Source organism: Periplaneta americana, chromosome 1 (assembly GCF_040183065.1).
Source record: "Periplaneta americana isolate PAMFEO1 chromosome 1, P.americana_PAMFEO1_priV1, whole genome shotgun sequence".
Taxonomy (NCBI): Eukaryota; Metazoa; Arthropoda; class Insecta; order Blattodea; family Blattidae; genus Periplaneta; species Periplaneta americana.
This window is the reverse complement of record NC_091117.1, coordinates 203,343,296-203,465,215: the sequence shown is the minus strand read 5'-3', so window position 1 is coordinate 203,465,215 and position 121,920 is coordinate 203,343,296. Positions and strand designations below refer to the sequence as shown.

At 36.2% G+C, this 121,920-nt stretch overlaps 2 protein-coding genes across 3 annotated transcripts; both read right to left on the bottom strand.

Moving 5' to 3' along the window:
• Positions 1 to 8,492: 8,492 nt before the first annotated feature.
• Positions 8,493 to 52,259, bottom strand: LOC138706556 (hatching enzyme 1.2-like). The gene is made up of 8 exons (XM_069836027.1): positions 51,880 to 52,259; positions 26,857 to 27,012; positions 22,745 to 22,845; positions 19,916 to 20,012; positions 16,429 to 16,558; positions 12,290 to 12,486; positions 10,299 to 10,398; positions 8,493 to 10,000 (listed from the first exon to the last, which is right to left on the bottom strand). Exons 2-8 carry the CDS (start codon positions 26,957 to 26,959, stop codon positions 9,823 to 9,825), a joined length of 906 nt encoding a protein of 301 aa, XP_069692128.1. The 5' UTR covers positions 26,960 to 27,012; positions 51,880 to 52,259; the 3' UTR covers positions 8,493 to 9,822.
• A 7,807-nt stretch (positions 52,260 to 60,066) lies between these two features.
• LOC138706551 (hatching enzyme 1.2-like) lies at positions 60,067 to 97,824 on the bottom strand. 2 transcript variants are annotated; one of them, XM_069836015.1, is made up of 7 exons: positions 97,793 to 97,824; positions 89,058 to 89,164; positions 76,899 to 77,096; positions 70,055 to 70,184; positions 65,172 to 65,368; positions 63,073 to 63,172; positions 60,067 to 60,287 (listed from the first exon to the last, which is right to left on the bottom strand). In XM_069836015.1, the coding sequence occupies exons 1-7, from the start codon at positions 97,807 to 97,809 to the stop codon at positions 60,113 to 60,115; spliced, it is 924 nt and encodes a 307-aa protein (XP_069692116.1). In that variant the 5' UTR covers positions 97,810 to 97,824; the 3' UTR covers positions 60,067 to 60,112. The 2 variants fall into 2 exon arrangements, with proteins under 2 accessions (XP_069692116.1, XP_069692105.1); XM_069836004.1 differs by lacking the exon at positions 97,793 to 97,824 and adding an exon at positions 97,626 to 97,786.
• Between the last annotated feature and the right edge of the window lie 24,096 nt (positions 97,825 to 121,920).

Genomic DNA, 121,920 nt, shown 5'->3' with positions numbered 1-121,920 from the left:
CTTTATAATAGTTTACATGATTATAAAACAAGACCACAAATACATACCACAATCAGTACGAGAAATAGGTAACTCAAACATTGATATACCATTCCAGTGGAGCACCCACAGGGGCCTATAAAGCCCAAATCAAAAACAGAAATTGTTGAATTTATTAGTTCTGTTGTCAGCGGAAAAGTTATTGAGCTACACATTACCTTTGTGTAGACTGTAGAAGAACTTCAACAGATGCTATCTTGCAGCTGTTGTTTCATACTCGGAGGAAATTATTTCGGTAATAACGAAATGAAGACGAGGATAAATCCAGAATTCGAGAAAAAATTTGAAAAGTGTGAAACACAGTATCTTTACAAATCACCATACCAAGATTGGTTAGCTAGTTAATGGTGTTTAAAAAGGGCGCGTCAGCTACTATGGCTATTTGTGCCCTTGCCTTCCTCGAGTCAGTAATTAATTAAAGTGTAAAACTGGTAGATGTAAAAATCAAACAAATACAAAAAACGTTGTCACAATAAAACTCTAGACACAGATGCTGTAACAAGGTGAAAATTAATTGTCTCTCAATTTAATATGAAAAAAGAATAAGCAGAAGGCTCGAAAATTAAGATTAACAGATATGCCAAGAAATGATTACTATAACTGCCACCAGATGTAAAAAGTCTGGTGACCTTAATTAATATTAACAATAAATAAAATTAATCGGATGTAAAACGTGCAAGAGTAAAAGCACATAATGAAATATAGCTAAAGAATCCCCCAGATGTAAAGTCTCTAGGGAATAAGTGGCATGGGCCTGCAAGATTAAAAAAAAAAATAAACCACCATGTCAATACCTGTAATAAAAACTTCAAAACTGCGTTCATAAAATTAAAATAGTTTTCAAGAACATCACAAAGTGTCGATCTATCACATGTTCACTTTGATCACGCTCATATTTCATACAATGCAGTAATACTTGGAACATGGCACGTGTCACATGCCAGTGGAGGTTCACCACTTAGATGGCCGTGTGTAAAACGGCAGTGGCCAATCCTCAACCACATAAGTAAAATTTCTTCGTGCCGTGAGGATCTTGTATATAAATGTCATTCTCGAACTGTATCCTTCATGATTTTAATTTATTTTCCTGTTCTGCAGACCATTCTTTCTCCCATTGCTGCCAAATAAGAGGTTTCAAAGTGTTGAAGCACACTACTCCGACTTTGGAGCCAGAAGTGAGTAAAATGAGAGGGTCACCAAACTAAAAGGACTACAGAGATTCAATGGCGCTTATAGTTAGTTACTTAATGGAATTTAAAAAGACAGTATCAGCCACTATGGCTATTTGCGCCCTTATCTATGATTCTTTAAAAAACAAAACAGACACAATACCATAAACTAAATCCGAATAAGAACTAGGAGTAAAAAACATAAGACACACTGAAATTATGTACAAAAATGCATTAGTAACAACGTTATTCGTTAAAATTAATAAAAATTAGCAATTATTACACCCTAGGTAGTGTTAAAAAAAGAAACCTTAAAAAATAAAACAAATACCACCAGAAACAACTTATCTGCTAACTTCAAAACAACAACATTCTACAAAATATCCAGATGTACATGGTCCAAAATGTCAAGTTTAAGTAAAACAAAATATGTAAAACAACAAAAGTGACCTCCAGGTGTAAAGGGTCCCGAAAGTAAATAAAAACGGGTCAATAAAATCTAAATCACCTTGTGAAGTCCCGTACTGGATAAAAATCTCAGAACTGCACTTGCAGAATGAAATTCATTTCCAAGAGCGTCATGTAGTGTCGGCCGAATTGTGTATTGATGTTGAACATGTCATATTTTCTACAACTTAGTGAAACATTTTCAATTTATTTTATTTTATTGGGTTATTTTACGACGCTGTATCAACATCTTAGGTTATTTAGCGTCTGAATGAAATGAAGGTGATAATGGCGGTGAAATGAGACCGGGGTCCAGCACCAAAAGTTACCCAGCATTTGCTCATATTGGGTTCAGGGAAAACCCCGGAAAAAACCTCAACCAGGTAACTTGCCCCAACCGGGATTCGAACCCGGGCCACCTTGTTTCGCGGCCAGACGCGCTGACCGTTACTCCACAGGTGTGGACAACATTTTCAATCATGAGCAGTACACGACATACCGTACATCACACTCCAGATGAAGCTCGCCACGTTGTGTCAGATGACAGTGGCCAATCTTCAACCGGGTAAGTAGAACTTCGTGTCGTGATGCTCTTGTGGACGAAATCAAACTCGAACACTATTCTTTATACTTCGAAATTTATTTTCCACTTGTACAGAACATTCTCCTTCTCTTTGCCACCATATTTTACATTTCAAGTACTTTTGTATATCTTGCCACCACCCTCGCAAATATACCAGAGAGCCATTCATAGCACCATCCCTGGCTGCAGCATCCGCGGCCTTGTTACTGGGAATTCCAATTTGACCTGGAATCTACACTACTCCAATGTCAGAATCAGAGCTTAGGAGTGTGTAGAAAAGTTCCTGGGTTCTTACCACAAGCGACTCATCAGTAGTAGTAGTGTTTAAGAAGGGCGCGTCAGCTACTATGGCTATTTGCGCCCTTATCTAAAATTCTTAATGTAACAAATACATAAATAATATAATAATCAGAATGCTAAAAGAACTAAAAAGCGTTGTCACGATAAAACGAGGCACACAAATGCAGTATAGATAAGGTGATTTCTACGGAATCATAAAAGTGAGCAATTCTACCACACTAGGTGGTAGTCAAGACGAACAAATAAAACAATAAAACTAAGGCCACCAGAGATAACTTGTCAATCTTATTTTAAAACCATAAAATTTTATAAAATATTCGGATGTATAAAGTCCGAAATGTCAACAATGTAAAATCAAATATAAAACAACAAATGTAACCTCCGGATGTAAAGGGTCCGGAGGATGAGTAAAACGGATCAATAAAAAACTAAATTACCTTATCCAAACCTGTATTTGATAAAAATCTCAGAACTGCATTTGCACAATTAAAATCATTTCCAAGAGCATCACGTAATGTGGGCCGAATTCCATATTGCCTCCGTGCATGGTTATATTTCCTGCAACGCAATAAAAAGTGTTCCACCGTATGTGGAACATGGCACATATCGCACTCTGGCTGAGGTTCGCCACGTAGGAGATGGCCGTGTGTCAGATGGCAATGGCCAATCCTCAACCGGGTGAGTAAAACCTCCTTGTGTCGTGACGCTCTTGTAGACGAATCCCAAACTCTAACAGTATTCTTTATATTTCGTAATCTGTTTCCCTCTTGTGCAGACCATTCTCCTTCCCATTGCCACCAAATTTTAGATTTCAAGTAGTTTCGAATGTCCTGCCACCTCTCGCGCCAATATACCAGAGAGCCATCCAGTGCGCCAGCCCTGGCTGCAGCATCCGTGGCCTCATTTCCTGCAATCCCTACATGGCCAGGAATCCACACTACTCCAATCTCATAATCAGAGCAAAGGAGAGTATGGAACAGCTGCTGAGTTCTTAAGACAAGCGGATCATCACAATTAAAAGACTGCAAGGACTGGATGGCACTTAAAGAGTCGGAACAGATAAGGAATCTGCCCCGAGGTTGCCTAATTAAAAACAATAAAACTCTGTAAAAAGCATAGAGTTCAGCAGTAAAAACACTAGTATATTGGCTTAGTCTGTATTTAAATATCTCTCCATTTGTAACGAAGGAACAACCAACACAATCATTTATCCGGGATCCGTCAGTAAAAACTAATGAATAATTTGGATATCGGGATAAAAGTTCACTAAAACGAAGTCTATAAACAAAAGCTGGTGTAAAATTCTTAAAACAGCGGCTCAGACTTATATCAAACATGGGACGTCGCATAATCCACGGTGGAGTGGTGGTATACTCCAGTGTGCGGACTGATGGTAGATGTATATCCAGCTCAAAGAGCAGTTCACGAAACCGCACACCTGCTGGACGAGGTCTCCGTGGATTTTCACTGTATCGGCCGTAAAGAGACGAATGATGGAAAGAGTCGTAAGAGTTGTGCTCAGGCTGCGAGCGGAGCTTAACAGCATATGAGCACAACAAAATATGACGTCGCCGATACAGTGATGGTTCTCCTGCTTCACAATACAGGCTCGCTATCCGACTGGTTCGGAAGGCCCTTGTAGCGAGTCGTATCCCATGGTGATGTACAGTATCTAAAAGACGCGACTCATCAGAATTCAAAGACGGCAGAGAATGAATGGTGCTTAAAGAGTCGGAGCAGATAAGGAATCTACCTCGAGGTTGTCTAATTAAAAACAATAAAGCTCTGTAAAAGGCATGTTACTGTAGTTCGGCAGTAAAAACACTGTATATTGACTCAGTTTATATTTACATGTCTGTCCATTTGCAACGAAGGAACAACCAACACAGTCATTTACCCTAGATCTGTCAGTAAAGACTAAAGAATAATTTCTCCACTGCTGTGGAGTAACGGTTAGCACATCTGGCCGTGAAACGAGCGGTTACAGGTTCAAATTCTAGTTGGGACAAATTACCTGATTGGAGTTTTTTCCAGGGTTTTCCCTCAACCAATTGAAACGGAATTGCTGAGTAACTTTCGGCGTTGGATCTCGAACTCATTTCGCCATCATTAATTCACATACCATACCATCATCATCCATGCTATAGCTCGGATTAAGTTCACGTTACGGAATGCTGTACTTGTACAAGAGCATGGCCGTTCGGCTACCCGATCATTCACAGGATAGAAATGGTAAGCACAATAAGCCTCAGCCTGCAGTGCAAGCCTTCGAGTCCCTCCTCCGTACAAGACAAAACAAAAGAAGAAAAAGAATTTGAAAACTGTGATAAAAGTTCACTAAAGTAAAGTCTATAAATTAAATCTGATATGAAATTCTTAAAAATCTGGTTCAACTTATATCAAAGAAAGGATGTCGCATAACCCATGGTGGAGTGGTGGAATATTCCAGAGTGCGAACTGGTGGTAGGCGGATGTCAAGCTCAGAGAGCAGTTCACGAAACCAGACACCAGATGATGTCTCCATGGATACTCAGTTTATCGGTAGTACAGAGGTGAATGGTGGAATGAATCATAAGAATTGTTCCAAGGCTGCGAGCGTAGTTTAACAGCATATGAGCATAACAAGACATTACGTCACCGATACAAAGGCAGTTCCCCTGATTTGCAATACAGACTCTCGAGTTAGTTAGTTAGTGGGGTTTAAAAAAGGGCGCGTCAGCATCTATGGCTATTTGCGCCCTTATCTAAAATTCTTTACACAACAGAAACTATACAATAATCAGAATGCTTAAAGAACTAAAAAACGTTGTCACGATTAAAACGAGGTACACAAATGCAGTTTCAACAGGGTGATGCATAAAACATTATAAAAAACTGACCTTAACTAATATTTAAAAAGAGATAAAATAACAATACAAATGCTACCATAAATAAATTATCTGGCTTATTTCTAAAATACTCGGATGCAAAAGGTCCGAATGTCAAGTTTGTTAAAAAAACTTATATACTAAATAACAAGTGTAACCTCCGGATGTAAAGGGTCCGGAGGATAATTAAAACGGGTCAAAAACTAAATCACCCTGTCAAGTCCAGTACTCGATAAAAATCTCAGGACTGCATTTGTACAATTAAAATCATTTCCAAGAGCGTCACGAAGATTCGGCCGAATTCCATATTGCCGACGGACACGGTCATATTTTCTACAATGTAATAAAAAATGTTCCACCGTAAGTGGAACATGGCATAGACCACACTCCGGCTGAAGCTCGCCACGTAGCAGATGGCCATGTGTCAGATAACAGTGGCCAATCCTCAACCGGGTGAGTAAAACTTCTTCGTGTCGTGACGCTCTTGTGGACGAATCCCAAACTCGGACAGTATTCTTTATTCTTCGTAATTTGTTTTCCTCTTGTGCAGACCATTCTCCTTCCCATTGCCACCATATTCTACATTTCAAATAATTTTGATCCGACTCGTTCAGAAAGCCCCTTTACCGAGCCATATCCATGATTATAGATAGTATCTAAAAGACGCAGTTTCGAATTATTTGCTGAGCCAGAAGTAAAACAGCTATAATAAAGCCTCTTTAAATTCCAAAATGTTAAGGGGAGAGGATGGTATTTTTTTTTTAACTTTTTTCCTATTTGGAGTAAAATATTAATTTTTTGTATGTAGAGAGCTCATAGCTGTGGCAACTCAACCAAATAAAATATTTTGAAAAAAAAAATTATTTGGGGGCCCAAATTTGAAAAAAATATACCCAATGCAGGATTGTACTAAAACCGATATATCTAAACCGTTTTTAAAGATAGATTCAAACAATTTTTTGCAGTGTATTTGCAAAAGCATGTTCTACAAACTGTCCGTAACAGAATTTTGATATTAGTCCCTACGTTTGTAAAATAAACAATTAACAATTTTCTGATTTCCTTTCTTGCAAACAAACAGAGGTATTTTTAAAATGAAATCAATTAACAAAATTCTGTTACAGAGAAAAGTTTCCTAATAGTCTAAAGAATGTGTGTTCTAAATTTCATGCATGTATCTTTAATAGTTTAGAAATGATATCCATTTTTGTCTGGCAATGTAGCAAAAAAAAAAATGAAGTTACTGGAAGCCGATAAAAGCGGGCGTGTGATATAAAAGTCCATAGCGCAGGAAGTTTAAAAATGACGTCTCAACATCTGATAACATCACAAATACCCACAAAATGTTATGCAATGAATTCCACACATATCAAAGGGTATTTTAAAGAAAAAAAATTTTTTTTTTTGAAAATTTAATTTACCGGAACCAACAATAAAAGTGGGCGAGTGATTTAAAACCCATAACGCAGGAAGTTTAAAAATGGCGACTCAACATCCGATAAGGGCACAAATACCCACAAAATGTTATGCTATGCATTCCACTCATATCACTGAGTATTTTAAAGATTTTTTTTTTTAATTTACTCATTTTTCACCAAAAAATACCATCCTCTCCCCTTAAGTTCAAGAAATGTTGGTACATGCTGTCTTGATGATGTTCAAAATAATATAAGGAAGACTGGGGTTATAGGATAGAGAAATAAGACCCAAGATCGCCAAAACTGGAGGTTTATCATTATAGAGGCCAAGGTTAAACTAAGAGGACCATAGCTCCATAGAAAAAAATGAAGAAGTTCAGTTTAATTAATTTATATTCTTTTAACTTTTACTTTTACAATATTTGCAAATACATAAGAAAACTTACACTGCAACTACATTATTTCTTTTTAAATTTGCATTACAGTAAAACCTCGTTAATCCAGACCTCGTTAAACCGGATATCGCTTAATCCGGACAAGTATTCTTAAAAAATTATATTTGTTGAAAAAAAGTGGAAAATAAATTAAAATATTCTCGCATGGCGCAGCTTAAGTTTCGGCATACTATATTCGTATTTCCAGAGTTGTAAATGTATCCAATGACCTTGTCCTTGACCACCACTGCCACCCTCATCCGCCTGGAATGCAACTTTCACCCTCCACCCTTGTGCTATTACAAACCCTGTAAGACTTCGACTCAGTTTAACACTACAGTAGTACAGTACAGTATTCTCTCTTCTATACAGTGTTAATTTAAATTGGTGAATCAATTCAAGGTGGACAATGTCATTCAGTAAACCAGCTGCTTCGTCCGGAAAGCGAAAACATAAAGCTATATCTTTGCATGAAAAATTAAAGATCATTGAAAATTTGAAAATGGTGCCGCCGTTGCCAGTGTTTGTGCAGAATACGGAATTGCTAAACAAACAGTTTCCGATATACGAAAGAAAAAAAGTGAACTGTTGTCATTTGCTTTGAAGTGTAATATGGATAAAGAAACTTGTCGAGTTAAGCGAATGCGGGCGCCAGGGGACCAAAAATTGGACGATGCAGTGTACAAGTGGTACGAACAATTTCGTGCAAGTGGAATAACAGTGAGAGGAGTAGAAATTCAAGCTGCAGCCGAACACCTTGCAAAACAACTTGGTGTAAATGGGTTTACGGCTAGTGCTGGCTGGCTGTTTAGATTTCGCAAATGCCACAACATAGTGAACAGAAAAATGTGTGGGGAGAGTCTAAGTGCAGATGCAAGTGCTGTAGAGCCATTCAAGAAAAAACTGTATTCTATCATGAAGGAAGAAGGGTTAGGTTTAAATCAGGTGTATAATGCCGACAAAACAGGCCTGTGTTGGTGCGCTCTGCCTGATAATACACAAGCATCGAAATCCATAAGAAATACACCTGGTCACAAAATCAGTAAAGAACGTGTCTCTGCATTGTTGTGTGCTAACGCCGATGGAGGCCATATCCTAAAGACTGTCATTGTAGGTAAGAGTAAACAGCCAAGGGCTATTAAAAACATTATGTCTAATTTGCCTGTCCATTACCAGGGGCGTATACTGGTTAAAGGGTTTGGGCTACCGCTGACCCTATTATTACACAAAATATATCTAACAATTACTTTAATTTTAATTACTATGGTAAAACTAATAATACAAAATTATTACATTATGTTATATTATAAACTTTTTCTTTTGTAATTTCCTTGGGCTACTGCCGGTAGCCCCGGTAGCCCGCAAAATACGCCCCTGTCCATTACTACCATTCTAAAAATGCTTGGTTCACAGCAAATATCACATCTGATTGGTTCCATAACTATGCTGTGCCAGAAATAAGAAGACATCAAATGGATAAGTCAAATACTGAAGTGAAAGGCATAATCTTATTGGATAATGCACCTGCTCATCCCGATGAAAAAAAGCTTTGTAGTGCAGACGGTAAAATCAGATGTCTATTCTTACCTCCCAATACAACATCGCTAATGCAACCAATGGACCAAGGCGTCATCTATACTGCAAAGAGGTATAGAAAGAGATTTCTGTCTGAAGTCTTTGAAGTTGAAGAATCTACAGATGGCGAAGACAGAAGAGCAGAAAAAACACTGCAAAATATCAAGTCATACAACTTCAGGTCTATGATTTTCAATTTTGCGGCTGCAGTGAAAGATATAGCACCTTCTACTTTGGCCAATGCATGGAATAAAATTTTGTGTGACAACAGTGTTGAACTCGAGAGCAAAGGCATTGAATTAAAGGACTATCATGAAGCACTCGTAAGGGGTGGTGAGAAATCCGTCACAGTAGAAGAGATTGAGGACTGGTTAGACAATGATGAAGGTGATCCCGGCTACCACATAATGAATGAAGACGAAATAGTGGATAGCGTAAACGACGATCGAGACTATGAATCTGAAGATGAGGATCCAAATATGGAACTGTCAAAAATGAAATTAAGTGAGGTGAAAGAACATTTGAATTCAGTGATTAATTTCATTCAACGAAGTGACAATAAACAAATATATGCCTACTACTGTCACATGAGGCACCTGCGTGAACTTGTAGTGAAAGAAATGTGCGAGAAACCTCAAGAGAAAATTGACAGTTTTTTTAAACCAAAGTAACAACAGTATAATGGATAACTTTTAATAATTACACAGGTACTGTTCTTTATTATGTTATTAGTGTATATGTACAATTTTTTGTTCTTAGTCAGGAAATATACAGTAATTTTTTCTCTTATTTCTGTCAATCCGGACTTTTGCTAATCCGGACAATTCTCAGCCCCAATTGGTCCGGATTAACGAGGTTCCACTGAATTTTGAAAATCAATGAATACCTTACAATACTGCAATAAATAACATTTTAAAATCTGATAATGGTGATGAATATGCAACACTGCTGCATAAGTGACGTTAAGAAAATGAAAACTAGAAGTGCATACTAATAACCCAGGAAATTGCACAATATGTGATATTTTCTATTGTAATATTCAGATTTCTTCAAACATCCATAAAGATCGTTAATCTTAAGGCAGTCAGTTTTACTTAATGCTTTTCTCTGCCCAAGTCTTGACACAGTCTTCTTCTTTGGAACAATGGTAGGCTCTCCTTTCATTTTGCTGTAACACAGTTTCAGTAATGTCATTATTAATAAGATAATAAAGTCAGTGAATGAATAATGCCAGCAGAAAGAATTACTCCCACTGTGGATATTTTATATTCCGTATTTTGCATTAAGCAACTTAATATACCAGTATACATTGAATGTGTTACATTAGTGTCAGTTCAAAGAAATATTTTCCTACAACCCAGTGTATTTCTTTCATTAATGAACCAAATTGTGTTCATAAGTGTTTCTCGTCTCCTCCAGCAAGTGGGTGTGAAGATAACTGTAGTAAATGTAATATAACTACTGACCTGAAGAAATATTGACCGTAGTGCATGATGCTATCGTAATCATATTCAAAGTTGTAGGTTGTGTTCTCCAGGCTTTGTTTGTTGAAATTACTCCGGTACTCTGGTGAAAAAATGGAACAATAGTTAATTTCAGGCACTTTATACGATTCTGTTAAAGAAACAAAAATGAAACAATCAGTGATGTAACACTTCGTATAACTGTGTTGAATAAATGAATGGTGGGACATTCAGTTTTTGTAATACTTCGTATGGCTCTATTAAATTAGACAGAAATGAAAAAATTATTAAGCACTTCATACTACTTAAATTATTTTTTTCTTATTTTTGATTTGTTGAACAAAGCAGAAATAGAACAGTGATTAAGCACTATATATGACTTAAATTACCAGTATTCTGTTCAACTAAGCTGAACCGAAACAGTGATTAAACACTTTATACAATTCAAATTCCTTTCTTTTCTGCTCTGTTAAAGGAAGCAAAAATATTAATGAAATAGTCAGCGATGAAGCATCTCTTGAATTCCCCAACCCCTTTTTCTCTGTTGACTGAAGCAGAAAATGTAGTCATTGATTAAGCATTTTATAAGACTTAAATCCCTATTTTTTTTCCTCTCTGTTAAAGGATGCAAAAATGGAATAGTGTTTAAATTCCTTTTTTTTTTTGCTCTGTTGAATGAAGCAGGAATGAAATAGTGATTAAGCACTTTGTACAAATTAAAACTCCTTTTCTGCTATGATGAACTAAGCAGAAGTGAAACAGTCAGTAAATAACATCTTTATACGACTATTTTTTTTAGTTGAGTTATTCAGCGTCAGTGGAATTGGTGATAGCAAGATGGTATTTGGCGAGATGAGGCCGAGAATTCGCCATAGATTACCTGACATTCGTCTTATGGTTGGGGAAAACATCGGAAAAAACCCAATCAGGTAATAAGCCCGAGCATGAATCGGACCCACACCGAGCGAAACTCCGGATCAGCAGCCAAGCACGTTAGCCAACTGAGCTTTGCTGGTACCTTTTTATACGACTTAGAGCCCTTTTTATTTCGTCCTCTTGAACGAAGCAAAAATGAAACTATGTTTTTATACTCCTCATACTAATTAAATTCCTTCTTATTGTGTTTACTTTATTTTTTTTATTTTACTCCATTAAAGGGTACAGAAATGTAACAGTCAGGATTTTTTCTGTTCTGTTGAACTAAGCAGAAATGAAACAATCAGTTATGAAGCACTTTATATGGCTTAAATTCCTTTCTTCTCTGTTGAACAAAGAATAAATGAAATAGTAATTAAGCACTTTATACGACTTAAATTCCTTTTATATTTCTGTTGAACGATGAAACAGTCAGTGATCAATCACTCCATGTGACTTAAATTTCTCTCTCTATCTCTCTTTTTGCTTTTTCAAATGAAGCAGAAATTAAACAGTCAATGATTAAGCACTTTATACGACTTAAATTCCTTGTTCTCTCTGTTGAAAAAATGAAGGTCAGTAATTTAGCACTTCATACAACTATAATTCCTTTCATATATCTTCAGCATGATTGAAATGGGGAATTTATAGCTAACTGGCTTAGCAGCTGGTTCTGCCGACTAGTTGTAAGCCATGAAAATGCAAGCACATGAAGGATTGTTCACCCGGTATAAGGCAAATTAATATTTTTGACTCTCGAAGGTGTATGTACCCTCTTAAACTTGTTCTCGTCATACAGAAAATGAATATATAGGGAATGGAACTGTGGCTTTATTTATGTTTCAAAGTAAGTCGTGTTAAAAGTCCAGTTCTTTCGATCATATTTGGTCCCATGAACGTTCATATCTGTTGACAACCACTATTACAAATTGATCTTTGAGGAAAAAGATATGAGTATACAATTCCAGATATTCATGTTTCATATAGAACTATTATTATTATTAATGTTTCTGCAGATAACTGAAAGTGAAATTGCATCCTCTATGAATTCGAATTTCAAGTGGAAATATAAGTCTCACCTGGTATGATATTCTCGAACTTAATCTCGACGAACTGGTCCCTGTCGGCCCTGGACTGCTCGTGGAAGATGCCGAGTGCATGCATGAGTTCGTGCATGGCACGGCCCTCGCCTCCAAGGCAGTTGGGGCTCTTCTCGTCTGGAGGCTGCAGCGACACTATCTGAGCACCCCCAAATCGTCCCACGTATGACCAGCATCTAGAGTATGAGTCGTTCAGTAGTAGTTCAGTCACAAAAGGAGCACAGTTAGGTCCCTAGTACAGGAACTGTGTGCTGGACAATTGTGTTCCTCTCACTACTTCTTTTTCACCATCAATCTCTATCGGCTATTGTCATTACAGATATTTTAAAATATAAAGTGTTGTGAAACAAAACAAGACACCTAACAATAGAATTTATTGGTTCTTATTTTTAAGGGATTTACTTGGTTATTCGTTATTTTGCATTTTTTAAATAATTCATTATTATTATTATTATTATTATTGTCTACCTTTGTTACATTTATTTTACATTTTTAAAAGTGAATTTGATTTTTGTGTTTCTGATTTAATATCAACACGATATTGAACCCTCGATATGCTTGCCGTAAATATTAAAGTAAGTGTACCTAACACTGGGCTGCAAAAGAAATGCCGAGCCGAAATCACTATCGATTTGAAATATTGTGTTATGAAGACTCGCTGTATGTATGAAACACATGTGAACTGGCCTGAATTTTCTAAAGAGTTTTTATTCCATGCAAGGGAGAAATGTGTAGTTAAATGTTTCAATTAGATTCAATTTTCAGTTCTGTATCTGTATTTATAATCAAATTGATACACTTTTTTGTTAATACAATATGAAACGTAACTGGCAGTATTATATCGACTGTAACAATAACAGCATCCAGAGATAATAAGAAAGGGTGTGGAATATCATGTAAACTGCAGTTTCACTATTTTCATGTAGTAGGTCTACTCTTATTCATGTTGTAAAATAAAAGTACATAAATAATTTAAAATCAATTCATATTAAATAATAACGCTAACATTTATAAAAGTCGTATTTAAATGCTTTAAAAAATTAATTTCAGGAAAGTATATTTCCACCTTGCTATGTTTGCTAAAGTCCTCGGAAAACTATATAATTTTGTATCGACATTTCTTTTGCAGCCCAGTATACAAGAATCAATCAATCAATCAATCAATCAATCAATCAATCAATCAATCAATCAATCAATCAATCAAACTCCTGTATCTCCTCATGAGGAGCTTAGGGCATTCACAAAGTGCCTCCATCGGACCCTATTTGTAGCCAACTTCTTCACTTCGCTCCATGTTTTCCCTTCCCTAGCAATTTCCTCCAAAACTGTTCTCTTCCATGTATTTTTTGGCCTTTCTCTTGTTCTACTACACTGGGGGTTCCAATCCAAAGCCATTCTTTCTCCATCTTCTTTCCTGATTGTGTGCCCTATCCAATTCCACTTTCGTCTTTTGATTTCTATTGTGATTTCTTTCTGATTTGTTATCTTCCATAGTTCTGAGTTTGTGATTATATCTGGCCATCTAATTTTTAAAATTCTTCGTAAACATCTATTAACAAATGTTTGCAGTTTATTTTGTATAATTTTACTTGTTTTCCATGTCTCACAGCCATATAATAAGACTGATTTCACATTACTGTTAAAGATTTTAATTTTTGTAGATCTAGATATAATATATGATTTCCATATTGGGTACAACTGGACAAATGCACTATTTGCATTTTTTATTCGGTTCTTTACATCCTCAAAGGCTCCACCATCCTTGTCAATTATGCTACCCAAATATTTAAATTCTTGAACAGTATCAATGTTATTATTATTTATTATAACTTTATCTGTCTTTTTACTATTTAATCTCATTTTTTTAGTTTTCTTTACGTTTATTTTCATATGAGCCCCTTTTATTACTTCTAATAAAGTATTAACTTTATTCTGCATATCACCAAAACTATGGGAGAGCAAATAGATATCACCAGCGAAATCCAGATCTTCCAAGGTATCATTTAATCCCCATCTTATAAGTATACAAGAAAAGATATTATTATTATTATTATTATTATTATTATTATTATTATTATTATTATAGAATCACCAATGTTATCATTTTCACAAACAAATATATTCTGACAGACACATAGATACATACAGGCTATGCGAGGTGATTATAAATTAAACTGCGTCTACTTAACCTGGTCTAGACGGAAAAATATTGACCTTAGGAGTACCGAATTCGGTAGACTACGTGCAGTAGTTAATGTCATATGATGCATATCAACATGTCGACTTCATCCCTCAATTCCTTGCAAGGCAAGTGTAAAAGTTGATCACTCCTGGCCTTGAACTATTGTATTCTACGGAGTTATGAAGCGTGATTTTTGCTTACTCTTGGATGAACAGAGTTACGGTATTGTGTTTGGACTTGTACTCCTCCAAACGAGATTCATGAAGTCCCTTTGCACAGTGAACAGTCACTGATGTGGCTTCAGGGGTAGTTTCACAATTGCCAAGCTTTTCTTTGAAGAGATGGGAGACTAAAGATCAAGGACATGTAACAGTGACAGACGAACGTTCCTGGATGTAGGCCTATAGAAAAAATGTTTTAATACTTTCTTTAATGGGGTTGTCTTATCATTTTTCTTCCCCACACCTTTCAAAATGTTCGCATTCATTTTTATGTTCATCCTACCCATCCAGAGCTGGTTAAGTAGGCATAGTGTAGGCATTATAACTACATTGTATCGATATGTGACTAGTCACAGGAAATGGAACCTAATGTCGAATTTTTCATTTTTTTTTTTTTTGTGGTTTCAGTTAGTTAGTTAGCGGGGTTTAAAAAGGGCGCGTCAGCTACTATGGCTATTTGCGCCCTTATCTAAAATCTTTCACTAAACACAAACACAATACAATAACCAAAATGCTTAAAAGAACTAAAATTCATTGTCACGGTTAAAACGAAGGTCCGAATGTCAAGTTTGTTAAAATCATATACTAAGAAATGTAACCTCCGGATATAAAGAGTCCGGAGGATAAGTAAAACGGGTCATTAAAAAAAAACTACATCACCCTGTCAAGTCCTGTATTCGATAAAATTCTCAGAACTGCATTTGTACAATTAAAATCATTTCCAAGAGCGTCACATAGAGTCAGCCGAATTCCATACTGCCGACGGACAGGTCGTATTTTCTACACCGTAATAAAAAATGTTCCACGGCAAGTGGAACATGGCATAGATCACACTCTGGCTGAGGCTTCCCACGTAGGTTGTGGTTTCAAAAAGACGATGAAATACTGAGTATTTAAAAAAAATTCATGGTTCAAAGTGCTACAGTTCTTAATATATTACTTATTGAATGTTGATATTACATTATGTACTTTTCGAGAAAAATGCAAATTACAGTTTTCATTTGTTTTCTTAGCAACTATAAGAAAGATTTAGGTATTTAAGAAGCACTGTGTAAAACTACGTCCTAGTTTATTATGTAAAAAAGCCTACAGGTAGCGCAAGATGTCAAAACATAGAAATGTAGTTTTTACACCGCAAATTCGTTATTTTGTTCTCCTGTAAAATTTCCTTTTCGCACAAAGGGTCATATATATATATATATATATATATATATATATATATATATATAAAGTTTATGTAAAAACTATTTTTGGCTTCCACTGTTCCTTAAATGTAAAGAAATTAAGTATGGTACACTCGAATTGAATTCATATCTAATTATATTAGTTTTTAAAATACCTGTTCAAATATTTTATTCTACTGACGTAAGCTTAGAACTCTGACAAGGATTGCATTTGCATTGCTCTTGGAACATCATTTACATTATGCTTTACTTCACCTGAGAATGCACATTAATGATTTATTAAGAAGAATCTTTTGTATCAAAACCAATATATTCTTTTTGCAAAATCGAGCAAGAAGATATTAACACAGGCCTTCAATAATACTGTAGTTGGAATACTATTTGCTATCTTTGATGAGATATTAGATTTTGCAATTATGTCTGGCAACTCAGATATAAAACAAATACTGGTACAGTACTTTGATTTTATTCTGCTTGATTTTATAGAAATGTCTGAGTTGTCACCAAGACACGCAAAGTGTAGTACTTTACCCTCTGGGTTGCTTGACTGGCCAGATGAGCAGAAAGTCTTTGTCCTTCCCATTCCATGGTACAAACCTCACACACGTCATGAAGTTGAGATTTGCGATAGCCTTATAAATTGTGACATAGTCGGATGTGTCTGCAACATACAAAACAAACAGAGATAGGCTGAGGAAAAAAATTCTTTCTGTATTAGCAAATAACGTCAGAAAAGTCCATTTACCGCTAAGATCCCAACCTTTGTTAGTAAAAAGCAGATCAGTTATGTTCCAAACTTTCGTATTTGTATAAAGTAAGCGGGGGGGGGGGGGGGAATACACAGAGAGCAAAATTAACACATCTCAGTTTTGTACTAAAACTTTCACCCTAAAGTTTCTTGAAGAGTGTCTGGCTGCAGACCTTGGCTGAGTCACTGAGAAGAAACTGTCTACTGAAGGATGCACTGGAAGGAATGGTGAACGGGAAAATAATTTGGTAGCAGATGATAGGTAACATTAAGATACATGGATCGTATGTGTAGACTAAGGAGGAGGGAGAAAATAGGAAAGACTGGAGAATGCTCAGTTTGCAGTGAAAGACCTGTCCTTCGGCACAAAACTACATGAATGAATGAAGAAGTAATTTTTCTTCATCAGAAATGCAAAGTTTCATAGCCACATCACTGCCAGTTAACAATGATCTCATTTAATTCAACAGGTCATAAGATTTAATGATTTTACAGACATTACGACAAAGCTCAAACATTTATTTCAAGATTTTCTTTGTGAATTAAATACTATTATAGTCACAATCATGCCATGGTATGAAAGAAAAATTTCACAACCTCGAGCAGGAATCGAACCTGCGACTTCCTGTTCTCCGGTCAGGCGCTCTACCACTGAGCTATCGAGTTCGTCTCACACCAAAGGCTCGGAATTATCCTTTCATACTGGCAACTCTGTTATAGAGTACTGTCCATAGCGTCTGGCAACTCAGTGGTAGAGTGGTAGAGCGCCTGACCGGAGAACAGGAAGTCGCAGGTTCGATTCCCGCTCGAGGTTGTGAAATTTTTCTTTCATACCATGGCATGATTGTGACTATACAGACGCTATGGACAGTACTCTATAACAGAGTCGCCAGTATGAAAGGATAATTCCGAGCCTTTGGCGTAGATCGCCTTACCGGAGAACAGGAGTCGCAGGTTCGATTCCCGCTCGAGATGGTGAAATTTTTCTTTCATGCCATGGCATGATTGTGACTATAATAGTATTTAATTCATTAATATGTCACATCAAAGGACGTATATACGTCATCCAAGCATCGTAAGATGAAGATTACATTTCCTTTGTCGTTGACAAACAGTAAAATTTCCTCTCTTATGGCATTCTTGCAATAAAATATGCACCCAATATTTTCTCTTTTCCTTATTTTTAAGACTCTTTTTTATTATGGCAATCTCAACATCCATTCTGCTTGCAGGTGTCTATGATACTGACAACTTTTGAGTCGTCCAGTTTGGTCTCATTTGGTCCCCTGGTTCCTTGTTTCTTGTCGACTAAGTTGCCAGTGACTGGTCGACATAATGGTTCTTATGGTAATTAATTTGCGCAATAAATTCAATAACCGACACAAGAATAGTTTTTGTAGCTTTTTTAGGTTACATATACAACTAAACATTCCATGAAATAAAACGAGTGTTGTCAAGTGAAATTTAATCATTTTATGAATGAAAGAGTTTGTTTAATTTACTTTTAGTTGAACCATTTCAAAAGTGTTCTAACCTTTGAATGGCCCTATTATTTCTATACAGTCAAATCTCTGTATAACGATTATCGTTATAACGATAAACCCCTCTATTGTGATTAAAAATATAGTTCCCGGCATAAAATGTATTTCTTCAATGTATAAATTCTCCTGATATAACGATACCCTCTATTGCGACATATCTCTAGTGAACGATACACTTTAATGGTCCCCAGTTAGTATATTCTCTCTCTACTATGATAAAGCCTGGTAAAATGAAATGTTTGTCGCTAAGCGGTACAGTAAGGTACCGGTATGTGATCTTACTTGATGGAAATATCAGTTTAACTGACCACTGCATATTTAGTGTCTTTGGATTTAATAAGGTCTTTATGTATGTCAATTTCCGTGAAGAGAGCTCTGAAAAAAACTGACATAAGCGAGTTCTTTCAATAAATGTAGGACAGTACAATGGGCAGCATATTAAGAGGGTTTCATTGAAAATTTTAACACTTAGTACCGTAATATACACACCAAGTAAGTCTCTTACCAATTTAACTCTTATTTTTAAAACCCTCCTTATAACAATATTTTTCTTTGAATAATTTCGAGGGAAAAATTGTTCCGGGGCCGGGTATCGAACCTGGGACCTTTGGTTAAATGTACCAATGCTCTCCCAACTAGCTACCTGGGAACTCTACCCGACACCGATCCAATTTTTCCCTCTATATCCACAGACCTCAAAGTGGGCTGACAACCGTCAAGCAACCAACATTGAGTGCACACTAACTCTGTGTGACTTAAATTGTGGTTTTCTGTTAACGAACAGTGACGTGTATTATGCAAATCAAGCTTTCAGGTATAACTCCCTGTAAAGTTAATTTGAATAATTTCGAGGGAAAAATTGTTCCGGGGCCGGGTATCGAACCTGGGACCTTTGGTTAAATGTACCAATGCTCTCCCAACTAGCTACCTGGGAACTCTACCCGACATCGATCCAATTTTTCCCTCTATATCCACAGACCTCAAAGTGGGCTGACAACCGTCAAGCAACCAACATTGAGTGCACACTAACTCTGTGTGACTTAAATTGTGGTTTTCTGTTACGTACAGTGACGTGTATTATGCAAATCAAGCTTTCAGGTATAACTCCCTGTAAAGTTGATTTGAACAATTTAACGTAACAGAAAACCACAATTTAAGTCACACAGAGTTAGTGTGCACTCAATGTTGCTTGCTTGACAGTTGTCAGCCCACTTTGAGGTCTATGGATATAGAGGAAAAAATTGGATCGGTGTCGGGTAGAGTTCCCGGGTAGCTCAGTTGGGAGAGCATTGGTACGTTTAACCAAAGGTCCCGGGTTCGATACCCTGCCCCGGAACAATTTTTCCCTCGAAATTATTCAAATTAACTTTACAGGGAATTATACCTGAAAGCTTGATTTGCAATATTTTTCTTTGTTCCCCTAAATATCGCTATAGACAGATTTGAGTATATTTCATTTCCAAAGGCAAAGGAAATAATGGAGAATTCCAGAACCAGAGAAAACTAAAGAACCAGAAATGTGCGTGCTTTCAAGAAGCTAATCCCCTATTAATAATGTAAATCTATTTAAAACTTCGTTTACTAAGCTAAGAATAGCCTACAGATTTACGGGTTTTGTATAGTGCGCAGAGTAAACTCTCATTGCGATCTTTTCATAACAAAAAATACTGGATATGTGATGTCTTTAGGAAAAAGCTACACATGGGATTTTCTACTGTTGTACACTCACCATACAAAGCGCTGATAACATATGGCACGGTTCCGTTTGGCCACATGCGGCTTGGCATCACATCCCATCGGATCCCGACTCTCCAATAGTCGTACATCTGAAGCAATAAATAAATTCATTGTTTGGTTATTTTAACCAGTTCCTTTAAATTTTTTAATAGAAACTATCCACCTTTAGACAGCATATAACAGTTTCAATAACAAAAAATATTCACTCCTCTCCCTGTAAAAGATGTATATCAAGATGTCCACTCATCACTGGTGGTCACGTGGCCTTCACATGCTATATGGGTCGCTCATTTCCTGCCAAACGATGACTGTAATTTGCGGCAAAATAAAACTCGTAATACTGAAATAAAAGGCTTATCTTATTGTAATGATTGCTGCAAATGGTGACCTACGGCATTCAAGCATGCTTGACGTGGCTTCAGCACATTTCCAGACACTTTCTGTAGTTATATCTGGGACAGATATCAGTGTATACTTGTTTTTTTTTTTAAAGATGGGACATGACAGTTAAGTGGTCAAGCTTGGAACTACAGTGCCATGTTGCCAATATGGACTACCACGCTGCCAACTGATGGAAGGTGGCAATTGTCATTAAGATGGCTGACGTTAAAACATTCATTGACAATTAACGTGAAGGTAAGAAAACAATACAAAAATCGACAGAGAATCAAAAACGAAACGTACCAATGCTAACATTGTGTGCACAATAAATGTCGCCAAGAGAGCTATTAAGCACTCGCCATGTGCGAACTGTAAGTTTGGCAACTCAACTGTTGCTACCATAGCAACAGGCCTACCACGCTATGTGACATTCAGTTGTTTTTCCGATCGCAACGCTCCTGTCATGTCCCATCTTTAAAAAAAACAAGTATAGCATTCATATGAGAACACTTAAATAGAAGCAACCTCAAGGCAATCGAAGCAGTAAAGGCAAAGTACCTCAAAAGAGTCCTGTGCATATCAAAATACACCATCGTGACTTACATATGAGCTGGCAAGGGAGCCATTCTACTTAGAGGAACTGCGACTGCAGCTGCAGCTACCATCCACACAGACATACGAAGAGACAGTGACAGAACTAAAAGGAAAAAGAATGGAAATCTGGAGTGACTTCTACACCACAGACGCGATGATCACAAGAGTGGATGGCCGCGGGCTACGAGCTGAGACACACGATGACCCGCTAAGCGGTTCATGGATTCCATCACAAGTTATGTAGGACAAAGACTTTCCACCTGCTGGCAGAAGACTGCATTTGTGAACTATGCCTGAAGAGTTGTGATAGATTATTATTATTATTATTATTATTATTATTATTATTATTAATGGAGTTTAAAGGGTGCATCAGCATCTATGGCTATTTGCGCCCATGTGAAAGAGTTAGTGCAATAACTCAATTTAAAACTGGTATACATAAAAGCAACATAAATTAAAATTTTATTTTTTTTTTTTTGTATTTTATTGGGTTATTTTACGACGCTGTATCAACATCTAGGTTATTTAGCGTCTGAATGATATGAAGGTGATAATGCCAGTGAAATGAGTCCAGGGTCCAGCAGCGAAAGTTACCCAGCATTTGCTCGTATTGGGTTGACGGAAAACCCCGGAAAAAACCTCAACCAGGTAACTTGCCCCGACCGGGATTCGAACCCGGGCCACCTGGTTTCGCAGCCAGACGCGGTGACCGCTACTCCACAGGTGTGGACCATAAATTAAAATCTCGGTGTTAAAACCGGAAGGTACATTATATATATATCACAAGGAAGTCAGTTACTAAAATCGTCACGAGATGTAAAAAGTCTGGTGACTTGAAATATTAATACATAAAATGAGGATAGTGTATCCCCTAGTCTAGGGGCCAATAAAAATTAAATGACGTTGCTAAGACCTGTACTTGATAAAAACTTTAAAACTGCGTTCACACGATTAAAATCGTTTCCAAGAGCGTCATGCAGCGTCGCACCTATCGCATGCTGACGTCGAGGACGGCCGTATAGTTGTGATAGGTATCATGCTATGTGGTGCACACGAAGATCAGTCTCTCTGACACGATTTTGAAGCGAGTGATTGTAGCTTCATGCATATTTTGCTTAGTTCTCATTATTATTATTATTATTTTCACTTATTTCATGCACTATACGGGTTTTGTATAATTTTAACTTCAACAATTTAGTGGTGTTTTGACACCTCTGCTATCTGAGTTCATCTGCGCAGAGATTTCTGAGGGCTTCGTTCTAATCGAAAACTTATTTCATGTAATGTTTCCTCAGTTAAGACCCGTTTATTCACTCGACGCTTCTTATTTTGAACAGAGCCTGTCTCGTTACATTTCTTTACAAGTCTGTATATTGTTTCCTTATTTGGCACAGGACCATCGGGGAAACGACGTCTGAATTTATGGCAACACGTTCTCCATGTATATTTCACGAAGTCTTACATATAAAAGTGCGTTGTTCTATACTGTACATCACAACACAAACGTGCACAACAAAGACGCACTGAATATTGACTTTAGAGCTGTAGAAATCTGTCGTAACTAGCGAGAAACGTCTCGCCGGGACTTGCAACATTTCTGCCTGCCAACCAGTTTTCATGGTAGTGGGGGACATCTTCGCTTGAAAGCTGTGTATATGTTGACCAACACCCCCAGTTTCAAACTATACATGAACCTACTTGAGAAGCTGTATGGTATTTCCGTAAACTGTCAAATGAGCACATTATTATATATAAGTTTATTGTGTTTAATATTTTCGACAACAAACCCTGCAGGTGCAATTTTTTACTTAAGACCTGCATAAATTTAAAAACATTTACTATTTACCTCGTCAGTAAGAGCCAAGTCTCCTTGGAACAATCCTGGTGTTACCTCGGGATCCTGACCCATTTCTTCGAGGAATTTTGCGTCTTCCAATGTCAGCCTTGCTGCAAAATATAATGTCGCTCAATTAAGGATATAATTTCCCACAATAGTGTCTTCACATCTTATCAAATACTTGAGTTTGAGAAGTGTGAGGAAATATTTATGCAACAAGTGGATAATCTTGATGATTATGGCACGAGTGAATCGCACTCACTATGATGATGATAGTGAAATCTGAAGGGCGCGTCAGCATCAACGCACTCACTATCGTTCGTGCGACAATTTTCACGAGTGTCATAATAAGATTATCCACGAGTTGGATACAACAATTTATGACATCTTAGCATTATAAATTGTAGGAAACAAATTAGGATATGACAAAGTCTTCATATGTTCGTATTGATTAGTTGCGCCTGGCATTGAATAAAGAGAAATGGATGACTTGCAGGTATTACAAACTCTTGTTATACCACAGTCTAATATATACAGTCACAAAACTTGAGTTGTGAGGGTGCTAGAAACAATAGACATGTGCGGGTATTATTTCGCATTGTCTGTAATGAGGCAATATTAGCGATCTTAGTGGTTAGCAACTATCTATGAATGCATATTTACTACGTATTGAGCTTCGTGACTATATACTAGCACAGTCTAGTATATACAGTCGCGAAGTATATACAGTACGTAGTAAATAGGCAAACATTAGCTAGTTGCTCACCACTAGGATCGCTAATATCGCCTCATTACAGGCAATGCAAAATAGTACCATCACAGTCTATTGTTTCTAGCACCCTCAAAACTCAAGCTTCGTGACTGTATATAGTAGACTAAGCTACTAGACTGTGGTTATACCTTAGGTATCAAATTTTATGTTGCAAATGTTCCTTTATTTTGTTAACAAAGTTCCTCTGAATCACAGAACTGTTTTATGTGATATTACAAAATTGTTAAAGATTGGAAATAAATGATACATTACCTTCTGGCCTGCATTTCATTTCATTAGTTAGTTAGTCAGGTTTAAAAAGGGCGTGTCAGCTACTATGGCTATTTGCACCCTTATCTAAAATACTTAAAAAACAACACAAACAATACAACATAGTGAATGCTAACACGAACTAAAAAACGATGTCACATTAAAATCGAAGTACACAAATGCAGTATTAACAAGGTGATTCGTAAAAAAAATCATACAAATGGGGAGTTATCAGACCCTCGGTAGTGTTTAAAAAGATTCGATAAAATAATAAAAAGAACACAAAGACAAATTATATGGCGCATTTCAAAACAATAAAATTTGATAAAACATTCGGATGTAGAAGGTTCTAAATGTCAATATGTAAAAACAAATATAAAACAACAAATGTACGTAACCTCCAGATGTAAAGGGTCCGGAGGATAAGTAAATCGCGTCAATAATAACGAAATGAATAAACAGTTAACAATGGACAATTTTATGCAATAATCGATTCTTGGCTTTCTTCCTGCCAGTAATTCATTAGTCATCAGTTGAATTAACGTGTCTCTTCTCATTTGCAAAATGACTTATTCGATACAAGAAAGAGTAGAAATTGTGGAAGTATATGTAAGAACAGGTTGGATTAAGGAAACCCGCGAAATTTCAGGTACAAGAACTGCCAAAGAGAGCAATATAGGGTTTGGTTAAAATGTGGCATGCTACGGGATCTGCACAAAATGCTGGTGTATCTAAACATGATTAGACGTGCACAGCTGTGTATTGATGCTGCAGAGAGCCACTTTCAACATCAATAAAAGGTGAGTCCTTTTCAGCACTTCGCTTCCGTATTTTCCTTCTGTATTTACTCTATACTTACACGGACTACTTTTATATGCGCAACTCTGTATAAGAAAATATACTTAATTTATATGGCAGACATTTTTAATTTTTCATTCTACCATTTATCTCTGCCAGTTAAAATAAACCATTATTATTATTATTTATTAAACGTCTGGTGAGAAGCGGCTCTGTGGCTCAAGCGCTGCCCAGGTTTGATCCCCGGCCAGGTCGTGATGGAATCCGTGGTGAATAAAACAAACTTGTAAAAGGTTTTTCTCCGGATACCTACTCCAGTATACCTTTATCATTTCACCTTCCTCTAATTTCTTCTATCATCTGTGATAATTAAAAAACAGGCCGGGTGAAGTCTTGAAAGTTGTACGGGTTTCCAATGTCCTGCAGAGACGTGTGTTAGAGAAATGACTTGCAAAGTTTAGATGGAATCTTCTCTTACATGTCGCACACCTATCTCACGGGCCGTGACTTTTCTATTCTTCCGAAGGATTTAAATTCGCGAATGAGTCATCGGTCTGTCTCCGTGAAGTGCAGGCGTGTTCACTGTCATCGTTTATCATCCACAACTCATTCATGTTTTTTTTTAAATAGTTAGTCACCGGTCGGTGCGGTACTTCGGTGCTATTTATTCAGTACATAAGAGAATACAATTTTACATTAGAGAATTTAGCTGGCTACATGGGATCATTGAATTGAACCCGAGGCCAAGAAAGAGAACGAAGAAGAAGAAGAAGAAATTCGCGAATCTCACATCGACTGGGTAGCGCTGTAAGCACTAGAATCCAGAGGACAGGCAGTCAGTGTTCGGGTAACTAGGCTATTTCTCAATTCGGGCTATTCCATCTCAAATCGACCGAAATATAGAGAAAATTGACCTTGCAATTTTTGAATACAATGAAACTTTTTCTGTCCGTAGACAACTATGATACGATGCTTTGTGCAAAGTTTGAGGCATCAGAACTTCATAGTGTTTAAATTAAAAATATTTAAATTTATCGTATTTTCATAAAATTAGCAACTTTAAACTGTTGTGGCTCCGAAACCCTTTCACCCAATGATCAAAATCATGGTTTATTTTGATGCTGAGAAATTAAAGTTTATATTGACATGTAAACAGTTTTTCTTACTTTTTATGGAAATGAAGAAATTTAGATTTTTCTTCATTAAGACGCCTTTGCCCACGAAAAAATATTTTTAAAATATATGGTTAGATTCCGCATTGAAAACACAAATAAACACGTATTTTTTTACTGGTGCACTGTTGATAAGAAAGTATTGAAAATATCAAATAAAGAAAATAAATAGTACGCGCGTGAACTAACCAGCTGACTGTGAGGCAGGAGCTAGCCGAGACAACCAAGGCCAGGAGACAAACACGTGCTGTTTCGTCTAGTAGCGCATAGCTGGGCTAGCTTGATCACAGGTTTTCATAAACACAGGAGTAAAATGACGCCCAACGCTCGCTTATCTTCAGCTCTCGGTCAGTGCATGCGGTACTGCGTCGTTCAAGTCTAGGCGTGTGAAAATAATTTATTTAATACCCTCGAAACTTATTACCGAGCCACTAGAGAAAACAATGCCGAATCCCTCTTAATAATGCAAGGTTTTTCCTCAATATTTTTTTTACATTTTTACAAATGGGCAAAAAGCCTAAAAGTAAGTAAAATCAGATTATCTGTCTCTCTGTATACAATAAAAATAAGGATTACTTCTTAACATAACCTATCAAATGTCAGCTTCAAAATGAGCTCCCGTTCAATGTTCTGCAGTAAACGGCTCCAGAGTTCTGAGCGCTGAAAGAGGCTTGTTTTTCTAAAATACGCTAAATTTGTCGCTCAACAATACAAAAACCGTTTGACTTTCGATAGTATATTTTTGCAAATGCACTGTCCTCAGCACCTTGTATAAATAGGGAAAAAATTAGAGTATTAAAAAAATGCGAGTTTTTTACTGATCGATTTCATATGGAATAGCCCATTCCTAGGCATTACAATGTACTGCAAAAAAACACTCAATTGCAAGTAATAAGAAGCAAACTCCCTTATACTAGATAGCGCGCATTAATCGCGGGAAATCGACATACCAACAACTTTGTCGCATTTCTTTTTCCAGAAAAAAATACTTTTACATCGTGAAATAGGAAGGTAAAGATTGAGTTGACATTTGACAAAATATTTTATTTCGGAATAAGAACTCCGTGCTCCACGCAATCATATTCGCTCGTACGCGTACCTGTAACTGCGATATTTCATTTGGCACTCACCTTCTTCTGGAACGGGTGGATGCAGAACCGCTGGGACGTCGGGAATGCTGCGGGCGTCACTCGGGATCGCCAAAATCGCAGACATTAGTACCAGGCAATGCATGGCTTGCTTCCTGCAGAGAAGTTGGTCAGCTCGGTATGGTTGGAGTCAAGTTACTGAAACAAAAATGTTTGACCCTCAGCTTATAATAGCTACAGTCCATGCCTCAGAATTATAATTCTTTGAATTGAGGTAGCTAAAGTTAGTAGGAAAAGAAAAATGCACCGATAGAGAGGTGCGTATGTAGGGCAATAATCGGAAACCACAGTCTAGTATATACAGTCACGAAGCTTGAGTTGTGAGGATGCTAGGAACAATACACTGTGCCGGTACTATTTCGCATTGTCTGTAATGAGGAGGTAGTAGCGATCCTAGTGGTTAGCAACTATCTATGGATGCATATTTACTATTAAGCTTCGTGACTGTATATACTAGACTGTGCGGAAACGCTGACCTGAAGTATTTCACGAAAGAATTTCAGATTACACAGCTTCCATAGTAAGATAATTGTATGTTGTGAAATACAGAGTGATTCACGAGGATTTACCGCCACTTACGGAGCTTATTTCCGAAGACATTCTGAGCAAAAAATGTCATATAAACATGTGTCCTAATCTCAATATTTCGCGCCGGCGCACTTGAGTAGTAACGCATCAGCTGTTCATTGTTGGAGATTCGTTATGCTATGAGTGTATTATCGCCGCGCTCTCATGGTTAACATTCGGCAGGTCTTTGAGCGGCCTCGTGCATAACATTCGGCAGATCTTTGAAATTTAATTGCATTATTGTTTTCAATTTCTTATGTCGCCGTTCCAATCACTCGCCTCAATTTCAATATTGCAACCAATAAGCTGCTTCCATTATTAAATGACACCTACTTGTCTAATCCACGTGGACTAAACCCGAGGACAAACATTAAGATATGTGATTAAAAATTATTATTAAGAGTTAAGAATGTCAACGTACTCGTAATAATAATAATAATAATAATACTTTACTTACTGGATCTTAAGGAATCCGGAGCTTCATTGCCGCCCTCATATAAGCCCGCCATTGGTCCCTATCCTGAGCAAGATTAATCCATTCTCTATCATCATATCCCACCTCCCTCAAATCCATTTTAATATTATCTTGCCATTTACGTCTCGGCCTCCCGAAAGGTCTTTTTCCCTCCGGCCTCCCAACTAACACTCTATATGCATTTCTGGATTCGCCCATACGTGCTACATGCCCAGAACATCTCAAACGTCTGGATTTAATGTTCCTAATTATGTCAGGTGAAGAACACAATGCGTGCAGTTCTGTGTTGTGTAACTTTCTCCATTCTCCTGTAACTTCATCCCGCTTAGCCCCAAATATTTTCCTGAGAACCTTATTCTCAAACACCCTTAACCTATGTTCCTCTCTCAACGTGAGAGTCCAAGTTTCACAACCATAAAGAACAGCCGGTAATATAATTGTTTATAAATGCTAACTTTCAGATTTTTTGGCAGCAGACTGGATGATAAAAGCTTCTCAACCGAATAATAACAGGCATTTCCCATATTTATTCTGTGTTTAATTTCCTCCCGAGTATCATTTATATTTGTTACTATTGCTCCAAGATATTTAAACTTCTCCACCTCTTCGAAAGAAAAATTTCCAATTTTTATATTGCCATTTCGCACAATATTCCCGTCACGAGACACAATCATATACTTTGTCTTTTCAGGATTTACTTCCAAACCTATTTCTTTACTTGCTTCCAGTAAAATCCTCGTGTTTTCCCTAATCATTTGTGGATTTTCTCCTAACATATTCACATCATCCGCATAGACAAGTAGCTGATGTAACCCGTTCAATTCCAAACCCTCTCTGTTATCCTGGACTTTCCTAATGGCATACTCTAGAGCAAAGTTAAAAAGTAAAGGTGATAGTGCATCTCCTTGCTTTAGCCCACAGTGAATTGGAAATGCATCTGACAGAAATTGACCTATACGAACTCTGCTGTACGTTTCACTGAGACACATTTTAATTAATCGAACTAGTTTCTTGGGAATACCAAATTAATAATAATAATAATAATAATAATAATAATAATAATAATAATAATAATAATAGCCATTTAACAATATAACAAACTATGAGAGAAGAGAGATGAGAATTAGAGAACAATACATTACTATGCCTTAAAGAAATTCTGTACAAACAGTAAAACAGGATTTCTTCTCAATTTGCAATTTTCCCAACGTTATTGGTGCATAGACTGTAGTCATATGAAAATTCAAAGTCCTAGTGGACACTTGAATGAGATGTACTGAATCAGGAAGGGTTACTTCTCTATCAATCTATACCAAGAATCATTGCATGTTGGCCCGGGTCAGTGTCTTCTGCATGCAAAGTTTGAAAACAATGACTATCCGAAAACACAAAATTACCATAGCGACACGCTCGTATAGTAAGAGAATTATTTGCGCCGGCTACGATGGCTCTGTCGTTTTGATTCTTTTCCGTTTAAAGATGGAATAGCTAACAGATCGTTAAATATCACATTTGCAACGACCTATACTTTAAAGACTGGAGTAGTTTAAAGGTCCGTTACTTAACGAGAGAATAGCAATTTATGGAACAGGTTTCTTGCAACCCAGCATTATAGATCTAACTAGGAATAACTCATATTTTTTGGGTAGGCTAAGCCTCAAACTCCTCTTAGAGCTTCGTCACTGGTATCGTGTCAACATTTTGCTGTTGCTATATTGTTTTAATTACAGTTTTAGTAGGATCTCTAATATGCTTTTCATAAGAGAAAAGTATAGTATTGCTCCCGCAACAAGCAACGTTTTCTTCATGAACTGTGCAAAATGTGCGACATACAATGTAAGCTTACATTAGTACAGCCGTGGCGAAAATGTAACTCACGAGCACATTGTGGCTCGCAATGATAGCTGTGCATGTCTCTTGCTCCGCCAACCCCCACTCTCTCACTCAATGGAGTCAAACTCCGTTCCATTTGTATTTGTCTCTGACCTGCAAGTGGCGTATCGTCGCAATGTCTCTCTCGAAACCATGTACCTCTACAGAAACGAAAGTTTCAAGTAGGATGGGAAGACGCATTTTTTTGCTCCCAATATGGTGAGAATATTAAATGTATGATTTGTTCACAAGTATTACGAGGAAAACGGTTGTATAACATAAAACGGCTTTATACTACATGTTACTGATGAAACATTAAAAGGTTAAGTGTTATTATTATTATTATTATTATTATTATTATTATTATTATTATTTTGATCCTTTTTCAGCAGATGTACGAATAATGCGGTTAGGTCTTCAATTTAAACTCACAGATTTACAATTGTAATGTTACAATGAAAGCTAGATGTAAGGACTTGACAAATGTTGAACTTTTCAAATCTTTGCCAAAATAATAAATATCTGAAGCTTCGTTCTTTCGCTTGCTCTATTGAAGCCACAACTAACGTTTGTGAAAAATTATTTTCAACAATGAAAATAGTAAAAACCTAATTTAGATTATGGCTGATACACAAATACATTCGTGATGAACTACGACTGGCAGTAAGTGACATAATTCCTGATTTTGAAACTCTGTCGCAGAGACATTCTGAAGACAGTTAACTTCAGATTGTGATAATTTGTCCTATGTTTTCTTGTTCATTTCTTTCTTCGTTACACGTACTAAACATTAGTTTGTAACCTTATACTGTATAAAATTAAATTTAAGTGCTTGACGTAAGGAAAATGAAAATCCGTTAAAGTCAGACAGTTCCTTCACTTCCCCTTCGGGTGTCCGCCTCCCTCCATAGGTGCTATGCACGTTGTAGGTTACACAGTGACTCGGCGCACGATTACATTTTCGCCACGGCTGCATTAGTACAATCTTTATAACCCAGTAGTGACTACAACTATGCAAAATGTGCGACATACAATGTAAGCTTACATTAGTACAATAGTGACTACAACTATGCAAAATGTGCGACATACAATGTAAGCTTACATTAGTACAATCCTTATAACCCAGTAGTGACTACAAGTATGCAAAATGTGCGACATACAATGTAAGCTTACATTAGTACAATCCTTATAACCCAGTAGTGACTAGAACTATGCAAAATGTGCGACATACAATGTAAGCTTACATTAGTACAATCCTTATAACCCAGTAGTGACTACAACTATGCAAAATGTGCGACATACAATGTAAGCTTACATTAGTACAATAGTGACTACAACTATGCAAAATGTGCGACATACAATGTAAGCTTACATTAGTACAATCCTTATAACCCAGTAGTGACTACAAGTATGCAAAATGTGCGACATACAATGTAAGCTTACATTAGTACAATCCTTATAACCCAGTAGTGACTAGAACTATGCAAAATGTGCGACATACAATGTAAGCTTACATTAGTACAATCCTTATAACCCAGTAGTGACTACAAGTATGCAAAATGTGCGACATACAATGTAAGCTTACATTAGTACAATAGTGACTACAACTATGCAAAATGTGCGACATACAATGTAAGCTTACATTAGTACAATCCTTATAACCCAGTAGTGACTACAAGTATGCAAAATGTGCGACATACAATGTAAGCTTACATTAGTACAATCCTTATAACCCAGTAGTGACTAGAACTATGCAAAATGTGCGACATACAATGTAAGCTTACATTAGTGCAATCCTTATAACCCAGTAGTGACTACAACTATGCAAAATGTGCGACATACAATGTAAGCTTACATTAGTACAGTCCTTATAACCCAGTAGTGACTACAACTATGCAAAATGTGCGACATATAATGTACAGTAATGCAATTTCTATTACCCAGTAGTGACTAGAACTATGCAAAATGCGCGACATACAATGTAGACTAGTACAATTCTTATAACCCAGTAGTGACTAGAACTGTACAAAATGTGCGAAATATAATGTATACTAGTACAATCCTTATAACCCAGTAGTGACTAGAACTGTGCAAAATGCGCGACATACAATGTAGACTAGTACAATCCTTATTTAACCCAGTAGTGACTAGAACTATGCAAAATGTGCGACATATAATGTAAGCTTACATTAGTACAGTCCTTATAACCCAGTAGTGACTACAACTATGCAAAATGTGCGACATATAATGTACAGTAATGCAATTTCTATTACCCAGTAGTGACTAGAACTATGCAAAATGCACGACATACAATGTAGACTAGTACAATCCTTATTTAACCCAGTAGTGACTACAACTATGCAAAATGTGCGACATACAATGTAAGCTTACATTAGTACAGTCCTTATAACCCAGTAGTGACTACAACTATGCAAAATGTGCGACATATAATGTACAGTAATGCAATTTCTATTACCCAGTAGTGACTAGAACTATGCAAAATGCGCGACATACAATGTAGACTAGTACAATCCTTATAACCCAGTAGTGACTAGAACTATGCAAAATGCGCGACATACAATGTAGACTAGTACAATCCTTATAACCCAGTAGTGACTAGAACTGTACAAAATGTGCGAAATATAATGTATACTAGTACAATCCTTATAACCCAGTAGTGACTAGAACTGTGCAAAATGCGCGTCATACAATGTAGACTAGTACAATCCTTATTTAACCCAGTAGTGACTAGAACAGTGCAAAATGTGCTAAATACAATGTACAGTAGTGCAATCCGTAAACCCCAGTAGTTGCTAGAGCTGTGCAAAATGTGCTACATACAATGTACATTAGTTCAATTCGTATAACCCAGTAGTGGCTACAACTGTGCATAATTTGCGATATACAATATTCGTAATGCAATCCCTATAACCCAGTAGCTGGGGTCTACGACTATGAACCACAATATTGATAACAGAGAATGATGGAATGATGGCGCCCAAACATCTTAAACACATGGGCAGATTTGAAATAATTAAAGTATAAATTTACGGTCATCGTAAAATTTAATTAAAATAGCCACATATACTCGTAAGATGATATACGTAGGTACTCACAGACGTTGAAGTGGAGTGGAGTGCGAATCCTCACGCGTGTCACGTCGCCGCGGTGTAACGTGTGATAGGTGCTCAGTCCAGAGGGTCGCACTGAATACGGGTGGGTGTATGTTTCCCCTACAGTCGGCGTCCAGTATCTTGACCCTTGGATTGCAGCCAGCCGACTCTGGACCCTCCCAACTGTTTACTTTAGTGGACACACCACAACCGGTTGCTCTTGTAGTCGCGAAGATGATGCATTGAGAGTTTGATGTGACTGGAGGGCGAGCCTTTAAAAGTCTTTCTTTGGTTTGTACATGCCTTGCGGGTATCGCCATATGTTTCTACATTGGCAGGCGCTTGTTAAGCTCATGACCGGTTTGGGCGGTACCGTCTCTTCAATTTATTGCTGATGTTTAAGAGTACAGAAATAATTCAAAGGTGGACGCCTTCTAATTAAACTTAATTAATGGAAGCTACTCTATTATAATGTTGGCGTGATAAACGATCCATGTGGTCAAGCACTTTTGAAGATGTGAAGCAGGTCTTATAAATTACAATTTCGCTACATAGCTATTCTTGCCAGTGGTTGCTACATTTATTAATATTTTATTCATTGGTATCATTTAATGCATTAATTTTCAATTTTAAGAGTGATTTATGTTGTTGTTGTTGTTTTCTAACGCCAGGCGTTTGACAATAAAGTCATTTGACCTCTTGCACTCCAATATTTTTCAAAGATATTATCGTGGCCAGCCACTGAAGCACAGATTTTGAGGTGTTCCGAATCCATTTCTTGGTTTGAGTTGCACAATGGGCAGTTAGGGGACTGATATATTCCAATTCTATGCAGGTGTTTGGCCAAACAATCATGGCCTGTTACCAATCTAAATGCAGCTAAAGACGATTTTCGTGGTAAATCGGGAATTAACTGTGGATTATGATGCAGAGAGTTCTATTTTTTCCCTTGAGATTGCGTTATCAAATTTTGTTTGTTGAAGTCTAACTATGTAGATTTAATAAATCTTTTCACAGAGTAATACGTAGATTTAGTAACAGGTCTGTAAGTAGCAGTGCTGCCCTTCTTTGCTAAAGCATCCGCATTCTCGTTTCCCAGGATTCCACAATGGGATGGTATCCATTGGAATTGAGTGATATTAATTGAGAGAGCATTTTAGTTATTTCTGCTGTTTGAGATGAGGTGTGTGTTTAGAGACTATTGATAGAATAGCTGCTTTAGAGTCTGATAATATAACTGCATTCTTAAATTTATTGATGTGGCATAGAAGATTCCTGAGACTTTCACTTATTGCAATGATTTCTCCATAAAAAAAAGAGATTTATATAGAACTAATACATTTCTTTCTTTATTTCAAAACAAATGACGCGAACCACAATTTGTTTTACCTCAAATGTAGAGTATCTTTGGGAGATTACTAACCTCTATAGTAAATGTTGAAAATCTTTTATTTATTCGGTTGTAAATTCACTTAATGACCAGTTTTTAACGTCAAATTAAGCAGGAGTTTTGATTTCCTGTCACGAGATGCGCAGATGTTTATTCTTTATTTCTTATTGTTGGCAGCTGTTTTCGACATTTTGTTTTAGTCACTGAAAATGCAGTACACATTAAATCAACGACTCTTCCTTGTGAAGGAATACTGGATTACGAATTCAATTACAGCTACTCAAAGGGCATAGGCTACCAGAGAGAATTTGGCGTTCGTAATCCTCCCAAAGAATCACAATACTGGGACTGGTAAACAAATTGGAAACAATTGGATCTCTAAACGAATAATAATTTTGATGGAAATAAATATACAGGATAAAGAATAAACATCTGCGCATATCGTGACAGGGAATCAAAACTCCTGCTTAATTTGACGTTAAAAACTGGTCACTAAGTGAATTTCCACCCGAATAAAGAATTTTTAACATTAATTCCTATAAAGGTTAGTAATCTCCCAAAGATACTCTATATTTTTGATGGGAATAGATGCATTATAGGGGCCACCCATCACATATTATACGCAAAAAAAAGGTCAGCGGAAGTAATAGTTCAATTAGCGTTTTTAGCATTCGATATTCGATAAGCATTAAATGCTACCAAATTAAAAAATTAAATTAAAAAAATTTAAACAGTTTGTTACTACTGATGTGATTTTAGTCACTTTGTATTATACGTTTGGTCCAGGGAAAATATATTTCACTATTACTGCCGTTATTTCCATTTTGAAGTAGGCTACAAGTCAACAATATAAAACTGAGAGTTAATTTATAAGTTGGCAACATATTTATGTCGATTATAACAACAATACATATCGATAGTAGCATTCATACCATTCACCCAATAAGGAGATTGGCCCCTATAATGCATCTGTGCCATTTGAGGTATAACAAATTGATAATCCCTATATACGCCATTTTGGCCCTTTTGGCCTTTATTGTTAGCAGAGTGCTAACTCCTTTTACTGAAAGGCTGTTTCTAATTCCAGTTTTTATAAGATTCGCGCAACTAAATTCTCGCTCACAATTTACAGTATGCGATGGAATTATATAAATTAATTAGAAGAAATTGTTCACTTAACTTACATGAATTGCACAAATTCTTTGAAATCCATTCCTGAACATCTATTACTCAATACGTTTTTGAACATTGCCCATGCCATTAGCATTTCATTTAAATTCAGATTAGTTCAAACACATCTTTGATTTCATTTTCTCCGTTATCATCTCTGTTTCTGAAGTCCAATGTGGTTGTCGGATTTTTGCACATTTACATTCAAAGTTTGTTGACAAATGCGACTGTGGCTTAAATCCTGGTTGAAAGGACGTCAAGGTTAGAGCGTACGTATGCAGCTGACTACAGTCGCTAATCGCGATTATCATTATCATGATTACCGAAAATTTGTGGTCACGCTTGGTCCCATCTGGTCAACAGCTGAATTACCATAAAGAAAAGAATTTTCTCAATTATGGACTTCCATGTAATCTCAGCTAACCGACTGAGTTAATCTGTTCTTGAACCGAATATTGATAAATTAGTTAAAAGAAAGAGAATTCAGATATCTTTAAAACGCACCTAGGTATGTAATATAGTGTAGGGTCTACTATAGCTTATTTAAAACCAATTTTAATCAGGATTATTTATTACAGAAGAAAATAATTAAAATATGTCTTCATAAACCTATTGATTTGTCCATATCAAAAATTGTTTTTAGACTTTAATGTTCTTAAAATAAGACAAATTGATTAATCTTGGCAATTCTAATAGTTCTAGTATTAAATTTAACAAGTTATGTACGTGTGGATTTTATAAATAATGAAAAATTGTAAATTTAAATTTATATATTTTTATTGTGTAGTAGACATAGACTAATTGCATTATATACGTCAGGAATCCGCCCCTGAGCACGACTTTTATTCTTTCAAGGGTAAGCTAAAGTTTTATCTGTTTATATTATACTAGTGGCTTGTGCAGCAAATGCTGCAAACTAAGTTCATTAGGCGTTCAAATAAACATTTTTCACATTTATTTTCAATGAAGAATACCAGACATTCTGAAAGTTATTTGCTTCCATAATAATGAAACATACTCTATCTCGAGCCAATACTGAAGAGAACCACGCATATAAATGTCTACACCACACCGCCATTAAATATATGAAAAAGACCCAATCCCACTTGATTAATAACTATAAAAATATTTGATGTTTAATAATATTATCTTACGTAAGTTTTATAGCTTTCAGTAACATATACTATATATGTACTATATAGCCGCCACTCAGTAAAATATAGAAATCAAAATCTAATTTAAGTTATTCTCTACATCTACTTAAATAACCCCAAAACGTTTCACTTTCATATCAATATAGCATTAATATGTATAATTAATGAAAAATAGTCACATCACGGCATTAACTACAATAATATTTCATTTCTAATGGTAATAATGTCATCAAACTACCTCATGTTTTGTAGTTTTTAATATCCAATACACAGCTGTACCCAGAAAATTACACACCACAGAATCGAACCTGTAAATTATTTTTAGTAAGTTAAGTTTTTAATAACCAATTTAATTTTAGCTCTAAATATGTCAGCATTCTTGCAGATCATGATCTTCGTGTAATATTGTTTACTGTAGTCGAGCCCCTACCACGCTGTAGCGGAGAACTGAGGAATATGTTCCCAAATTGAAGCAGCAGAAAGCCGCCATTTGTTTGTTAGAAAATGCGCGGGATTTCGAAACCGCTATTTGAATACGTGTTGTATTGCGTATCCGAAAGCTAAATGTTTTTGTTTAAAGGAACAATACTTCCTTTGCGATATATCTTTAATAACGTGTGTCTCCTGTCAGCAGAGTTGCTAGGTTTTCTGCGAGGGAAATCGGGATATCAGAAGCTAACTTAAGACATTATATTTATCATCACTTTATCAAAGAGATTTATAGTTGTTTTCTGCAAAGTAGTATTCGCGTGCTTTTAATGTAATATTCGCCTGCCTGAGAAACACTAAAACACGAAAGACACACAGTAGGCTACAGTGAATACTACAGGCTAATCGTTTTTTTCTTTTATTAACCATGAATATGTTTTAACCATTCGCTACTAAATTAACTTTGCAACTTATCTTTTTCGCAACCGGTACTGCAACAGTACATCGACGATGAGTCCATGTTTAAACATAGTTCACTGCACTACAAAACGCAGCAATTGTATGTGTCTGTTATTAGTGTAAAATACAATATCAAAACGCTCTTTTTTTTTTTTTTTTTTTTTTTTTTTTTTGGCACTCAACGCACCTAAAATACACAATGTTGATTACTTGCGAGAACAGCAACTAGGTACCGAAACGGATTAATCAACAATGTGGTAGAATTAGGAGAACTATTATCTTAAGGCAATCAGCTAGGTTACCTCACAGAGTTACTGAATTTCCGCGGGTTACCTCTATGTTTACAATGTAACCATCTGAGTCAATATATAAACAAAAATATCGGATAATAGGAAATGCAGACTAACTTGTTTAAATTGCGTTCTAGGCTATTATCCCTCAAATCTGGATTTTTATCAATCTCGATCTGCTTTATCGGGATTCAACCAGGCTGTCAGACTTGCATCATTTTCATAGGAACTCCGAATGTGAATATTCATAACCAAGGTTAATAATGTCTACTTTTTAATTTAATCTGTAGGTTAAACTGTTGTATAAAATGAAAAAGCATTATTATTATTATTATTATTATTATTATTATTATTATTATTATTATTAGTAGTAGTAGTAGTAGTAGTAGTAGTAGTAGCAAGTAGCAGGAACAGCAGCAGCAGCAGCAGTAGCAGTAGCAGTAGTATAAAAAACTGTTTCATTAATCCGTAACTAAGACAAGAGTTACTTTCAATCAGGGATATTAAAAAAAATAAACTTTTTGTAGTTTATACAGTTTCTGTTGAGTTGTCCAAAGGAACGATGGTGTGAAAATTCCTTCCTCTAACAGGCTATGTGGCCTAATACTTGTTCTGGGAGATGAATTTGAAATGTGTCATGCCATTACTTAATGAGTGGTTAGTACATGCAGTATTAATGAACATGTTTCAGCTTTTAGGCTCTGAAATTTGTTTATATATATTTTTTAAACAGGATCTATTTCCACCGTCCCGCGCCGTGGCGTGGTGGTCTAAGGCATACTGCCTAGGACTCGCATTACGGAATGCGCGCTGGTTCGAGTCCTCATGGGGAAGAAATTCTGTCATGAAATTTCGGCCAGTGTATGGGACCGGTGCCCACCCAGCATCGTGATGCACTTGGGGAGCTACGATAGGTAGCAAAATCCGGTTGCGAAAGCCAGCTGTAAAGGCTGGGGGGAACATCGTGCTAACCACACGATACCTCTATTCTGGTTGGATGATCGTCCACCTCTGCTTCGGCATGTGGGCGTGAGGCCAGCAGCCGGACTGTAGCGCCACGGATTATTATTATTATTATTATTATTATTATTATTATTATTATTATTAATTCTGTATCTTCGAATTCGGCGAATAATCTTATTATTCATGAATGCACTAAAGCAACAGCTGTTTGAAGAAAGGGAAGGAAGGATATGGAGTGGATGAAGGACAATAACAATGTATACGGTAATAACGTAGTTTGAGAGGTAACAACTATCTTCGAAATGAGTTGAAACACTGAATGATTCATTGTAGAGTAGAAATTTTCTCTGCGGATTGCACCTATCCATTTTCGGTTAAGGGAATCTTTACTCAGAGGAAATCTGAAGCACAAACAGCCGTATAAGCTTGTCTTCTGTAACATAATAGGGGCCAAAAATATTGTAGAAATTAAAAATTAACTAATCAGTGAAATGTAACATTCCTTCCTTCTTTATCTCTACATCCGTGTGCATTGCTGCAATTAAAAATAGCACACGAACTAAACCTGTACTTATTCAGCTCAACCAAGCAAATGGCCGCCCGTCGGCTGTTCAATTTGGGAGCATAACACTAGCGCCAGTGAGCGGTCTAGCGGTTATTTAGTAAGTCTATGACTGTAGTGTGTGTTTTGTTTTATTCTGAAAAGCAATTAGCTAGTTCTCAAAACTGACGACAGATGGATTTTGGAAAATAGGAAAATTATGTTGAAAAATTGACATTTCACTGAAAACTACTATTTTTTCTGAAAAACTTTGAGTTCCAAGCTTCAAAATGAGGGGTCATTTATTAAAATCCGTTCAGCCTTTTCCCGTAATTTCCATTACCAGTTCAAATTATATGTATAGATTTTATGTTATAATTATTAGCAAAATAAACACATTATATAATTATTGTATTACTGTTGTCTAGTGGTTATCAATAATAAAATAAGGCAGAATTAACTACAGTAGTTGCACGTTTATGTTTCAGATCTGCGATGTAATTCGTGACGAATTTGTCAAGCCATTATTGATCGCCATTGTTCGTCTTATGATCAAACATAAGAAATTAGGAGCGGCCAAAAAGCTCAGTTACACAGAGCAAATTATTGTGACAATAGTGCTAGAGATTATGAAAGCTGATCTTTAGAAGTCTCGAAGCATTTCGAACGTTCTGTTGCACAATAAGAGCCTGTAGGCTATATATTCATTTGTGGGTGTGTTATTGTAATGAAGATGGTACGAAGAGGCTGGGTTCTTTCCCGTGTTTCATAACTGACGACAGGAAGAGCGACATTCCATTGTCTCAACCGGTTCCATTTTATGTGCCCATAAATGACAATGCTGTGCGGGTACACGCAGACGGGGCGCGCCGCATTGTTGCGGTCTCATTGCGATGACATGTCGCTCGCAATCAATCGTAATAATAATAATCATCATTATTTAAACTTTACTGACGCATGATCCAGGTGGGCAAGGAAACTTTCAGAATAAATTGTGCTAACATTAAATTATCACTTATTTACAAATTGAATTTATGATGACACCTATGTTTTATTTATCTATTACATTACTTTTCCTGATTTGTGTCAAGTTCTACGTGTAGAAATGCCATGCCACTGAAAACTATCTAAAAAGGGAGAGCGCTGAACTTAGTTTCTCAACAGATTCTTGCAAATTTGTAGTACACAAATGGGTAGATTTTTGTTAAACTACAGGCCCAAAGAGAAGAAAAGACTCGGTTGTCAGTTTCGATCGATCTTACATGGAAACGTAAAGATATACTTACTTACTTACTACTGGCTTTTAAGGAACCCGGAGGTTCATTGCCGCCCTCACATAAGCCCGCCATTGGTCCTTATCCTGAGCAAGATTAATCCATTCTCTATCATCATATCCCATCTCTCTCAAATCCATTTTAATATTATCTTCCCATCTACGTCTCGGCCTCCCAACTAACACTCTATATGCATTTCTGGACTCGCGAATACGTGCTACATGTCCTGCCCATCTCAAACGTCTGGATTTAATGTTCCTGATTATGTCAGGTGAAGAATACAATGCGTGCAGTTCTGTGTTGTGTAACTTTCTCCATTCTTCTGTAACTTCATCCCTCTTAGCCCCAAATATTTTCCTAAGCACCTTATTCTCAAACACCCTTAACCTATATTCCTCTCTCAAAGTGAGAGTCCAAGTTTCACAAACATAAAGAACAACTGTTTTATAAATTCTAATTTTCTGATTTTTTTATAGCAGACTGGATGATAAAAGCTTCTCAACCGAATAATAACAGGCATTTCCCATATTTATTCTGTGTTTAATTTCCTCCCGAGTATCTGTATATTTGTTACTGTTGCTCCATGATATTTGAACTTCTCCACCTCTTCAAAAGATAAATTTCCAATTTTTATGTTTCCATTTCGTACAATATTCCCGTCACGAGTCATAATCATATACTTTGTCTTTTCGGGATTTACTTTCAAACCTATCTCTTTACTCGCTTCCAGTAAAATTCCCGTGTTTTCCCTAATCGTTTGTGGATTTTCTCCTAACATATTCACGTCAACCGCATAGACAAGCAGCTGATGTGACCCGTTCAATTCCAAGCCCTCTCTGTTATTCTGGACTTTCCTAATGGCATACTCTAGAGGAAAGTTAAAAAGTAAAGATATACTAAAGAAAAAAATATATAAATATTTAGGCATTAAAATATTTTACTTACATTTACATCTTCGTACATCTAGTTCTGCAACGAAGTTCGTCGTCTTCCTGTGGATTGGCTCCATGAAATTATTCGTGACTGCCTCGAGCATTTCTATTCATGTCTTCTTGGCTGGTCTTTCCTTCTCTCCTCTAGTACCTAGAGAATTACTGGAAGCCCCTCTTCTTCTAATATTTCCTCTTACCTGTTCTAGGTTACGATTGCTTTTATGGAGACATTGTTAACGCATTGCGGCTAATAGCGAAGGCAATGCACGGGTAGCACAGTGCCACAAAGTTACGTGCACGTTTAACTGTCATAAATATGAGAGCACTATGAGGTAAAGATGTGTGATGTTGGTCAATCAGGTACAAAAAGATGATCGTTTTGCATTTATTTAATACAGTATAATAAAATTATGTAAATTTCATTTTCTCAATAAGGTTTTACACAAATAAACTAATTTAAAATGCAAATAAACTACGCTGTAATAAATGTGGGTTCCCCTACTGTAAGGCACACTTGAAGAGATCTTGCTAGCGAGAAATGTGTATCGAGAAAGAGGCGAAGAGCTCTCCTTCACACACTTACCGAATGTGATCATCTACGTGGTACAGTCATTAAGTTCTATTACTGAGCGCATAGTGGCGTTGTGGTGCACTATAGCGCATAGGTGGCGCCATGGTATGATACCTTGTCAGTTAGTCTCTCGACCCAACAAGAGACAGTTGAGTGCATGCACTGTAAGCAGAACTACAGTCTTTGTTGTGACGGTGATTTGAATGCGCGCGTCGGAACTCTAGTATGTTGCAGTTTGAGCAACGGGCAAACGTCACGTTCTGTCAGAAATTAGGCGAAACTGCTATAACCGATCATAACTGGAGACGAAACATGGTGTTTCCTTTACGATCCGCCACTGAAGCGACAATCCGCCACCTGGAAAACGCCATTATTTCCACGACAGAAAAATCCGCAACAAGACAGGTCAAAAGGCAAGGTGATGCTTTAACAGTTTTTTTTATTCAAATGGATTTGTTCACATAGAATTCATCCCACAAGGTGCAACTGTAGACAAGATCCTCTACAAAGAGATTCTTGGCCGTTTAAGCAATTCAATTCGTCGTAAGCGTCCTGAGCTTTGGCATAGGAAGAATTGGCTGTTGCTACACGACAACGCCCCTGCACATCGCTCCATCCTTGTCCAAGAGGAACTTGCAAGGCAACAGGTCGCTGTTTTGCCACACCCTCCGTACTCACCTGATCTCGCACCATGCGATTTTTTTTCTCTTTCCCCTCATGAAATCAATCCAGGAGGGCGTAATTTTTATCCGGCCGAAAAGGTCATGACTGCCACAAGAGAAGCCGTACGGCATCTTCCTGCCAACATCTTTCAGCGGTGCTTCCAGCAGCTACACCAACGTTGGCAGACGTGCATAGCGGCCAACGACGATTATATTGAGGGAGGATGTCGATCTGTTTAAGTGTACGCCGTATCACGCGGCATCTTCTGAGACATCCAGATTCTTGTGGGTGCCTACCCTTCAGGCGTCAGTGTCAGAACTTAATGACTGTACCACGTATGTACTGCCTACATGCAGAGAGTATTTTTCTGATTGTAGTAATCAGGGGAAACACAACATAAAAATATATAATTTTTAAATTAATGTACTCGTCCTTCAAAGCAATAATGGAATAGTTTTTACTTCCAGCTCGCCACCGTTTTCACAGGAGAGCGATTCTTAGAAATAGTATGACGTCACTTTGCCAAGTGGTAGCGTAGCTGTAGCAGTAAGGCATGTGCCACAGAGAGTTTCTTAATCATTATGTGCAGTCGTTAAAATGCTTGAATGTGCGGTTTATGGATGTTCCAACATATCTGGATATAAAGGCAAGAACAGAAAGAGAAAATTTTTCTACTCATTTCCTGAAAGAGATTGCTCTCCAAAGCGGCACTCGGCAGGGGTGAAGTTTTGCAAGATAAAACACTTCATCCCAACATCTAATGCTGTTATTTAACTGTTGAATAAAATATCTGAAATTTTTTACAAGACCAATGACATACCGGTATTTAAAAAGCATAACGCTTTAGTTTTCCTACATCTTAACTACAAAAGGAAGAAAAATGTTTATTTCGAAATATGTAGTTTATTGCTTTCACGTATTAAATGTCAGCTACAGTACCTTGTTGATTAGTTTCAGCCCGTTGTGGGCCATATATTCCGAAGTGATAGTGTTAAAAGTTGTGTAATCAAGACGTAAAATGTAAATGTTTATATTCACTGTAGACCTAAAATTAAACATATTTTTTTAGTATGTTATTTTACGACACTTTATCAACATCTTAGGTTATTTAGCGTCTGAATGAGATGAAGGTGATAATGCCGGTGAAATGAGTCCGGGGTCCAACACCGACAGTTACCCAGCATTTGCTCATTGCAAGAACAGAAAGAGAAAATTTTTCTACTCATTTCCTGACAGAGATTGCTCTCCAAAGCGGCACTCGGCAGGGGTGAAGTTTTGCAAGATAAAACACTTCATCCCAACATCTAATGCTGTTATTTAACTGTTGAATAAAATATCTGAAATTTTTTACAAGACCAATGACATACCGGTATTTAAAAAGCATAACGCTTTAGTTTTCCTACATCTTAACTACAAAAGGAAGAAAAATGTTTATTTCGAAATATGTAGTTTATTGCTTTCACGTATTAAATGTCAGCTACAGTACCTTGTTGATTAGTTTCAGCCCGTTGTGGGCCATATATTCCGAAGTGATAGTGTTAAAAGTTGTGTAATCAAGACGTAAAATGTAAATGTTTATATTCACTGTAGACCTAAAATTAAACATATTTTTTTAGTATGTTATTTTACGACACTTTATCAACATCTTAGGTTATTTAGCGTCTGAATGAGATGAAGGTGATAATGCCGGTGAAATGAGTCCGGGGTCCAACACCGACAGTTACCCAGCATTTGCTCATTGCAAGAGCAGAAAGAGAAAATTTTTCTACTCATTTCCTGAAAGAGATTGCTCTCCAAAGCGGCACTCGGCAGGGGTGAAGTTTTGCAAGATAAAACACTTCATCCCAACATCTAATGCTGTTATTTAACTGTTTAATAAAATATCTGAAATTTTTTACAAGACCAATGACATACCGGTATTTAAAAAGCATAACGCTTTAGTTTTCCTACATCTTAACTACAAAAGGAAGAAAAATGTCTATTTCGAAATATGTAGTTTATTGCTTTCACGTATTAAATGTCAGCTACAGTACCTTGTTGATTAGTTTCAGCCCGTTGTGGGCCATATATTCCGAAGTGATAGTGTTAAAAGTTGTGTAATCAAGACGTAAAATGTAAATGTTTATATTCACTGTAGACCTAAAATTAAACATATTTTTTTAGTATGTTATTTTACGACACTTTATCAACATCTTAGGTTATTTAGCGTCTGAATGAGATGAAGATGATAATGCCGGTGAAATGAGTCCGGGGTCCAACACGGACAGGTACCCAGCATTTGCTCATTGCAAGAACAGAAAGAGAAAATTTTTCTACTCATTTTCTGAAAGAGATTGCTCTCCAAAGCGGCACTCGGCAGGGGTGAAGTTTTGCAAGATAAAACACTTCATCCCAACATCTAATGCTGTTATTTAACTGTTGAATAAAATATCTGAAATTTTTTACAAGACCAATGACATACCGGTATTTAAAAAGCATAACGCTTTAGTTTTCCTACATCTTAACTACAAAAGGAAGAAAAATGTTTATTTCGAAATATGTAGTTTATTGCTTTCACGTATTAAATGTCAGCTACAGTACCTTGTTGATTAGTTTCAGCCCGTTGTGGGCCATATATTCCGAAGTGATAGTGTTAAAAGTTGTGTAATCAAGACGTAAAATGTAAATGTTTATATTCACTGTAGACCTAAAATTAAACATATTTTTTTAGTATGTTATTTTACGACACTTTATCAACATCTTAGGTTATTTAGCGTCTGAATGAGATGAAGGTGATAATGCCGGTGAAATGAGTCCGGGGTCCAACACCGACAGTTACCCAGCATTTGCTCATTGCAAGAGCAGAAAGAGAAAATTTTTCTACTCATTTCCTGAAAGAGATTGCTCTCCAAAGCGGCACTCGGCAGGGGTGAATTTTTGCAAGATAAAACACTTCATCCCAACATCTAATGCTGTTATTTAACTGTTGAATAAAATATCTGAAATTTTTTACAAGACCAATGACATACCGGTATTTAAAAAGCATAACGCTTTAGTTTTCCTACATCTTAACTACAAAAGGAAGAAAAATGTTTATTTCGAAATATGTAGTTTATTGCTTTTACGTATTAAATGTCAGCTACAGTACCTTGTTGATTAGTTTCAGCCCGTTGTGGGCCATATATTCCGAAGTGATAGTGTTAAAAGTTGTGTAATCAAGACGTAAAATTTAAATGTTTATATTCACTGTAGACCTAAAATTAAATATATTTTTTTAGTATGTTATTTTACGACACTTTATCAACATCTTAGGTTATTTAGCGTCTGAATGAGATGAAGATGATAATGCCGGTGAAATGAGTCAGGGGTCCAACACCGACAGTTACCCAGCATTTGCTCATTGCAAGAGCAGAAAGAGAAAATTTTTCTACTCATTTCCTGAAAGAGATTGCTCTCCAAAGCGGCACTCGGCAGGGGTGAAGTTTTGCAAGATAAAACACTTCATCCCAACAACTAATGCTGTTATTTAACTGTTTAATAAAATATCTGAAATTTTTTACAAGACCAATGACATACCGGTATTTAAAAAGCATAACGCTTTAGTTTTCCTACATCTTAACTACAAAAGGAAGAAAAATGTTTATTTCGAAATATGTAGTTTATTGCTTTTACGTATTAAATGTCAGCTACAGTACCTTGTTGATTAGTTTCAGCCCGTTGTGGGCCATATATTCCGAAGTGATAGTGTTAAAAGTTGTGTAATCAAGACGTAAAATTTAAATGTTTATATTCACTGTAGACCTAAAATTAAATATATTTTTTTAGTATGTTATTTTACGACACTTTATCAACATCTTAGGTTATTTAGCGTCTGAATGAGATGAAGATGATAATGCCGGTGAAATGAGTCAGGGGTCCAACACCGACAGTTACCCAGCATTTGCTCATTGCAAGAGCAGAAAGAGAAAATTGTTCTACTCATTTCCTGAAAGAGATTGCTCTCCAAAGCGGCACTCGGCAGGGGTGAAGTTTTGCAAGATAAAACACTTCATCCCAACAACTAATGCTGTTATTTAACTGTTTAATAAAATATCTGAAATTTTTTACAAGACCAATGACATACCGGTATTTAAAAAGCATAACGCTTTAGTTTTCCTACATCTTAACTACAAAAGGAAGAAAAATGTTTATTTCGAAATATGTAGTTTATTGCTTTCACGTATTAAATGTCAGCTACAGTACCTTGTTGATTAGTTTCAGCCCGTTGTGGGCCATATATTCCGAAGTGATAGTCTTAAAAGTTGTGTAATCAAGACGTAAAATGTAAATGTTTATATTCACTGTAGACCTAAAATTAAACATATTTTTTTAGTATGTTATTTTACGACACTTTATCAACATCTTAGGTTATTTAGCGTCTGAATGAGATGAAGATGATAATGCCGGTGAAATGAGTCCGGGGTCCAACACCGACAGGTACCCAGCATTTGCTCATTGCAAGAACAGAAAGAGAAAATTTTTCTACTCATTTTCTGAAAGAGATTGCTCTCCAAAGCGGCACTCGGCAGGGGTGAAGTTTTGCAAGATAAAACACTTCATCCCAACATCTAATGCTGTTATTTAACTGTTTAATAAAATATCTGAAATTTTTTACAAGACCAATGACATACCGGTATTTAAAAAGCATAACGCTTTAGTTTTCCTACATCTTAACTACAAAAGGAAGAAAAATGTTTATTTCGAAATATGTAGTTTATTGCTTTCACGTATTAAATGTCAGCTACAGTACCTTGTTGATTAGTTTCAGCCCGTTGTGGGCCATATATTCCGAAGTGATAGTGTTAAAAGTTGTGTAATCAAGACGTAAAATGTAAATGTTTATATTCACTGTAGACCTAAAATTAAACATATTTTTTAGTATGTTATTTTACGACACTTCATCAACATCTTAGGTTATTTAGCGTCTGAATGAGATGAAGATGATAATGCCGGTGAAATGAGTCCGGGGTCCAACACCGACAGGTACCCAGCATTTGCTCATTGCAAGAACAGAAAGAGAAAATTTTTCTACTCATTTTCTGAAAGAGATTGCTCTCCAAAGCGGCACTCGGCAGGGGTGAAGTTTTGCAAGATAAAACACTTCATCCCAACATCTAATGCTGTTATTTAACTGTTTAATAATATATCTGAAATTTTTTACAAGACCAATGACATACCGGTATTTAAAAAGCATAACGCTTTAGTTTTCCTACATCTTAACTATAAAAGGAAGAAAAATGTTTATTTCGAAATATGTAGTTTATTGCTTTCACGTATTAAATGTCAGCTACAGTACCTTGTTGATTAGTTTCAGCCCGTTGTGGGCCATATATTCCGAAGTGATAGTGTTAAAAGTTGTGTAATCAAGACGTAAAATGTAAATGTTTATATTCACTGTAGACCTAAAATTAAACATATTTTTTTAGTATGTTATTTTACGACACTTTATCAACATCTTAGGTTATTTAGCGTCTGAATGAGATGAAGATGATAATGCCGGTGAAATGAGTCCGGGGTCCAACACCGACAGGTACCCAGCATTTGCTCATTGCAAGAACAGAAAGAGAAAATTTTTCTACTCATTTTCTGAAAGAGATTGCTCTCCAAAGCGGCACTCGGCAGGGGTGAAGTTTTGCAAGATAAAACACTTCATCCCAACATCTAATGCTGTTATTTAACTGTTTAATAAAATATCTGAAATTTTTTACAAGACCAATGACATACCGGTATTTAAAAAGCATAACGCTTTAGTTTTCCTACATCTTAACTACAAAAGGAAGAAAAATGTTTATTTCGAAATATGTAGTTTATTGCTTTCACGTATTAAATGTCAGCTACAGTACCTTGTTGATTAGTTTCAGCCCGTTGTGGGCCATATATTCCGAAGTGATAGTGTTAAAAGTTGTGTAATCAAGACGTAAAATGTAAATGTTTATATTCACTGTAGACTTAAAATTAAACATATTTTTTTAGTATGTTATTTTACGACACTTTATCAACATCTTAGGTTATTTAGCGTCTGAATGAGATGAAGATGATAATGCCGGTGAAATGAGTCCGGGGTCCAACACCGACAGGTACCCAGCATTTGCTCATTGCAAGAACAGAAAGAGAAAATTTTTCTACTCATTTTCTGAAAGAGATTGCTCTCCAAAGCGGCACTCGGCAGGGGTGAAGTTTTGCAAGATAAAACACTTCATCCCAACATCTAAAGCTGTTATTTAACTGTTTAATAAAATATCTGAAATTTTTTACAAGACCAATGACATACCGGTATTTAAAAAGCATAACGCTTTAGTTTTCCTACATCTTAACTACAAAAGGAAGAAAAATGTTTATTTCGAAATATGTAGTTTATTGCTTTCACGTATTAAATGTCAGCTACAGTACCTTGTTGATTAGTTTCAGCCCGTTGTGGGCCATATATTCCGAAGTGATAGTGTTAAAAGTTGTGTAATCAAGACGTAAAATGTAAATGTTTATATTCACTGTAGACCTAAAATTAAACATATTTTTTTAGTATGTTATTTTACGACACTTTATCAACATCTTAGGTTATTTAGCGTCTGAATGAGATGAAGGTGATAATGCCGGTGAAATGAGTCCGGAGTCCAACACCGACAGTTACCCAGCATTTGCTCATTGCAAGAACAGAAAGAGAAAATTTTTCTACTCATTTCCTGAAAGAGATTGCTCTCCAAAGCGGCACTCGGCAGGGGTGAAGTTTTGCAAGATAAAACACTTCATCCCAACATCTAATGCTGTTATTTAACTGTTTAATAAAATATCTGAAATTTTTTACAAGACCAATGACATACCGGTATTTAAAAAGCATAACGCTTTAGTTTTCCTACATCTTAACTACAAAAGGAAGAAAAATGTTTATTTCGAAATATGTAGTTTATTGCTTTCACGTATTAAATGTCAGCTACAGTACCTTGTTGATTAGTTTCAGCCCGTTGTGGGCCATATATTCCGAAGTGATAGTCTTAAAAGTTGTGTAATCAAGACGTAAAATGTAAATGTTTATATTCACTGTAGACCTAAAATTAAACATATTTTTTTAGTATGTTATTTTACGACACTTTATCAACATCTTAGGTTATTTAGCGTCTGAATGAGATGAAGGTGATAATGCCGGTGAAATGAGTCCGGGGTCCAACACCGACAGTTACCCAGCATTTGCTCATTGCAAGAGCAGAAAGAGAAAATTTTTCTACTCATTTTCTGAAAGAGATTGCTCTCCAAAGCGGCACTCGGCAGGGGTGAAGTTTTGCAAGATAAAACACTTCATCCCAACATCTAATGCTGTTATTTAACTGTTTAATAAAATATCTGAAATTTTTTACAAGACCAATGACATACCGGTATTTAAAAAGCATAACGCTTTAGTTTTCCTACATCTTAACTACAAAAGGAAGAAAAATGTTTATTTCGAAATATGTAGTTTATTGCTTTCACGTATTAAATGTCAGCTACAGTACCTTGTTGATTAGTTTCAGCCCGTTGTGGGCCATATATTCCGAAGTGATAGTGTTAAAAGTTGTGTAATCAAGACGTAAAATGTAAATGTTTATATTCACTGTAGACCTAAAATTAAACATATTTTTTTAGTATGTTATTTTACGACACTTTATCAACATCTTAGGTTATTTAGCGTCTGAATGAGATGAAGGTGATAATGCCGGTGAAATGAGTCCGGGGTCCAACACCGACAGTTACCCAGCATTTGCTCATTGCAAGAGCAGAAAGAGAAAATTTTTCTACTCATTTCCTGAAAGAGATTGCTCTCCAAAGCGGCACTCGGCAGGGGTGAAGTTTTGCAAGATAAAACACTTCATCCCAACATCTAATGCTGTTATTTAACTGTTTAATAAAATATCTGAAATTTTTTACAAGACCAATGACATACCGGTATTTAAAAAGCATAACGCTTTAGTTTTCCTACATCTTAACTACAAAAGGAAGAAAAATGTCTATTTCGAAATATGTAGTTTATTGCTTTCACGTATTAAATGTCAGCTACAGTACCTTGTTGATTAGTTTCAGCCCGTTGTGGGCCATATATTCCGAAGTGATAGTGATAGTTGTGTAATCAAGACGTAAAATGTAAATGTTTATATTCACTGTAGACCTAAAATTAAACATATTTTTTTAGTATGTTATTTTACGACACTTTATCAACATCTTAGGTTATTTAGCGTCTGAATGAGATGCAGATGATAATGCCGGTGAAATGAGTCCGAGGCCCAGCACCGAAAGTTACCCAGCATTTGCTCATATTGGGTTGAGGGAAAACTCCGGAGAAAACCTCAACCAGGTAAGTTGCCCCGACCGGAAATCGAACTCGGGCCACTGGTTTCGCAGCCAGACGCGCTAACCGAATTGAACATATTTCATAGTTACTACAAACATTTCACTTTTTATTTAAAAATTATTTATTTAATCATAAAACCCATGCGCTATTTTGTTAGCTATGATTTGTATACCTTATTTTATTTCATGGAGTGCAGTTTCATAGAAAGGACTTTGCCGACAGATCTTCTACTGCCTCATACTAATTGGCTGTCATAAATAAATATCTTCCTTACTGTGACGGAAATCTTGTTTTCTCCTCTTATTAACCAATCACAACCTTCGTTCAGAAGAACTGACAGGATCCCCTCAAATCCACTTGGAGGCAGAGTTGTCACATCTTATCCGAATTCCAAGAATCCTGTCAGTCTGATTTCAACGGTCACCAGGATTGTGGCAACTGTGCAATGTTGGGACGAGGGGACAGGATGGAATTGTCAGAGTTGTTTGTGTAGGAAGTCATAAATCTGTAAGTGGGTGTTCAAAGGATCCACCGAACTGCACTCCTTGAAATAAAATAAGGTATAGAACAAGCAGTAAAACGTTTAGCCTTATAGCGTTAAATTTATAGATCCTATTTAGATTTGAATGTTTAGAAATGCAGTGAAAATAAAAGTGCAGAAAAATTACTTTACAAGTTTGCATGCAGTTTAAATAAAACATGTAACATACAGTTCTTATTAAAAGTGTTTAGTTTTATAACTGATGCCTTCCCTCTGCTTAGCAGCTGCCAAAAGCTTATTTATTTTTTTTAGTCAATTTTACTCACCAACAGTAGTGACGAAATGTCTTCGTTGCACAAAACTGTGTCTTCACCATGCGTCCTGGATCATGTCGAATCCCAAGCTGTACTGTTTTGTGTCCAGATGACAATCCTACAGCTTGCTAAACTTTTATGAGCGTCTTTGTGATGCCAGAATCGTATGTACAAATGGCCCGATCAACAACTAGCTCCACACGCCGTGCCGCTTAGAAGCAAAGGATTTCTTAGAACAGTGACGCTCCGCAAGCTTTCATTAGCATTTTGTGTAAAACACAATAGACACCTCTGCAGCAATTTATGTGATTTCAGTCTTTGTTACACAATTAATATATTCTGAGGGGTGTGGCAACATCTTTGTGTGGTCCCGATCGCTTGCCTTCCACCTGTGTGTGCACTTCTGTAGCAACACCAACTCTCCTTGGCAGGTGGATATTTACTGTGTTGGGGTTCTTGTCGGCCGATATGCTCTATTATAGATGGCGTATATCGCAATCTTCATGGCATTTATTACATGGTTGTCCAAGATGGCCTTTTGGTACTACACTGGCGTTCAAAGAAATCTGATTCTACCAATCGATAGTGATTGATAATTTGTTGGTGTAAGTATGGATTCTTTAGTTATTATGTCTATTAATAAATGGCGAAGATAATAGTCACGGTTGCCAATCGTAGATGAATATATCCGCATTACAGAATTCAATTTTTCATCTCACGCTACTGATTGTAAAACAACACTGGGTTTAGCTGGAAACCGCTGATATTATCAACTATGAGAATAATTATGCTTAATCTACATAATCATTTTTTTCGACACATTTTTAACGCCCCCAATAATGATAGTAGTAGTAGTAGTAGTAGTAGTAGTAGTAGTAGTAGTAGTAGTAGTAGTGTTTAAGAAGGGCGCGTCAGCTACTATGGCTATTTGCGCCCTTATCTAAAATTCTTAATATAACAAAGACATAAATAATATAATCAGAGTGCTAAAAGAACTAAAAAGCGTTGTCACGGTAAAACGAGGCAAACAAATGCAGTATACATAAGGTGATTTCTACACAATCATAAAAATGGGCAATTCTACGACCCTAGGTGGTATTCAAAACGAACAAATAAAACAATAAAACTAAGGCCAGCAGAGATAAATTGTGAATCATATTTTAAAAACAATAAAATTTTATAAAATATTCGGATGTATAAAGTCCGAAATGTCAACAATGTAAAATCAAATATAAAACAAATGTAACCTCCGGATGTAAAGGGTCCGGAGGATAAGTAAAAACGGGTCAATAAAAACTAAATCACCGTATCCAATCCTGTAGTCGATAATAATTTTAGAACTGCATTTGTACAATTAAAATCATTTCCAAGAGCGTCACGTAGTGTCGGCCGAATTCCATATTGCCGGCGGACACGGCCATATTTTCTGCAGTGCAATAGAAAATGTTCCACCGTAAGTGGAACACGGCACATATCGCACTCCGGCTGAGGTTCGCCACGTAGGAGATGGCCATGCGTCAGATGACAGTGGCCAGTCCTCAACCGGGTGAGTAAAACCTCCTCGTGTCGTGACGCTCTTGCGGACGAATCCCAAACCCGAACAGTATTCTTTATATTTCGTAATTTGTTTCCCTCTTATGCAGACCATTCTCCTTCCCATTGCCACCATATTGTATATTTCAAGTAGTTTCGAATGTCCTGCCACCTCTCGCGCCAATATACCAGAGTGCCATTCGTGGCACCATCTTTGGCTGCAGCATCTGCGGCCTCATTTCCTGGAATCCCTACATGACCAGGAATCCACACTACTCCAATCTCATAATCAGAGCTAAAGCCCAATAATGGTGCCACCTACTGAGGACTAGCGGAACTATTTCAAAGATTTTCAATCTTTCATATCTTTGATCGCTGTTCATCCTGGCTATGACGAGAGTGCAGCATCATCAATGAACTACCTCTCAGCAACATGCAAAAAGTAATTATTGTAGGAACAGTCGGGAGATCACCCAAATGATATCGCTGCTGTATCCAAAAAGTTGACGAATTAAAAAAAAATCATCTTTGGTTCTGACTTATCCCGTGGTTGGAAAGTTCGCTTACACGATCATAAAATCGTAGGTTGGATATCTTTGAACGCCAGTGTACCAACGATAAACGATAAAAGAAACGGTCTAGCGTCGCTTTGGTATTATCAAAGAATCAAGTGTTCATATCGGAGCAACGAGGACGCGGGAAGCGAACATTTTGATTTATCAGCAGAAGATATTCTATGCATTCACTTAATGAAAGAAGATATATAGGAAATATCACCTGCTTAGTTCAAGGTTAATATAACTTAAATACGTACAAAATTAAACCAGTTTCTCATCCCAAAGATAGTGCAGTGAAACCTGTCTAAAGCGGCCATCTGAAGTTATCTTGTAAAATGGCCGTTTTATCAGGTGGCCGCTTGATTAAGGTTGCGGTTTTTATGAATCAGCATGAAAACACTTAATTTCATTGACGTTTTAGCTTTGTGCGTGTACAACAATCGTGCATATTAATGTCAGCCTCTTCCATTCTTGGCAACTAGCATTTTCAAAACTCGCTTGCAGTACCTCAGTTTAAATGACTGAATAGTACCTTGTTCAAGGGGCTGGAGGTGTGATACCGTATTTGTAGGAAGAAACACCAATTTCACGGATCACATTGCGATTTTGTCGTTTAATCTTCGAATTGAAATTGCATAGCCAATTCTCAAACAATGATGATGCCATCCAAGCTTTATTGTTGGCAGTCCACTTCACCCCCAATAAGCCCATGTCAACATTTTTCAAACATCTCGGTTTCAATGATTTCCCTATCATTAAGAGTGGTTCTTTTTCTCCTGCAGCATTACAAAAAAACAGCAGGGTTATTCTGCCTTTTGCCAACTTCCCCCCTTTACAGTCTTTTTTCTTAAAACTTAAAGTTTTGTTAGGGAGGGCTCTGAAACCTGTATGAAAAGAAGAAACATTCATGAAAGCTGGTCCAAATAGACAAAGAAAGAAAGAGGAGGAAAAAAATAAATTAAAAAATTCAAATGGTTAACTACTGACCTAAAACATAGTGTGACATTTTCGATAGAAAAAGTCCGTGTTTCAATCCTTCAGTGGCGTAGCGTCAATGTAAGCTAAAAAGCTTAGCTTCCCCAGTTAATAACAATTTCATAATAAACCTGCAGTTTATGAAGAAAATTATTTATTAGTTTTAATAGAATTTATATTTACGCGTTAAATATTGTGATGCGGCAGCTCAGGATGATTTGTGATGCAGCAGTAAACAAGAAGCCTGCACTCACCAGCTTCCAAGCAGACCGGTTTCTTCCGTGTAATCCACCCCGCAGATTTTCCATCCCTTCCTAAGCTACCCTAGTCGCAAGGCTCGCAAAGAAGGTAGCTTTAACATTTAAAATAAGTAGTTTCCGCGTTATCCCTTTTCGTCAGTTGTGTTCAGTTGAAGTGTTAGTGTGCATTGTGGCTGATATAATAAATAATGAGCGAAATAAGTTCCTGACACTAATTTACTTGAATTTTTTTTAGGACAATTGTATTATCAAAACTGACTTACGAACAAAAGTGTGATTTAAAAAACAAATGACCGACTCCCTTGTTGTCAATGAAGCACACAACCAAAAGACAGACGCAAACTTACGTAATGATACTAATATTGTGATTTCTCTAAGTATGACAGGGAGTGAGCTAATGTTATACGTATACGTGTCTATTTGTTAAGAGATATGTGTAAACCGTGAAATCATATTTTATTACGTATCATTTGAGGTCATGCCTTATTGGTGTTACTTACGTTGTTCCAACCAATCTTCGACTGCTGACTTGAAATTGACTACTACTGTATTTATTTTAAGACTGTATTTTTGTAATACGTTTTCTCATATTGCATGAAAGACAACTTGAGTTAGCTTCCCCTACTCAAAATTTCACGCTACGCCACTGCAATCCTTTAAAAACGAGTAAGAATTTATAGCTGTGCAGGGTCGGAGTGGAAAGTGACAAAAGAGTCATAAACAGTAACCAACTAACCCCAAGATATGGAGGGTGTACTGTTATACGCTTAGCTATTGTCCCCTGTCCTCTAACCATCGAAAAAATAGGTCAGATAGTATCCGTGAAAAGATTTTTTGTTGGACAGTGACTGTTATAGTCAGGTTCCAATCCAAATAGACCCCGGCCGCTGGTCGGCGCATGAGGTGGCCGCTAAATAGAGGGAGAATTTGTATTGATCTTATGGAAAATCCAATTGGTTCCAGAGAAAATTGGCCTTTTGGCCAGGTGGCCGTTTAAATGAAGTGACCGCAAAGGCAGGTTTCACTGTATAAATTCGTTGTGTTGTGATTGGTTCTTGTGATCACATAACATATAACCAATAAATACACAACTGATCAATTTGTAAATATCTACAATAATTAATTTAATATGCCGAAATAATAATAAATCGATTAATATTCGGATATATTGATAACCACCGGTAATTATACAGATTAATATTATCTTAATCAGAGATCATATCAACGACAAGAGCGAAGAAAATGGTACTTTTCTTTTTCGTCGCTTTTATCGTGTATCTTCGCTTTTATCGTTACTCCAATATGCACACCTCAATGACAATACATGCTTCAATTCTCTCTGATATAGCATCGCTGCTTCTTTTATCGTTTATCGTCGCTCCAACGTGTACGTACCCTTAGCCAATAGGGCCTATATGCTATATAGGCTACTATAATTTGTGACGAAAATGCGATAGATGGTGCAGTATTACCACAGTCTACTATATACAGTCGCGAAGCTCAATATGTACTAAAAATGCAAACATGGGTAGTTGCCCACCACTAGGATCGCTACTATCGCCTCATCATCGCAGATCTCTCTCCTAGTAGACGAAAAAATATGTTACACTTTCGTTGTGTTCTTTTGGAAATATTAACACCCTCCTTCCATTATTGAAATATTAAATGCATAAAGTTAATTTATTATTTTAATGAAGTATATTAAATTCCACCATAAACTCGAAGATACCTGCAAGGATTAGGTTAATATTATTTTTGTTTGTGCAAAACGAACTGAAATTTACTATAATCGCTTCACTCATTCAAGATTATAGCGATAATTAACTATGAAACCAATAAATATTAATTTGCATTTCCCTTTACAACAATAATAATGGAAATATGAATTAATGGAGTGACTTACGTGTACCGGTACTTGTAGTGTAGGCTTACGTAGTTAACAAAGTGGGATGAGGTTAAGCAATAATAATCACACCAGAATTGGAAATAAAACGTGATCAATAAATTTTATTGTAACAGACTTTTTCTACGTCTCTAGTAAAGTAACAAATAAAAATAACAACAAAATTAACAGCTATAATTAAAAACATCCTTTGAAAAAGAAGTAGGCCTAAGCAATAATAATCCCACCAGAATTGAAAATAAAACGTGATTAATAAATTTCATTAAAACAAACTTAATTTTCTACGTCTCTAGTAAAATATTATTATTCCAATTATTGTATTTTAGCCATTAACATTTTCATTACAACCAATAACGAACATTTCACAAGCATCAATGTGAAATACGCAACGAGCTAGCACTCGATGGAAATACGATACAGTCCAAAGTCGACCGTGGACAGTCTATTGTTTCTAGTTGTTAACCGCTTGGAGCGCTTTATCACGAGATTTGCAAAAAATCACCTCAAGCTTCGCGACTGTATATAGTAGACTGTGGTATTACCTTCGAGTCATTTCGGAAATTGGTTTTCCACAGTCAGTCCATAGAATGCGCTGAGGGGAAATATAAGCCGCAGTGTTTTGTTAGTTGTTAAGCGCAAAGCGAAGTTATAATTTTTATTCCAAGTAGGTAAGTAATTTAACTTCTTAGTTTTGTTTACGTAATTTCGTTACTACTATGGAATCTCAGTAGTGTATTTCCTTTTTTTGAAATGAATTAAATAGGTTTTACTTTCCAAGTTATATTCTTTTTTTTTTTTTCTTTTTTTTTTTTTTTTTTGGTACAATTATTATTAACTAGCTGAAAGCACCCGGCGTTGCACGGGTTTTCCTTTCTGCTTCTATTTTTAATTAAACTGGTTATTACATTTTCGGAAATCTCGGAAACCTAACTATACACAATCAAAACGAATTGTCTTTACTAAGGTAAGATGAATATTTACTTAACGTCACTTACATGAATTGATGAACTCCTTAGCGAAATGCCTGCCAAGCGTTAACTCAATTTAAAACAGTTGTAAATCAGGCACCGAAAAGAAAACATGTCTCATGTGCCTGACGTTCAATGTTTTTTTTTTTTTCTAAATTTATATATTTATTTGTTTTTGTTTATTTATTCTGGTGTAGTTAAGGCCATTAGTTACTTCTGGTTATTCAATATTAACTAAATTATGTGGTAGCAGTCTTTGTAGTCTGAAAGAATTCTAGAATTCAGTTGAATAAAACACAGTCTGCTCACTATATACAACTGCATCGAGAAATTCATAAGATCCTGGACTGCGTAAAGATACTTATTGCACAAATTATCTAGTTTTAGCCTTCATGATGTGTATCAACAATGTTATATTTTAATTTCGTGTTATAATTTCCATGGCCCCGTGAAAGTCGACGTTGAATACAACAGACAATAATAAAAAAACAATTGACTATAGAAGATTGCATTTTAGTATTACACATGAATGTTTGATTGTACTTACTTTTATTTTTTTATTTTTTAATTAATGTAACGTCCATTTGCACAATTTTAATATAGCCTATGTTTTTCTCCTGGTTATGAAGGTTAAATGTGCAAACTTTGGCATATATCGGTCAAAGCGTGTAGATTTGTATAGAGAACATACATACATACCCACATTCACTTTTATATATTAGATGAGTCAAGTGAAACCAATATGACCTACTACGCCAAATTGATTATACATTAATTTCCAATATATTTTGTATCTTTTCTTTTGTTTTAAAGTCATGGCATCACCCCGAAATGGAAAGAAAAGAGGTAATTTGTCCAAAGAAGCATTAGAGAAAGCAGTAGAAGCCGTTACATCCAAGAAAATACCTACCTACATTTCGGAGATATAATTCCTACTCCAAAGAAAAAAAGTCAATCAGAAATATCAATAGAAAGCTTGCTGTAAATAATAAAGGTTATTCTTCTCAAGAAAACTATATTTGTGAGTCAAAAGAAAAAACATATGCTCCCAAACACAGCACAAAATGAATAGACAAAGAAAGTTGTAAAAAAAATAGACCTACACTCAAAAGAAGACGAAATAATCCTGGTATTGCTACCTTTGCGATGAAGAGAACATTATTTATAGTCTTGTCGCTGTTATTTTCGGCGTGACTCCTCCTCTTTGCTTACGTCTTAGGAAGTGAAGGCTCTATAAAGTCTAGGTACATAGGTAATATCGTTTGCCATTTTTGTTCTTTCGTTGCCGAGCTACCAGACGAGGAATCTATTTGTCGCACCGTTAAACATTATCATATCATAGCTCCTATGATAATAAATCAAACGCACTGTAATTGAGCAAATAATTGAACGGCAAATAACGTCCTCGTGTGCTTTCTGCGAGCGCCAGCGAAAGAGTCAAAATGGCGGGCGATTATAATAAGTTTTGTCGAGTCTTAGGAAATGCACAACGTCATCTGCAGAGAATCACAAGACGCACACTTTTAAATGTAGCCGACCTGCAACGTTATTGGCTGCCGGAAATAAGAGCGACGGGACTATATACAGTATGCGTGTATTTTAGTGTAGGTACTAAACATATACTAAATTTAACTCGTATTGTTGAAAATACAACAATAACAATAGTCTTGAACAGACTGTTCAATTCACCGAACACATGGGTTATGCAGTATCCAAGTACATTAAAATGATGTTGCGCAACCAAAATTATTAAAATTTTTCGAACTACTTCAGATGGCGCAATTATTCATTTTGCTGTGTACACGATGTCACTTTTGAAATTGCACGCAACTTAAAACTTGTGAGTGGCATCTGAAAATGTTCAAGTAGCGCGTTTGTTTACATTGTGTAATTCAACTTTTCTTTCGCAACTCGACATGGCAAGCAATTTAAGTTGCAATGTAGATGAATATCTTTAGTCAACATTAACTCAGTTCAATAATATCTACTAACAACTTTACCAGTAAGAGTCGTAACAAAATTTATTTAGTAGTTATACAAAAGTTATTGCTAGAGCCCCATGAATTTACACAAAGTATAATACTTTCTTCTGTGATACAAGCTCTTGTCCAAACATCCATACAAATCATTTATCTTGAGGCAATCCGTTTCACTCATTGCGCTTCTCTGACCGAGCTTGATGCCTTTCTTCTTTGGCGTGATCGTAGGCAGGCCTTTTCCTTTGCTGAAATATCAGATAAAAATTAATTAAGCTATAGTGAGCAATACTTATATGAGCGAACAAACTAGAATACCCATTTGATTGCATCTTCCATTGTTGCATCGTAGTACTTAAAATAAACGCACTGCGTACCTGACGCAGAGATTAGAATCCTACTGTTATTTTGAAAACTTTTCAGTTCATCTTATGTTCTCATCGTAACACTTTATCACAGATTTTGAATATTTACAGTATAAACCCATCTTTTATTCATACATTATCACTGCACTTGAGACAGAAAGTAATGCATACTTGGTTGCCATGCAAAATTGCGCATTGCTACTAAATACTTGGTTATTGTTTACTGACGTGTTTTATTTTCTCGCTGTTAGTGGAATATTTACAACGTTAATTAGTCCGACATACTCTCATGCTGGATTGCAAGAAAACAGACCTATAAATAATGTATGCCTTCATTAGTTAGTGGATCTTCAAAGTTTCTGGATTGTTGGGTTGCAGAGAAACATTTAATGCTCCACTAGTTAATGGATCGTTAACCAAGCATCTTTGGATTTCACAAGTGACGCAATAGTACGTGAATGAATAAAAAGTGAATATCGGCTGCGAGACTGATGTGAGGCATTGCTTTTATTGCTGTCAAAATTTACAATAGAAGGAAAGTAGGAACAGAAATTTTAGTGAAAAAGATAAATGTGACTATTTGTTATTGGTAGACTTAGTGGAATTGCCACGAGAACCGTAAGGTTTACTATGCACGCGGTATAAGACTGTATGAGAAGGGGGCGTGCAACGGATGGAGTATGCCTCTGATGTAAACACTGAGCAGTATACTGCGGTTACAATAAAACCTGTATCCTGCATTCAAGAAATATAATGAATGATCAATGAGGTAGGATATGTCTAAACATGTAAATACACAATTATTTTGTAGCGAGATATATTAACTCTTAAAATATAATGCAATATACTCACATCATCCTTGAATATGTGCATTGCAGTGAAGAGTTACATACATTTTGAGCGACTGCAAAGTGAACCTCCTCCGATGGTCACTCAAACAGTTTTTATATTGGGAAAATGTACGTTCAACAACACACGATGTAATAGGTGCATATTTGAAGAACGGAATGTCACTACTTTCTAGTACACCAACTGCAGACGTCTTGTCGTGACCTGATAGCACATCATTTATAATACGAAGTTGTGAGTAGGAGAATTTTTAGCAATAATGTTTCCCAACTTACATTTCACTTTTTCTGAAATTAGTGAACTGTTATTTTGGATAACGGTTTGTGATACTTTATCCACTATAGCCTATTAAGAGCTTCTGAGAGTTGTAGTTTAGACGATTCTAACAGGATGATGCTTTAGGACACGATTTTAAAATTAGAATCAATGAACAGAATATCTTCCAATAGCTGTTCAGAAGGCAATGATTTTACAGCTGCAACAGCGGAACTACCTGTGCTATCCAATGCATAAATTATCTCCATTATTTTGCCGTAACATTCTGCATAATAATTAACAGCATCCAACCACGTTTTCCAGAGTCAAGGCTGGCTGCGGGAGTAAGGATATTCCAGGGGCAATTGTTTGGAACAGCAACACTCTCATTGTAGTATGTTTGATTGAATTCTTGTCTGCACTGAACAAATGTTAAGCTTTGACTATTCCAACCACAGTAATACAGAAACAAGTGCTTACATAGGTATACATTAGCTGTAGCTGCTCTATCTATTTGGACCGGTCACGACTCTTAACATGAACTGCTTATACTACGAGACCGGGCGGTCGCTCAGCTCCTCTATACTACCGTACATCGGCAACCGGATTGCATGCTGCGTGTGGCAATTCAACTAAGTCTAGTTATTAGAAATAGCGCACGAGTGCATTGATTTTATAGAAAATAAAGACTACAGAACACACAACATCGTCGTCAGACGATGAACTTGAGTCTGTAATAAAGAAACAAATAATAACTTCGCTATTCGAAGAATGAATAAATAAATAACTACATAACTGAATTAATAAGTAAATAATTAAATTAATAAATAAAACATTAAATATATATATATATATATATAATTTAAAAAATAAACAAATTACCGTAAGAAGAGATGCTTCGTATCTACAAAAATAGTTACTTAGTTAAACTACATTATTATTATTATTATTATTATTATTACTACTACTACTACTACTACTACTACTACTTAGATTAGCGGTAACTACATTATTATTTTCTTCACAAAATTGCACTATGTACAAATATTTTGTTTTCGAGTAGAAGATCTTGCAAAGCAGAAACATACATAAACGTTCGTCTATTTCGAAGAAATAATTTCTAAACCAATTTTTTTTTCTTAATTTACCTGCAAATTTACAGATACGAAATATCACTTCTTAGCCATCGATATGCAATATTATTTTTATATCGTGTATATAGATACTCGTATATTGTACAAAATATCGCATGCCTGAATCTCATACAGATAACATTATGATGCATCAAATTATATAAACTACTCGCCAATGCACAAAATGTACATAAGATGGCAGCCTAACGGAGTAATAAATATTATTATAGAAGGGATATCAGATCTATAAATTAGTGAATCCTTTAACGGACCAATAACAGTAAAGATGTTTCTTGCAACGCGTCTTTCGAACTTACTGGTCCGTTAGCGGCTAACGAGGGAATAAATGCGTTCTTGCAACCCAACATCAGTGTTTTCTGAGTACTCTCACTGTGATATATAATCAATTGTGAAATGAAACATGATCTTACCTGAAATAGTACGCTCCGTAGTGCATAATGCTCTCGTAGTCGTACTCGAAGCTGTACGTCGTGTTTTCCAGACTCTCTTTGTTAAAATTCACTAGAAATTCTGGCAAAAAGGAAATATATATGATAAGTGCAATGTATCTGCTGAAAATTCCAGCGATTTCAAACATTTTTCTATAGTAATGTCACTCGAGGTCTGAGATTTCGGGAACGAAATCTCAGACCTCGAGTGATATTTATTAGGACTACTTCGTGAATAAAATAAAAATTTAAATAATATATATCTAAAATTCGCTCACAAAATGTTAACAATTGTATATTTACGAATACCTAACCTATTCAGACATTGTGAAGTTGAAATAGATGAATATCGATTACTGCAATGAAAAAATTCGATGTTATTCAGCAATGCCAATTGTGAAAAGTGAAATACAGGTTTAATAATGTTAATTACATGTACTGCACTTTTCTCTTATTATTATAACGGAAATACATTTTCATTATCTGCTCAAATCATAATTTAATTTAAACATTTTATAATATGATTACAAGTAACCAGATTAATACATTAATTAAATTAGGAATTGTTGAAAACGCAGTTATCAAATCTGAATGAAGGAATGTAATTTTTTTGAGATAGCCTACAATGGACATAGAATTAGAAGATGAAGATGTAGATATGGAAGTAGAATTTTGCACATTATTTAGTACTTCATCGTTACATTATACACTACACCGAGAACTAAAAACTGTGTAATATGGTTAGTTAGTGGGGTTTAAAAAGGGCGCGTCAGCTACTATGGCTATTTGCGCCCTTATCTAAAATCTTTCAATAACACAAACACAATACAATAACCAGAATGCTTAAAAGAACTAAAAAGCGTTGTCACAGTTAAAACGAGGCAAACAAATGCAGTTTCAACAAGGTGATGTATAAAAACCATAAAAGCGAGAAGTTCTCAGGCACTAAGTAGTATTTAAAAAGAAACAACAAAACAATAAAACAAATGCCACCAGAAATAAATTGTCTGGCGCATTTTTAAAATGCACGGATGTAAAAGGTCCGAATGTCAAATTTGTTAAAATCATATACTAAAAAATGTAACCTCCGGGTGTTTGTGTAATATGTGTGGGGACAGCTATGCTTATGTATTCACAGCGAGACATGTGTTGCTACACAGTGAAGCCAACTGCTGGAGAGTACGCTTCCTCCCTCTTTCTGCTGCACGACGGGGCATATTATGTTGCACCGCTTACCCTTTACCCAATTCAGCGAGTGCTGACGACCACTGCTCTAAAACATAGTAAATACATGTTCTATGCTGATAATGGCGTTATATACGCACATACGCGACCCAAAACTCTAAATGACACAATAGACCAATTGCTTATCATTTTATTGTGTATTGTTTATATTGTATATACCACTGCCACCGGGTGCTTGCCCACTTGCAGTGTATATATATAGATCATCATTAACCCTTAAATTGAACAGTTGTTACATTATAAACATTGAAAGACAATGGGTTACATAAAGGCAAACCATATTGAAAGTGTAAAATTATACAAAGAATGGATACAAAGGAATTGAACTGTGGCTTGAACTCAATATCAGCATGGTCCACAAAATTCGACTTACTTTAAATCCAAATAAGTCGCAGGCAATTCTAATCGGGCAACAACGGCTCTTATGCATTTGAAAATCCGCTGTTATAAATTCTGTAAAATTAAATGAAACTATAATCCCATTCAGTCCCTTTGTTAAATATCTAGGTGTGTAGATGGATGAGGGCATCAAGTGTAATGTCCAAGTCACACACATATGCAAGACCGTCTTCTCCGTTCTACATTCATTAAATCAGTAGTGTCAGAGTTGTAAGCTCCAAAACCGGTTGTGGAGCTAGGTCGGAGCGTGAACTTGCTTATGTCTGTGGAAACACCGGAGCTCGCAACCAGTCTAGTGGAGCGCTCCGCTCCGTTTAGCCTCTGTCTGACAACGCTGCATTAAATCATAAACGTTAATTCCGTCCCTAAAATTCTGGCGTCACAGGCGACTGCTTAATCTGCTAACTCGTAAATTTATCCCTGCTTGCAACACTCACCCGGAATAATGTTTTCCACGTGCACGTCCACGAACTGGTCCCTGTCAGCCCTGGACTGCTCGTGGAAGATGCCTAGGGCATGCAGTAGTTCATGTATTGAGCGGCCCTCTCCACCCAGACAGTTGGGCCCCTTTTCGTTCGGGGGTAGCAGAGACACGATTTGTGGGCCCCCGAAACGCCCTACGTAGGACCAGCACCTGCAAAAATAGACGTTTCGTTTCCACAAATGTTCATTTCGTACTGTGGAACGTTGTCGCATTTGAAAAAAAAAAATATCTAAAGAAATATGTAAATAATCACATCAAACATTCAAATAAATATAATTCAACTGGGGTTTACAAACTAAAATGCAATAACAGCTCACATTTTTACATAGGACAGACAGGAAGAAATTTTCAAACAAGATATAATGAACATATTAAAGAGCTATAACCAAACCATACATCACATCAAATTACGCAGAACATATAATCAACAATAATCATGACTACAATAATATAGAAATAGATATGGAAATTCTACACATCACACCAAAAAAGTCCCCAGTTAAACATCTTAGAACAATACGAAATATACAAACATACAATAACATACCCACAACATATACTTAATACACAATTACAGTTCAATACCCATACATTATTCGATGTCATGATACGTCATAATAACACACAAACAACCAGCCCCCACCATAGGAGCAACACACCCCCACCCCTACAACTGACGAATGCAAATAGCAGTATGCAAGATCAACAGGAACAACAGTATTCGTAAGACACTGAAGATGACGCAGAACCGGCGTCGAAACGGGCCGTCTGTCTAAGGTACATAACCTTTTTTAAAAAAATTTAACACTTTTAACGTATCGTTAAACAATTTTAAGTTTTTAAACAAAGTGTTAACGTGAACCAGAATCAATGAAAAAAAAAAATTAATTGCAAGATTAAATACGAAACATGAACTGAAAGGCTGGATCATATCGGGGCAGAGAAGTTCATGACGAATTCAAGATTTTAGGCACGGGGCTGTTATACTTCCGACTTACTATGCCGTCGATATTTATGAGTGGAGTGGACTTGGCTGACATGCTGTTTGAATTATACAGAATTGACATAAGGTCTGTAAAATGGAAGAACAGAATAATTTATTGGTGCATGAATGTGTCAATAGTAAATGGTTGGCTAGGACTAAGCAGTATGTATCGAGGAGGACAGAAGAATTAGTTAATTTATTTTTTGGACATCTTTTGTGCAACCCTAAGATGAGGAAAGCTTCATAGATATGTCATTAAAACCCTACATACGAGGAATAAAGGAGTTCAAACTACATTGCAGACATTTAGCCTACATCTCAGAAGACGCCATATTCCCTCCAGTGAGTTAGTTAGTGGGGTTTAAAAAGGGCGCGTCAGCGACTATGGCTATTTGCGCCCTTATTTAAAATTCTTTACAAAACAGAGACATAATACAATAATCAGAATGCTTAAAAGAACTAAAAAAACGTTGTCACGATTAAAACGAGGTTCACAAATGCAGTTTCAACAGAGTGATGCATAAAACATTATAAAAATGTCAGACCTTAACTAGTATTTAAAAAGAGACAATAAAATAATAATATAAATGCTACCATAAATAAATTGTCTGGAGTATTTCTAAAATACTCGGATATAAAAGGCCCGAATGTCAAGTTTGTTAAAAAACTTATATACTAAATAACAAAATATGTAACCTCCGGATGTAAAGAGTCCGGAGGATAAGTAAAACGGGTCAATAGAAAACAAAATCACCTTATCCAGTTCTGTGTTCGATAAAATCTCAGAAATGCATTTGTACAATTAAAATCATTTCCAAGAGCGTCACGTAGAGTCGGCCGAATTCCATATTGCCGACGGACACGGTCATATTTTCTACAATGCAATAAAAAATGTTCCACGGTCAGTGGAACATGGCATAGATCACACACCGGCTGAGGCTCGCCACGTAGCAGATGGCCATGTGTCAGATGACAGTGGCCAATCCTCAACCGGGTGAGTAAAACTTCTTCGTGTCGTGACGCTCTTGTGGACGAATCCCAAACTCGAACAGTATTATTTATTCTTCGTAATTTGTTTCCCTCTTGTGCACACCATTCTCCTTCCCATTGCCACCATATTCTATATTTCAAATGATTTTGTAAGTCTTGCCACCTCTCGCGCCAGTATACCAGAGTGCCATTCGTAGCACCATCTTTGCCCTCCAGTGATGTAAGCAGAACAATAATCAATTGGACGCACCACAAACAACTGTGAATCATACCATATGAAAGTCAACTGTCTTTTTAACGCCAGCCATACAAATATTTTATCATTTCATTGAGGTTCTAAAACAAACCCAGGGAGAGACACCTATGTGTCTCTAAGGGTACGTACAAGTTGGAGCGACGATAAACGATAAAAGATGCAGCGATGCTATATCAGAGAGAATTGAAGCATGCATTGTCATTGGAGTAACGATAAAAGCGAAGATACACGATAGAAGCGACGAAAAAGATAAGTTCCATTTTCTTCGCTTTTGTCGTTTATATAATCTCTGATTAAGATAATATTGATCTGTATAATGACCGGTGGTTGTCAATATATCCGAATATTAATAGATTTACTATTATTTCGGCATATTAAATTAATTGTTGTAGATATTGGCAAATTGATCAGTTGTGTATTTATTCGTGATACATTATGTGATCACAATAACCAATCACAGTACAACGAATTTATACTACCTTTGGGATGAGAAACGGGTTCAATTTTGTACGTATTTAAATTATATTAAACTGAACCTAGCAGCTGATATTTCCTATATATCTTCTTTCATTAAGTGGACGTATAGAATATCTTTTACTGATAAATCAAAATGTTCGCTTCCCGCGTCCTCGTCGCTCCGATATGAACACTTGATTCTTTGATAATACCAAAGCGTCGCTAGGTCATTTCTTTTATCGTTTATCGTTGCTCCAACGTGTACCTACCCTTAGAAGCCAGGGCAAAAGGAATGAGGTTGTTCTGCGCAAAGAATTATTTTAAGAGAAAAATACTTGCCCTTCAGAAACAGAACGTGACTTAAGTTTGTTAGAGTTCTTTGTTTTAAATTTCTTGCTGTTCAAAGGAGCCACTATTTAATATTTCATACTCATTGTCAGTTTTATGACAAAATGTTTCTGATCAACAAATGGTGTCGTACATCGGAAAACACGGGTACAAGCAGTTCATTAGAGTATACCGATTGTTTTTCCGGCACCCTTTTTTTTTTACTTTGTTTCATTTTATTGATTTTTTTTATCCTTTATGACCTTTTCTTTTTTTCGCGTTAATTTCTTTCCACTCTTATAGATGGCTCTGTGTTTTAGTTTTGTTTCTTTCCGCTAGTTGTGTTTTCTTTATTATTTCATATATCGGGACACCAGGCTATTTCCGCGTTCGAAAGTTCATTTCCCATTGGTGAATTCGTATTTTGTCCGTTGTGATGCTTTTCTGCGCCGCGCTTTGCGTCGGAATAAGTCTGGTTCTCACCGTCTGAGAGAAAACTTCGCTGGACTCCGCATTAGTGGCGGCATGCTGGAGTGATATTGTTATGTTTCCCACCTCACTGTTCTCATAGGATACAGCCACTTGATGTAGCATTTATGAAGTTATTAAGTGAATATTATGAGCACTAAATTCGGAAATGGCTAAGGTCTAATCCTGGGAAAGTTGTGACTTTCTTTCAAATTGCTTCATTGTTCGACGTAGCTTCCATGCAAGCGGCAACAATGATCACTGCTGTGAACGCGTTCCGGAAAACTGGAATCTGGCCTGTTGACATGAATGTATTCAGTGATAAAGATTTCTTGCCTTCTGCAACGACAGATATTCAACTCTCAGTCGTCAATGTAGGCTTAAATGAAGAAGAGGGTTCAGTTTGCACTTGGCAGCGATCACCAACCCCAGACAATGCTGAAGAGATAATCAGTCCAAGCGGCAGTAGTTTACAGTGTACCAGCCCTGAAAATATTTTGGCTGTACCCAAAGTGGCACAAAATAACAAAAGTGCTTCAAGAAAACGTGGGAAAACCACCATCTTAACTTCATCTCCATACAAACAAGAGCTACTAGATGCTCAGAATGGAAAACAATACAAAAAAACTGTAGTAAAAAGAAGCTTTGTTTTCCCGAAAAGTTGCCCCAAAACTGGACAAGAGAAAACCTGTGCTACGAATGGCAAAAGGCGTAATCAGATTACTCGTTCCGCACATCCTCCAACATCTAGCAGCAGTGAAGAAGAAGATGATTGCCTCTACTGCCATTTCTCAGAAGAATGATGAATTAGATAGTATCATGTCTGAAATGGGCTCACAATTGTTGCGCAGTGAAGACGAAGATGCCATGCACATTTGCGTATTTTGCCAATAATGATTTTTTCTCAAGTAAACTTGTAAAATGTTGTAGTATTCACACTTACAGTGTACAATTTTTGCCACTTTTATCATTTAATTATTACAAAAAATAGATACCCCATTTTGCCCTATAGGTGGGCAAAATACACATTTCAAAAAACTAATTGATTTTAAGGTTATAGTGACCAGACTTCACTCGAAGTGCATATTTGTTACTTGTTTACAGTGTAATAAAAGCATATATATATATAAACACATACATTTACATTATTTGCTACCAAGCATCCAAACATTAACTACCCCGTCTTGCCCCAAGTTCCCCTACCGGTGACTGATTAACAATTATAATAAATAAGCTATTAGGAAAATGGTTAATGTGAACATTTTAACATGCAGTTTTTTATGTTTTTCCTTATCATATGTAGGTATGAGTAAGTTAATCTGTTTAAAAAGAAACCCAATATGAATAGTCTTACCCTTCAGGATACTTCATAGGCCAGATGAGTAGAAAGTCCTTAGCTTTTCCATCCCAAGGTACGAACTTAATACACGTAAGGAAATTAAGAGTTAAGATAGCATTGTAGATCGTAACGTAGTCTGTTGTTTCTGCAGAAGAAAATCAAACAATTAACAACAAAATTAATTGTTCTTAAAATTCACAATTTTCTTTCAACATGATTTCATAATCCACTTCACAAAATTTCACTGAGATAGTCGTAAGAGTTTTCGAGGAACATTGAGTATTATACTGTTATCTTTCAAGCATCAATCAGCTTATGTTTTTAATTGGTTTATTAATTTTACGACGCTTCTGCAATGGTTAGGCCTATATAGCATTTGAGTCAAATGAAAGTGATAATAGCAGCGAAATAAGTCCATGGTCCAGCGCCGAAAGTTACAAAGCTTTGATCTTAATGGGTTGAGAGAGAATCCCTGAAGACACCTTAAGCAGGTAACTCTTGTCCCAACCAGTATTTGGAACCATCTCGTTTCACGATCAGATGTTCTAATCATTATTGCACAGCGGTAGCGCCCAACTTATTTGTAGGCCTAATAATTCCTGTTTTAATTTGTAGTTCTCACGCACTCGTATAAAATTTCAGAATTGGGAAAATAAAGTAGGGGAGAAGTCCCTATATTGAACCGTGTCTTAAATTGAAACACTCGGTTATGGTGCTCCTGATGTAGTATTCAACTCTCCTAGGTAAGCTTGTATGACAAATCAGGTAAGATTGTGATAATCTTAATCTATTGCATGTTATGAAGTAGTTACATAGCAACAATATCCATACGTAAGCTTTTTCAAGCAACAGGTTTCCGTGTTTCACAGTTACTAAAGAATCTAAATGGCGTTGCCTGTAATTTGAACCACCGTGTGAATCCTATATTGAACTGGTCCAATTTAGGAACTTGTTGTTGTTGTTTTAGGAACTTCAAACTGTGAATATCTCGTGCAAATAGATATATCTACGAGTATTATATGCTATGCTACAAAATTTGCATATGAAACAGTGGAGGATATGAATATTCATTGCTAAGAATTTATAATTTTATTGGAAAAAAATTTTTTTCTTTCATTATTCATCTATTTAAAACTACTGTGTAATGATTAGACGGAAATTTCATATGCACTAAACTTAAAAAGTATAATACATATTATTAAATATGAATTAATATAGCAAAAATACCGGAATGCATTGACAAAATAAAATATGCTAAGCGATTTGAGAAAAAGTTTTTTTTTTGTTAATGCTTCTATTTAGTAGGAAGACTAAATTTAAAACAAAAAGTCTATATATGTATATTCAAAATATGATAGCTTATTATTTTAACAATTAAGTAAATAAATAAATTAATAGCAAAACAAGCCCCTAAATAATTATTTTGTTTTAGAATGGCTAAAGAACGTAAATACGGAATATGGGGAGTAGAAGATATGGAAAGGGCTATGACAGCTTTCCGTGATGGAGACGCAGGCCTAAATGAAGTTGCAAGAATCTACAACCTTCCAAAAGCAACCTTGATCATGATAGTGAAATGTGAAGGGCGCGTCAGCAACAATGGTTATTACTTTTGTGAAATTATGTGATATTTACCTGCACCTTCCTCACTGCGCGATTACATTTTCGGAGAGATTATTGCTTAAAACAGAAATGATCTAAGTTAGCTGATTTTAAGATGGGTGAGTTAGTAATTTCTTCTAAGTAAATAAATCAATAAAACCTTATACTTTCTTAAAATAAGTATATTTTCATTATTTATATTAATTGAAGTTTCATTACTGTAATTTAACGCGTAGTGAATGAGCTAGGCTTGGCGAGTCTGTAGATTTTTTTATATCATTTTAAGTCTACTTCGATTTTGTAAAATCGCGTTATGGCTAAAACACATGAATTGAGACTGTGAAGCAATATAGTTATTGTATATAATTTATAACAGCAAACATTTTGTACGCTGTGGAAATCCACTGATAGATACTATAGATCTGGTTTATTAGACCTATCATTTAAACCTAAGATAACGTTTTATTCAATATATATGTAGGACTGTAATTTAAGAAATGCGTCACTTAACATTTCAGATTATCGTGGTGGCAAAATATGAAGATAGATAGATAGTGAAATTTGAAGGGCGCGTCAGCATCAATGGCTATTTGGGCAAAATATGAAAGAAAGTCAAAGCGGCAGTCATGGGATGAAATTCAAATGGTGTAACAGAAGGAGAAATGGGATGGCTCAAAGCTTCAAAGACGTTTAGCCTTCCCCAAGTTACACTTCGCCAGAAAGCTTCTGGAAGAAATGAACGAGTGACTGGTACAGAAAAAGAATTAGGGAGTTTTGCAACAAATTTGTATTGGATTTATAGCTTTGGGTTTAAACATATTAAACACTTTTTAATCTGTATTCACTCTCAATTTTAATTTTATTTTTGTCTGTATTGGAATACCCTCCTGAGCACGAGTCTTACTCATTCAGGATTGGGCTAGTTTATCTTACATTGTATTAACTTGTATTTATTTCAAACTTCCTAGCAATAAAAAAATAAATAAATAAATAAATAAATTCTCCAAAGAATTAGATACAGGCTCGTAAGACACGTCAAGAAGATGGCATCGAGTGTGTTCGGTATATCTTGTGATGATGTGAAAAACTTAGAATATCAGCTAGCAGAAAGAAACCACTTGGAGCACAGATTTAATCATGAGACTGAAATGGCTGGATGAGATTAGCTGAAAAGTTTCAGGCTGCGCAATCCAGATATTTCGTTGGGGAAACCAGAAGCGACATCCGCCGATCGAACCTAGGCTTTCAACAAGCCTCAAGTAAGGAACGTTTCGAGACATTAGAGAATGTTGTGACCAATCATAAGATCGAGATGACTAAAATTTGGAACGTAGATGAATCTGTCTTAGTTAGTGGGGGTTTAAAAAGGGCGCGTCAGCATCTATGGCTATCTGCGCCCTTATCTAAAATTCTTTACAGAACAGAGACTATACGATAAGCAGAATGCTTAAAGAACTAAAAAACGTTGTCACGATTAAAACGAGGTATACAAATGCAGTTCCAACAGGGTGATGCATAAAACATTATAAAAATCTGACCTTACCTAGTATTTAAAAAGAGACAAAATAACAATACAAATGCTACCATAAATAAGTTATCTGGCGTATTTCTAAAATACTCGGATGTAAAATGTCCGAATGTCAAGTTTGTTAAAAAACTTATATACTAAATAACAAGTGTAACCTCCGGATGTAAAGGGTCCGGAGGATAATTAAAACGGGTCAGAAACTAAATTACCCTGTCAAGTCCAGTACTCGATAAAAATCTCAGGACTGCATTTGTACAATTAAAATCATTTCCAAGAGCGTCACGAAGAGTCGGCCGAATTCCATATTGCCGACGGACAGAATCTGTCTTTCCTCTGTGCAAAAGACACAGGAAGTCTTTGCTTCAAAAGGGAAAAAGCAAGTAGTTTTCCTGAAAACTGCTGAAACAGGTCAGCACGTTACTGTTGTTTGCCGTATGAATTCAACAGGGACATTCATACCACTAACTATAATTTATGTAAGGAAGAACGAGCTGATTTATGTGGCTCCAACTGGCACATTCGGAATTGCGGCAGAATCCGGTTGGATGAATTTTTTGTCCTGGCTGAAGAATTTAAAAAATATGCTGCTGCCAGTCAAAGTAATAAAATTCTTCTTCTGTTGAATGGGCATAAGTGTTAGACTATGCTAAGAAACGCGGCATTGTCATGTTAGTCTTCCCTATTCACTGCACCCATCGGCTCGAGCCTCTTTCTTCGGGCCATTGACGACATATTATGATCAGATCGTTAAAAAGTGGCTGAAGAACCATTCTGGAAGAATGGTCACACAGTTTGAAGTTACGGACTTATTTCCTGAAGCCTACGCAAAAGCTATAACCATCAGCAATACATTTAGAGGATTTTCTTCAATAGGAATTTGTCCACTCTATCCAGACATATTTCCTGATAATTTATTTAGTGCTACAGCGCCCAAAGACAGACCAGAAGATGAAACAGAAAATGATAATTCAATAGCAAATGGAAATGAACCTCTTTCACAAGCAGACCTACAGGCGGGTCAAGAGGTCCAACAGAGCGGTGCAATTCTGCAACAAGAAATGAACAAGAACATATGGAGCCATCACCACCAAATGCAGCGGATGTGTTAGAAACGAGACTTTCACCTCATGTGACACCGCAAGAGATCTCCCCGATTCCCTCTGGCACTACATCTATGACTCAAGGAAGCTGCGAAGAGAGCTATAGAAGAAAGAAGTTCAGCAAACAGAAAAAAAAACAGCTTCAGTTTGATCTAAGTAATGGAGACCAAGATAAAGACTGTGACTCCGATGGTGATATGAGGACGATTCACTTTGCATCTACTACAATGACCTTTAGACCCGATGGAAACCAGAAGAAACGTGACTGCAGTGCAACAATCGTTCTTCATGGGCACATAATGAATGTGCAGGTGTACCTAAGAAAACCAAGAATTTTATTTGTGAACTGTGCAAAAACTAACTCAAGTATGTCACTTTACCAAAGTAATTTAGGCAAATGACATAGGCTAGTTTATTTTCAAACATACTTCTCTGTTAAAGATTGTCATTATTTTTTACTTTCTGTTGATCTTAATATATGTAATATTAGTTGTAGTTTGAGTTACTTATACATAATTGGCCAAAAATAAATTTGGTAAATATACACTTTTTTGTTCAAGATTTCCTTAAGGTATGTCAATCTAACAAGACCTCTTCAAAAGGGAATTCTTCTAGTTCGTTTTCAAGATATTTTGTGCGAGTTGCCACAAGGAAAGATTTTAGCCATTTTTGTCCGCTTCTCAAGTTAGCTTGTACTGGATTTTGTCCTGTTTTTGCGGACTTAGCCCATACTACCAAGCGTTTTGCAAATTTGGGCTACATTCAATGTGTAACGGTAGATAATAGCATATTGCGTAACCGAGGTATTTCCTTTCAACAGCAGGCTACAAAACATTAAATAAAAGAAAAAATGAGGACATTACGCCCTAATAAAATATAGAGGTAATATTATTATCTTAAAGTGGGACAGCGAATAGCGTTAGGTCCACCTGAAAATGCTATTACGATGATTCCAGCTATACTGTTTTCGCTGTAAGAAAAATCCTAATGTAAACATAAGCACGTTGCTGTCATACCCGTGATTGGCTCCCAGTCGAAACCCTCACATGACGCAGGAATATATAGTTCGTATTTGGAAACCACAATCTTGTATTATTTGAAAATAAAAAAAAAAATAGAATTATAGTTGTTAAATACGATAAAACATTTAACTTTACTCATATGTAAAACGCTATGTAAAATAAAAGCTACTTTTATATTTTGTTATGTATTATGAAAGCGGATGAATACCAACAGTAATACGGAGGTAGTCTGTTCTTGTAACAAGCTGGCGTCACTTGAGCTCGTAGTTGTTCACGTAAGCACGTGGTACTGAAGTATGGCTTTTGCATTATCAACTGTCCATTGTGAAGACATAAGACTTAAAAATAATTTAATTATAATAATTATAAAATAAATGTTTCCTAAGCAAACGAATGCATAGTAGTGAGGTTAGGCCTACTTGACGAGTAACGGGAAATGTTTAACATGAAACAGAATGTACAACAGTAGGCGGGAACACGTACTGAAAATCTATGGCGCCTAACAGCGGCCAATGAAGCCTCACTTCAGTCACGTGCTATTGTTTACATTAGGATTTTTCTTACAGCGAAAAGATTATAGGTGCATTTCTAAACCACACTCGCTGTCAACGCTAAGGTTCGCTGTATATCCTGGTTTCGAGCAGGTAATCCCACTCGTCCTTTCGAACATCACCAGCCGGCTATCGGGGAATGCTATGGAATGGATATGCATACTCCGATATCTAGCTGACGCCGCAAGGGGCTGATGTAGGTGCGGGTGGGATTTCCCTACAAAGGACTTCGGTGCGCAGTGGACCTTTGTGCAGTCAGTTGATATGAGTGAGAATGCAACCAGCTAAGAGTGTTAACACGATAGTTCTCATGTGGGATGGTTGTAGTGCACTGGGTTCGCCCTCACCCTACAGAATAAAAATAATATAATTAATTATAGCTACCTTTGACACATATTCGAACAGAGCGGCAAGTTCAGTTCTTTTTGCAAGGATAAAGAAAAGATAATACAGACGTGGACAAATTATTAGACTAAAACGTTTTTCTTGGAAACATAATATAATTCGTCATGTAAACTATCAGTATAATTCACAGAGTCTCTATTGTTGTAAATATGATTGTTTACATCTTCTGGTATATTTTTCCAATGGTTAAATATATTTTGACTGATTGTGTTGGTATTACTGGTGTTTTAATTATATACTGCAGAAGATATTCTTTCTTGGCCTGCAAGAAGACCGGATATGAACGAAATTCAAAATCTTTGATCTAATACTGAAGAAGAAAGTGAACAAAAACAGGCTTACAACAAAACATGGAATCATTTAAGCACTGTCTGATATCTGGCTAAATGATGCTGATATTCAAAGAAAGTGTCAAACTTTGGTTTCCAGCATCCCTGACAAAATCAACGTGTTAATAAAGAATAAGGGAATGTTCACAAAATATTAGTAACCTCCAGACTCAATTTTCTGTTCATTATATCTGTGAAAAATACAGTTTTGTTCATTATTTCTACCGATAAATACAGCTTCGCTGCACATATAATTAATTTAGTCTAATAATTTGTCCACGTCTGTATTTAACATGCAATACATACAGGTACACTGACTTACCATAGAGTGGACTGATGACGTAAGGTACAGTGTTGTTCTGCCACATTCGCTCCGGCAAAACGTCCCAGCGAATCCCAACTCTCCAGAAATCGTACATCTCATTAGTGAGGGCCATATCGCCCTGGAATAAGCCTGGCCGCACTTCTGGGTCCTGATCAGTTTCCTGTAGTAGCCTGAGTTGTTCCGCACTGAGTCTTGCTGAAAGGTGTGTTGATATTACGGCATATTTACGTTTAACAGAATAGAAGTGAATACAAAATGCCATAAAATCCCTCTTTGGATATTTAAACAATGTCTCTTAAATAGCATTTTACATACATTTACGACACATGAATTGTGTGAATATTGGTAGGGATAACTGAGGATACCCAATCTTGACAGTTGTTACCTAGAATACAAATTTTGCCAAAGAAAACGTTCACTTTCATTCCTCCAGTAGTCGACCTGGTTGGCGAGTTGGTATAGCGCTGGCCTTCTATGCCCAAGGTTGCGGGTTCGATCCCGGGCCAGGTCGATGACATTTAAGTGTGCTTAAATGCGACAGGCTCATGTCAGTAGATTTTCTGACGCTGATATAACCTCTGCAGTTGCGAGCGTCGTTAAATAAAACATAACATTAACATTAATTCCTCCAGTATCTTAACAGCTACTTTTGAATTAGTAATAGACTTACAGTCTTACTAATAAACGATGTATAAATATTATAACAGGTATATACGGAGCTGCAACACGAAACGTTACTAATAAACCGCATACAAGCCCACTCGCCAATACATCTGTTATAACTCCCAATGCTAAAAGTTATACAGCACTGAGGCCTTGTACAGCCATTATATAATCGGAAACATGGCCGTCACCCATCAGCTGGTCTGGCGACTGTCAACTTTTACATTTTTTTTTTTTTTTTTGCGAGTAATATTGTTCGTACCGATCAGCTGTGCTGGCAATCGTCATCTTGTGCATGTCTATACGCGAAAAGGTGGCAGAGTATCAGAGAAAGACTTAATGCATATTGGAGACGGGAGGTTACAAGTCGTTAATTCGTACAAGTACCTTGGGGTGACTTTCCAAACTACTGGAACAACGTTCAACATGCACGTGAAACAAAAGGCGATCTCGGCAATTAGAGCGATGAATGACGTAAACCACATACAGTCACTCACCCTTGACACGGCGATGAAAATATTTAAGGCAAAAATAGTCCCCATACTGCTATGGAATGCATATAATATGGGAGCGCCTGAAAAAGAGAGACCTCAAAATCTGGGAAAACGTCAAGGCAACCTACTTAAAGAAGGTCCTCGGTGTGTCGAAATACACACCGTCCAGACTCACCAGAGAACCCTACCTGATTGAAGACCTACGACACTCGCTGCTGCTGCCAACTACGGAGCCTACGAGAACCTACTAATCGAGATCCTGCAGAAGAGGAAGGAAGTAGAAGAAGAATTTTACACCACCAGTGCCATGACCGACAGAAGCTGGGAAGGAGCAAATCAGCAAATGAGGAACGTTGTTACCAGACTGGCGGTATACGGATTCCACCATAAGTGTGCGCCATAGATAGGTTCCATGAAGTTTCTGAAAAATGCATATGAAAACTGTGTGGTGAAAAATGTGGCAAATACCACGTTCTGAACTGCAAGAAGAATGCCAAAACCGTGACTGAACTCAGTATAGACTAACTACTCTGCACACTTGTGGCATTTCCTATTATTATTATTATTATTATTATTATTATTATTATACGCGAAGTTTATCGTTCTTTGTGAATTGTGTGTTTATTTACGGAATGGACTTCGATTTAATGCACGATTTGTTGGATATAGATGTAATTGAAGCCCTAAATCCTGAACGTAAAAACAGGAAAAGAAAGTTATATAAATTACGTCAAGATTCTTTCTTGTTAAGTGAAGAGGTGCCTCTAAAAACGTTGCAACTGACAAAATTTCTGAATGGTAAGTTTCAGAGTAAAAACGTTCCTTATGATCTACTGAATCATGTGCTACCCTCTGGTGACATTATTTCGCACTTTTTCGTATCGTTTCTAATCTCCAAAGTTCGCGGTTATTGTAGAAATGTTCCAACTGCAACGAAAATGGCGGACCCTTCAGTCAAATCGCCTGCAACTCTGATTGTAAACAAGCTAAATAGAGATAAAAAACGTAAAGTTAAGTACGAAGAATGGAAACAGGTGAAGAATAAGAGACTCAAGGATAGTGAATTAGCTTATATGGGCTCGAAAGGTGTCGTCAAACCAGCAAAGAAGCCTGCAAGTGTTGAGTTCCGACGAAAATACAGATTCAGCAAAGAATACGTAGAAAAAATTGTTGATATTGTAAGAGATGTCATTATAAAAGATCCAAGAGGTGGAGCAGTACCATGCAATCAAGTTCTTGCAGCACTTCGTACATTGGCCCGTAATGAGGATGTATTGTTTAGGCATACGATAATTTTATTATGTAAAGCAGAGTGAAAATTTATTTAGAGTACGAATATCTTTTATTGAATCCAACCTTGTACACACAAAATAAATAATTGACAATGAAAAGTGCCTTTTCGTAAGCATGATGATGTGGATTCGACAAACACAGACGAATCTGCCCTTTTTAGTATTTGAAGATAATTGTCAGTGAGGTATCCGTATACTGAAATTTCCCCAATTCATTGCACTTATCTGCCATATTAGGATATTATTCACTAGTAATTCCGAATAAGTATGTTCTGCAGGAGTAAGGTATTAACTTCCTTTTCTTTTACAGATACAAGACGATGCAGGTGATCTGCATGGCTTAAGCCAACAGTCTGTATCAAATATCTGCCACAGAGTAGGAACTGCTTTGACAAGAAGATCGAAAGATTTCATCAGAATGCCTACAATCAACGCAGAACAGCAGACTGTCATGGCACAATTCTGTGAAATATGTGGCATGAGAAATGTGATCGGAGCTATTGACTGTTCTCACATTAAAATAAAGAAAGTACCAGGAGAGGTGTCCCAATACTACGTCAACAGGAATGGCTACTTCTCTCTCAACGTGCAAGTAATATGCGATGCAGCATTACGTATCAGAGACATCACTGTACGTTGGAGAGGTAGTACACATGATAGCAGAATCTTCCGAGAGAGCCGAATTAAACAGAAGTTCGAAGGAGGTGAATTTAAAGGACATCTGCTTGGAGATTCAGGCTATCCTTGTACGCCTTACCTGCTCACTCCTCTCTTAACCCTTTCACTACCACTGGGGTATATATGTCCCGCAAGGTGCTCAAGCTTCACTGTTGGGACAAAACTCATTTGTGACAGCGTAGAAGTCTGTCCCACTGATTGTACACAGCTTTTCTAGTAACAATTTCCACAAGTTTCCAATATTTGGCTTTGGACTTCAGTTTTAGAAGTTCTAACCTCTGAACAGGAGAGAATCATACACACTTCTATATTTTCCCTCGAAATTACGGAACGTGCCTTATTTTCTTTGTTTAGTTGTGAGTGCATTTGCCTCCAGTGATGATACACATCAGTTTTATGCATCTTACATTTTTTATATCAGGTACAATGCATGTAATATAGTTCTATTTTTCAGTGGGACACATATAACCCACTGGTGTTATTCTTTGGGACATATTGTCCCAGCGTTATTTGATAACCTGTTGTACAGTATAGGGTTATGTTTATTTTAGCTGAGCTGGACACAAAATGGCGCCGAAATGAGAATGTCTTTCTCCAGGAGAATGTTTACAAGGGACTGCTAGCTAGCAGAATGCCTTACTTAGCGATAAACAACTGATACCATATTTCGAGAAAACTGTAGACGACCAGTGTCAGATTGTGGCTTCAGTTCTGATGATGAAGTTGTGGATGTAGATTACACGCATAGTGACAATGATTGAGAGCGTACAGATGGTGAAGGCTCTACTTCGGAAGTAGAAGAGAAGAACAATTGCAATGAAGATAATGTAGAAACTTCTAATGATGATTGTGACTATGATATAATGATAATGGAGATAATATTGATAAGTGATAAAAATTCTAATACTATGCCCTCTTCAGACACCACAAATTTTTAGTCACCTATGAGTGCACAGTACCAACCTAGACTAAAAGTTAGTGCTGATAGGACTCCAGGAATACTAAATCAAAGTACCGTATAAACAGATCATTCGATTATCTGGATGTCTGGTTACAGATTTTTCCTCGCAGTGTCCTTATGAATTTTTTTCAGTGTACAAATATAAGGTTAGACATTCTGAAACGCGAGAAGAAAATAAATATAGCAGACAATGACCACTCAGAAGTGTTGCTTGTGTTAGAAGTAACATTAGTGATGTGCTACAACAGAGTTCCTCATTTTTCCGACTATTGGTCAACGCATGTATCCTTAGGAATAGAGGCTATAAAAATGCTGTTTCTCGAAACAGATATCAGTTGTTGCTCTCGAAATTGTATTGCGCAAATCCTGACAAAGGGGAATCATCTTCAAAATCCTATTATATAGATGATGTAATTTGCTACTTGAAGAAAACTTTTGAGAAAGCTAGAGAAGATTGTCTTTTCAAAGCACTGATGAGTCCATGACTAAATTCAAGGGACGGTCAAGCCTCAAGCAGTACCTACCAATGAAACCAATAAAGTGTGGAATAAAAATCTGGGAGCGCTGTGATTGAAAAACTGGTTATCTGTGTGTGTGTGTGCGTGCGTGTGGCTTAGATGTGTATTTCGGAAAGAATTCGGAAGAAAAAATGGTCAAAGAAGAACTCTTGGAGAACGAGTAGTGATAAAATGTGTGGAATTGGTAAGGAAGAGTGATGCCACGATCGCATTTGATAGTTTTTTTTACGTCTCCCAGACTTGTGGACACTATACAGTACGCTGCAGTTGGGACATGCATATCTAACAGAAGAAACATGCCAAAATTTGATGGAAAGTTGGAAAGAGCTCAATATCAGCACATGGCAAACACTTCTGGAACTATTGCTGCAAGATTGAAAGATTCAAAAGAAGTGGTACTCAGCACCTACCATAGAGTTAATGACATCCAAGTACTAAGAAAGAAGAAAGATGGAAGTAGAGATGACTTACCCTGTCCAGAATCAATTGCATTCTATAATGAAATTATGGGAGGTGTTGATCTCTCAGATCAGAAAGTTGACACATACGATTTCAACAGGAAATTGCAAAAATGTTGGGGAAAAGTCTTCTTCAAGATTCTTATGATGTCTGTTGTCAATTTTTGGAGCTTGTAGCAAGAGATCAAACAAATACCTTATTCTTCTTGCTGTTGGCAAAAGAAATGCAGCAGTGAAAAGGAAGAGGACATCTGATCGTCCATCATCGGCTTCAAAACTGATGTTGAATGTAGGAGATCACTTACCGGTGGAAGGCAACACCAGAAGGCGATGCGTGAGATGCAAGCACAAAAAAGAAACAAGAATTAAAATTTTATGTACAATGCGCAAGCTTCCCCTATATAAAAATTGTTTTGCTCCTTATCACTCATTATCTGACTGAGATATCCTTGAAAAAAAAATACGTTAGTTCTAATATAAATGCCATTTACTACTTTTGATTAGTACAGCCGTATTTTTGCAATCAGTGTACTAGAATTTGTAATAAATACTTGGGTGAATGAGAACTGACTTCCTTCAAAACCTACCACTGGGATACATATGTCCCACAAAGAAACACCAATGGGACAAATATGTCCCAGATTCCTCAAGGCCACTCCGTGCAAGATATCATCTGGATATTGAAACAACATGCTAATTAGAGACTTAGTAACTAGTAAATGCTAAGAAATGAAATATTTTCTTTAAAATTAAAATTGGTAGTGAAAGGGTTAAATCCATCGACACCAAGAGAAGAAAGGTAGGGGAATATGGGGCAGGGGGGCAGAACGGGATATAGCCTCTATCTTCCCAACAAGTAGTGCAATCTACCGAATTTTTTTTAGAACTTCGTCAACTCATGTAAATATATCATCACACAACACTTACAGCCATTCCTTGCATCTGTTGTATGTTATTCGGTTGCTGCATCATATTGTATCATTCATTTGCAACTTTAAAGTGTTTTCTTGTCACACGTAAGTAGAAATGAGATTTATTTAGATAATCTATTTTAATGTCATATTATAGAGCGCTTACCTGGCTTTTAATTCCGAAACTTTCTTAAATTTCGTGCGTTATTTTTCCTGCCAATACCTCATAACTTAGAAATTGTGACTGTGGGGCAAAACGGGGTGGGGCATAACAGGGCAGTACCCCGTCCTGCCCCACGTCATATTTAATTAAATTTCACCTCCTGTAATGGGTTGTTCGTTCTGTAGTTTGTCAGAAGAAGGTTGGATTAGATCCGTATCATGTCTGAAATGGGCTCACAATTGTTGCGTGGGAGTAGACAGTGAAGACGAGGATGCCACACACATTTGCGTATTTTGCGAATGACTTTTTCTTAAGTTAACTTGTAAAATGTTGTAGTATTCACACTTTCAGTATATAATTTTTGTCACTTTTGTCATTTAATTATTACAAAAAATAGATACCCCATTTTGCCCCATACGTGGGGCAGAACGGGGCAAAACACACATTTCGAAAAACTAATTTATTTCAAGGTTATAATGACCGGATTTCATTCGAAGTGCATTTTTTTTACTCGTTTACAGTGTAATAAAAGCATATATGTCATAAAACCCATAGATTTACATTATTTAATACCAAATAAAAGCATTCAAACATTAATTACCCCGTCCTGCGCCATGTTCCCCTACAACCGATGACACATACTGACAAGAAATGTAGTTGAAAGGTGTGGAAACAAAGGTTTAGATGTTTATTGAGAGGATTCTCCACTAGCCTTGAGAACACAAAGACTTACATTGTTGCCTTAGCAGTACTACACAACTCAGCATTAGAAATGGGGAACAAAATGATGTTCAATGTCCACCTTCACCTCCTGGTGAAGATCCTGCTACAGCTGAAGACCTACAGGTACCACAGAATACATTGCATGGGCAAGCTGCAAGAACTGCTTTTATAAACACTTATTTCTAAGTGGAAAAGGTTTTCAGATTTGTGGAACACATTTAATTGTAATAGACTGAAATATTAGCAACTATAAGAAACTTTGATTAGACTATTGCAAAAGCCTTTCTTGGTTGGTGTCATAATGTTAATCTAAACAAAATAATAACCAACCCCGCCTATTAAGTAGGTTTGCAATATAACTGAAGTAACATTTCTGTTTTATAATTTGTCACAGTGCTTTATTTCTGAGTAATTGTGCTCTAGCCTTGAAACATGATAATATACAAGAGGTTTTTAATATTTTTAAGGTTCCAAGTAAACTATATTGACACTCAATGTTATTTTTTAATCATATATTGGGTACCGTAAGGTGTTTTTTATTATATGTGCTGATCGAGGCATATTAATATAAAACTTCAATTCATTTTCAGCTGAGAATAGAAACAACTTGTCAAACAATTAAGTTTTAGACTTAAGTAATGGACTTAATATATAATAATTAGAAACTAGATTTTAAAGGGAATCCCTAATTATTATTTCACCACGAAACATAAAATAAATTCTATCGTACCTGGTTTACATGTTTCGATCAGTTATTGGTTTTCTTCAGAACGATAGAGTTAGAGGGGTTTAAAAAAGGGCGCGTCAGCTACTATGGCTATTAGCGCCTTGATCTAAAATCCTTCACTAAACAGAAACACAATACAATAACCAGAATACTTAAAAGAACTAAGAAGCGTTGTCACGGTTAAAACGAGGTTCACAAATGCAGTTTCAACAAGGTGATGCATAAAAAAACATAAAAGTGAGCAGTTCTCAGACCCTACGTAGTATTTAAAAAGAAACAATAAAATAATAAAACAAGTGCCACCAGAAATAAATTATCTGGCACATTTATGAAATGCTCGGATGTAAAAGGTCCGAATGTCAAGTTTGTTAAAAACATACACTAAACAAATGTAACCTCCGGATGTCCAAAACAATAGAATTTAACACAAGAAAGTCGTATAATACATATTCCGAAGTGATAGTGTTAAAAGTTGTGTAATCAAAATCTATTAAATAAATAATTATTACAATGTTCAAAACTATCTTCCACCGACCAAATTATGTGGTTTTGACTTCCTTTTTTTAGTTCATATTCCCCTTTTTTCCCCCCTTTTAAAAACATCTCTTATTTTGGTCCTTTTTTTTTGACAGAATATCGCAGACATTTAGATAATTTTCCTAAATTTTTTTCCGATAGGCCTATAACTTCCTGAGCAGGCGAAAATAGATATCGTTCTTCTTCTGATTCCAGACATTGGAAAACTAATAAAGTGACCTGATTTACAGTTCAGAATAGAAAGAAAATTTTCACCTGTAGTTTCAGTTGACGTTGAGCGGTCATTTTCTGTTTATAAAGATATTCTGCATTCAAAGAGGCAGAATCATATTGAAACATAATGAAATGTTGAATGTGATCAAATACAACACTTTCCTTATGTTGTGAAGCGATAAATATAAGCTTGTGTGTGCTATGTGTATCCATTAATGTGTTGAAGTGTGTTTTCAATTAAAATAGCACCCTTTTGAGGCAGTAATATTGTGCTTTTTGAAGTCCTTTTTTGACTATACCATATACAGGGACATCATTTTATTTTCACTTCAATTTTTATTGTACCTGAGTTTTTTAATGTACTTCACTCCCACCCCTTCTACTAATGAAGTTCAACCGTCCTCCACACAGGTCCAAGACCGCATGTACAGTCATAGTAGCCTTACGGTTATAGTAAACAGTATGTTCCAAAAATATGTTCGCGTTTTCCAGTGACGGAAGAGCTCTCAATATTGCATAATTTTCCATTTGCCTACGTCGCATCCCGGTTTCCCCCACGTGCTTCCATTCGTCTCACTATAAATGCTACTGGCTGGGCTGTCTTACCTCTTTTCTGAGAGCATTAATTGCTGTTAGGAATAGGACGTCTACATAATATTATACTCATACAATTGTTTAAAATAACTTAAATGAAAGGGCCTCGTTAATTAATTGTCACGTGATTTCCTCCCTTTCTACGACGCTGCGACGTAACCACTGGGACGGACAGTAGGTAGCATGTCTGAGGAATTATATCTTTTCGGATCGGGCAGAAGTGAAGATTGAATATACAGTACGTAAGGTACTCTTTTATAGACTAGGTACAGAATTATTTCAATATGAGTTACTAGTACGAAGTACGAACCTGGTAATTGGAATTACGTACAGTAGTCTATAGTGAGACAATATGCACATTAGAACTGAAGCCTGTCTCGAAATGAAGTGCCACCATTTTAAAAAATGTGTTTAAATATCCTTATTATGATTATTTTTCAATTTAATTCATTCTCTATAGTGTACGGTAATGTGCTGTAGACAGTATAATATACACTGCATAATGAATACCTCCGCATGGAAAGCTCAGTTCGTGAGTAAAAACACTCATTGTTAATACTGTACTGTATTTTGATTAAACAAAAACCTAATGAAAATTATCAAACTCAAAAGCGTGATATTTCCTAGTTTACGTAAATGGATTAACTACTTTTCTTCCCTCCTATACCTAGTAAAGTGATTTGTTTGTATATTACGCCAGTATCATCGAACTCCAGACGTGGAAGGGGGTAGCAAACGGTGTTTCCGGTTGATCCAAAGTATAACCAGGTTAATATTAGAAATGTTAGTAAAAATAAAATGATGTCCCTGTACAACACTTCCCTTATGTTGTGAAGAGGTAAATGTAAGATACTGTGTGCCATGCATAACCATTAATGTGCTGAAGTGTGTTTTGGGGAGTAATACAGTCCTTTTTCAAGTTCTTTTTTTTGGGTATAACTTTCTTTGTTTTGTCCTTTCTTGATGAAAAATTTTCCCTTTAAAATCCGGTCTCTAATAATAATAATAATATATTAATCCGTGGCGCTACAGATCGATCAGCAGGCCGCTGGCTTCACGTCCACAACGGAGAGATGGATCATCCAAACCAGAATGGAGAGATACCGTGTGGTTAGTACGATGATCCTCCAGCCGTTACAGTTGGCGCTTTTAAATTGGTAGTGTACATAAATTTGCATACTGTGACCACAGTCTAGTATATACAGTCTCGAAGCTCAATACGTAGTAAATATGCATCCATAGATAGTTGCTAACCACTAGGATCGCTGCTATCGCCTCATTACAGACAATGCGAAATAGTACCGGCACAGTCTATTGTTCCTAGCACCCTCACAACTCAAGCTTCGTGACTCTGTATATATTAGACTGTGCTGTGACCTTGAAGTGTACAATTTCAAATAGATTACTCTGTTAAACTTATTAACTTTCAACTGAAATTTATGGGAACGCAATTCTACATTTTTTATATAAATGTATAATTATTCCTTATTGAAAAAAGAAAAACAGTTCTGGACTTCGAGTTGTACATGTATTGAAATAATTTTATTTGCTTTCATCCTAAGGCCTATATTCCACTATCAAATTTCTGTGTCACAGAATATGATAAAATTTTTGATCAAATATATATAATGAAATGCAAGATTTTTTATTATATTACACTATGTCAAAAGTTTTATCATATTTTTCATCACAGTTCTAATAATGGATGCACAATAGTTCTATGCTTGTTGTAACAGTAAAATATGCAGCAATGGTTATTGCATTAGTACTAAAGAAGAAATCAAAGAAAAATGTATTTCGTTGCCTTAGAGTGTAAACATGCTAACCACAAAATGAAAATTTTACAGGGGAAACAAAAAAATGAGTATAAATTAACTCTGGAACTTTAGGACCAAATCCAAAGTACAGGTGGTGAAGTTTCAGAGTTAATTACACTCAGTTCTTTGTTTTCCCTGTAAAATTTATTTTTTGTTAGCAGGTTTACACTCTAAGCCGCTGATTTAGGTTAGAGATTGGAGTAGGGATAAAAGATACAAAAGGAATCCATCAAACTCTACTGAGAGAACTTCAGTGTGAAGATGTGAAATTATATATATATATATATAAGTATTTAATAATGGATGATAAAACATTTCATGCGACTCATAATGTGATATTAAAAGTTTTGTGGTTTTCACGGACCATGTGTACTTAATGTCCGCCATTTTCTTTCTTCTCAGTCACAGATTTTATCAAAGGTGTGATGATGACCATAACTTTTATCACAGAACTATGTCACAGCTAGATGTGATCATTACACTGCAAAAGATTTTATCATATACTGGGTGTTCAGTTCAAAATGTGTCTTGGCTCGCTGTATGCCGTCATGTGGCTAGCTGACGAGCCTAGAGAATTCAATCTTCCTACACTTCCGCAGCTCAGGTGTATAATCTAAGAGGCAGAGAAGTTGGCTAGCAAGTACGGCGTTCATTCTGAAGAGTACGTGCCGATACGTACGGTAACGCCGGTAGTGGCAGGAATGTGAACTGTTTGGAAATACGTACTGTCGGGATAAGGGGAGAGGGTTAAGACGATTACTTACGTATTTGTTGACATTAACTTCGACGGTCAACATGGACACGGAGCATTTGATTTGTGTTGTGGAATGTTACCGTACGCAACCGATGATAACAAATACCCTGCGTACGACTTGCAGGCGCAAAACACAGTTCGAAAGAGGTTATGGTAGCACACAGACCGTACAGACCGCCATCTGTTGCTACGACGTTCAAGTTATACCGTACACGTTCTCAAGTTCAGATTGAAGAACGCCTTAAATAATAGGCAACTTCTCTAACATATAAGCTGAAACTCGCTTCAAATCGGTGACCCAACAACAGTGACGTCATGACACACTTTGAAATGAACACCCAGTATATATTATCAAATTTCTGTGACACAGAAATTTGATAGTGTAATATAGGCCTAAGTGTCATCAGTTCAGTTATGTGATCACACTGGAAATCTTTCAAGTCTCGCTTGCTTTCTTTCTAAAACAAGTCTACAAAACCAGATAAACATTTTAATATTCATGTAGATATCTACTGAAGTAACTGAATCATTGGCAATAAATATAAAAAAAAAACTATCAACAGATTACGGAAATAATTATGAATAGCCTAAATGTATTATACATTGATGACACTGGTGATGTCTTCAATTGTACTACAGCTCCTTTATCTTACCGTCTTCTGGTACTGGAGGGAAGACGACGTCAGGCACGTACGGAAGCTGTCGTGGTGCCATGAGAGCAGGTGGTAACGTCATAAGGAACAACACTAAAGTCTTCATTCTGCGTAAGAAAATGTTGAACAAGTGTCATATTATGGTGTCGTTTAGTCAAATGTCCGATGACAGATCTGAACCTCGCAAGTGATACCAACATGGCACCACTTATGAGGCAACTAGACCAGGAGATAATTGGGTAGGGTGGCCAGTAATCGAAATGAAACGTTCGCATCATTTATTACGTCAAATTGATAAGTTGTGATGGAACTCGAGCTGGAACCCGAGATCGACTCATTGGCTATGCAAAACATGATAAGTGAGAAGAGGAAGTGAATGTATTAAATATGCACCCTACTCGGATAAAGAAGAAATACGTGGACCACAGCTATAAAAATTAAATTTGTGCTTAATTTGGACTTCTTTACACTGCAGGAAGATTGAAATCAGCACATTTGAACAGTAGAGAAATGTGGCGTGAATAAATATTTTGATTTGCATATTTTTCGCTACATTATGTCAGAGAACAGAATTTCACTCCTTATAAACACTTTGAGAGTACCTTACAAAAACATCGACAGTAAAAGTGTCCCGTATTTTAAAGAAAAAAAAATATGGTAGGCATATTTTATAATTATGAGATGTATAGTTCGAAAAGTCGACATTGCTATTTTTATGAGAAATGAGTTGCGATTATTTCTTATATATAAGGGTTTAAATGCATTGGAAAAACATTTGTGTATCCTTCAAAACTGAATATTTCTAACATAAATCAAGGTTTAAAATATGGAGTTCCCCCCCCCCAAAACCCGACTTATTCTACTAAGCGAGTTCATTCCAAAGCCCGACATTTCTACTTACATTGTGTGAACTATGGGGGCCAGTAACGTTTCTGAAACAAACATCTTTCCTCAAGACAAATAAAGTGTGTGGAAGTGATAGAGAAGAGGAAGTGAATGTATTAAATATGCACCCCACTCGGATAAAGAAGAAATACGTGGACCACAGTTATAAAAATTAAATTTGTGCTTTATTTGGACTTCTTTACACTGCAGGAAGATTGGAATCAGGACATTTGAACAGTAGAGAAATGTGGTGTAAATTAATCTTTTGATTTGCATATTTTTCGCTACATTATGTCAGAGAACAGATTTTCATTCCTTATAAACACTTTGAGAGTAGCTTACAAAAATATCGATAGTAAAAGTGTCCCGTATTTAAAAAAGAAATGGTAGGTATATGTTATAATTATGAGGTGTATAGTTCCAAAAGTCGACATCTGATATTTTTATGAGAAATGAGTTGCGATTATTTCTTATATCTAAGGGTTTAAATGCATTGGAAAAACATTTGCGTATCCTTCAAAACTGAATATTTCTAACATAAATCAAGGTTTAAAATATGTGTTTTTTTTCTCCAAAACCCGACTTATTCTACTAAGCGAGTTCATTCCAAACCCGACATTTATACTTACATTATGTGAATTATGTGGGCCAGTAACGTTTCAGAAACAAACATCTTTCCTCAGGACAAATAAAGTGTGATTCCTTTAATAACTTACTGGTAGGAAAATCAACAATGGAACATTACCAGAACAAGAAAATGTTGTATTATCTTGGTATATCACAGATATGCAGATTGTTGCGTGTTTACGTTTTGTGTGAACCTTTTATAAAAGTATAATTTTCATAGAATCGCACACAGAAATTTCGCCTTCAGAGCTAGACTGTGGAAGAAAGCGAGTCGGTGATACAAATAACTACACAGAACACAGGAAATGGACAGAAAGGTAAGTATAATGCTATTTTTCTAACTGTAATGGTTGTTTTTACACTGATTGTTCTATGTTTATATTTGATAACTTTTTTACTGGTTATAACTAGGCTATTCCGCGAAAAGCCGTTCCACAACTTCAACCTGTAACCCAACGTAACATCAACTACTCTTACAGAGTGTTTTACAACGTCCCTAAGAAGTTTGTTCAAGATACATTCAGCTGATTAGCCTAAAACACATTTTCTTAAGAGAACAGTGAGACATCCAGACGTTGGGGCCGGTCGTGTTCTTCCAGTTTGCGAGACTCAAACAATTTATATAAGCGGCATTTAGAAACTAGACTTCTCAGCTGCAACAAAACCCACACCCAGCGTCTAAAGACGCCCTACGGGATGTCTTAGTAGACACTTAGGAAGAAGTAGCCCAGAGCGAACGCTGGTCTTCTTGTATCCCTGAGGATGGTTAAATAATAAGAAGTACTGGAGACGATATTGAACGGTAATCCAATATAGCCCAGTTAAACAGTCCTTTCCAGGACTAACCAAACGTTCAGAATATTTGGTTAACAACGTCGACCGCTTGTAGAAAATAAATATGTGCTTATAGAAAATAAATATGTAACTGATTATATTATACATGAACAGTAAATTGCAAAATATAAAATATAAAAATTCCTACCGGCTTCTCCTGGACTCGAATCCTCTCACGACAGAAATTATCTTCTCAGCCCACTTTTTAACCAAATGATTCACTTCAGCACGTTGTAAAGTAGTCTGTAATTGACGTTGAGTACTATAGTGAGGATCACATAAGAGCAGTTCCTAAAAGGCTAATTTGGCCGTCTCTTCAGTGTTGCCAACTAATATCAGATATCATCAAAGAGGGTAAAATCATGATACGTACTGAAATAATAATAATAATAATAATAATAATAATAATAATAATAATAATAATAATAATAATAATAATAATATAGTGTTAACAATAACAATGTCTTGCTTATTTACCACATCTCATTTTTATATTGCGAAATGTTTTCTAAATGGTTCAGTAATTTATGAAAAAGTATATTTTCCTCTCGGACTTCTCCCATATTATATCGATAATTAGGATTAGTATGATGTAATATTACGATTTATTTTGTCAGGCAACATGAAATTTATTGCACTGACTAGAGTTTACGATTCTTGAAACCTAACCTATAAATGTATTTACTTACTTGCATTTTTCATCAGTTTGCTTTACCGTAAACCGAAATCATTGCTGCCAACATAACAGTTACAAAATAATAATAATAATAATAATAATAATAATAATAATAATAATAATAATAATAATGATTTATTTTAGCTGGCAGAGTTAAGGCCGTAAGGCCTTCTCTTCCACACAACCAGCAAAAAGTGTATATACATATGCATGAACTTACAAAGAATTCAACAATTTGATTTAGATGAGAGTTACATGTATACAAGAGTTATTTACGAATTAAACAACAAAATACTATGAACTATTAATTAAACACTGAAATAAACTGGGTAGCAGAATTAAACTAAAATACATAGAATGTTAATATATTTCAAATTATATTAGATAATAGAAAGAGATTATTATGAGACAATTTTGAAAATGCAGCACAATCAGGATGATGTCTAAAGAAAAAAAGCAACAGTGTAGTCAGTAATATTTTAAATCAGTATGATTGGAGTGAAATGCTAATAAGGTTATCTTTTAAGCTGTTCTTAAAGGTGTTTGTTGTCTTGCAGCCCCTAATACTTTGTGACAAGGAATTCCATTGACGCGAGGTGGATATTGTAAAAGATGAGGAATAACAAGATGTTCTATGAAGAGGTATATTTAGCGTGCCACAGATAAGTGATCTGGTATTTACGTCGTGGTTAGAGTATAGATAAGAGAAACGAGACGAAAGGTAATTTGGTGTTGAGGTGTGCAGAATTCGAAAGAGTAAAGACAAAGATGTTGCACACGTATCTGATGCACATATTCTGAGCTCGCTGTAAGTTGACTGACAGTTCAGAACTTAGATCACTTAACAAAACGTCACAATAATCGAAGTGCGGCATTACTAGGGTTTGTACTAGGGTAAGTTTTAGTTGCTGGGGCAAGAAGTTTCTCAAGCGACTCAAAGAGTGAAAGGAGGAACAGATTTTCTTTATCGTTTCTTTAACTTGAAAATTCCAACTTAGATTATTATCAAAAAAGAAGCCAAGATTTTTTACGACAGATGAATAAGGGATTAGCTGCCAGTTGTAGTATTTGTCAGTACCCGAAATTCGAAACGAAGTTGGTAAAAGAAAATTCAACCTGAGAGCTACAAAATCACTGTAATCTACTAGCATATTTAGTAATAGTGGGAAAATGGTTAGGTTTCACCCTTAGGGTATTAAGTAAGCTGATCCGGACTATACTTAACAGTGCGCAATTGGAACGTAATTGTTACTCGTCTCAAGTATTATTACTTTAAGCGACGGTTTTCTAATCATGCGTTGCTAAAATATTCGGCTCTAGCTTGCTTCGCACCATACATATCACAACGCTGAACGAAAGTTGTAAGGGTACACAAAAGTACGTGAAATTTACTTTGCAAATGTACGACCTTGTGGGCTATTCAAATGTCAATGTCGGTCATTACTTCTTTCCATGTGTGTACAACCGTTATAAGTTGTCTGCTGACTTGCTCGCAATGAACTGTGGTTAAGTGTCGCGTTTATAACGGGTCCATTGCTTTCCCTGTCGATTACACAGCACTAGTTAATAAGTATGGTTGTGTCATCAAAATTATGAAAATTATGTTGTACTCAATAGAAAAAACAGGATGGATAAAACAGAATAAAAAGATGACGGAACGATCTTCATACATATAACAGTAGGCCTACCCGTACTATAAGTTCGGGTTCTAAAAAGTATTTCAATAGGTATTTAATTCTGGTGAAATTAAGGACATCAGGCCTTCCCTTCCATACCACCAGAAATACAAATACAATAATATAAATAAAACGAAAAATCACACAAACTTTACCGGTATTATAAAATTAGGAGAAAGGTACAATTAAGTGAGACTTCAGTTTTACAAAATGTAATTCTCACTGAAATTTAATAAAATACATTAATTATTATCATTTTACGCTCTCTTTTGGGAATGGTGAATAGCAAGCTACCGTAGAGATGGATGGTGGAATGTGAGAAAAAGCGGGCGACCTTGCAGCACTGATTTCGATAAGTGGCTTCATGGAAATCATGTTACAAAGTTAGACGCGACTGCTTATGTATTGAAGTATTTCGTGTAGTTGTATACCATAATTAAAAAAAGAGCGATATTGTAATTGTTCACTAAAAAATAAAGCCCATAAGAACCCAATACATTTGGGGTGGCTTAATGTTACAAAGTTAGGCGCGACTGCATAATGGTTAATTCCCATTTCTTTCTGTGTCACTACAGGCTCATATCGAGTTCAGATCGGAATTTTCACACTTATAACTAGGGCTAGGATTTTGATGAAATTGCATCTTTTTTCTAGTACGCCAGAAACACAGCCGCTTTAGTATTTATATGTTATGTGATAAACTGAGTGTTTTAAGACATATTTGTTAGGGCATTTTTTTTTTTTGCATTTTATGCCTGTTTCAACTCATAAGAGCATCTTTTGTGTTATTCGGACATTTTTTAGGCATTTTCATTTAATTTTGGCCACAAATCCCCATTATTAATATAAAAATAATGTTTATTTCCTTTGATATTTTGTTTACATATTTCGTCCATTAAAACCCTTTATGTTTTACTTGGTTATTTAACGACGCTGTACCAACTACGAGGTTATTTAGCATCGATGGAGTTAGTGATATTGATATGATATTTGGCGAGATGAGACCGAGGATTCGCCATAGATTACCTGACATTTGCCTTACGGTTGGGAAAAACCTCGGAAAAACCCAACAAGATAATCAGCCCCAGCGGGAATCGTACCCGCGCCCGAGCGCAACTCCGGATCGGCAGGCAAGCGCCTTAACTGACCGAGCTACGCCGGTGGCTAATACCCATTATTTTGTAAAATATTTTAATTGTTTTTCTACGCAAATATTGTCATTTTAACGTAGTACACCCCCACGTAATGGATCAGTCCAACCACCCCTTCAATATAGACTCCTCTATACTTGCTAATTCCGTATAAGAGTGGCCTTGTGATGCGCTACATGGATACTACATCAGGCAAAATAATTAATTAAAGGGTACTACTTAGAAAAAAATATGTAAAATGAAATAAACTTAAATGTTGGCACCAGAATTTAATTTAATTACTAGTCTAAATACTAAGTAGCACAAAACTCTTTTTCCTACTATGCCAATTTTATAATGTAAGATCAATTTTTAGGGCATTTTTGAAAGATTTTTAGGTCATAAATGTATTGTTTTTAGGATACTTTTTTATGATTCATAGGTCATGAAAATCCTAGCCCTAATTATAACATTACTTTTACGCAGACACATTGTGCGATTTCCATAATGTGAAGCCAACAATCACGAGACGAATTCAAACTCACAATTCAGTCGCCGCGTAAACTACGGCCGAAATTTTCAACTACACCACACCTCACTACTACTATTACATAGCCTATTAGATAAATTTAGGTTCATTATTGTAACAGAAACAAAGCTTATACTACCTAATACTGTGCACATTTCAAATCAAGTGGTGTCATTTCCTTATAAAAATTATCACAGCGCACGATAATCATTTTTACAATATAAAGTCCTCCAGTCAAACATGTAAATGATAGCTGTAAAGAATCTAAAACCGGATTTATATATTAATAACAAAATAGTAATTAATTACACTGGTCAACAATGATTTTGTTAAATGTACAATTTCTGCTGTTTCTTATATAATGTCATCTACAGATTCCAAAAATGAAGTCATAATTTTTCTACCACCCACAATTTTTTTGTAATTTTAGAAAAATTGATTTATTTTTATAGCTATATACAGTCCTTGACATGCTAATGGAAAGAAAATATTTCAAATATTTCATTTTATTACTTTAACAATTGATCTACAACTTCAGATCGCTGTTGTCTGTGAAGTCAGAATTCATAAAAATGAATTTTATTCCTCATAAGACTGCGAGAGTAAGTATTAATTCTCAGTTGAGTTGGAACTTACAATCATGAAACAAGTTTCATAACCCGTGTTTTGTTTGTCCTAATTTTAAGTGTGGTAAAAGTATCTTATGAAGTGAAACATACCTCGAAATACTGTAAATCACAAACAACTTTTGTTACGTTTGTGGTTAATTAACTTTGAAAGCACACTAGTGAATTTTACTGCACTAGTTAAAATAGCTTACGAGTGTTCTTTTGATTGCAAAATAGATGAGGATAGAAACTGGGCCCCTGAAATCTGTTGTGCTCCATGTAATTCTATTAGCCTAACTGGTTGGCTAAAAGAATCCGGTCATATGCCTTTTCCAGTTCGAATGATATGCCGAGAACCTAAAAATCATTCAACAGACTGTTACTTTCTAGGAACCACAGATCAGAAGATTACAGAGAACTTGTCAGCGAGCTGATTCAGAACTACTATAACGTGATGGGGTGTCACGTATCTCTCGAAGTAACTTCTTGGATTCTCATATATTTTTTCTTTCCTCAAAACCTTCGAGTAGTGAGCGCTGAAAGTGGGGAGCAATTTCATCAGGAGTTCAATGAAATGGAAAGGCGCTACCAGGAAAAATGGAGCCCAAATATTCTGTCAGACTACTGCTGGACACTCATAAGAGATGTTTCTCAAGCGAAGTATAGCCTAAAATCTACATGTTCGCCGAGCAAACAATCACGGGAGACATGTATCTTGATATGTTGCAACTTTTCTTACACCCACAGTTACTGCAAGATGGTATTATTGATACAGTGATGTTGCAGCAAGATGGAGCACCACCACACTTTGTTCTGACAGTACGTGCGTATCTCAATGACATGTTTCCCAACAGGTGGATTGGAAGAGCATCTCCTCGTATGTGGACACCGCGTTCACCGGACCTCACATCTCTAGACTTTTTCGCTTGGGGGTTCATCAAGCAACAGGTGTACCGAACAAAGGTTCCTAATCTGCAAGTGCTGAAAGAACGAATACGCCAGGCCAGTGCAATGATTACAGAGGATATGCTGGTAAATGTTTTCCAGGCAACGGTGCGTCGTTGGGAAACGTGTTTTGAGATTGATGGAGGTCACGTGGAACACTGACTTTGTAGTAGATACTACATATACAATTTCGTTGTAATTGGACTACGTTATCCCCAAAATGTACTGGGACTTTATGAGCACACTGTATTTCACACACATTTTAGGTAAATAAATATGATTTTAGGTAAAATGTTACAAGGTAACAATACTAGAAAAGTCTGAAGTACATTTCATATAATTACTCACAAACCCTGGGTGATAGAAAACGTTTGAAAACAGATCTCAAATCAGCACGAAAAGTGCTATAAGAATTGTCCATTCTTTATCTTTTAAGAAAAAAAAAATGTTTAATTTTGTTGATCAGTGTTATTATTTTAATGTACATTACTTAATCTGACACCCACAAACGTCTCCGCCTGTTATTTCCTTATAATTTATCGCTTATTGCAATTAATACTAGTAATATTGACTATCAGACGTCACAATTATCACACTTTCATCGAGCACGCCAATCACGTTCAAATATAAAATGGCAGAGCTGCTCTGCACTACTTACGTGTCGCGCGAGGTCCAGTCGTCGTCAAGGACTGAGTGGAGTGGCCTGCAGGCGGAGACTAACCTGCCACCGAGTTCCCTGATCCTCCGGACTTTATTATTACTATTTGCTGTTATTTGCATGCCACAAACAGGTCTACAACTCCAGCACCTGCCAAAAAAACTTACAGGTTTGAGAAGGTCATGACGACTACGACAATGTGCAGAGAAAAAGGAGCAGCAGAACTACAAAATGTAATAATAGAGTAAAATAAATAACATAACACAAGCCGGCTAATGGTCAGCACGCTTGCTGGTTTACGGATCCAGTACTGCTACTTGCCTCTCATGCGGCTAACACCAATGTACTACCTACATCACTAACATTGGCCCTGTCTTGTTTACTTCATGGTACGCACTTCTGTACCGAACAGTAGTATAGGGTAAAGGTTCCTAATCCCGTGATAAAATTTCAATTGACTGCCATGGAATTTATTTGTGGGTCCCTATCACCACGGCATCGCGCGTCCTCAGGTTGCGGATAGAGGAGACTGCCTCCAGATATGGAGGGTAGCTGCGAATATATTGAATAAGCAGTCGTGGACAGCCGATAAGGGGTGGTCCTCCAGCTTGGGGGTTGGGCGAAGGGCTAACAACCCATCACCGTAAAAAAACAGCTTGTTACGAATCCCTACAATAAGGTGCTTAGGAAAATATTTGGGGCTAAGCGGGATGAAGTTACAGGAGAATGGAGAAAGTTACACAACACAGAACTGCACGCATTGTATTGTTCACCTGACATAATTAGGAACATCAAATCCAGACGTTTGAGATGGGCAGGGCATGTAGCACGTATGGGCGAATCCAGAAATGCATATAGAGTGTTAGTTGGGAGACCGGAGGGAAAAAGACCTTTAGGGAGGCCGAGGAAAGGTGCCTAATATGCGATAGTTCCCTAATATGCGATACATGAATATTGGCGAAACTAGTGAACTCTATCGGCAATGAGCTGAACTAACTCTTCAGGCAGCAGAAGTACAGTAGTGAACGCCCCAACACAGTGAGAAGCCGTACATCACGTGAATACTCTGTTTGTGATTGTCATCATTTTAAAGTTTTTTGCAGTGTTTCTTACAACTCTAATTATCTTATTGAAGGTAAGTGATTGATAATATTCTTTTTAGTTGTGCCTTTTGTGCATGAAACGACGCTGCAGTTCACAAAGAGCGGTTTAATTTGTTCGAAAATTCTTGCTGTGAACAAAGATTTACTACGCAAGATGGCGGGATCCTAATATGCGACACCTGGTGTAGTCTAATATGAGACAGTATCCCATATTAGGCGACAGTATCGCATATTATGACCATTATTATTTATTTATTTAATTTTATGTGAAAGTCATTTCACAATAATGAAGTCTACTGTTAGACATTTGATTCTGTAAGAGTGAAGAAATTAAAAATGAAATTAATGCCAACTTGCAATTAATCAATTTGAATTTTAATACTTGCGTGTCTTCGATATAAAAATTAAACAGCATGCATTGTAAAGTAGTAATTATGGCAATATCTCTATAGTTGGCAATGCAAATTTAGTGGGGAACTAATGAAGCGTGAAAACTAAAGCATTGTATACCAAGAGAATAGTTCTACCAAAATGATCAATTAAGAAGCTGCGTCACGCCAAGTTGTATATAGTTTGTTCTTAATATTATTATTATTATCATCATTGTCCTTAGATGCCGTCTGCCACAAAGAGGAAGCAGTATGATAAAGAAGCCATGCTTGGTGCAATCAGAGCGGTGAGAAACGGTGAGATGGGTTACTTAAAAGCTTCCAAATATTTTGAGGTGCCCAAAAGAACTTTGGAAAGATTCGTGAAAGATAATCGGTCACCGGAGGAGTTAGTGGCAATTCCTCTAGGGAGAAAGCCTGTCTTACCATCTGAACTCGAGGAACAACTCGTTCAGTACTGCTTAGATATGGAAGAGAGGTTCTATTGGCTTGAGAACACAAGACATAAGGCGAATGGCCTTTCAGTTGTGCATTAGAAATGGATTTAGTAGTAGTAGTAGTAGTAGGGTTTAAGAAGAGCGCGTCAGCTACTATGGCTATTTGCGCCCTTATCTAAAATTCTTAATGTAACAAATACATAAATAATATAATAATCAGAGTGCTAAAAGAACTAAAAAGCGTTGTCACGGTAAAACGAGGCACACAAATGCAGTATACATAAGGTGATTTCTACAGAATCATAAAAGTGAGCAATTCTACCACACTAGGTGGTATTCAACACGAACAAATAGAACAATAAAACTAATGCCCACGTGCATCAACGTCGGTTAGTGTAACCACCACTTAAAATTGTCATCTAACCTCTGGTTAAGCATTTTTACAGTGGATCGACCTTGGTTACGACTTAAATAGGAGGTTAACCACAGTAATCTATAACCGGCCATTTTCGAGCGGTTAAAGGAGATAACCAGTGATTAGTAGAGCAAGTAAAGCAAAATGGCGGCCAGAGCCACAGATGTTTACTTCGAAGACGATTATTATTGTACAGTACTTGAATTACTTGGATAGAGCGTGGGCGTGAAGTTTCTTTAGTGGAAAGAGAGAATCTTTACGAGGAATTAGGTGACAGAAAATTTCAGGAGGGATTTTGTTTATCAAAATCTACAAATGGCTCACTTGCAATAACTCAAAAACAGTCATATGTCTTCTGTTGATCAGCTCCTTATGTTAAGATTCTATGTAACTGTTATTTTCTGTATTTTAAGAGGGAATACTTGAATATCTCTTTCTCTGTCACTGGCTGAACAAAGAGAGGTTATGGATGGATCTTAGGCTAATGAACAGTAACCTGCTGTAAATGGGATCTTGGGTTGTACACACATTTCTACTAATCTTCTGCATACTTTTCCTTTATGGATATTCCTTCTCTATTATATAATATATTTAAATCTATTAAGTAAGTCTATCGATACTTAACCTCACATTGGGATATAATCATTTTTGCATTCAATTTTCTAACCTAACAGCAATGAAAAACAAAGAAATGCAACTCGCAAATATAACAGCGCCCAAAGGCAAACAAATGCAACGCGAAAATGTAGGACATGTTCACTTCGATGTAGAACGGAGTGAGCGCAGTCGTTTTTAGATGTTGACTATTATCTTTGCTGTGGTATGAATGCTTTCCTTTAGTCATTTTGTAGAAACAGTGTACCATCATAGACTTTGCTCTGGTTAAATGAAGTGTCAGCTAACTATGTTTAAGTAATCGGTGATTATGAATGGTGCACAGAAATTACATTTTAACCACGGTTACTGTTTAACCGTCGTTTCGTAATCTATGATTACTGCGTTTTTAACCGATGTTGATCCACTTCGCCATAAGACCACCAAAGATAACTTGTGAATCATATTTCAAAACCATAAAATTGTATAAAATATTCGGATGTATAAAGTCCGAAATGTCAACAATGTAAAATCAAATATAAAACAACAAATGTAACCTCCGGATGTAAAGGGTCCGGAGGATAAGTAAAACGGATCAATAAAAAACTAAATCACCTTATCCAAACCTGTATTTGATAAATATCTCAGAACTGCATTTGTACAATTAAAAGAAATGAATTTAAGCATCCTTTCAATACAGCTCGCGCTTCTGCAGGGAAGAAATGGGTCCGAGCTTTTCTGAAACGCCATCCAGTGCTTTCGATGAGAACTCCACGAGGGATCTCAGCAGCTAGAGTTAAAGCCTTCACCCCGGAGAATGTTGCCAAGTTTTTCGACATTTATGAGCCTTTGCTGACTAAGGTAAACCATAATCCACACAGGGTCTACAATGTCGATGAGACTGGTATAACGACTGTGCAGCATAAACACAGGAAAGTTATAGGAATGAAAGGAAAGAAGCAAGTTGCATCTTTGACATCTTCAGAGCGGGGAAACCTGATAATGATAGTCACTTGTATGAATGCAGCTGGTACCTATGTTCCACCATTAGTGATCTTCCCCAGAAAAAAACATGAAGGAAGAATTGATGGATGGTGCACCGGCAGGATCAATTTCGGCTTGCCAACCAAGTGGATGGATCCAAGCAGATATTTTCCCATTTTATTCAGTTCGTGAAACCATCGGCAGACGATCCAGCATTGCTTATACTTGACGGTCACTTTTCTCATACCAAAAATATTGACGTTGTGGATTGATTGATTGATTGATGGTGTTTAAAGGGCGCGTCAGCGTCTATGGCTATTTGCGCCCTTGAACAAGAGTCAGTACAACTCATTTAAAAACTGGGAGACGTAAAAGCGACATCAATTAAAATCTCGGTGTTAAAACCGAAAGGTACAAAAAAATATATATATGCATATATATCTCCAGGAAGTCGGTTACTAAAACCGTCACCAGATGTAAAGTATCTGGTGACTAGAAATATTAATACATAAAATGTAATGCAATATAAAAATCCGAGTACAGGGCAGATAAAATGTAAATAGTGTGTTCCCTAGATGTAAAGAGTCTAGGGGCGATAAAAATTAAATGACATTGTCAAGACCTGTACTGGATAAAAACTTTAAAACTGCGTTCACACAATTAAAATAGTTTCCAAGAGCGTCACGCCTATCGCATGTTGACGTCGGAAACGGTCGTATTTCCTACAGTACAATAGCACATGTTCCACAGAAACTGGAACATGGCACGCGTCACACACCGCAGGAGGTTCACCATTTAAAAGATGGCCATGCGTAAAACGGCAATGGCCAATCCTCAACCGCGTAACTAAAACGTCTTCGCGTCGTGACGCTCTTTTAGACGAATCCCATTCCCGAACACTTTCCTTTATCATTCGTAATTTATTCCCTTGTTGTGCAGACCATTCTTCCTTCCGGAGGATAAGTAAAACGGATCAATAAAAAACTAAATCACCTTATCCAAACCTGTATTTGATAAATATCTCAGAACTGCAGTTGTACAATTAAAAGAAATGGATTTAAGCATCCTTTCAATACAGCTCGCGCTTCTGCAGGGAAGAAATGGGTCCGAGCTTTTCAGAAACGCCATCCAGTGCTTTCGATGAGAACTCCACGAGGGATCTCAGCAGCTAGAGTTAAAGCCTTCACCCCGGAGAATGTTGCCAAGTTTTTCGACATTTATGAGCCTCTGCTGACTAAGGTGAACCATAATCCACACAGGGTCTATAATGTCGATGAGACTGGTATAACGACTGTGCAGCATATACACAGGAAAGTTATAGGAATGAAAGGAAAGAAGCAAGTTGCATCTTTGACATCTTCAGAGCGGGGAAACCTGATAAGGATAGTCACTTGTATGAATGCAGCTGGTACCTATGTTCCACCATTAGTGATCTTCCCCAGAAAAAAACATGAAGGAAGAATTGATGGATGGTGCACCGGCAGGATCAATTTCGGCTTGCCATCCAAGTGGATGGATCCAAGCAGATATTTTCACGAAATGGTTCGACCATTTTATTCAGTTCGTGAAACCATCGGCAGACGATCCAGCATTGCTTATACTTGACGGTCACTTTTCTCATACCAAAAATATTGACGTTGTGGACAAAGCCAGAGAGAACCATGTTGATGCCATCTGCCTGCCTCCACACTCAACGCATAAAATGCAGCCCCTAGACGTTGGTTTCATGGGTCCATTTAAAACCTATTATGCCAACGAAATTGAAACTTGGCTCGCAAGCAATCCTGGGCCAGTCGTCACTAATCTGTTAGTGGCCAGATTATTTGGGGCTGCTTATAGTCGAGCAGCTACAATGGAGGCGTCCGCAAATGCCTTCAGAAAAACGGGACTCATTCCCTGCAATAGACATATATTCAGGGATCATGAGTTCAGTATTCATCAAGCTGATTCTCAACATCAAGGTGCTGGAGAAACAGAGAATGAGGATCCCATTCCAGGACCTTCCAGTGACTCCAACATTGGATCTCTGCAGTCTGTAAGCCCGAGAGACATGAGGCCTATTCCACAGTTGAGAAAACAAGATTCTGAAAGTGCAGGCAGACCTCGCACTGGTTCTGCTGCTCATATCACTTCATCTCCATACAGAAAGCAGCTGCAGGTCTCCAAAGAGAAGAAGGCTGCTTTGGAGACCAAGAAAGCAGAAGCAGCTAAAAAATTATTTGGGAAAAACCCCCAAAAAGGTGCGAAGAGACAAAGACAGGAATCCACATCAAGTGACTCTGACAGCGACATTGTTCTTGACGACAGCGAAGATTCCGAAGTGGATGACGACGATGCTGAGTGTCTGTTCTGCACGGGCCGTTTCTCTGAAGACACTCATGGGGAAAAGTGGGCTCAGTGCATAAAATGCTATCGATGGGCGCAGGAAGACTGTGGCGTTCAAGAGGACACATTTGTATGTCCTATGTGCAGTAAGAAGGGACATTACATTTTTTAAACTCAAGTGTGATTCTTACTGTGTTCCTTCAACCAATAAATTTGTAGTTTAGCAATGTTTAATGCGATTTTCTCATTCTTCATACTTTCTGGATATTCAGTTCGAAATTTGTATATGTGTTACAAACTTACTTACTTACAAATAGCTTTTAAGGAACCCGAAGGTTCATTACCGCCCTCACATAAGCCCGCCAGCGGTCCCTATCCTGAGCAAGATTAATCCAGTCTCTATCATCATACCCCACCTCCCTCAAATCCATTTTAATATTATCCTCCCATCTACGTCTCGGCCTCCCTAAAGGTCTTTTTCCCTCCGGTCTCCCAACTAACACTCTATATGCATTTCTGGATTCGCCCATACGTGCTACATGCCCTGCCCATCTCAAACGTCTGGATTTAATGTTCATAATTATGTCAGGTGAAGAATACAATGCGTGCAGTTCTGTGTTGTGTAACTTTCTCCATTCTCCTGTAACTTCATCCCGCTTAGCCCCAAATATTTTCCTAAGCACCTTATTCTCAAACACCCTGAACCTATGTTCCTCTCTCAGAGTGAGAGTCCAAGTTTCACAACCATACAGAACAACCGGTAATATAACTGTTTTATAAATTCTAACTTTCAGATTTTTGGACAGCAGACTGGATGATAAGAGCTTCTCAACCGAATAATAACACGCATTTCCCATATTTATTCTGTGTTTAATTTCCTCCCGAGTGTCATTTATATTTGTTACTATTGCTCCAAGATATTTGAATTTTTCCACCTCTTCGAAGGATAAATCTCCAATTTTTATATTTCCATTTCGTACAATATTCTGGTCACGAGACATAATCATATACTTTGTCTTTTCGGGATTTACTTCCAAACCGATCGCTCTACTTGCTTCAAATAAAATTTCCGTGTTTTCCCTAATCGTTTGTGGGTTTTCTCTTAACATATTCACGTCATCCGCATAGACAAGAAGCTGATGTAACCCGTTCAATTCCAAACCCTGCCTGTTATCCTGAACTTTCCTAATGGCATATTCTAGCGCGAAGTTAAAAAGTAAAGGTGATAGTGCATCTCCCTGCTTTAGCCCGCAGTGAATTGGAAAAGCATCAGATAGAAACTGACCTATACGGACTCTGCTGTATGTTTCACTGAGACACATTTTAATTAATCGAACTAGTTTCTTGGGAATACCAAATTCAATAAGAATATCATATAATACTTCCCTCTTAACCGAGTCATATGCCTTTTTGAAATCTATGAATAACTGATGTACTGTACCCTTATACTCCCATTTTTTCTCCATTATCTGTCGAATACAAAAAATCTTATCAATAGTCGATCTATTACGCCGAAAACCGCACTGATGATCCCCAATAATTTCATCTACGTACGGAGTTAATCTTCTCAAAAGAATATTGGACAAAATTTTGTACGACGTCAACAAAAGTGATATTCCTCGAAAGTTACCACAGTTGGTTTTGTCCCCCTTTTTAAAAATAGGTACAATTATGGACTCCTTCCATTGTTCTGGTACAATTTTGTATATGTGTTACTCTTTATAAATAAATGCTTTTTTGTCATTGTCATTATATTCTCTACAATAAACTAGCAGTATTCCAGATCTCATATTAGGGCACCATAGTAAATTTTATGACAATTGACTCATTCGTAGTTTCCTTCAATTTTTTACTAAATGCTTAAACATAATATCAATGACACTCATGAATTATATACTGTAATGACTCATTAATAGAATGTTACCTCAAGACTAAAAATATTTTTGAAATTGTAGTCACTTTTCAATTTTAAAAAAGTGTGTCTCATATTAGGCACCCTTCCTCTAATATTAAAATAGATTTGAGGGAGGTGGGGTATGATGATAGAGACTGGATTAATCTTGCACAGGTTGGCGGGCTTATGTGAGGGCGGCAATGAACCTTCGGGTTCCTTAAAAGCCATTTGTAAGTTGTAAGTATTTATTACTAGCCGTACCCGTGCGCTCCGCTGCACCCGTTAGAAATAAATATAAAGTAATTACATAATTAAAATAGGACGTTTGATCCAGGGAACATTCGTGTTTGATAGAAGGATAAATCATTTAATATGTTACTTAATTTAAATTGCATCCAAATAATTAAAATGCGGTCATTTTGGTCCAGAGACACTCATTTGGTGCAATGACAATTCCTTTAGCATGTTTCTTAATTTTTATTACATACAACCATAGTTTAATGAAGATTGACATCATTTAGATTTAATGTATATATTTTATTTTACTTGTTATAGGTTTCTATTGAATTATGGTAATAACTTAATTTTAACCCTTGTTTTCTACGTATTCAGTAACTGGCGCTTGGCCCACTATGGTTCTGAACCCTTCAAATACCTTAAATTATATTATATAATATTACATATTATATTATATTATATCAGAAGTTACTGTAATAACATTATAGCATTATGTCCATCTAGAGAAACTACACTTTCCAATGATGAAATAATAATTAATTATACAAATCGGTTAATTAAAGCTCCCGATATTACTTCATACAAACACAGAAACATTCTCTGTAGGCTATCTTTCATAGCTTTCGATTGCTGCTGTCCAAGGCCCCTTATAGACGAAGTCATTTGTTTTTTAATTCATTACACCCCCTTAGATGGCAGTTATTTTAATTTTAAAACTCATTTATCTCATTAAATATCAGTCTTATCAAAAAATTTCAAGGAATAAAACTTATCGCAAATTATTTTTAAAGAAACTTTTGTTATGTAACATTTTTCACAAAAATCAATAATAAGCGAGATATTTCGATTTATTTAATTCAGGCCCCCTTATAACCCCCCTTTTAAATAATGTATTTTGAATGCCATATAGCCTAAAATCTAAGTTAAAACGAACATAATTTATATTCCATTTTTCATCGAAATCCGTTCAGCCATTATCGCGTGAAAAGGTAATAGACAGACAGACATACAAACAAAAATTAAAAAAAAAAACGATTTTCGGTTTCAGGGTGGTTAATTATATATGTTAGGACCAATTATTTTTGGAAAATCGAAAATTACCAGAAAAATTTCGGCTACAGATTCATTATTAGTATAGATTTTGCTAATAATTGTAACATAAAATATAATATATACAGAAAAACTTTAACTCTCCCCTAAAAGAGTAGACCTCGTGCTCAGGGGCGGATTCCTGAATTGAAATTAATAATTATACAATACAATTTGTCTTATGTCTACTGTGCAATTATAGTATATAAATTTAAATTTACAATTTTTCAATTTTTATAAAATCCATACATAACTTTTTTAATTTAATACTAGAACTATTAGAATTGACAAGATTAGGATATTTAATATAAATGTTATATATTCTTGGGCCTAAATTACTACTATGATTAAATACTGTAACAGTGTTGCATTTTGGTTCAAACAGTCTTAAAGAATTCATACCTTTTGTTTCATAACTATGAGAATACAATTCAAAATTATTTCGATTTTTATGTATGAATTTTATTAATACAATATAATAAAGTTGTCTTACGTTAAGTACATTAAAGTCTAGAAACAAATTTTGAGATGGAAAATCAATAGGTTTATGAAGACATATTTTAATTATTTTCTTCTGTAATAAATAAAGTGGATTAAAATTGGATTTAAATGAGCTACCCCATCCCATAATTCCATACATAATTACCGATTGAAATAAAGTTAAATATATTGTACGTAATAAACTTATTGACAAGTAATTCCTCAATAATTTTATTGTGGTCTGTGACTTTTAAGTTTTGGAAATATCTAACAGATATATTTTTGTTGTTACAGTGAAAAATAACAAATTGAAATAGATTGGAACACAAAATAATATACGAAGTAACGTCAAGAAGATGCGAATTAAAGTCATGGTCCATGTATATAATGCCTGAAAATAGCTATTGATTCTTTGCGCGTTTGTTTTTAAAATAATGTGTTTAATCTGTAACTACAGTCAGTGTATTGTTATTAGTATCTCTTGTTGTTACCTATTGCTTTAAAAAGAATGTGTTTAACTTGCAATTTTAAGTCAGTTTTTCTACTATTTCTTTACTGTTTACATTTGTTTTTAAATCTTTTGTATTGCCCCTACTATTATATATTGCCCTTCAAGAATTTCGTTATTCGTTAGTTGTAAGTCATTACTTGTCTCGTTATTTTAATTATTGTACTTGTTCGTGAATCACGTATGTAACTTGTAACCGTAAATCACTGCTTGTAATATCCATTTATTACTCTTAACTGTTCCATTGTTCATGAATTAAGTATTAATTTGAAAGTGAAAGTCAAACTTTGTTATATTAATCTACTATTGATTATCTTTTTAGGTCGTGTATTTACTCTGAAACGGTTAGACATTCTTGTATCTCTTTTGCATTGATTATTCCTCAAACATCTCATTAATCTTTAACAGGATCCATTTTTCATTAAGGTGCATTCTTCTACATAATTCATGTGAATTGTAACTGCGACCACTATTTTATATTATAACTTTACTATTGTTTATTGGTTATAAAACATGTATTTTGATGCCAACTATAACCCTAATATACCTCAGGGTGAAATAGGGTTTATTAAATTGGATAATAAAAAAACAGATGCCAGGAAATGTCTTCTTTTCAATCCTATTGACTACCCGCCTTTTAAATAGAAGCAGTCGACTGTCAGTGAAAGGTGGTTGACCAGTAAGTTTTTCTTTCCCTTGTGACCGCTCCTGAAGAAACATGTTATATTTGAGGTAAGAATTAATATAGCATTATAAAAATGATATATTACTGTAGATTATAGTCAGCTGAATCAATGTGTATGGTTATTTAAACATTATGAGACAATAACAATGCTACAGGAGCTTTCCCATTTTCGAATTTATTTTCATATTTCTGCGCTGGGTAACTTTCGGTGTTGGACCCCGAACTCATTTCACCGGCATTATCACCTTCATCTCATTCAGACGCTAAATAACCTAAGATGTTGATAAAGCGTCGTAAAATAACCTACTGAAATAAAAAAAAATAAATATTTCTGCTCCCAGGTTCACTCGACCAGTGATGCCAACGCTAAATTGTGAAAATTAATGTCTAAGAAAGAAAATATTTCGTGGAAATAACAATAGAAATAAGTTGTAGAAAACATCAATTATAATTATAATAAAATAAAAGGGCATATATTTAACTTAATTACTGCTGTTGTTAGGAATATAAATAATGAGAAATAATTGTTATAATTCAATTTATTCAAATTTAATTTTGTATTGAATTCAACTTTCAGTTTATTTTGTTTATAATATATCAATATGTAATATGTATTCCTGTTGTTACATTAGTATTTTCTATGAAATTTGTCACCAATTCTGTGAGGTTTTTTTTTTTTTTTTTTTTTTTTTTCAAATTATGTGTTGTGTAAAGGTTGTGCAGCAAGTGGCATGGAACTAATTGTAAATAAACATGTGGGTGTTGCAGCAGAATTAGAATTAGTATGTAAGTCTTGTAATCATAGTGTATGTTTTTCTTCTTCAACTATGAGTAATTCACAAGATGGGAAAAAGTTATATAGTTCAAATATAAGGCTAGTTTATGGTCTACGTTCCATTGGCAGAGGAAATGCGAGTGAGATAATATGTTGTGTGGAATCATGGATCTGCCTGCTCCGCCTTCAAATTTTGATGAGTATAATTGTATATAGGGATCTGCAGCTGAAAATATAACTCTTACATGTATGAGAGAAGCTATAGAGGAGGCAGTTTCAGACAATAATAATATTAGAGACATTAGTATAGTCCTGGATGGCACATGGCAGAAGCGAGGCCACACGTCTAACAACGGTGTAGTGACAGCTACTCTAGTCCCGTCGCTCTAATTTCCGGCAAACAATCACGTTGCAGGTCGGCTACATTTAAACGTGTGCGTCTTGTGATTCGCTGATGAAGACGTTATGCATTTCCTAAGGCTGGACAAACACTTAATATAATCGCCAGCCATTTTGGCTCTTTCGTTGGCGTTCGCAGAAAGCACACGAGGACGTTATTTGCCGCTCAATTATTTGCTCAATTACAGTGCGTTTGATTTATTATCATAGGAGCTACGACATGATGATGTTTAACGGTGTGGCAAATAGATCCCTCGTCTGGTAGCTCGGCAACGAAAGAGCAAAAATGGCGAACGATACTACCTACCTAGACTTTATAGAGCCTTGACTTCCTAAGACGTAAGCAAAGAGGAGGAGTCACGCCGGGAATAACAGCGTCGCGACTATAGTGTGGTCAGTGGGAAAGTAGTTGTGTTGGCAATCATGTCAAAATTCTGTAGGTGTCCAGAAAGATTGAAAATGATACACGAAGAGAAGTGCACTGCAAACTGTAGTGGAACAAGTGGTGGGATGTAAGTAGCTGGAGTGGGAAATTTTTTTCAACATTCCGAGGAGTGATACAAAGTGCGGTACACAAATTACTTTGGGGATGGTGAACTCCAAAGCATACAATGAAGTTATTAAAATGAAACCATATGGAAATAATGTAAACATTGCAAAATTAGAGTGTGTGGGGAACGTACAGAAGCGAATGGGGTCTCGTTTCAGAAGATTGAAGACATCATTAAAAGGGAGTAATTTGAGCGACGGTAAGTCCATAAGTGGCAAGAATAGACTCACAGATTCTGCAATTGACAGACTACAAAATTATTTTGGCCTTGTAATAAGGCAGAATGTTAACAGTGTAGAAAACATGAAAAAAGCTGTTTGGGCAGTATATTTTCATACACTGTCAACAAATGAAGAACCGATTCATGAACTGTGTCCGGCTGGTACAGACAGTTGGTGTAAATTTAATACAGGAAAGGTAACAAGAGTTAATTACAATCATCCACACAGTTTGCCTCGTGCCATTATGGACGAAATAAAGCAAATTTTTAGAGATTTAGATCATCCTGATCTTCTGAAAAAATGTCTGCATGACAGGACACAGAACCCCAATGAATGCGTAAATAGTGGGCATGCTTTCCACCAATTCTGGAGAGTTATTGGTGAAAATAGGATCAAACTTTAAAAAAATCAGCCACCAACATGCGCGAACCAATCTCAAGTCAAGATAGAGCAGTATTTATTGTACTAAGCTCAATTCATCCTTTGAGTAATGTTATTGTGTAATTAACAATGTAAAACACTATTTTTGGTTGATTGTCTATATGTCAATATTCCAAGTTCGCACTGAATTGTACGATTCTTGGTGACAGGGGATTCGTTTACAAGTCTTCAATACCCTTTGCGAATTTCAAAAGATTATCGAAGAAATAATCCCAGAAGTTTGCCTAGCAATTGTCAGCGCATTAAAGGAAACTATCAAGATGAGTTAAATCATAGTACCAACATAATATGCTTCTTTAATGGGGATACTTCAATTGCAATACAAATAATGAAACACTGAGGGCCTGTACTACGACTGTCGGATAAAGTTCTGGTTTAAACTTATCCGGCAGATGGCATATTTATCCGAAAGTTGGGTTGTAATCGTGTACTACGACTTTCGGTTATGTGCAATCTGGAGGCTAAACTTCCAGATTAGGAACCCGGAAGGCAGAGTGGCAGATAGTCGTTATCTAGAGGTTGGAACTCGGTGTTGAAATCAAGATGACTGCACGTCGTACAGATGGTGATTTGATGGATCAATTTAATTTTGAGACTGATTCTGATGACGAAGTTCTGGACCAGATGCTTCGTGATGTCAGAAGAGCAAATCGAATTAGGCTGCGTCCGAATAATTTTGAAGAGTGGGGTGGCGAGGAATTTTTGAGACGGTTTCGAATAAGGAAACCTACTACATGAAATAAATGATCAACTGAAACATAACGCAGATCGGTAAGTACACGGTTAATAATAAGCTATACTATATCGGTATTGCATTATCAACTTACTGCAACTTATCATGCCAAACCTCGCAGCTTGTCGTCTGTCGACAAGCTCGGAAGTGTCCTTGCGAATAATTCATTTGTTACATAATTATCAGTTATTTTCAATGTAATTTCTACATTGAAGACTACTGAACTAAATGTCATAAAGATGACTTCACATTATTGGGTATCTTTTTGCGAATCTATGTTTTCATTTAAGATTATACATATTGGATAATCGTTGTGCGAAAAGATGGATGTGTAAAGTAAGCTACAACAGACATGTCATCACGCAGGGTACAATGAACCCTGCTACACTACGTAACATAGTGCCACTCCTCGTTCGTACGTTATAAATACAATATGTGACTATACTATTGAAGTCCACATATCTCCAGGACGTTAAACTAATTCCAAAACGTAAAATAACGGATTTATTAATAAAACGGGCATGCTCTATACCAGCGGTGCACAACCCGCGGCCCGCATGTGCCCCGCCACTATGTTTGCTGCGGCCCGATAGTAAAGTTTCAAACTTAAAATTTAAAAAATATTTGGACAGACTTAATTTGTGACTTTCAAAAGCTTCAATAATATAAAATGAAAGAAGATAGCACACAGTTAATACATTAAACAAATCGTTTCTTTCAAATGACTAGATAATCATTATTTATTTTTCCAGTAATTTTTCCTCCTCTCATTTCCTTATTAAAATTCAGATTTTCTTTTACAATATTCATATAGAGTAGGTTTAATTTTTACTTAGTTAATAAAAAAAATTCTCTCTTCTTAACTTTTGCAATAAACTGTCTAGCTTTTACTAGTCAGTTAATCTTTTAGTACTTTGATTTTTATTGTATTTGTAAATTTAATATTAACTATAATTATAATTGTAATTGTATTCTTAATATTGTAGTTGTAATCCCCTGGTAGAGGGAAAGAGAAGGCCTGATGGCCTTATCTCTACCAGGTTAAATAAATAAATATAGCTGACAAGGGTACAACAAAAAGAAAGAGCTTTGAATTTATTTAGTTATTACGTTTCTTAAATACCAAACTAACATTCCTCTCTTTAAGTTTAAATATAGCCTATGTAGGTCTATTTGTTCTCATAGCGAGCCGCTAGATGGCAATGGCGACGCTGTCGCTAACCACATGCGTATTATTAATCATTAAGGTGTAGTGCTCAATATTCGTCCTCTTGCCTATGAGCGTATTCCGAATCTCACCGATGAGCAATCCGATGGCATCACGGTGTTCCGAATTTCACCGATGACGTCATTGATGCTCCACCGGTGTCCCACCGGTGCCATCAGCTTGCAGAGGTGGTGGCGAAGTCCAACACTGAATGTGATTGGTTCTCGCAAAGGGCGGGAATAGCAGACGGTTTGGGCCTTCCTTGCTTTCTGCTGGGTCTTCATCAGCACCACGCGGCACGCACTACTTTTAATTCCTTGAGCACTACGTGTGAAAGTATGGCTTCAGAATTTACTTTAGAAGTAATAACGGATCGAGGGACGTTCCAATTAATACTGGACGAAGAGACATATGCAAATATGATTAATGGTAAGCCTTGAGACTATGTTTTAATTATATTACAATATGTAAATGTTAATTTAGAATTCTACGTGCTTATTGTTTCGTACTCCGAATCGGAGTACGGTAATTATTATATTATAGTTCTATGTTATTTGGTATACTGTTGGTATCGGGGGTCGTTATTTCTACGAATATTACCTATGTGGGCACTCTTCAGTCTGGAAATGATAGTTTGGTGATTATCTTCTTTCCAGATTTAATATTAATGCAGTTTCATGATTTTGTAGACTCAGTTATATCAAGACAGTATGGATAGAAGGTATTTTGTAAGTTTTGTTTTTAGTTTTGTATCCGCTCTAGATTTCCATGTTCGTTCTTCCCAGAGCCGGAATTAAGACGAGGGAGCATCGCTTTAAAAGTGTCCTAGTGAATCTTCTATTGCTATTGTATGAAAAGCCGGTAATTTCCTAGAAGACGGGCAAAATCCAACATGGCTGACGAAAACTACCAAAAACGTTCTGCCAACTATGAAGCTCAAATGTCACCAAACATCACACAATCGAAGATGGAAAATCAAATATATATCCATATTTTAGAGATGAACAAGCCCTCCAAAAAATTAAAATATATTTAATTTTTCATCTTTGACTTTTTTGGCTTTTGGTGGCATTCGAACTTCATAGTTGACAGTACTTTTCTGGCAGTTTTCGTCCGCACTTTACTCCCAAAAACCACTAAAACACAAAACATAATAATTTATAATCTTATCAAATAAAATTCAATTCTCATTTATGTCTTCAATGACAACCACTTCACTTCCAATATATGACACAGGCTTTAAGGCAATCTAAACAAACTATGCAGGCAACAAAGCACTAAACCAACACTTTGTCGTACAGTCAACTTCGCATAAATAAACCATGTATTTACACAAAATGAAATTCTCTTCGAACACTCACTACACCTTAACGTATACAGAAAATTCAGTAAATAATTCCTTGGAACCACAGAAACAGTTTTCTCCTCAACATTCAACACAATTCTTATTCACCAGCGAAAGAACTAAACCAAAATCGACACAAAATTTAATACTCTGTTCTAAGTTCACACATCTTTCACAAATATCACTAAAAAAAAACAAACTTTCAATAGCTTTAGCCATCAGACACGACATAACACCACTCACGTCAAACAACCAAAAACAACTGACACCGTCATTATCCATTCAAAATTAATGAAAATTCTAGAACAAGTGGCAACTATAACCAATCAAATTAAAAGAAAATCACGGCGACACCTAGTATAAAAAACCTAGAACTAACATATAAAAGTCACTAAAAGATCACTAACATTTAACTCTGAAATAAAAAGGTTGGTAATGCTTACTACATTCAACCAAGTGCCCGTCTTCTATGAAATTACCGAAAAGCCGAACATAATCGGGGTTTATTTTGTTGTTTTAAATTAGTAGTATTATTTGTAGTGATTATCGGATAATTTCTCATTGCTATCTTTCTGTTCTGCTTCTTTGTGTACTGCCCTAAATGTTTGTTGCTTGTTCATCTTTTGACAAATTTGTTTTGGTATTTACAAGGGCAAACAATTTCAGGCTATTTTGAAGAACGTGTTACCCAAATACTTGTTACTTAAAAGCACTTTTCAACTCCTCATCTGTTTCACGGGTTTTTTAGGTTATGTGCATCACAGGTTTCATGCAATATATCTCATTATGGAATTCTCAGGGATCAATTTTTTGTCCATTATTATTTCTAGTTTAAATATTAATGATTTAGACTCAACCATAAATAATTTATTCCAGGTGATCTAATTTGCATATAATGAAAGAGTTGTCTTTTAGGAATCCAATAAAATACAGAGAATTCAATTCGGTAAGAATAGTTAAATAGAACAGATAAATTCTGTAGGACCAGAAATTAATTTTTACATAAATCAGTAAGCTTTTAACTGTATTTCAACTCATTACTGAGGACAATAATAAAATGAATTTATAGCAATGATCTTGCATAAGAACGGTTGCTGAGGTACTGCCACATCACTCTTCCTACAGAAAAATTTTATATTTTGCACATAGGAATTATTGCAGGAACGACGACAGGTCCATGAACATTTAAATTTTTTAAGTCTGTTATGTTTTTTTTTTTTTTGCGATTTCCTATATTTAATAGGCATTTAATTTCCTCCCGAGTGTCATTTATATTTGTTACTGTTATTCCAAGATATTTGAATTTTTCTACCTCTTCGAAGGATAAATGAACACGTGGACTTTCCACCATATTGCATCACCACAGATGTCCAGGAGAAACATTTCTTTAATCACACAAATTAAAATATCTGTATAATTAATTTAGCTTAAAAATTGCATTGGGATTACAATTCATATGCTTTAAGGTACTATGGTGATGTGGCGAAGTCATCATTTTCTGTGATAAAGAATTATGTATGTCTTAAAACAGAAGTATTGCGAAGGGGGTGCAGGTAGTTACAGGAATGGCAACATTTTCTGCAATCCTCCCACCTCAGTATAATCTCATATTTTTACACCCCCACTCCTAAAAGTCCCCTCCTACCTGTTACTTGTTTTGTGTAGCGGAGTGCCTTAAGTTTGTAGCTGATCTCTACATTCTTTCCCCTTTGCGTGAAATAGATACCGTACCTTGACTAAGGACACTTCGTAATTGTTTTGCATGATGTTAAGATTACAAACAACATAAAATATTAATATTTGAGGAGAAAAATTCGCTCCGGCGATCGAACCCGAGTCCTTGGTTCTACGTACCAAGCGCTCTGACCACTGAGCTACGCCAAATTCAATCCGCAGCGAATTTTTCTCCTCAAATATTGTGAATATTACAGATATTATTCTGTATGACAAATTAATAAATCTATAATATAACATTAAATATGTTAAGGATTTAGTTATAGAACATAATCCGCTCTATCACAGCAACAAACACGAATAAATATTATGTTTTTTAACACAAGGTGGCACGAAGCTTTTATTTTGGGGAGGGGGAGGGGATTCATTCAACTCTTCCGTAGTGGTGCTAATAGCAGTTCTATTGGGTTGCATGTAACTCCTGCTAATCCATAATTTGCTGTATTATGGACATTAGTATATAATTATATAACCAAATCTCTCCACAAAGCTCTGATTACGAATAGTTTAATGAGTCACAGTATGTAAGAAATGCAACTAAATGCAATATAACAAATTCTAACATATTAACATATCCGAAGGGATCATATGGAATTATGATTGAAATGAGTTATTTCTGTGGACTTACAAGGAAAACCCGCCAACTCCTTAAAACCTAGTTTTTAGATATTTGAATTTAGAAGGTTCTCCCTGTCAAGAATCTGTCATTTATGGACTTAGAATATTTCAACTAACTTCATCTTACATAGAGACTGGATAGAAATGTCATTAACAGAGTTCTCTTAAACTACAGAGAAAAAAATTCTTACTTAGATATGTTATAAACTGGTTTTTTAAGCATAGTTAGTGCGTTTTTCTTTGTAAGCCCAAGATCATACAATTTTATAAACTTCAATGGAGCCTAATTATATTTATTTCATTTCAGATGAAGAGTACAAACAGAAATACATAGGGGAACTTTCCTCTTTGGGAATTCTTCAGCCCCAGAATGCTGAAACACAGATGCCGGAGGCAGCAGCAGGAACATCGTCATCATCATCAACAATAGCAACACCAGCAGCAGCAGCAGCAACAACAACATCCTGGACTACAGCAGCTACACACCTCTTTATAACGGAGAGGCTACAATTAGAGGTGGAGTTCAAAAAACCACAATATAAAGGCAAACTGTGGTCCAGGATTTTAACAAACCTTAAGGACAAAGGCTACAGTTATTCACCCAGTGAATGTGATTCCAAATGGAGAAATTTAATAGGGACTTATCGAATGAACTTGGACAAGAGGTCGAAATCTGGAAGTGGCTGTGTGAGGTGGGAGTGGTTCGATATTATTCATGAAGTGTATGCAAAGGATGTAAACACTCAACCCCCCACCCCATACATCACCAACAGTTGTAGTCCTCAACCTCTGTCTCCAAGAAATAATAGTCAATCTTCAATTTCTTCATCTCCTTCTCCATCAACTTCTTCCTCTTCTTCACCGTTACACAAGAAAAGAGTTCGCGACTCTGAACCACCGTTGTGGTTTCAGAATTATCTAAAAAAAACATGAAGATATTGTGAAAGAAGAAAAGGAAGAAAAGAGATGGAAGGAGATGAAGGAATTGGAGGAAAAGAAATTGAAAAGTATGGATGCATTACTGGATGTATTAAAAAATCTAACAAAGTAATAAAAATTCCTGTCACAAAAGCTTTCTGGAAGCACAATTTTTATTTCGTTGTCACGTGTAGTTTGTATAATATTATTAATTAAAACATTATTATATTGAAAGCCAGCAGAAACTTTATCTTTGGCTGGCACAACGGCAGATATTTAATACCAATCAGTGCGGCAGCTGATGATTACATCAAATTAATCCACCTGCAGTCGACTCAAATCCGACACCGCAAAAATGTCAGCACGTCTAGATTTCTTAATCCTAGAGCGGTTTTATTTCATTCATAAAAAATGCTTCCATTGCTGAGCATACAATGAAGTTAGGAGATCTCTGAACTTTGTTAAATTTGATATAACCGCAACGTACATGAAACCTGGAGCTCAAGATGACGAATTTATTATTTGCATGGCAAATGTAGTCACGATATTGATTTCAAAGCATTTTTTATCCCTTTAAAGCATATATATGTGTTCAGGGATATAAGCCAATGACATACTGAATGAAGAACAGTTGTCTAGAAAAAAGGGCAAATTAACTGTTATTTTTGTTTAATTATAGCCCGACATTGTGAGTTCCAAAATAATTTTGTCCCTTCAGTAAGATAGTCGTACAAAACTACGTACGACTTAGAGTTCGGTCGTACCTCGTACAATTATACTTGTTTTTTTGAAAGATGAGACATGACAGTTTAGCGGCTGAACTTGGAACTACAGTGCTATGTTGCCAATATGGACTACCACGCTGCCCCGAGGTTCACTCAACCTCCTATAAAATTGAGTACCGGGTCTTTCCCGGGGGTAAAAGGTGGTCAGCGCGTGGTGCTGACAACACAACCTCATTCAAGTCCCGAGGTCATGGAAAGCATGGGGCTCCACCTCCATGCCCCCCCAAGTGCCATCATGGCATCTAACGGGGATACCTTTACCATTTTACTGTACATAACTCTCCCCTCGCTTGGAAAGGAATAGTTTGTATCATGGCCTGCGGTACCCGGGTTGCCAGATAAATGAAACGCAATCGTCGTACCAACTTATGAAAAATGTCGTACTTTAGCATAAAATTGTCGTACATTCAGCATTTTACTATTTTATACATAGTGTGCACAAATATATTTCACATATCACCCATAAAAAAGTGGTTCATAATCCTATAAATTTATATTCATTCATTCATTCATTTATAGTGTTCTGTCCAAGGGCAGATCTTTCACTGCAAACCCAAGTCTTTCCTATTCCAGCATCCATTTCTTCATCCAATCAAGAATTTTAGTAATTATAGTTGATATCCACAATGGCATTTAGCATTCAAATTACTATTTCTTCATCAATACTGTCATTTTCAGTAAAGCATGGAAATCTCATAACTTCATCACCATCATATAAAAAGAATTACTTTTTAATTTTCAGTTTAAATTAAAAAACATGTTCTCAGAATATTAAACAGGCAGTACGAATGAGTCAATCCTCCTGCTACCAAGGTTTTTCACAACTTACAACTACCAAGGAAAAGGTAATATAATTACCCCAATCACAATCATACATGAACCTTCGTTAATCATTTCGAATAAAAACAATTTATGCACGTATTATTGATTATAGACTTTAAAAAAATGTAAAATATAAAATAATCATCCTATTTTCAAAAACTCATGATGGTTCAAAAGTCCCGTTCAACTTTTGTTGGAAACATGCACCAAATTAATGGACTTAACTGGCGACACTACGAGCTGACATATAGAATAAATTAAAACTTTCCTCTCTTTCATTTCCAAGACAAACTTCTTAATGTTACATAATTCTGACATGGCGGCAAACACATTTACAAGCAATGAATATCACATTACTATAATATAAATTGGAAATCATTTGTTAGTTATTGGAAATTAAATATTACAATATCATACATACAACCATGAGCAACTCAATAATGTTTATAGAAAGATTGGAATTAATTTCTAAATATATGAAAATAATAAATCGCCACCAGCATAGCTCAGTTGGCTAAGGTGCTTGTGTGCCGACCCAGAGTTGCACTTGGGTGTGAGTTCTATTCCCGTTCGGTTAAATTTTTCTCGAAGTTTTCCCCAACCATAAAATAAATGTCAGGTAATTACGGCGAATCCTCAGTTTCATCTCGCCAAATACCATTTCATCATCACCAATCTCATAGACGCTAAAGAACCTAGTAGTTGATACAGAGTCGTTAAATAACCAAGTACAAAAAAAACTAATCCAATTTCAGTTATTTGTTGAAATTCAAATAGCTACTGTTTTCGAACACAACCTATACTACAACGAGCATCTCGAAAGACGGCTAAACGAATCATTATTTGTAACAATCACTTTCAGAAAAAAACCTTTACACACAGAAATAAAAAATTGCGAACAGAAGATCATGATAATATTAATAACATATAAATAACACAAAATAAATTATTATAAATAACACGAAATAAAGTATTTTCGAGGCAAACAGTGACATGGAGAAAATTAAGCTACAGTTTGGATTTTATATTCTGGAATTGTCACGGCACAGACTACCATGGGGGGAGGGGGAGGGGTAACAAGAACACCCCAAATAAGTAATGTGAATTTCAACTTAAATTAATTACTTATGTTATCGTTAATTGAATTTCTTAAGAACAGTTTTCTTTCAGTACTAACATTTTAGGACAAAAGGCCTTTTAGCAATGACCAATTCAAATGAAACCCTCGTGCATCAGTACTGAACCTATGTTAAACCATAGTACAGTATAACACCTGCACGTCGGCAATGGAAGGTGCTTTCCCATCTCCACTGCGACTCTTATCTTAGGAGGATCCAGTAAGTGAACAAAGTATTGCATACTGTTGAGCCTGACGTAATTGAAAGTTTTGCGTTGTGTCAAGCCTCAACAAGGTCGAAGTTATGAGTGGTTGATTAATCAATGATCACTTTACTGATACTTTACAGTCTACGTAGGCCTACCACGTTCATCATTTAATTTTATACGAACTCAACATGCCGCATTATATTTATTGGACATTATAATGATTTTTTTAAATATTGAATTTCTAATATTAGCAGTCCCTACTTTTTACGGCACACTGCTTTTAAAATATATCATTTATCAGTCTAATATTTCTGTATGTAGCTCAGTTGGTAGAGCAGCTGGCTACGGACTGGAAGGTCCAGGACTCGATCCCAGGTAGTGACAGGATTTTTTCTCGTTGCCAAACTTTCAGAACGGCCCCGAGGTTCACTCAACCTCCTATAAAATTGAGTACCGGGTCTTTCCCGGGGGTAAAAGGTGGTCAGAGCGTGGTGCTGACAACACAACCTCATTCAAGTCCCGAGGTCATGGAAAGCATGGGGCTCCACCTCCATGCCCCCCCAAGTGCCATCATGGCATCTAACGGGGATACCTTTACCATTTTACTGTACATAACTCTCCCCTCGCTTGGAAAGGAATAGTTTATATCATGGCCTGCGGTACCCGGGTTGCCAGATAAATGAAACGCAATCGTCGTACCAACTTATGAAAAATGTCGTACTTTAGCATAAAATTGTCGTACATTCAGCATTTTACTATTTTATACATAGTGTGCGCAAATATATTTCACATATCACCCATAAAAAAGTGGTTCATAATCCTATAAATTTATATTCATTCATTCATTCATTTATAGTGTTCTGTCCAAGGGCAGATCTTTCACTGCAAACCCAACATTCTCCAGTCTTTCCTATCCCAGCATCCATTTCTTCATCCAATCAAGAATTTTAGTAATTATAGTTGATATCCACAATGGCATTTAGCATTCAAATTACTATTTCTTCATCAACACTGTCATTTTCAGCAAAGCATGCATCATGACACTTGGTCGGAAACAACATTATTATATTGAAAGCCAGCAGAAACTTTATCTTTGGCTGGCACAACGGCAGATATTTAATACCAATCAGTGCGGCAGCTGATGATTACATCAAATTAATCCACCTGCAGTCGACTCAAATCCGACACCGCAAAAATGTCAGCACGTCTAGATTTCTTAATCCTAGAGCGGTTTTATTTCATTCATAAAAAATGCTTCCATTGCTGAGCATACAATGAAGT

Coding starts and splice junctions, on each gene's coding strand:
- LOC138706556 (XM_069836027.1), bottom strand. CDS start 26,959: ATGCATTGCCTGGTACTAATGTCTGCGATTTTGGCGATCCCGAGTGAC. Junction 12,487..16,428: donor CCAGTCAAGCAACCCAGAGG/GTAAAGTACTAC, acceptor CTCATACTCTAG/ATGCTGGTCATACGTGGGAC. Junction 10,399..12,289: donor GTTCGAGAATATCATACCAG/GTGAGACTTATA, acceptor TTTTTTCACCAG/AGTACCGGAGTAATTTCAAC.
- LOC138706551 (XM_069836004.1), bottom strand. CDS start 97,747: ATGCAAATAACAGCAAATAGTAATAATAAAGTCCGGAGGATCAGGGAA. Junction 77,097..89,057: donor CCCTCCAGTACCAGAAGACG/GTAAGATAAAGG, acceptor CACACCTTTCAG/CAAGACTCAGTGCGGAACAA. Junction 60,288..63,072: donor TACGGAGCGTACTATTTCAG/GTAAGATCATGT, acceptor CTGATATTTCAG/CAAAGGAAAAGGCCTGCCTA.